This window comes from Blennius ocellaris, assembly GCF_963422515.1.
Source record: "Blennius ocellaris genome assembly, chromosome: 10".
Taxonomy (NCBI): Eukaryota; Metazoa; Chordata; class Actinopteri; order Blenniiformes; family Blenniidae; genus Blennius; species Blennius ocellaris.
This window is the reverse complement of record NC_137659.1, coordinates 27,111,590-27,226,863: the sequence shown is the minus strand read 5'-3', so window position 1 is coordinate 27,226,863 and position 115,274 is coordinate 27,111,590. Positions and strand designations below refer to the sequence as shown.

Sequence of the window (115,274 nt, the reverse complement as noted above, 5' to 3'; positions counted from 1 at the left end):
GGTGAAGGAATCAGGCGGAACGTGGAGGGGTTTCTGGTGGGGTAGGGGTGAGGGGCTGCCCCTTTGCCTCGCTCCTTCTGGGTGGGCATCAGGGGTGGAGGCCACTATGCCTCTGAGTCTCTGGGCTGGCGGCCATTCTCTGCAGTCCTTCAGGTGTCTGGACGTCGCATCCTGTGGCCTGTGGCCTGGGGTGGTGATGGTCTTGGGAACTCCGCCACGTCTGGACCGGACCTCAGGACTCTTTTGGTTGCCCCACCTGCTGGGTGAAAATCACTCCAACTCTTGACAAGACCCATGGATGTGAAGAATTCCCCCAGGGCTCACTGAGCAGAGCTGGACAACACTGGTTAGTTATATCTGTCATCTTGGTGGAGATCTCGACAACTAGTGCCATTGTACACCTAACACTTGGTAACCCCCCCCTCAACACACACACACACACACACGCACACACACACGCACACACACACGCACACACACACACACGCACACACACACACACACACACTGAGGTGTGCCACCACCGTCCCTGTTCCAGAGTAATGATGCACCATTCACCTTCAGGGAGGCCATGGTCACTAAAATGCAAAAAAAACAACACCTATGATGATCACTGATGAGCCGACAACTTGGCGAGATGGAAATGTGAAACTGAGGTGTTAGAAAAAAAGAGTTTGAGGAGCCGTCTGCTGATTGGTCAGTGATTTACTACACACCCTCAATATTTTAATATGTCGGCTGGATGAATCCTCTGCTGTCAGCGTGGTCATCTTCACACTGGTGGATTTAGTTTTTTCTTTTCTTTGCTGCTCAACTTTCGTGTTGGTCGTGAAAGAGAGGATGTGAGGCAGGGGGAGACGGGATCGGGACTTTGCATCACATTGGAGCTTTCTGTTTGTAGCATCGCGTCCGCGCCGGTGCACCGCACCGGGTCTGTCTTTGCATGGCATCAGAGGTGTCTGTTCAAACGCGATGCAGCGGCAGTCAGTGTTCTGTTCAAACGTGGTCAGCGCTGCTGCATTGCGTTTGAGCAGAAAGCTCTGCGTCCACGCTGCCATTCGCGATGCATCACGTCCGCACTGCTGGTGGTCGGGCAGAAGGCGCGGTGCGGGGATGGACCCCGGACGCAATGTAAAGAGACGCTCGGAGCAGCCTCCGTGTTTGAGCAGAAAGCTAAGGGCAACCCGTGTCCCGATACAGAGCACCGGAGCGGCTCTGTGCCACAGATTTGGCTCCGGTTACGCTTTGCCATACCGCTCCGTAAGGCTCCGTTCCGTCCCTGCATGTTTTGTGTGGTGGAAACATGGCTGACCTACTCATTGTTCAGTCTCAGCATCCGTTCACTCCTTCAGCACAGCTTGTTTAGTGCAGCAATTGCTTCTTTCCAACTCGCCGATCTTCAAAATGTGGAATTTCCGGGCAGGTGCATAGACTTTTGCATGCCACTGTGTTTAATGTGTTGCTTGAGCTGCCGGCAGTGAGACGTCGGGCTGGCATCAGGGAATCTCCATGAAGGAAAGAGGTTTTCACCGTGTTGGTCGAAGACGCTCTACACAGCATCCGGTCAGCCTCACCACCCACCGCCTCTGCAGCTTGTAACCTGGCCTTCATGTTGGTGAGTGGGCATGTTTGTTCAAATGGTGCAGAGAGTCAGAGTCAGGCTTTTCATTCATTCACTCACCTGTAACCACAGTGTAAACTCTGGGCCCTGGATCCGAGGGTTTCTCTCCATGGTGTTGAGTGTCGATGAACTCCCCGGAGGCTGTTCATGTTGCTCAAGCTCTGTGCCTGGAAAGCATGAATATTCATGCACTCCACGCACAAAGAGCAACAAAAGCCTAGTTTTTCTTTTTCATGCTTCTAAAAATGTTCGACAACTTCAAACACCCAGGGAGGCGTGTTGTTGCCTCGCTCCTTCGATCAAATCCTTTTTGGTTTCGTAACCACAGGGCAGAAACTGTTCCCATAGTGACGATTAAAACAAGGTTGTGAAACGGCATCAGACAGGCAACGGCTCCATCTCCACCTCATTCTCATGCCTGACTGCGCTGCGTTAAGTTGTGGGAGCCTGTTAGCGGTTCTGAGCAGCGTGGGTTGTGGTCTTCAGAGCTACAGGTGAACAATAATGCTGAAGCTGTGCACCTGAGCGTTCAGAGTGCGGTGGGAAACAATGCCAGCAGGGCAGTCATGACACTTAAAGGATGCAAACTGCGATTAAACACAAAAGGAGAAGAAGAGCTTGGGCCTGTTACATGAGAACGTCATTTCACTTGAACGCATCGGTGCAGTCTTTTAGGAGCCAGAAAACAACATGGGTCCCAGAGTGGGGAACTTCTACAACGGCGCCTAGGCTTTGGGGTGTGGTCAGGCAGAGGCACAAATCTGCTGAAATCAAGTCGTCATCACCCCCCTCCTCTCCCACCCTCAGTGCGTGACACCACTTAAAAACCACAACAACAGTTGCTTACATGCTCTAGACCAGGGGTTGGCAACCCGCGGCTCCGGAGCCGCATGCGGCTCTTTGGTCCCTCCACTGCGGCTCCTGGAGCCTCCGTCCCACTGCACTTCATCCTGGAGGGACGTAAGGAGGCAAGGCCACCCAGAGAGGGACGTAAGGAGGCAAAGCCACCCAGAGAGGGACGTAAGGAGGCAAAGCCACCCAGAGAGGGACGTAAGGAGGCAAAGCCACCCAGAGAGGGACGTAAGGAGGCAAGGCCACCCAGAGAGGGACGTAAGGAGGCAAAGCCACCCAGAGAGGGACGTAAGGAGGCAAGGCCACCCAGAGCGCAGTCCCGCTACAAAGAGTGGAGTAAAATGTAGGGTCGTGAACGACGCCGCGATGTAAAGTCATTACGCAACAATAATAGATGAAGAACGTAGAGTTGTGGCTGCAGGTCATGACAGCCGGAGCCGCAGCTCCACGGCTCAACTGGTATCTGAAGCTGGGAGCTTCCTGTACCTTTCAGAGTAAAAGCCGACAGTTCCAGGAGGTTCATTCCAGACTTGTTGAGAGTGACGGAACATTCTAGTGAATTCCACAACAACTACAGGACATTAAAGACACACCATCACACTCATGGTTCTAACAATCCAGATCTCCCACATTTATCTTCCATTTTAATAATGTGTAGCAATAAAGGAGCTGATAGCTGCAATGCATTATGGGAGTTTCTGTTTGTCATGTTTTAAATGTAATTATTGGGGGTTATGTTAGGTTTGTAGTGTCGGTAATGATTGTGTTGTGTTTTTGTTGCTTAGTTCATGTAGTTTAGTTTATTAGTTGGAAGTTGTCAACCAGCAGTGAAGAAAGTTTTGTGTGTCGTGTCGTCCTGGCGTGGTCTGCCAGTAGGACTTTCAAAATAAAATGCTTATGGCTCTCTGGGTGTTGTGTTCAGTGGAAAACGGGACCAAAAGGCTATTTGAGCATTAAAGGTTGCCGGCCCCTGCTCTCGGTGCAGCTGCAGGAGCTTTTGGTACTAGCAGATTTGAAAAGCCATATGTTGGATTTTTCAAGTAAGAGGAGAAGCAGGCAAGAGATGTTGGTGGGGAATCAAAAATGGCGGTGTTGCGGGCGCCGCCATACCATTTTGAAATAGTGCGTACCGGAAGTGACGTTCACAGACGCGACATACAGGAAGTGACGTTTCAGACCGCGAATGTCAGGAAATTAGGTTTTCGGAGGCCGCCCCACCGGAAGTGACGTAGGAGGACCCACTCGCCGGAAAAAAACTGTGCGCCGCCTGTTCAAACGCACATTTGTTAGCATTGCATTGTTTTCTTCACACGTGTACTCTGAGCTCAACAGAGTAAAGGATTGTCTTCTGCTAAGGTAAATAATTGCATTTTTTTCTATGTGTAAAGTATCAGCCTGCACTAATAAGAATGAAATGGTAGGTGGAGTTCTACCAGTATTTACAGACTATGGTTATACTGGCACTGGAAGACCGGAGCCAGATCAGCTTCACAACCTTCCATGTTCATCTCTCCCCAACTGTGTCAGTCTGTCCACATGTCTCTGCTGCTTTATTTCTCCGTCCAGACAACTCACAGTTTACTGTGTGCCTTCACTTCTCACTCCTGCTAACTGCAGTTTCATCACAACATTTAGTTGTGTTTACGTCCTAAATGGCTGAATTTTGTCACGTGGGTGAAAAGCCTCAAAACGGTGTGCATCAGCCTGCACTAATAAGTAGGACATGGTTGATAGGTGTCATTATATCAGTATTAGTGAGAGGAAGAGTTGTTGTATAGTTATGTTGGGAGCAATTCAAGTAAGATCAGCTCAAAGTTTATGTTGCTCTTTTTTTATCTTTGTTCCATGTGTTGGTTTATTTAGACCCGTACTGGTATTTTTTATCATACTGCATTACTGGATTTTTACAACCTGACTGGGATTTCTGTGTTATTATCAGAGCATCCAAATTAGAGAAAGTTTTATGGTTATGAGGGAGATGGAATATCTTATATATAACATACTGCAATGAATCACTTGGATGCTTGTCAGTTTGCATTCATCAATGAGATCAGTACATTTGAACAAATACTAATGATTCTGATTTCAATATTTTTTCAGATGCAGTGTTCAATCAGAATGTCACGTCATCGTAGCAGCGAATGCGTGGGCATGGAGCATTCATATGCACACCCAACAATGCACACAGCATCTGTGCTGACCACGGATCCAGAGACCGTAAAGGAATTGAGTGTCGCATGTCTGCATGCAGAACACTCCTATGACTCATCAATCAAGTTTGAGATTTTTTATGTAACATAAGCTCAGTTTGTTTATTTTTATTCATCTGTATTGCAACAGATCTTCGAGATGCTGAAAGAGATGGAGGAGGTCATGGAAATCAAGAAGGGGGACCTGAGACTCATCGATTACATTTTTGATGTTATGCTTCCAGAATTAAGACGATCAATCGAATGGAGGACATCATAGAAGTAGTGGTCAATATTTTGTGTCTTTTGAAACCTGTCTGCATGCACCTTGTCCATCTTTTTCAGATCATCATCAACATCCTGATGGCTGAAGGTCACACAAGGCTTCAAGCAGAGGTCATCATAGCCAGTGGGAGAAAGTTCTAACAAGCTCCTGTGGTCTGTGCTCTCATCCTCCCTGCCGGATGTCTAACAATATAGTGCTTTGAAGTCTCTTTTATCTATCTGTCTGTCCTCTCCTCTATCCTCTCACCCCAACCGGCCAGCAGAATGCCTCCACCTCTGACTCTGGTTTCTGCAAAGGTTTCTTCCTGTTAGAGGGACCTTGGCTCTGGACCTTATAAATACTCTGAGCTTTATTCACATTATATCCACCTGGATGTTCCTCCAGTGTTCTTGTGCTTCTTCAAACTGAACATGATCCATGAAACCGTGACGTAACTGAAGCAGTGACGTCACTTGTCCTTTTAAATATGGCGGCGACAACAAACACGCATGGCGGCGGCCAAAAACAAGTATGTCGACAACCACAAACTAGTATGTCGGTGCCCATAAGCCACCATTGTGACACCGCACTGGCGAGGTTTGCGTTTTGAGAGTAGTATGGCGCTGACCGTGAGCAATAATGGCGGCGTCCATAAACAAGTATGTCGGCGTCCACAAACAAGCATGTCAGCGGCCGTACACCGCCATTTTTATACACCGCCATTTTTATACCGCACTGGCGAGGTTTCAAGTCTGGAGGAGCGCGGTTGCATTGCGGATCATGTTCTCTTGCCTCCCACCGACAGTGACGTTGTAATTGTGCGTCGGAACAAAACATATTGCATGTAGTACTGCCTCCCACCAACAGTGGCGCTGGGGTGGTGATTCGGATCAAAATGGCCGAACAAGATGGCGGCGGTGGAATCCCCACGACGGCTTCTCGAAGCAGGAGTCTACTTCTCAGTCTTCTTCTGTATTTTTGGTGTATTTGGTGAGTCCCAGCGCCCCTACAGGCCTGGCATATGCATCAGGTACATTGTGTTGAGTTGTGTTCATAGTGACGTGTGAACAGGACTTTGTTTGAGAGCGCCAGGGAGAAAAAAGATAATTTTGGCTCGAGTGGGCAGAGCCTCGGATGCTGGCAGGTTGAGACTCACTGACTCATTTCAACAGATGAAATCTGTTTGTTCTTGTAGGAAGAAACTACTCGAGAACAATCGGGGTGGAATCATGTTTTCACAGGCTATCTGGACCTGTCCAATGCCACTTCGGTGCATGAGGTGGCGCTGCTGAGTCACTGGCTTGTTCACAGTCCAGAGTTCTGAGGAATTTATCAAGTGTTTGAACCATCGTCATTTATTATTGTTCCATCTCCCAGTATTTTCTCTCTCTTTTGAAAGAGGATGAGTTAAATTGTATTATGATTAAATACACCCTCGTGTGGTGCAATGTGGAACCACAACCTCGTGCTGGGCGCCAGCAGAGATTGACCATCCATAAACGTCAGACAAATGGCAGCCTTCATATTATTTGACAGCTGCAACATTTCACCATCTTATAAAAGAGTGAAATGACAGACATCAATGATGTCTCAATAATTTAAAGAATTAAAGAAGAATTACTCTCATATGCTCCCTGTGTTCCTCTCTACTTAAATCCTCCTCTACTTCAGTCTCACTGCCACATCATCTAGTTTACCTTGCGCAGTGGCATCCTGCCATTCCTCATATTCATGTGCCATGTGATTCTGGTGTTTTGACTTCTGGTTGTTTTTTGGATTCTCTCTCGCATAGCTCTGTTCATAACTTTGCCTCTGGACTTTTCAAAATAAACCTTTTGAACTTTTTTGTCTGCTTTTGGTTCTGCTACTTTCTTGACCGTGCATGCCGACACCTCTGTAAGTGTAAAAACACACATCTCAACTGCAAATCAAAATATTCAGAAATATTCTAATGTTAGGGAGTCACACTGTCGAAACAACACTGCGACTCAGAACTGAACAAGCAATACTCAGCGAATGACCGAGCTACCTATAATGATTAGCTTCACAATGAAAAAATAAAGCCTGGAGATAAACGGTCAGTCAGGTTTCCTAAAGAACACATTTACAATGGTTTGAAGTAACACTGCTTCATTGTATTTTGCTGGTCAGTTTGTGGAACTTTCCAAAAACGCTCCATGTGCACAATGACTGTAGTGAATGGTTGTTCTGCGTACACTTCGTAGATGTACAATGCTTCCTCCACAGTGTCACGAATCCCAGTCCATAATCTGCTGGGCTTTATAGTTTCACCATAGTAACAGTCACCGTAACAACAATCCAACTTGGTGATCTGTCCACGAGAATGTCCGTGTTCTCCCATTGTTCATATTTAGAGCGTATTGTTGTGTGGTTTCCAGTAGCATGCGGTGGAGTTTCGGTCAGGGCCAGCAGTTACAAAATACACAATCCTAATCCAATGTAAGGCCACTACTATGCATAAGTACTTAATCCACACCAACATGACAGCTGATAAACAACCACAACACAAGACACCATCGCCAGCATCGCCATCAGATCATTTTCTAGTGTTTCCAACAGTTGGTGGGGTGAGGGGGGGGGGTGGGGGTTGTCCAAGTCCAAGAGTCTCGTGCACTACTGTCATGGATGCGTGCTTGTCGCATGAATGACAGCATTCACGATTGTATGGGAAACACCACTTTACAATCAAAAACCAGCACCAAATGCCAACAGCAGCACCAATCTAATCCAGAGAAAGTTTAAAAAAAAGAAACTAGCACTCATCATCACTTGTAGCCGTGACGTGAAACGTAATGTAAACGGAATGTCGATCACAAAACATTGTTATGATGTTTGACGGGCCAAAAATGATTCAAAGTCTGTGATGCATAGGCAAACATTTGTCTTGTTAAAAAACAAGTCCATAAAAAGAATTCATTAAGATCCATAAAAACATTCAAAACCAGGTTGTATTATTAAAATATTTAAGATAATTTCTGGCTGACTTGGCCACAGCTTGCAGGCCAGTTATCTGACTGAAATAAGGTCAGAAGAGGAATAAATTATGTGTGAGTGATTCCTGCACTTAAAGCTGCCTGGGCATCTTTGTGAGCCTCACTGCTGCTGTCCACTGTTCACACAATGCCAGAGAACATTTTGAGAAGCTCGAGCAAAAGTAAAGTGACCAGTGAGGCACACAGTACTCTGCCTCACCTCAAGGGGGTGTAGGTGAACGGAATTTTGGTCATAATCTCCATTGAGGCAGTTTTTTTTTTGTTGTTTTGTTGTTTTTAAATAAGATGGAGTAAATAGAAAAAAATTCAAGTATGTGATAGCTAAACTTTTGGCCTAAAATAATTTCTTTCTTATCATTTTGACAGACAACCTTTATTAAAATCTATTAAAGCACCAGAATTGAAAGTTTGAAAAATAACAGAAATTTTTACTGAAGGTCAAAATTAAGTTTGTGCTGCACACATCTCTATACTTTAATTTGTTCATGTAACAGATTGTCATGAACAACTATTAGGGATGAGCTGGATAATGCATTTTTGACGAGTACGAGCATGATACGAGTAAAACTTCTCAATATCCATGATTGTAACTGACTGTCTTCACACTCTGTGATTGGCCAGTCACACACAGAGCCCGCCCCTCCCTACAGTTGCTTTCTTTAGTACCCCTTGGGTTTTCTTCAGCTCGCCTCAATTTCGGTGTGTATGATATTTAAAGTTACTCGGTGAATTTGTTTTGTAACGTACATTTGACAAGGCAGAGCGGAAAACTGTCGCGTTGGACACCGCGTTGAACACCGCCTCCACTCCAGTGCGTTTTTTTTTTTTTTTTTATCGCCTACTTGCTCTTAGTTTGGCTGGTAATGTAAAGTCAGTTGGAAAACTTTGCTGGTACTGCACACAGTGCTTTTGAGAAGGATACAGTGAACAAGGCTGACATATTATTTCCTGTTTGTCTCCACTGGATGTTTACATCAATCACCAGGTTCACACACATCATTAAAAAAATAAACAGTGTTACAGACCACTTACACACATACACACGTATTGCTGAACACACAAATTAGCCTATATTAATATATTTATTGCATATGGCTGTTCATAAAAATATAATACAAATATTACAAACTAAGCTTCATATACTGTATATAGTATATAGTTTTCTATTCATAAAACATTAAATCTCAATTCTGAGGCTGTTCTGTAAATAGTTTTCAAATAAACAATAAATAAAGCAACTTCTGATCAATCCATATCACATTCAGAATTAAAATAATGTACTGATTTAAGCCCCACCCAGTTTCATGCAAACCATGCACACTACCGGTTTAGACCCTGCCCACTCCGAATACAGATACAGGGGTGAATTTGCGTGCTGAATTTGTGGGGGAAGTGCCCCTTCGATAGATCAGCAAATCCTAGAGCTTTAGGGAAATCGCTGAGAGCCATGCTGAGAAAAGATAGCGAGTCGATGAATCTCAGCTGATAGTCCTGTTCTGTCATATTAAGGATTTTACCGCCTTGTAGAACGAGGGTCGGGTTGATTCCTAATTTTATCATGGCATTTATGACCAGGTAGCTGTCGAAGCCTTTTCCGTTATGTCAGGAGTCACACACCTCGCTCCAGCACCGGATCCTCTCTGGCACTCCTGCAGGCAATCAGCTGATTGATTGTCAAGCAGTCTTAAGCCCTGCAGGGAGGAGGGTCCGGGGCCAGAGGATTGCTAGTCTTCACTCCGTGTGGAGGTGCGTCGGTGTTGTCCTCCCCGGGGGGTGAGTGTCCTCCCCGGGGTGGTTCCGGTTCCCGTTCCCATTCCTGTTCCTGTTCCGACGCCGGCTCCAAGAAGTTCCCCGTCCGGGTCCCGTCCCGGTTCCAAGAAGTTCCCCGTCCGGGTCCCGTCCCGGTTCCTAGAAGTTCCCCGTCCGGGTCCCGTCCCGGTTCCTAGAAGTTCCCCGTCCGGGTCCCGTCCCGGTTCCTAGAAATCCCCCAGAGATTCCCCCGGGTCCCGTCCCGGTTCCAAGAGGCCCCCCAGAGTTCCCCGTCCGGGTCCCGTCCCGGCTCCAAGAAGCTCCCCGTCCGGGTCCCGTCCCGGTTCCTAGAAATCCCCCAGAGATTCCCCTGGGTCCCGTCCCGGTTCCAAGAGGCCCCCCAGAGATTCCCCCGGGTCCCGTCCCGGTTCCAAGAGGCCCCCCAGAGATTCCCCCGGGTCCCGTCCCGGTTCCAAGAGGCCCCCCTGAGATTCCCCCGGGTCCCGTCCCGGTTCCAAGAGGCCCCCCTGAGATTCCCCCGGGTCCCGTCCCGGTTCCAAGAGGCCCCCCAGAGTTCCCCCCGGGTCCCGTCCCGGTTCCAAGAGGCCCCCCAGAGTTCCCCCCGGGTCCCGTCCCGGTTCCAAGAGGCCCCCCAGAGTTCCCCCCGGGTCCCGTCCCGGTTCCAAGAGGCCCCCCAGAGTTCCCCGTCCGGGTCCCGTCCCGGCTCCAAGAAGTTCCCCGTCCGGGTCCCGTCCCGGTTCCTAGAAATCCCCCAGAGACTCCCCCGGGTCCCGCCCCGGTTCCAAGAGGCCCCCCTGAGATTCCCCCGGGTCCCGTCCCGGTTCCAAGAGGCCCCCCAGAGTTCCCCCCGGGTCCCGTCCCGGTTCCAAGAGGCCCCCCAGAGTTCCCCCCGGGTCCCGTCCCGGTTCCAAGAGGCCCCCCAGAGACTCCCCCGGGTCCCGTCCCGGTTCCAAGAGGCACCCCTGAGATTCCCCCGGGTTCCGTCCCGGTTCCAAGAGGCACCCCTGAGATTCCCCCGGGTCCCGTCCCGGTTCCAAGAGGCCCCCCAGAGACTCCCCCGGGTCCCGTCCCGGTTCCAAGAGGCCCCCCTGAGATTCCCCCGGGTCCCGTCCCGGTTCCAAGAGGCCCCCCAGAGTTCCCCCCGGGTCCCGTCCCGGTTCCAAGAGGCCCCCCAGAGTTCCCCGTCCGGGTCCCGTCCCGGCTCCAAGAAGTTCCCCGTCCGGGTCCCGTCCCGGTTCCTAGAAATCCCCCAGAGACTCCCCCGGGTCCCGCCCCGGTTCCAAGAGGCCCCCCTGAGATTCCCCCGGGTCCCGTCCCGGTTCCAAGAGGCCCCCCAGAGTTCCCCCCGGGTCCCGTCCCGGTTCCAAGAGGCCCCCCAGAGTTCCCCCCGGGTCCCGTCCCGGTTCCAAGAGGCCCCCCAGAGACTCCCCCGGGTCCCGTCCCGGTTCCAAGAGGCCCCCCAGAGTTCCCCCCGGGTCCCGTCCCGGTTCCAAGAGGCACCCCTGAGATTCCCCCGGGTTCCGTCCCGGTTCCAAGAGGCACCCCTGAGATTCCCCCGGGTCCCGTCCCGGTTCCAAGAGGCCCCCCAGAGACTCCCCCGGGTCCCGTCCCGGTTCCAAGAGGCACCCCTGAGATTCCCCCGGGTCCCGTCCCGGTTCCAAGAGGCCCCCCAGAGACTCCCCCGGGTCCCGTCCCGGTTCCAAGAGGCACCCCTGAGATTCCCCCGGGTCCCGTCCCGGTTCCAAGAGGCCCCCCAGAGTTCCCCCCGGGTCCCGTCACCGTTCCAGCTCCCCGTTCCCTGTTCCCTCAATAAAACATTGACGTTTGCAAACAACTTTCTGCTTGAGGTCTGCTTTTGGGTTCAGGACACTCCACACGCCGGCCCCCAGCCGTGACACGTTATGCGCTATGAAAACACTGTTTTTGAACACGGGTTTCTGAAGTTTGTAAGAAATTTCCCCACACAGTCTAAACCACAAGTGCTCCATTCATCACCTCTGAGGGTTTTTGTACACACCAGATAAGCTCTGTGTTTTCCTGACACATCTACGAGCATTTCAAAGTCGTAAAAAATCAACTTTTCAGAATGCTCTGACTCCCGAGCAAGAGGCTTCATGAAACACTGGTGGGCGTCACCCGTCAAATTTTCCCCGCAGACACAACAGCGTGGTCGTGCACAGGTGTGTGGTTTGCTCTCTCGTCATAGCTCTGTGTAACCACATTTGAGACATTTTTTATAGAGACTACAATCACTTGCATAAGTCTGGCAGGGGATTCTTTCTTTGGGTTCTTTATGCTTCTACGTAGCAGATCTGTGACAGACACAATCTGTTACACTGCCTGCAGAACATGCTGTTTTCACTCTGTGGGTTACAGCCAGGATCGTTACAGACTGAGCAGTGACCGGCGCACTGGTGTAGGTATCGGTTGTTGTAGCCTTTGTAACAATAGCCACACAAATAATCAGTCCCAAGAAAACCTTTGAGAATTATCATGCCATAGTAATGACTATCGGAAAGATATAGAAAGATCGGTTGGGATCGGTCGGGGAAGGACGTTTCGAATTTTACAATTGTCCGGTCACTCGCGCCTCTGCTGAATATAATGATTTTGTGATGTAGCAGTACTTTAAATGTATGTATGTCACCAAAACTCACCTCGGTTTGATCGCTCAGACCAGCCCTGCGCTGCAGCTCCCTACCGAGTGTCACATCTTGACTATCGTTGAACGACTGTTTAGTTAAATACGCTACGTTAATCGAGAAGCACAGCCGGTGGTCTCCGTTGTTAACAATGTACAAATGCCTCCTTTATGGCGCAGAACCTCACACTCTAGTGTGCGTTCCAGTTTTCTTTTGACACCTCCTCTGGGGTCTTGCACCACCTGAACAATTGACTCGAGCCCCTTGTCAGCAGCAACGGCTCTTTTGGACTGAACCAATCTCTCAACCAATCTTTCAATCTCTGGGAGAATGTTACCACCTGTATCATCGACAGCAACAATAGCGTAGTTGCGTGTCATTTCACTCACCAGCTCAATTTGTACAAAGTCATTACAGTTAGCTACAGAACTGACCCTGTCAGCTACATCCACAAGAACACCCTGGACTGTCACCAAAAACTGCGGCAAATCAAGAAGGTTCTGAGATTCTGGGATTACGAGGTTTTGCCAAAATTCTATGTTGTTTAAACTGGTCTCGTGTCATGCAGGGACCAGGGCTACCATTCTGTGTAGCTGGTTGATCTGCGCTAACCAGATCTCCCTCTTGCCTCCTCCCCCACCACTACCGCCGGTCCCCCCTCCTCCTCCTCCTCCTCCTCCTCCCCCACCACTACCGCCGGTCCCCCCTCCTCCTCCTCCTCCCCCACCACTACCGCCGGTCCCCCCTCCTCCTCCTCCTCCTCCTCCTACCCCACCACTACCGCCAGTCCCCCCTCCTCCTCCTCCTCCTCCTCCTCCTCCTCCTCCCCCACCACTACCGCCGGTCCCCCCTCCTCCTCCTCCTCCTCCTCCTCCTCCTCCTCCTCCTCCTCCCCCACCACTACCGCCAGTCCCCCCTCCTCCTCCTCCTCCTCCTCCTCCTCCTCCTCCCCCACCACTACCGCCAGTCCCCCCTCCTCCTCCTCCTCCTCCTCCTCCTCCTCCTCCCCCACCACTACCGCCGGTCCCCCCTCCTCCTCCTCCTCCTCCTCCTCCTCCTCCTCCTCCTCCTCCCCCACCACTACCGCCAGTCCCCCCTCCTCCTCCTCCTCCTCCTCCTCCTCCTCCTCCCCCACCACTACCGCCGGTCCCCCCTCCTCCTCCTCCTCCTCCTCCTCCTCCTTCTTCTCCTCCCCCACCACTACCGCCAGTCCCCCCCCCCTCCTCCTCCTCCACTCCGACTCGTCAGCCCCATCCAGCAGAAAAGCTTTAGGGTCTGCTGCCAGCTGTTCTAAAATAGTATCCAATTCAGACAAGCCCCGATCCGTGATAAAAAAAAAAAAGAAAGTCTCACCCCTACTTTTTAAATGTTTTTCTACACGGAGTACCTGATGAGCTCAGCGTGCAGTTCATGGTTCATGAAGAACACTATAATAGGCAGCAGTGCTTGGGTCCGTTGCCTATCGAGGACTCCTATGGATTCTGCATAATGTATACCGGTGGGTAGGGTGAGGGTTATGTCCAGGATATCTACAGATAGAGGATGAAATACTTAAAATAACCAGAGGTGCTGCATTATAAAAATAAACGAATAAATAAATAAACATTTATCGAGATCCTCCTGCGTGAATACGAGATCATCAAAAACGTCCTGCTGTGCTTTTTGAACAAAAAGTCTTTCTCGCAGTGTAAATTATTTAAAAATGGGAGGAAAACTCACCGGCCATTATTTCTGATCTTCTGTTCGTCAGCGCGGTCCACTTTGTGTCAAGACTGCTCTCCTTGTTAGAAGACGCGGCCTTTTTGTGCAGCGGCTCAGAAGTGGGATTACTAAGTGTATTTGACACAAAAACATTTTCTATATACGTGTGTGTGTGTGTGTGTGTGTGTGTGTGTGTGTGTGTGTGAAGGGCGTGGTGAGGGCGTGAAGCAGGAATAAACTTTTTTTTTCTCAGACATGTTTTATCGAAGAAGAAAAAACATTCATCACTTATTAAAGAAGGGAGAGTTACATAGGTAAATACCCTACATAAACTAACTATCTAGCTAACTAGCTTAAAACCCTGAATAATAGATACGAACTACACAAAGGCCTGATGTAAATTTCCGTCTGGATACAGACTATTCCTAACACCCCTGCTGCTGTGAAGGCACCATCTTCTGATGTCCCAGATGTAAAAAGAATGTAAACTAGATTAATGTCACGATCCGCTGATACACCCAACACTCTGTGTAGAAAATGTCCAGAGAGAACACCTCCCCAGACTCCTTCTCCTCACCCCCATGTAGGATGGCATGTAAAAACCAGCGACCTGAGCCCGCAGACTGCCAAACAGCACAAAACCTTGTCTTTCTGGCTCCTCCGGCCTCCTCCTTCTCCTCCACCTGGATATGCCTCTGATGACCTGGAAGGATCGTTCCGAGCACAGTCCAGTCAACGGACGCCAGTGTGACTGTGGGGGTAAACGGGTAATTAACTCTTCGCCAGAGTTCAGCTGGTACATACAGAGCTCTCCGGTGTCATATTAAACACATATCCAAACCGGCCATCCATCCCGAAGGACGTCAGAGGCCACTCGTCTTGCAGAGAACCCCGCGGTGGCGGCATCTGCACCCTCCGCAGGTAAACGGTCTCGCTTTTCGGAGCAGTTGGAGGATTCGAAAACCAGTAAAAAAAATTGGTACGTAAGTCTCACCTATGAGGAAGGTCTGCGTCAATCCTGTCTTCTGAGTCATGGTGAGTTGTCTGTTATCTGTCTCAACGCATCTTCTATGGTAAAAAACCCCCAACAAAACAGCCCCACCGCCCACTGTTCCCCCTCCTCACTCCAGCCGCCCCCCTCTTCCCCTCCTCCTCCTCTAAAAAACAAAAACACAGCAGTTCAGGGAGCTAACATTACACTGTTTAAACTCCTGTATTTAGAGAATCAAACAATTACAAGCCCTCTACTACCTCTGAATTTAACATTTAAATAAAACCTTATGTTAAAACCCTGTGTTGGGGCCACTCAACCTCATGGAAGGGGGAGGGGGGACCACGTTTTGAGAACAAAGAGATCACATGGTCAGAACTGGAAAGTTCGCCATTGATCACGTGATCACCCCCCGGATCCCCCCCCTCCAAGGTGCAATACTGGAGGCCAACGGCAGGGGGAGCCTGAGAGCTCCCTCACCAGCTGGAATGTCCAGGATGGGCCCTCCGTCAGGATTGGTCCACATGACCCAGAGCCGACCGGTAACACGAAACCACAACAACCGATATAAAAAACCCCCGCGGGGGTGATTTCTTTCTCTCCAATGTTGAAACCTGCGTAAAGACGGACGCATCCGTTTCGCACGGAGACGAAGTGCCACGTGGACCCGCTGACCGGGCCCGGAGTTCCACACCGGGCCGGACGAGCCGACAACCACCGTGGAACTGCTTTCGTTTTTCGTTTTTTCCTTCTTCACCGGAGTCCGAGTGTGCAGCTGGCAGCGCACCCTCCTCCCGCATGCAGACCTGAAGCCGCTTCTTCTTCCCTCCTCAAAAGAAGCGCTTGATCCTCCTCGGATCATCCTGTGGACTTTTCCCTGTCCACAGACCAGTTGAGCTTGTTTTACCTGGGACGCCAGAGAAACTAGCTCGCAGCCGGGAAATCAACGGACTTTCCCTGCCGCCGGCAGCACGTTCACCCTCGTCAAACTGAGTAAGGCTTAGAGTCTGGGCAGGCAATGAGAATAACGTGACTGTAATATTGCTGTGTGTTTTATTATTGTGTTGAAGTCAGGGACGCCGATCCCTGTTTCCAACCAATCTGTGTCTGCGCGTCGGGTTTACATCCTCGCGAACCTCCGCACTGTGCAGCTCTCCCCCTCAGTCTGCCCCTCTGTGCCTGGAGTCCAATATTGCCACATTCTCAAATTTGGACTCCGAGTGCACAACGCTAGACAGTGTGCAGAGCTGGACACACCGTAAACTCTGTCCTCCGTTCTCCCCTCCTTCTTCTCCTTTCTCTCTTCTCCTCCTCACTAAACAAGCGCATAAAGCAGCAACAGCTGTCCTCCATGCGCTTCTGTGACCGTGTGTAGTTCACTGTCCCTGGGATTTCTCAGCCACGAGACCCCAGGCGCGCTCCAAGCAGGCTCACGAGCCGTGCACGAGCACAGTGACGTCACGCCGTCCAGAAAGAGTGCGCCGAGCGCCTCTGGTGGCCGCGTTGGTGATTGCAATCTCTTGAAAGACCGCCACTCGGTGGACAAGTCGAGTCATTGCATTCTCCCTCCGTGCGCCGCCGCGCCCCTAGTGGTCGTTCCGGTTACTGCCTCGAACCAGACGCCTGCCGCCATCTCGTGTCCGTTCGAGGTCATTACACCCACACACACTGACCCTCCAACGCCTGCTGCCACCTGCTGGACGTTCGAGGTCATTACACCCACACACACTGACCCTCCAACGCCTGCTGCCACCTGCTGGACGTTCGAGGTCATTACATCCACTCACACTGACCCTCCAACGCCTGCTGCCACCTGCTGGACGTTCGAGGTCATTACACCCACACACACTGACCCTCCAACGCCTGCTGCCACCTGGTGGACGTTCGAGGTCATTACATCCCACTCAGGCTTCCACACACTCACTCACACACACACACTCTCACACACATACACACACACACACACACACACTCACTCTTTCTTTGTACATAGTGTTTGCTGTTTAATAGATTAGATCTTCGTGTTTGATTGTTTATTACTTAATTGTGTTGTTTTAATAAATGATTTATGAATTATTTTTGAATAATACATTTTTGTTAATAAACGCATTTTAACTGAATTGATCGATTCTTGGTAATCATTGTGTATTTATTGTTGACAATTCACTGGTTTGTAACAGTCTGTGCTGGAATCTCACACCTTCCTTGTTATTTAATATTGTTATATTGACACAGAAATATTAACTTACTTAAATTACCTTTTGACAAACGAGACTGAAATTTGGTATTAGCTATTTCCAGCTTAGCTGGTGGTGCCCCGATTCAATTATTATTTGATAAATAATCAATTTATTCAAATTAATAATTTTTCATTAATAAATTATTTTTGATCATTTATTAACTTTTGAGTAATTACTCAATTACTCTAGGAGTTGCTGATTAACTAACCGTTTACTTCATTAGTAATTCCAATTTTTCCTAAATTACTTTCAGTAATCTATTACTTTCAGTAATCCATTACTTACAGTAATTATTTATGCTAATTACCAACCATAAATCCCAACACCTGTGTATGTTCACTCAGGAAGTAGTATTTAAGAGTTCAATTTAAATTCTTCAAAATAACCTTAATTCAATAAAAACTCTTTGAAATTCTCATCAGAACCGTAATAAACTAATTTAGGAAGTTGTAACACACCTGCTAAGTTCTTCAAAATAACCATTCAAAAGTCGACTCTAACATCAAATTGATTAAGACCATGTGTACTGAGAATTAAACATTAAACTGTTTAAAAACATCACCTAATACAGGTAGTAAACATTTACAACATCCCTAATACAGGAATTAAACTATTTAAACCCTTCAGGATTAAACAAAACAACCTTAATTCAGTAAAAACTCTCCGTAATTTGATTTAGGAAGTTACTGGCGCACCTGCTCATTTCTTCAAAGTGACCATACAATAATAAAATCCTCATAAAATCGTCATAAAACAACCATAAAAAACCATAAACATGTTTTTATGACCCCCCCCCCCCCCCGCCCCGCCCCTTTTTGAGCCAGACGTCAAACGTTTAGGGGTCATCAAGCTGTACTTTTGACATGTAGCATCTGGCTTTAGTCTCTCTAGCAGTAGGCTTCCTCTATCAGTTTGAATGGCTGTGTTGTGTATGCTAGAGGAAGAGGAGAGTTGCTGATGAAGGCACACCAGCTCATTTTAGATGGTTTTTCATTCAAACAGGTACGATAATAGCTGGTTGTTATGTTATTTGTTTTCTTCTATAATGTGTTAGGTACAACATATACGTTTTCTGGATGCTTTTATTTGTTTTGCCATTAAAATATTAAATTTATTTGGAATTCATTTTAAAGTATTATATTTGCATTGCTCTTTATTTGTCTATAATATAATATGTCTGTAATTTAATTTGATTGTTACGTTTCATAATTGTGCACTGGTTCTGAGATCTCTTTATTACACGAATCAAAACGCAGAGAGGGAAAACCAACCCGGTTACATTTACAGTAGATATGAATTGCCTGGACACAAGAAGGTGCTGTATTCATCTCTGTAAAACAAACTTTCTTTGTAGGACAAACATGTTCCTGTCTTTATGTTTGTGTTGGTGTCAGTGTGACTGAAAGAGGAATGCTGATGGATGTGAAGCTTTACCAGTTGCTGCTGTTGGATAAAGAGTGAAATAAGATGCTCTTTTCATATCTTACAATGTAAATCTGAGTCCAGAGGAGTCGGTGCCTCACCAGCCAGGAACCTCGCTGCACGTCACTGTTCCTCAGGGATCTAGACACCATGAGATTCCAGAAATCAGTGATACTCGTCAGGGGTCGATCTTAATGCCAGTGTGAGACCAGTACATATTTCTACGGACTGGTACCCATTTCCATTGGCCAGTCTGTGGGAAAAATTGGAAATTTCCGTTCCAACCTGCGGAGATTTCAGATCCATCAAAGCCCTGTTTCTACTGCACAAAAAGTGCAGTATAGTCCAATACGGTTCACATTTCCATCGCAAGAATTTGTCGCTTTTCCACCACCCCTCCGTCGTACCTGGGACTATGGAACGGGTCTGAGTTTGAGGAGCCGTCTGCTGATTGGTCAGTGATTTACTACACGCCCTCAATATTTTAATGTGTCGGCTGGATGAATCCTCGGTTGTTAGCGTAGTCATCTTCACACTGGTTGTTTTTTTTTCTTTGCTGCTCAACTTTCATGTTGGTCGTGAACGAGTGGATGTGGGGCAGGGGGAGACCGGGGCTCAAGACTTTGCATCGCGCCTGAGCTTTCTGTTTGCAGCATAGCGTCAGCGCGCCGTCCCGGTGCGCCGTGCTGGTGCACCGGGACGGGTCTGTCTTTGCATCGCATCTGAGGTTTCTGTTCAAACACGATGCAGCGGCGGTCAGCATTCTGTTCAATAGCGGTCAGCGCCACTGCGTCGCGTTTGAACAGAAAGCTATGCAGTGATGCATCGCATCCGCTCTGCTGGTGGTCGGGCAGAAGGTGCGGTGCGGGGACAGACCACGGACACAATGCAAAGAGACGCTCGGAGCAGCATCCGTGTTCCCGCGCAGATCTGCCGGAACGGGTGCTCTGGCGTTTGAGCAGAAAGCTGAGGGCAACCCGTGTCCCGGTGCACTCGGGTGTGGGGCAAGTCGCTGGAGTGTTTGCTCTCTCAGAACAAACATGGGAGTTGCAGCTGCAGCTCTGTGGCTGAAAAAAATAAAAGTTAACAAAACAACCAGTGCAAAGTGGAGGATGTAAACAACAGAGGATTCATAAGATCCAGATCTGCCACCCAGCTGACGTCACATCTGTGGAACTCTAAGCCCCGCCTACTTTTTAACCTACTTTCTGCAGTGGAAACGGGTACCGGATTTGGCTCTGGTTACACTTTGCCGTACCTCCGTAAGGCTCCGTTCCGTCCCTGCACTTTTTGTGCGGTGGAAACACGGCTTCACCCTCGTCTGCTTTACTGTTACCTGTCGGCTGCTCTGCTCGGGAATTGCATTGCAGCTAACCAACTTTTCATGACATGTCTGCCGTTTTAACTTAATTTACGCTCAAAACACCGCAAAGCAAACATCAATGTAGATGTTTGTAAAACCGTTGTTCAGCTCGCCCAGCAGAACGGCACTGATTGCAGCATCAAAACAGCAGCTGCTCCGCTGTCGCAGGCGATTCACACCTCCGTGAAGCTGCATCATACTCTGCACTTAACTCACTGGAAATAGTCCCAATCATTTGTGTTGCGTTCGAGCTGGAAACACTGCAGTGTGTGCTGCGTTGCTTAGGAATTTCTCCAGGAATTAATAAAATGATTGTGAGGTTTTAAAGATAGAACTAGTTTATCATGAGATGACGACATCACGCAGACCCCCACATTGTTCACATGGAACTAAAATACTTTGTACTGCTTCCTTTTCTTTCCTTATACTAAGCTCAAGTGGTCTTTTGAGAGAATACATGCAAACATTCCTACATTTCTTACTTTACTGTAGAGACGAGTTTATTACTGCCCGCCCGTGGTGCTTGTGTTGGGCCTGGGTGGGCCATTTTAGGTCCGGGCCCACCGGTTTCACCATGTTTTTGACCCAGGCCTATAGTGAGGAGTGACTGATTTTCATTCTAGCAGTTCATCCGATAAGCAACCTGAGGAAAGCTTTGAGTGAAAGCTTCTCAGCCAATCAGCAGCTTCTACCTCACGTGTAGATCCCCACACGTAGTACACAGTGACGTCAAAATCGCCATCCGCCCCTTTATGCAGGGTCCACTCTGCAGTGTGTGAGCGCTGGAGGTCCTGTCTCCCTGTCTGAACAACCACAAATTAGAAGCAAAGAAAGATAGAAACACGGCTCAGTACTTCTGAAATGAAACCTAAACTATCTTAGGAAAGGTGGAGAACGCCAAGCAGCAGAAGTGGACATCCTTTCGGGATGGCTACATTATGTTACAGAACATGACAGAGTGAGCCCAGAAAAGAGCATGAATACACTCATGTACCAGCTGTGACCTGCACCGGGTCTGCAGAGGAGCCTTGTGGAGAGCATGTGAAGCCACACAGGTACGCTGTCGTGACAACTCTACTGGCTTGCTGTCCTCCGTGCTGCAGAAAAGCGCTGAAACGAATATGAAGGGGAACCCGGTGTTTTTTAGGCTTATTTTAACTGGCCCATCCGGTTTTCTTGAGGCACACCCACAATCACAATCCTGGCACTGCGACTGTTACTGCCTCATATAAAATCGACTATAATGATCATAATAATATTAAAGCAAACAGAGCTCTGGTATCAGACTAGTATCAGTATCAGCAGATATCCACGTTTGGCTATCGGGATCTAATCAGAAGTGAAAAAACGTGGATCAGTGCTCCCTACTGCGATGTAGGTGAGCAAGTTCTTGAAGCCGTCCCTCGGTCACACATCTGAAGTAAGAACACTTGAAGGTTCATGAATTGTGCTTCAATACTTGTTTTCAAGATATTTTAGTCACAAAAAACTGGATACGCATTTTGTCAGTTGTCCATCCATCCATCCATTGGCTACCGCTTTATCCGGGGCCGGGTCGCGGAGGCAGCAGTCTGAGCAGAGTTGCCCAGACTTCCCTCACCCCAGACACTTCCTCCAGCTCCTCCGGTGGCACCCCAAGGTGTTCCCAGGCCATAGAGAGACATAGTCCCTCCAGCGTGTCCTGGGTCTGCCCCGAGGCCTCCTACCGGAGGGACATGCCCGGAACACCTCCCTCGGGAGGCGTCCGGGGGGCATCCGAAATAGATGCCCGAGCCACCTCAGCTGGCTCCTCTCGATGTGGAGGAGCAGCGGCTCTACTCCGAGCTCCTCCCTGGTGACTGAGCTCCTCACCCTATCTCTAAGGGTACGCCCAGCCACCCTACGGAGGAAGCTCATTTCAGCCGCTTGTATCCGGGATCTGGTTCTTTCGGTCATGACCCATAGTTCATGACCATAGGTGAGGGTAGGAACAAAGATCGACCGGTAAATCGAGAGCTTTGCTTTTTGGCTCAGCTCCTTCTTCACCACGACGGACCGATACAACGTCCGCATAACTGCAGACGCTGCACCGATCCGCCTGTCGATCTCACGCTCCATCTTTCCCCCACTCGTGAACAAGACCCCAAGATACTTAAACTCCTCCACTTGGGACAAGGGCACTCCACCGACCTGGAGGGGGCAAGCCACCTTTTTCCGGTCGAGAACCATGGCCTCGGATTTAGAGGTGCTGATCCTCATCCCAGCTGCTTCACACTCGGCTGCGAACCGTGTCAGTGCACGCTGGAGATCCAGGCTTGATGGGGCCAACAGAACCACATCATCCGCAAATAGCAGAGATGAGATTCTGTGGTCCCCAAACTGGACCCCCTTTTGTCAGTTGTTTTCTACATTATTGAACTCTCTCATGCATCACTTTTGTGTCCTTTTTTTGGTGAACCCTGGTCACTGAATAATATCATTTAATGTTTGATACTACAATAAATGTTTGGTCTAAAACTACTCATTAATTCTCTAGTATTCTCTATTACATATAAAAATTATAACAACTGGAGAACTTCAAGCTGTTGTTGCACGATGTGCAGAAGCCATTGCCTAAGCAAAAGTGCAAAAGCCAATGTAACCCCCCCCCCCCCCCCCCCAGCAGCAGGCAGGTGATGAGGGAGACAGGGGGGACTACATCCTGAGCTGTTTTTCACGTTTTCTGCCATCCATCACAAGGGAAGAAAATTCTAAGATGATGCACCTGCAACACAAAATGTCGCATTTAAAAAAAATCTATTGTTATTTCTCTGATCATAATTTTAATACAACATGAAACTGTTTTTGTTTAACAATATATATTTCACGGGGTGCAGGACTAGTGCAACCCATGGCTCACTAGTCTGCTCAACAAGTGCGGACATTTTTTTAAATCTATCCCTGCTAGTTAAACTGTTACTGCTTGACTGCAGCACCTCAGAAGAGAACGTTAGCTTTAGCTCTCCCTTTTTTATTTTTGCATTCAGTCATTGGAAAACCACTGACGTTAGAAGACATTATTGAAACAGTCATCTCTACAGTCACAGGCTCAGAAAATCAACATGCATTGTGTGATATGTAGGCCACAGTGCAGACTCTTTCCTTTTCACCACTATTATATGTACTTAAATGAGAAGGCCTTGAGTTCTCTATGTGCTGCACAATATCGCAGATGTAAAGGAGTGACTCAGGAGAGATTTCAGTTCCAGAACAAATGAGAGGAAGAGCACACGCAGCAGCCTACGACTGAGGTAATGCCACACGTGTACTGTGGGTGGCGCTGTTGAGTGACTTTTACTTCCCTCCACAGCCATCAGTTTTAACTTATCTTCAGTAAGCACAGAAAATATGTTAATTCTTCTCTCAGGAGGTAATGAAAAGATTTAAATATTAGGACTCAATGCTTCACCTGGTGGTACAAACTGGTATCACTACACCGGGTGGGGTGCTTGTCATCACTCGCCTCAATAAATCCTCTGTAGAATCATTATTCATCATTATTCTTTTTCCAACCACCTGTTGAATATTTTGTACTTTTCTTCACAGGAGTATCTGAAACCTCCACAATTTCACCAAAGGCTAACGTGAGAATATTGAGAAATACCAAACCGAGGCAGTAATCGACCAGAGAGAAGGGTGTGTGTGTGTGTGTGTGTGTGTGTGTGTGTGTGTGTGTGTGTGTGTGTGTGTGTGTGTGTGTGTGTGTGTGTGTGTGTGTACACACACACACACACACACAAACGTTTATTTGAAGCTCGACTGGAGCTTTTCTATTTCCCTCTTTGTTTCCACGTCCTTCGGTTGCGCTCCAGTAGGAGCTGTCATATCGTCTCACATTTGGCCATGACAATAAGAGTCTCAGGTGTTGCCTGGGAACATCTTGTTGAAATGATGTCTATAGTTACAGAAAGGTTGTCGAGTCCTGCATGTTCTTTAATTATTTCTCCAGCGAAACTTGGAAAGTAATCCCACATGAGGGGATATTTTAGGATGAGTGTGCCTGAGCCAGCAAGCAGATGTCTGAGTATGATGACAGTAGTTATGTTTTTCACTTGCTGATGTCACTGAGCAAGCACTGCGGCTTCCAGTGCGCACCGGCAGGACGCACCTTGGCACCGAGTCACCGGCGGCGCGTCTTCCCTCTCCAGTTGTTCGGAAGCTCAGTTGAGGCGTTGAGGCACAATCTTGCACGAGAAAGAAGAGGAAAGTGACGGAAGGACCTACTCGACATTTGTAAAGGAACTTTGTGAACGCAGAGGTCTGCTGAATTGTGCGCTCTTGTCCTCGAGCGTGGAGCCCCTGCGCTCTCATCCATCCGCACGGACAGAACCGTCTTGTCACCCCGAACAGAAAGCGGCGTGGAGACCTCCAGCTGAGTCCCAGCACCGACCTGCCATGGACAGCAGCGTGGTGCGCATCTTCCGAGAGGAGCAATGCGCCACTGACCAGGCGGGAGACTGCGTCCCCAACTTCACCTGGCCGCCCGCCGCCGCCCTCTACAATGACACCCCCAACGGAACCTGGGACTCCGATCCCGAGCCCCTGTCCCCCATCATCCCCGTCATAGTGGCCGTGTACTCCGTGGTGTTCGTGGTGGGCTTGGTGGGAAACTGTTTGGTAATGTATGTCATCATCAGGTGAGCTCAGCTGCAACTCGAAGTGGCGTTACACAACAGGTTGTACAATAAACCACACACTTAAACATTATACTTTACCGCTCACGAGGAGAAACCTGAAATCAAGTTGTATTACTTTTGTCTTGATGTACTTCTTCAAATCTGCATTTACCCGATAGATGTATTTTTGTGTACCACCGCAGATTTCTTTCGAATAAATGTGTAAATGAACCTACTGGAAGGAAGGACATTTAAAACAATATAATTCTAACAAGGTTCCAGTTTTTTATTACTGTCGTTGTATCTAATTTCTTTCCTTTCATTTGCTAACATCAGATTGTTGTTCATCAACCATCAGTTATCACTGTTGTTAATTGATCCTTATGATAAGATCTGTTGTTTCTTTACATATTTCAAGGAAAAAATAAATTGAAAATACCTGAACATAATCAAGAAAGTTTAATGAAAATAAAGTTGCAATTCCTGTGTGTGTGTGTGTGTGCGTGTGTGTGTGCGTGTGTGTGTGTGTGTGTGCGCGCGCGCGTTAAAGAGCTCTCATTAGAAACAGCCCTGACTCTGAACATTATAACATCATAATCTGGTGGAATAATTTCATAAGCCCCTTGCACGCCTGAAGTAGCTTCAGGAAGGAGGTGTGGCTTTGTGGCAGAGGTGTGAATTTTTACCAAAACTCTCATCTTATTTGTAGAATATTTCAATTATTCAGTTATTCAGTTCAACTTTATTTATATAGCACCACAAACTAGTGAGGATGCTTAATTTATTGTCTTAATTAAACACAAGACATTTAGGTTACATCCTTATTCATTATTTCTATTAATTATAGATTATTTATAAGTAAATACATACAATGAAATTATTCACATTTTCCTTTGGTGTGCGTTTGCTGCTGTGTCAGTGACGGCACAGCAACAGTAAGAACCATGTTGTTTCCTTCCACAATTTCAGTATGTCCGAATTCTCCCTCCTATCTCCTTATCCATTGACTTTACCTTAACCCCTTGGATGACGTCACGGGGTTAAGAAAAGGTGTTAGGAGGCTTCCTAAAGTAGTTAGTGAAAGGCAATCACCTTGGTGTGGCAGTTGGACTGCGTTTTCACTTAGTGAAGTCATAATAATGCCACGGCAGTGCAAGTTAGTGGCGGGGAAAGAAAACTACAAGTTTCCCAACATGGACTACAAAAAGCGCATTTGGGTTTTAGAGGATTTAAAGTTGTTCAAGGCAGATCATTGCTGTGGTCACTTCCGTGATCAGCTCCTTTTTCTGACATCACGAGTTTTCCTGAAAGCTCTGACAAATGGGTCCCTTTAAATGTTGTCACCGCAAGGAATTTTAGGTCAGCATGACTCGCCTCATTTGCTAAAGGATGCATCAGTGTTTCCTCGGCGAAAGGAGGTTCTAAAGGAAGCAACAAGCCTCCTTTTCTTTGCTTATTGAGAATTCAAACAGTCCTTATAATGGCCGCTACACAAAACACTTCCGGGGTTCAGTGAAAGTCGATTGATAAGGAGTGAGGAGGGACTTTTTGGACTATCCCTTGTCCGCCTGTCTCACATAAAACCATGCGTCTTGTGCCACCACAGTGCAATACACCCTCGAGTGGTCAAAATAAAAAGTCTAAGTTAGACTAAAGGTGTGAGTATGCAGGAGATGGCGCCTACACACACAAACACTTTTCAACTGAAATTTAATAAATTGTTAACCACAGTTGTGTGTACTTTTTATTATTTCATTGATTCCTCACTTGTTGGTGAATGGTTGATTCATTGATTTACTCCTGAAAGAGAACCAAATTGTTGTATTAGTATGTTCTTTTAAAAGATAATGTTAATTTTTCAGGTTTATCTTAATAAATAAAATTACATTAATCACATATTGTATTAACACTATCATGTAAATTATAATACAGATATTGTTATATTCTATAGTGGCTAAAATACTTTGATTTGTTTCATTGAGTTAAAAAAATAATTTGTTTTGTTGAGAAATTCATACAGTGTCTTCTCATGGTCCCACATGGTAAGTTCTCTATGTTGGTTCAACAATGCCTCCTCAGACCGTCAGGCCTGCTGCGGGGGCGTCTCTATTGCGCCCTGCAGCAGGCAGCAAGCAGCTGGAAGCTGAGGAGAGAGACACCACTACACCCAGGCTCTACCATCGACAGACACTGAAGCCATCATCTCCTTCGTGCTCTCCTCACTGCAGATACACCAAGATGAAGACTGCCACCAACATCTACATCTTCAACCTGGCCGTGGCCGATGCCCTGGTTACCACCACCATGCCCTTCCAAAGCACCGACTACCTCCTCAGCTCCTGGCCCTTCGGAGATGTGGCCTGCAAAGTCTTCATCTCCATTGACTACTACAACATGTTCACCAGCATCTTCACGCTGACCATGATGAGCGTGGACCGATATGTGGCCGTGTGCCACCCGGTCAAGGCTCTGGATTTCCGCACACCCGTGAAAGCAAAGATCATCAACGTGATCATCTGGATGCTGTCGTCGGCCGTGGGGCTCCCCGCCATGGTGCTGGGCAGCACCAACACCAGTAACGGTACGTGAACGTTCTCTCCATCCTCTGGCACCAACTCCGTCGCCCTGAATGACCACAAGTTTCTCCTCCAAAGTCTGTGATTAGGATGCTACTCCAGATGGTAAAGCCATGACGCACATAGTAGGTCCTCATTTTCTAAGAATAGAGCACATCTTTCTCTTGTCTGCTCTCTGATAGGTGTGTTCACACTGGGACCGGGTCCAAAGCTCCACCAGAGAACCAGGATGAAGAACCTTCACTGCATCACACCACATCACTGCCACTTTCAACCAGCCTCCACTGTTAGCGCAAAGCTCTGCTCTCAATCATTCATATGGATTCATTTCAGCATTAATGGGTCTACTTTACTCTTCCTCTCAGAGGAGGAGCTTCATAAAACTGATGAAATCATGAAACAATCTGTTGTGGGGGGATTTGGTGTTTGTCATGTTTTCTGAGGCAAAAGGCACATTTATTAATAGAGCAGTAGTTAATCATGGGGAAAGTCACAGTGCTTTTCATAGAAGTAAAAGAAATACATTAAAACAAGGAATGAAGTATCTTGATCTCCAGATCCTTGTTTCCCACAGCCACTGACCATCAGTCACTTTGGGACCAGAGATACTTCATTTCATTTCATGGTACTCTTGTCATCAAGAGCATCTCTCCTTTTGGGAAACTCTCCTCATGCACTTGTGTCTCAATGGAGGTTCAATGAAAATTAAACTTTAACACTAATGTTAACCTTAACCCTGCTGTCACTAACCTTAACACTAATGTTAACCTTAACCCTGCTGTCATTAACCTTAACACTAATGTTAACCTTAACCCTGCTGTCATTAACTTTAACACTAATGTTAACCTTAACCCTGCTGTCATTAACCTTAACACTAATGTTAACCTTAACCCTGCTGTCATTAACCTTAACACTAATGTTAACCTTAACCCTGCTGTCATTAACCTTAACACTAATGTTAACCTTAACCCTGCTGTCATTAACCTTAACACTAATGTTAACCTTAACCCTGCCGTCATTAACCTTAACATTAATGTTAACCTTAACCCTGCTGTCATTAACCTTAACACTAATGTTAACCTTAACCCTGCTGTCATTAACCTTAACACTAATGTTAACCTTAACCCTGCTGTCATTAACCTTAACACTAATGTTAACCTTAACCCTGCCGTCATTAACCTTAACATTAATGTTAACCTTAACCCTGCTGTCATTAACCTTAACACTAATGTTAACCTTGACCCTGCTGTCATTAACCTTAACACTAATGTTAACCTTAACACTAATGTTAACCTTAACATTAATGTTAACCTTAACCCTGCTGTCATTAACCTTAACATTAATGTTAACCTTAACCCTGCTGTCATTAACCTTAACACTAATGTTAACCTTGACCCTGCTGTCATTAACCTTAACACTAATGTTAACCTTAACCCTGCCGTCATAAACCTTAACATTAATGTTAACCTTAACCCTGCTGTCATTAACCTTAACACTAATGTTAACCTTGACCCTGCTGTCATTAACCTTAACACTAATGTTAACCTTGACCCTGCTGTCATTAACCTTAACACTAATGTTAACCTTAACCCTGCTGTCATTAACCTTAACATGAATGTTAACCTTAACCCTGCTGTCATTAACCTTAACACTAATGTTAACCTTGACCCTGCTGTCATTAACCTTAACACTAATGTTAACCTTGACCCTGCTGTCATTAACCTTAACACTAATGTTAACCTTAACCCTGCTGTCATTAACCTTAACACTAATGTTAACCTTAACCCTGCTGTCATTAACCTTAACATTAATGTTAACCTTGACCCTGCTGTCATTAACCTTAACACTAATGTTAACCTTAACCCTGCTGTCATTAACCTTAACACTAATGTTAACCTTAACCCTGCTGTCATTAACCTTAACATTAATGTTAACCTTAACCCTGCTGTCATTAACCTTAACACTAATGTTAACCTTAACCCTGCTGTCATTAACCTTAACATTAATGTTCACCTTAACCCTGCTGTCATTAACCTTAACATTAATGTTAACCTTAACCCTGCTGTCATTAACCTTAACACTAATGTTAACCTTGACCCTGCTGTCATTAACCTTAACACTAATGTTAACCTTAACCCTGCTGTCATTAACCTTAACACTAATGTTAACCTTGACCCTGCTGTCATTAACCTTAACATTAATGTTAACCTTAACCCTGCTGTCATTAACCTTAACACTAATGTTAACCTTAACACTAATGTTAACCTTAACCCTGCCGTCATTAACCTTAACATTAATGTTAACCTTAACCCTGCTGTCATTAACCTTAACACTAATGTTAACCTTGACCCTGCTGTCATTAACCTTAACACTAATGTTAACCTTAACACTAATGTTAACCTTAACATTAATGTTAACCTTAACCCTGCTGTCATTAACCTTAACATTAATGTTAACCTTAACCCTGCTGTCATTAACCTTAACACTAATGTTAACCTTGACCCTGCTGTCATTAACCTTAACACTAATGTTAACCTTAACCCTGCCGTCATAAACCTTAACATTAATGTTAACCTTAACCCTGCTGTCATTAACCTTAACACTAATGTTAACCTTGACCCTGCTGTCATTAACCTTAACACTAATGTTAACCTTGACCCTGCTGTCATTAACCTTAACACTAATGTTAACCTTAACCCTGCTGTCATTAACCTTAACATGAATGTTAACCTTAACCCTGCTGTCATTAACCTTAACACTAATGTTAACCTTGACCCTGCTGTCATTAACCTTAACACTAATGTTAACCTTGACCCTGCTGTCATTAACCTTAACACTAATGTTAACCTTAACCCTGCTGTCATTAACCTTAACACTAATGTTAACCTTAACCCTGCTGTCATTAACCTTAACATTAATGTTAACCTTGACCCTGCTGTCATTAACCTTAACACTAATGTTAACCTTAACCCTGCTGTCATTAACCTTAACACTAATGTTAACCTTAACCCTGCTGTCATTAACCTTAACATTAATGTTAACCTTAACCCTGCTGTCATTAACCTTAACACTAATGTTAACCTTAACCCTGCTGTCATTAACCTTAACATTAATGTTCACCTTAACCCTGCTGTCATTAACCTTAACATTAATGTTAACCTTAACCCTGCTGTCATTAACCTTAACACTAATGTTAACCTTGACCCTGCTGTCATTAACCTTAACACTAATGTTAACCTTAACCCTGCTGTCATTAACCTTAACACTAATGTTAACCTTGACCCTGCTGTCATTAACCTTAACATTAATGTTAACCTTAACCCTGCTGTCATTAACCTTAACACTAATGTTAACCTTAACACTAATGTTAACCTTGACCCTGCTGTCATTAACCTTAACACTAATGTTAACCTTAACCCTGCCGTCATAAACCTTAACATTAATGTTAACCTTGACCCTGCTGTCATTAACCTTAACCCTGCTGTCATTAACCTTAACATTAATGTTAACCTTAACACTAATGTTAACCTTGACCCTGCTGTCATTAACCTTAACACTAATGTTAACCTTAACCCTGCTGTCATTAACCTTAACACTAATGTTAACCTTAACCCTGCTGTCATTAACCTTAACACTAATGTTAACCTTGACCCTGCTGTCATTAACCTTAACACTAATGTTAACCTTAACCCTGCTGTCATTAACCTTAACACTAATGTTAACCTTAACCCTGCTGTCATTAACCTTAACACTAATGTTAACCTTAACCCTGCTGTCATTAACCTTAACATTAATGTTAACCTTAACACTAATGTTAACCTTGACCCTGCTGTCATTAACCTTAACATTAATGTTAACCTTAACACTAATGTTAACCTTAACCCTGCTGTCATTAACCTTAACACTAATGTTAACCTTAACCCTGCTGTCATTAACCTTAACACTAATGTTAACCTTAACCCTGCTGTCATTAACCTTAACATTAATGTTAACCTTAACACTAATGTTAACCTTAACCCTGCTGTCATTAACCTTAACATTAATGTTAACCTTAACACTAATGTTAACCTTAACCCTGCTGTCATTAACCTTAACATTAATGTTAACCTTAACCCTGCTGTCATTAACCTTAACACTAATGTTAACCTTAACCCTGCCGTCATTAACCTTAACACTAATGTTAACCTTAACACTAATGTTAACCTTGACCCTGCTGTCATTAACCTTAACACTAATGTTAACCTTAACCCTGCTGTCATTAACCTTAACATTAATGTTAACCTTAACCCTGCTGTCATTAACCTTAACACTAATGTTAACCTTAACCCTGCCGTCATTAACCTTAACACTAATGTTAACCTTAACACTAATGTTAACCTTGACCCTGCTGTCATTAACCTTAACACTAATGTTAACCTTAACCCTGCTGTCATTAACCTTAACATTAATGTTAACCTTAACCCTGCTGTCATTAACCTTAACACTAATGTTAACCTTAACCCTGCTGTCATTAACCTTAACATTAATGTTCACCTTAACCCTGCTGTCATTAACCTTAACATTAATGTTAACCTTAACCCTGCTGTCATTAACCTTAACACTAATGTTAACCTTAACACTAATGTTAACCTTGACCCTGCTGTCATTAACCTTAACACTAATGTTAACCTTAACCCTGCCGTCATAAACCTTAACATTAATGTTAACCTTGACCCTGCTGTCATTAACCTTAACACTAATGTTAACCTTAACCCTGCCGTCATAAACCTTAACATTAATGTTAACCTTGACCCTGCTGTCATTAACCTTAACCCTGCTGTCATTAACCTTAACACTAATGTTAACCTTAACCCTGCCGTCATAAACCTTAACATTAATGTTAACCTTGACCCTGCTGTCATTAACCTTAACCCTGCTGTCATTAACCTTAACATTAATGTTAACCTTAACACTAATGTTAACCTTGACCCTGCTGTCATTAACCTTAACACTAATGTTAACCTTAACCCTGCTGTCATTAACCTTAACACTAATGTTAACCTTAACCCTGCTGTCATTAACCTTAACATTAATGTTAACCTTGACCCTGCTGTCATTAACCTTAACACTAATGTTAACCTTAACCCTGCTGTCATTAACCTTAACACTAATGTTAACCTTAACCCTGCTGTCATTAACCTTAACATTAATGTTAACCTTAACCCTGCTGTCATTAACCTTAACATTAATGTTAACCTTAACCCTGCTGTCATTAACCTTAACACTAATGTTCACCTTAACCCTGCTGTCATTAACCTTAACATTAATGTTAACCTTAACCCTGCTGTCATTAACCTTAACCCTGCTGTCATTAACCTTAACACTAATGTTAACCTTAACCCTGCTGTCATTAACCTTAACATTAATGTTCACCTTAACCCTGCTGTCATTAACCTTAACCCTGCTGTCATTAACCTTAACATTAATGTTCACCTTAACCCTGCTGTCATTAACCTTAACATTAATGTTCACCTTAACCCTGCTGTCATTAACCTTAACATTAATGTTCACCTTAACCCTGCTGTCATTAACCTTAACACTAATGTTAACCTTAACCCTGCTGTCATTAACCTTAACATTAATGTTAACCTTAACCCTGCTGTCATTAACCTTAACATTAATGTTCACCTTAACCCTGCTGCCATTAACCTTAACATTAATGTTAACCTTAACCCTGCTGTCATTAACCTTAACATTAATGTTAACCTTAACCCTGCTGTCATTAACCTTAACACTAATGTTTACCTTAACCCTGCTGTCATTAACCTTAACACTAATGTTAACCTTAACCCTGCTGTCATTAACCTTAACATTAATGTTAACCTTAACCCTGCCGTCATTAACCTTAACCCTGCTGTCAATAACCTTAACACTAATGTTAACCTTAACCCTGCTGTCATTAACCTTAACACTGATCAACCGATATACATATGATCACATGACCTGAAAGACAGATTGATTATGTCCTGTGAGTGTCTTGTCCACTCTCGAGTCTCTGTGTCTGTCTTGTCCTGTTGTGTCCCTGCCATTGACCTGACTGGGACTGTCTTCCTCTGACAGGTACTACAGAGTGTGCGCTACAGTTCCCTGAGCCCTACACCTACTGGGACACCCTGATGAAGATCTGCGTCTTCCTCTTCGCCTTTGTCGCCCCCGTCATCATCATCACAGTCTGCTACACGCTGATGGTGCTGCGTTTGAAGAGCGTGCGTCTGCTATCAGGCTCTCGAGAGAAGGACCGGAACCTGCGGCGGATCACACGCCTGGTGCTGGTGGTGGTCGCCGTCTTCGTGGTGTGTTGGACGCCAATCCACATCTTCATCCTGGTCAAAGCCCTGACCGCCAGCGTGCCCGAGACCACCACCGTCATGGCCGCATACTTCCTGTGCGTGGCGCTGGGCTACACTAACAGCAGCCTGAACCCCATTCTCTACGCCTTCCTGGACGAGAACTTCAAGAGGTGCTTCCGGGACTTCTGCTGCCCCGGGGCCAGGCCGCTCAGTGACGGTCAGGGGGTGAGTCGGGTGAGGAGCACCCTGCGAGACCACTCCTGCCCAGCTGACCCCCAGGGAGAGCCGAGGCGCGCCTGGCCAGTATGACTCGCCATGGACACGTCGTCCCTGCTCTATCAGAGCTGTGAGGACGAGCTGGGCGTGACTCAGATCACCACGGCTGTCTGAAACATGCCAGGAAGATAATCGTTTCATGTTGGTCAGTAGATTTGTGAGTCTGAGTTGGGCCTCTTCAGTCTGCTGGACAGCTGGACAGAGAGGGCCAGGCCTCATCAGTCTGCTGGACAGCTGGACAGAGAGGGCAAGGCCTCTTCAGGGCCACGCTTCACTACTTTACATAGGAATAAGCAGATTTCTCTTGTTTCTGTTTTGTTGCACAGCAAACAATCTGCTGAAACTTCTCTTATCTCACAGTTTGGAGACACATGAAATAGATCAAAACTATATCAAAACAAATCTGACTTTAAAATGATACAGTACAATATCCCAGAATAAAACAAACAACAGAAACTCCAGTTTTATTCAACATGGAGATAATTATTTTCTTTTTTCTTTTTTGTTGCTTTACTGTTGGTTTACCTTTATCTTTATCTTTTTTTTGTTTAAATTATATTTCTTTCTTTTCTTTAATTTAATTTTGCTTGGCAACATACAGGACGAAAGACCAAAACAAACAATCCCGACGGGATACATCCAGAATGATATTTACAAATCCGTACAGTGTATTTTATTAAAGTAGTAAAGGTTTATTCTGGTGGCTAAAAACACTTCAATAGCAAAAATGAAAGATATTTAAAGACATTTAAAAAGCTTCTGTAAACTGGCTGCTTAAAGAGTAAAATTTACTAGAAATGGCTGAAAAGGGTAAATCTGCTTCAGTCCTGTAATAAATTGTATCAAAATAAGTTTAATAAACTTAGCATAAGAAACAGTGTTGGTATATTTAGAAGAAATCTATTGAGTGGAACAGCTTTATTTTGAAAGTGAGATGTTGTTTTGTTTGACTCCGTTCAATGTGTAGATGTCATCAACTGATTGTAAAAAACTTAAAGATGAGGTGTATTTCTGTTGATGGAAGAGTCTTCAATGTGGTTTTATTAATGTAATATAATATAATTATATATGACCTTTGTGAAAAGATCCAACAACCTTCTGGCATGAACACAGAATGTGAAAGTGAGCGTTATTTTCTATGAAGCTTAAAAACTGTCGGCTGTGACTTTAATAGGATTTATTGATGAAGCTCCATTGTACTGCTTCATTTAAACAGGTTTTAAATAGTGCAGCTGCATCATCGAGACCTAGAGATGTTAATGTGCTGATTGTTGCTCTGCTTGCAGGTCTGGACACTTGAAAGTTTGTGTGAATCAAAAGTGTTTGTGTTGCTTCTTGGTGTGTTTCCTGAGCTGTGCGTCGTCTCATGGTTCTTTGGCTCTTGTTGTTTTTAAAGTGGCATGTGAAATGAGTGGACTGTGGACTGTGGGGGTGCCGTCCAGTGCTGTTGATCTATGAGCAGATTTCTCTCTGAACCTGAACCTCATGTGAAAGTTCTCAGGGACTTTGATGTCTCGTCCTGGAGCCAGATGATCCACTGCTCTTCTGGTTGGAGCTCCAGCTGCAGTTCTGCTTGTCCTCGCTGTGGGGGGGATTAAAGGTTATTGTACTCACTACTCAATGTGGGGGGGTTAAAGGTCAATGTCGTCATTACTCACTGTGGGAGGAGGTTAAAGGTTAATGTCCTCACTACCCACTGTGGGGGGGTGAAAGGTTAATGTTGTCATTACTCACTGTGGGGGTTAAAGGTTAATGTCCTCATTACTCCCAATGGGATGGTTAAATATTAATGTACTCACTACTCACTGTGGGGGGGGGGGGGGGGGGGTTAAAGGTTAATGTCCTCACTACTTACTCTGGGGGGGGTTAAAGGTTAATCTCCTCACTGTGGGGGGGGAGGTAAGGTTAATGTTCTTACTACTCACTGTGGGGGTGTTAAAGGTTAATATCCTCACTGTGGGGAGGGGGGGTGGTTAAAGATTAATGTCCTCACTACCCACTGTGGGGGGAGTTAAAGGTTAATGTCCTCACTGTGGGGAAGGGGGGGTGGTTAAAGATTAATGTCCTCACTACCCACTGTGGGGGGAGTTAAAGGTTAATGTCCTCACTACTTACTCTGGGGGGGGGGTTAAAGGTTAATCTCCTCACTGTGGGGAGGGGGGGGTTTAAAGATTAATGTCCTCACTACCCACTGTGGGGGGAGTTAAAGGTTAATGTCCTCACCACTTGGTCTGGGGGAGTTAATCTCCTCACTGTGGGGGTTTAAAGGTTATTGTCCCCACTGTGGGGTGGGGGGAGGGGTTAAAGGTAAATGTCCTCACTACCCACTGTGGGGGGAGTTAAAGGTTAATGTCCTCACCACTTGGTCTGGGGGGGAATAAAGGTTAATGTCCTCACTACCCACTGTGGGGGGAGTTAAAGGTCAATGTTCTCACCACTTGGTCTGGGGGAGTTAATCTCCTCACTGTGGGGGTTTAAAGGTTATTGTCCCCACTGTGGGGTGGGGGGAGGGGTTAAAGGTTAATGTCCTCACTACCCACTGTGGGGGGAGTTAAAGGTTAATGTCCTCACTGTGGGGTGGGGGGAGGGGTTAAAGGTTAATGTCCTCACTACCCACTGTGGGGGGAGTTAAAGGTTAATGTCCTCACCACTTGGTCTGGGGGGGAATAAAGGTTAATGTCCTCACTACCCACTGTGGGGGGAGTTAAAGGTTAATGTCCTCACCACTTGGTCTGGGGGGATTAAAGGTTAATGTCCTCACTACCCACTGTGGGGTGAGTTAAAGGTTTATGTCCTCACTGTGGGGTGGGGGGAGGGGTTAAAGGTTAATGTCCTCACTACCCACTGTGGGGGGAGTTAAAGGTTAATGTCCTCACCACTTGGTCTGGGGGGGATTAAAGGTTAATGTCCTCACTACCCACTATGGGGGGAGTTAAAGGTTAATGTCCTCACTACCCACTGTGGGGGGAGTTAAAGGTTAATGTCCTCACCACTTGGTCTGGGGGAGTTAAAGGTTAATGTTCTCACTGTGGGGCGGAGGGAGGGGTTAAAGGTTAATGTCCTCACTACTCACTGTGGGGGCGGTTCAAAAGTAAATCCTACTACAGGACGTCTGCTGCTTTTCATGACCATTTCTGCTCCATATTTTCTCGAATAGGATTTCTGTGCTTTTGTGAGCTGAACTTGATAATTGTTGCAGCAACATGGGAGAAGCTACATTTACTGTTTCCTCCATGGAGGACTGGAGCCACACAGCAAAGCCATTGTCCCAAATAAAAGTGTGAATGTAAAATAAAGGGGTGTTTTGATGTGTCTGCGATGGAAACTTTGTATTTGTTTTATCCTGGAAGATTAAAAAATCAGTCATTTCACAAATTTCTCATTTCCTGGATGGTTGTTGTGACGACCATAAGTCAGTACTGTGAGTTTAATCCTCCCTGATAACTGAACCCTGTGTCCTGCTCAAGCTTTCAGCCTGGGCTGTTAGGGATCTGTTTTTTGTTGTTGTCTGTTCCCCCTCCCTTTTTCTGTTTCTGTGCAGGGTGTGTGTGACAGGGGGCGTGGCCAGCTCCTCCAGGAGAGTGAGGCACACCTGAATCTACTCCACACTAATTACAGTCTTCAAAACCCTGGTTCTCACTCCACACCTCTGCCAGATTATTCCGTCTACTTGGTAGTGCCCTGTTGGAAATCTAGTTTAGTTCTCTGCCATTTTTGGGATGTTAATACTTGTTCCTGTGCTCAGGTTTTTGTGCCTCTCCTGGAGTGTCGTTGCCAGCCTGCCAGCCAGCCCCCCCCTGTCTCCACTGCCTGTCCTGCCTGCCGTGTGGAAAATAAATTTTTGAACTCTGTTTGATCAGTCTCTGGGCTCTGCTTTGGGGTTCCAACTTCAAACCTTAACAGAATAATCTGGCCAAGCATGGACCCCGCAGAAGCTGAGAGATTGAAACAGGCACTAGCCTTACAAGGAACCTGAGTTGGACAACATGAAACAGCTTTAAAAGAAGCTATGGGCTCCCTAGCCCAGCTATCTGCCGATGTGATTCAGCTTGGTTCTCGTTTGGAGCAAATGGCTTCCCACCTGACTTCAATTACCTCACCGGATCCTCCTGCCGTTGCTGCCTCTCAAGATCAAGCTCCATCTCCAGCTCAACCAGGCAACCAACCAGCCCAACCCCGAGAACCATTCATTCCTACACCGTCCAGGTATTCAGGGGAAGCAGGGACATGTAGTCAGTTTCTCCATCAATGTAAACTAGTTTTTGATCAGCAACCATTAACATATTCTAATGATAAAACTAAGGTGGCTTTTATTATGAGTTTACTTGCCGGCAAGGCCTCAGCTTGGGCGGTTGCTTTAGCCAACAGTAATTCACCTTATTGTAATACCTTAGCGGCTTTTACAGCTGAAATGCGCAAGGTTTTTGACCACCCATTACAAGGAAAGGAAGCAAGTAACAGACTACTCTCTTTGTGTCAGGGTGGTGGTACAGTGTCGTCCTACTCCATTGATTTTCGTGTCCTAGCTGCAGAATGTGGTTGGGATCAGAAGGCCCTACAGGGGGTGTTCTTTCGGGGTTTAAGTGAGGAAATTAAAGGCGAACTGGCTGCACGTGATGAGGCAAGCTCTCTTGATGAATTGATTTCTTTGGCAATTCGTTTGGATGACCGTTTGAACGAGAGACGTAGGGAGAGATCAGTTAGACGTAGCTCCTATTCATCTTCCAGACCATCCCTCCTACCAGCCTCGTCTGCACTCCATCCTGCCGAACAGTCATGGACCGCTCCTCCTCCTGCCCCAGCTTCAGCCGTCTCACCACTCTTTACCGAGGAGCCCATGCAGTTGGGAAGAATGAAACTCTCTCTGGAGGAGAGACAAAGGCGCATAAACCAAAGGCTCTGTATGTATTGTGGTCAGGCTGGCCACATCGTGCCCAACTGTCCGTCGTGCCCAAAAGAGCGAGCTCATCAGCCACGGGAGGGGCCCTGGTGAGCCATTCTCCTTCTGATCCCTCCACCCGACGTATTCAACTTCCAGGAACTAAAACATATAATCAAGATTAATTTGCCGTTTCTGCCTTGGTAGACTCAGGGGCCGACGACAACTTCATTGACTGTGACTTTGTTTCCCAGTGTAACATCCCCATTGAATCCCTTCCTAAACCCAAGACAGTCTTTGCTCTAGATCAGAGGTCTCAAACTCCGGTCCTCGAGGGCCGCAGCCCTGCACGATTTGCATGTCTCCCTGCTTCCACACAGCTGATTGCAATGAGCAGCTCGTTATCTGGCTTTGTGCTGAATGTGGTGATGAACCATCAGGACATTCAGGGGAGGGAGACCTGGAAAACATCCAGGGCTGCGGCCCTCGAGGACCGGAGTTTGAGTCCCCTGCTCTAGTTGGTAAGTCACTGGCCACCGTGACCCATCGTACTGCCCCAGTTTCTTTACTGCTCTCGGGGAATCATCACGAAAGAATTTCACTCTATGTAATCCCTGCACCTTCGTCACCCTTAGTGTTAGGCCTTCCCTGGTTAAGGTCACACAACCCACACATGGACTGGTCTTCATTAGCCATAATTAATTGGAGCCTTTTTTGCCATACACACTGCCTTCATTCTGCCATTCCTCATACTATGGTCCCCACACAGGAACCCCCCAAGCCCATAGATCTCTCTGGAGTACCTTGTGAGTACAATGACCTCAAGGAGGTTTTTTCTAAAGACCGAGTGTTATCCTTGCCTCCTCATCGACCCTATGACTTTTCCGTTGCCCACTACTAAACTGTATAACCTCGCTAAACCAGAGAAGGAGGCCATGGAGGCTTACATACCTGACTCTTTGGCAGCGGACCTCATACGGCCATCTTCATCTCCGGTAGGCGCTGGTTTCTTTTTTGTGGAAAAGAAGGACAAGTCTCTCCGTCCCTGTATAGACTACAGAGGTCTCAATGACATTACAGTGAAGAACAAGTTCCCACTCATAGACTCTGCGTTCAGTTCCCTCAATGAGGCTTCTATCTTCACCAAGTTAGACCTCCGTAACACCTACCACTTCGTTCGAATCAAAGAGGCAGATGAATGGAAAACCGCTTTCAACACCCCGCTGGGACATTTCGAATATTCAGTGATGCCTTTTGGGTTAACCAATGCTCTTGCGGTTGTTCAAGCCCTTGTTAATGACGTTTTGAGAGACATGTTAAACCAATTTGTTTTTGTCTACATTGACGATATTTAGATTTTTTCTCGTTCTGTGGAAGAACATGTTCAGCATGTGAGACTGGTCCTCCAGCGCCTCCTTGAAAACAGACTGTATGTTAAGGCTGAAAAGTGTGATTTTCATGCGGCTACTGTACACTTCCTTGGTTTTGTAGTGGAGAAGAGGATAAGATCAAACCCTGTCAAGGTAAAGGCAGTTGTAGAATGGCCAACTCCCACCACCAGGAAGCAGCTACAGCGATTTTTGGGCTTTGCTAATTTTTATCGTCGATTCATTCGTGACTACAGCAAGGTAGCTGCACCTCTGACAAGGCTGACCTCTGTTAAGTCACCTTTTATTTGGTCAGCTGTTTCAGAGGCTTCTTTTGTTAAATTAAAGACACTCTTTTGTTCAGCTCCTGTCCTGTTCCATCCAGATCCCACCGCTCAGTTTATGGTTGAAGTGGACGCCTCGGACTCTGGAATCGGAGCGGTTCTTTCTCAGCGCACCTTTTCGGATCAGAAGCTCCATCCCTGTGCTTTCTATTCTCGCCAGCTTAGTCCTGCCGAGAAGAACCATGATGTGGGTAATAGTGAACTTCTGGCTGTGGTCCTGGCTCTGAAGGAATGGAGGCACTGGCTGGAGGGAGCGGCAGAACCTTTTGTGGTATGGACTGACCATAAGAATCTTTCTTACCTTCGTTCTGCCCGCAGGCTGAATGCTCATCAGGCTCGATGGGCACTTTTTTTGGGAAGGTTTAACTTCACTCTCACCTATCGTCCTGGATCCAGAAATGCTAAGCCCGATGCCCTATCTCGCCAGTTTGCTACCCCCTTGGAGAAGGATTCAGTGGAGACCATACTACCCTCTTCCTGCATCATCGGAGCAGCCTGCTGGGATGTGGAAAGAGTGGTTCAGGAGGCCCAGCCCGGTCATCCCACACCTGAGCAATGCCCACCTGGTCTTCTGTTCGTTCCTCCTTCAGCCCGATCTTCAGTGCTTCAGTGGGGCCATGATTCCAAGTTGGCATGCCATCCTGGTTACCACTGCACTGCATTTCTAGTACGACAGCGCTTCTGGTGGCCCTCCATGCTCTCTGACATTAAGGAATTTGTCTCTGCCTGCTCAGTCTGTGCTCGTAGTAAGGCCTCTCATCGTGCCCCTGCTGGTCTTTTGCGTCCACTCCCTATTCCTCACCGTCCATGGTCTCACATATCTGTGGACTTCGTGACAGGCCTCCCTCCATCAGAAGGTAACACCGTCATAATGACTATTGTGGATCGTTTCTCTAAGACTGCACATTATGTTCCGGTACCTAAACTGCCTTCTTCGCTGGAGACTGCAAACCTGCTGGTTCAGCACGTTTTCAGATTACACGGTATACGGCAAGACATAGTGTCAGATAGAGGACCCCAGTTTACCTCACGCGTTTGGAAAGCTTTTTGTCAGGCTATCAGGGCCTCTGCCAGCTTGTCTTCTGGATACCACCCGCAAACCAATGGCCAGACGGAGCGCGCCAACCAAGACCTGGAAGCCGCTCTACGCTGCGTTACTGCCCGCTATCCGGTTTCCTGGTCCACCCATCTTGCGTTGATTGAATACTCCCACAACTCACTAGTCTCCACAGCCACGGGTATGTCACCTTTCCAGGCCGCTAATGGTTTCCAGCCTCCCCTTTTTCCCTCCCAGGAGACATTGGTGGCGGTTCCTTCTATTCAGGAACACCTTCGCAGAGCCCGGCGTGTCTGGCATGAGGTTCAGGCAGCTCTGGCTAGGACTGCGACTCGGAACCGGAGACTGGCTGACCGCCGTCGATCACCTGCCCCCAACTACAAGGCTGGTGAGAGAGTTTGGCTTTCAACCCGCGATCTGCCACTGCAAACGGACTCCCGTAAACTGTCTCCCAGGTACATTGGGCCCTATGAAATAGACCGTGTCCTCAATCCATCAATTGTTAGACTGAAGTTGCCCCCGTGTTTGAATGTCCATCCAGCATTTCATGTTTCTCTGCTGAAGCCAGTCACAACAAGCCCTTTGAGCCCTCCGGCCGAGCCCCCTCCGCCCCCCCGGCTTGTTGACGGTCACCAGGCCTTTACGGTGCGCCGTATTTTGGATGTGCGTCGGCGGGGCCGTGGCTTCCAATATTTAGTGGATTGGGAAGGCTATGGTCCTGAGGATCGCTCCTGGATTTCTCGCTCTCTGATTCTGGACCCCACTCTCCTCAGTGACTTTTATTCCTTGCACCCTGACAAGCCCGGTCGGTCGCCGGCTGGCGCACCTCGAGGGGGGGGGGGTACTGTTAGGGATCTGTTTTTTGTTGTTGTCTGTTCCCCCTCCCTTTTATTGTTTCTGTGCAGGGCGTGTGTGACGGGGGGCGTGGCTGGCTCCTCCAGGAGAATGAGGCACACCTGAATCTACTCATGGACATTATTGTTCCAGGAGCTCCTCTTCCTCGGTCCAGGCTGACAAACACTTTTCCAGAACTAGGAAGTTGAACTATTCATACTAATGATCAAGTTAGTTTATTTGCTTATGTCATAACAAAACAAAACAATGTCATTACGAACAACAAGATAAAAACTGCAAACAAAAGGTGCAGAGGTCAGCGCTGAGTTTCTGAAACAGGGGCAGCCATCATAATTCCACATTGCTGCTATCAAGTTAACGTGACGCTCTGATTTCAAATACAGTGGACTCCAATGTATAATTTTTTTAGTATAGATTTTGGCGGCTATCCAGCAGACGGCGCCAGAGGCCTGTGTGCAACACTGACCACAAATCTGTCTGTCATTTAACTTGCTGTTGTAGCAACAAGGCAAAAATCAGAGATGGCAAGTAACAAAGTACAAATACTCCGCTACTGTACTTAAGTAGATTTTTCAGGTACTTGTACTTTTAGAAGTATTTATTTCTCTGACGACTTTTTACTTTTACAGAGACAAAAGCTTTGTATTCGCCATGAGTTTTCCTTCAATTTTCTACCATGTGGTTTCTACCATGGGATTTCTACCATGCAGTGCTGCCTGTGATGTGCCTACAGCGCCGCTATCTTGGGACGGTCTCCTGCTCGTGCTAAACAGATTCCAGGTTAGAAAATTCACAAAAACATTCATAGCACAAGTAATAACTCAGTTTTAAAATTAGGTCTTATTTATGTTGCTACATGGACTAGCAAGTGAGCTACGGATGTTTTTGTGGATTTTCTAGCCTGGAATCTATCATTTAGCATGAGCGGGAGACCGTCCCGAGATGGCGGTGCTGTAAGCACGTCACAGACGGCGCCGGAAACCACATGGTAGAAAATGGAGGGGAAAACTCATGGCAGAATGCAAAGCAAGATTTTGTATTGAGTCTTATTTGATGAGAAAAAATATCTCACCCATGACTCAGACAAAATGAGCGCCACCAAGAAACAACTTCTGGTGCTCCTTGAGAACCAGATCAAAATTGAGGTCTGCACCCCTTGTAATGACATAAGGCTAACATTGTAGAGTGAAGGCAATGCTGCTCCGACTCACATTTGTAGCACTTGACTTATAATGGCTCTCCTACATTTGTCCATCTTGAGAAAGCACAAGAAATACCTGGAGAGGTACACCAAGCTGGCTAAATGGAAGCATGACGAAGATCCGAATGGCCAAGCAGCTGAAACAGTGGGCTACGCCTTGCGTGACACAGAAAAGTGTGGATGAGCATTTTGTTGATTTTGTGGTGAATGGCTTGGACCCTCATTAAATACATCCAACCCAATGCATCTGTCATGGCTACAGAGACTACAGAGATAAAAAAAGAATCTCAAGGCGGCAGGTTTCAGGCGGTCCATTAAAACCCGGGCCGGTTTACCCCCCATGTCCACCACAAAGTTCTTTGTCCCCACCTCCAGGACGTGAAAGGGACCGTCATACGGCGGATGAAGTGGGGAACAGTGAGCGTCATGTCGAATGAAGACATATTTGGCTGCCATGAGGTTCTTTGGAACGTATGACCGGGGAAGGCAGTGATGAATTGGAACTGGGTCCAATGTGTGGACTGCCTCGTTGAAAACTGGCCATCCAGCTGCGACCACCCAGGGTTCCAATGGCTCTGGTAGGAACTCTCCGGGGACCTGTAGTGGCTACCCAACACCAGCTCCGCAGACGATGACTGGAGATCTTCCTTCGGAGCCGAACGCAGGCCCAACATGACCCACAGCAGTCGTTCGACCCAGTTGCTGTCTGTGAGTGTGGCCGTCATTGTGCGATGGAAACGCTCACACAGTCCATTGGCCTGTGGGTTGAACTCCGTGGTCCAGTGCAGCTGCACTCCCAGGCCTTTAGCCACCTCTGTCCACAGCTCAGAGGTGAACTGGGAGCCTTTGTCCCAAGTGACGTCTAATGGCGTGCCGAACCGTGCCACCCAGGTGGATATGAAAGCGCGAGCCACCTCAGCCAATGTCGTTGAAGACAGCGGGACCACCTCTGGCCACCTCGTGGTCCTGTCCACCATGGTGAGGAGGTGAGTGAAGCCTTGGGAGGGAGGCAGCGGACCCACCAAGTCCAGACGCACATGATAGAACCTCCTTTCAGGAACCAGGAACGGCTCCACGGAACTGGGGGAACTAGAAAGCGTTGGCTAGGATCTCCATTTCTGACTGATTAAAGCGAAGGAATCACACACTTATGATGATCAAGCATTTAGGATAATAGAATTTATTTATTAGTCCTCAAAGGGGAAATTCCAGTGTCTATAGAGTTGGGCCTGATGTGAAAGACCCTCTGAAATGTTGCCCTGCCTCAGGAGAGTCACACCAAGGTCTCCTCAATCCAGGAAAACTGGAGGGGACAATGGAAAATGTCCTCTGAAGCAAAGGGACACTGCTGAAGAGCTCCCACAGTTGAAGTTACATTTCCCTGGAAAAAGCTTATGGAGGTCGTCTGAGTCCTCAGCTTTGTTCCTTTTCCCTGGAGAGTCATCGCTTTCAGGTGGCCAAACTAAGCTACGACACCGTCATGTTCCTGACATCCAAGTGAAACAAGTTGAGACATTGCTGAGTGCAGGTCAAAGGGAATGGCCAAGGCCGTGTCTAGCTTTGTCGGGGCCCGAGGCCAGATGGTGTTTGGCGGCCCTTAGTTTGTCAAACTATAATGGGGAGATTCCTAAACTTCTAGATTTTCCTCTGATGACTTCACATTGTTTGACTGGAACTTTCTATTAACAGCCAATGTAAATACAAACAATAAAAATAGTCCTGAGATCGGGCTCTAATAATATATATATATATATATATATAGATAGATAGATAGATAGATAGATAGATAGATAGATAGATAGATAGATATAGATCCCAGGGATCTGAACGCTCGGTCTTCAAAGTCTCGACCAATTATAGTCTTGAAACATCTGGCAGACAGTTACTTACGGAAGTCTTCAGTGAGCAAAGTTGAATCATAGATCTAAAAAAAAATAGTATGCTATGTGTTGCGCCATCATGGATGAGGACACACATTCGTAGACGAAAAGAGATAAACACAATTCAAATAATTAGAAGTCAATTACTTTACAGCGCATTTCTGGTTTGTTACAGACAGCAGACATGTAATTATGTCAAATGGAGATTTTCTTATCTTAGAAATTTTGTGGCCAGTAACTTTTAAAGGTTTATTGGCGCTACTTATTTTGTGGAGTGTGTGTCTGTGTGTGTGTGTGTGTGTGTGTGTGTGTGTGTGTGTGTGTGTGCTTAAGTGAATGATTTCAGTTAACAACTATGTTTGTATGTATACAACCACATCCCTTTTAAAGTGTCCCTCATTCTTCGTACTCACATATGAATATGAACGTATGAGTTTATTGACATAACACCGTGGTTCTGGTCGTATGTGCCTGATTCTACTGCTGTATGTCTATGTCACGTCCGCTACGTCGGGACCGTTACTTCCGGGAGGCTCCAGTGAACAATCTCTTTAACTGGGCAGTGTTTTGTTGTTTTCATGAGCTTCGGCCGGTGTGGGGCTGTGCAGGTATAGAAAATGAACCGAATATTCGGCCGCGGGAAGCCTAAAGCTCCTCCTCCGAACCTCTCGGACTGTATCGGGAACGTGAGTCCAGTTTGTTGTTGTTGTTTAGCTATTAGCTGCTCGGCTACATGCTCACAAAGGCCAGAACACAACCCTAACCCTCATTAAAGTCTCATCTCATCACTAAAAGCACGTTTCACTGCAATATTCTAATTAACATTCTCTCAAAGCCCAAACTGATCCTTCATTGACAACACGTTTTAAAATCATGTTTTTCAGTGTTTTGGTAAAGCAGAGCTGAGCTGCTCTCTGTTTCATCTGAGGCTGTTTTAATGTTACACTGTTACTGTGAATCACAAAGTTTGTTCTAAACTTATTCCATCGGGATTTTATATATGAATGAATAAATGTCATTACTACACAGTGACATAAAGATCTATAGGTACTGGAGTATGAGGAAATACAAACCTATGGCTTCATCAAATGCTTTTAAATGAATGTACCTTGGTAACTACTGTATACGATATAATGTTTCATCTACTACTGAAGGTAAAACGTGTTTGTGCAGTTGATATCGTTATATGCCCTCTATGTGCAACACATTTATACCACTACTGTTTGTGCATCAACACTTAATGATGAGTGTTTGTTTGTTTTTCATAGGGTTTTTTTTGCTTCAAAACAGTTCAAATACACTTGAAATGACCAAGAGAAGAAATGCGCTGAAGCCAGTGGATTATTTATGTGGATCTTAGATTTGCTATTGAGTAGTTGCATTTTATTTTCTCTACATTTTTAGCATTATTTTTGAATCACTGATTGTAGAAGAGACTTTAATTTAGACATAAGTCTTTTCATTCAGAAATATATCTCCACATGGTGACCCTGTATAATCTGTATTTCTGTTGGTCAGAACAACCTGGACTATTTTGAACATGTTTGTCCTTGTGATTTTCATGTTTTTGTGGAGCACAGCCGCTCTCAGGTCATTGCGGGGCTCGTTGCGTCCTGTTTGGCTTCGACGGCCACTGAACAGTGACGTGTTGCAGACGGCTAACCCTCTGTGATGACCTTCTGTCTCAGGTGGACGCTCGAGCCGAGTCCATCGAGAAGAAGATCGGCAGGTTGGACGCGGAGTTGGTGAAGTATAAGGACCAGATGAAGAAGATGAGAGACGGACCTTCGAAGGTACCAGACCTTCCCCTGTTTGCTTTCACTATTCTAAAGCTTTCAGAATAATGACAGGCGGTGTCATTTCTTTCTTTTGAAATGCAGAACATGGTGAAACAGAAGGCCATGAGAGTTCTGAAGCAGAAGAAAATGTGAGTCCTGCAAACACACAAACATAAAACATTAATTTAAATGATTTCCAACAATATTTTAACCTGCAGAAGCAGACTTCAAAACGTTTGTAATTGCAGTCAAAGGCAGATATGAGTTTGTCCTCTGAATTAACAGTCAGTTCTCCAGTGCATCCACAAATACTAAATTCAACAGTGTTTATCTTCAAGGTAAGACTATTATGTGACAGAGTTTTATGAATGAGAAGAAATAACACATGGATTTCTTCTTAGGCAAACTAGTGGTTTTGTTATATATTCTCAACCTTTCAGAGCCAGGAGACTAAACACTTCTACCTGTATCATCCATGACAAAGATTAAGTCTCTGTTAAGTCCTGATCCACAGATACTCATGTTATCGGCTGTACTGATGGCCACAGGGAGAGTAAACACTACTATACTTTTACTATACTCATGTACAAACAAAAGTACTGTTGTTAAAAAAGTATAAGGGGCTTTTCTAAAAAAAAAAAAAACCTCTCCAAGTGTTAGTTAGTTTGAATCTGGTCTAGTTAAAATGTCAGCAGCAGTATTTTCAATTTCTCAATCAATAAATGTTGAGTAAAACATTCCCTGTGAACTCTAAAGTAAATATAAGATATTTCTTGAAATACTGACACATTTGAATATGTAACCTTTCTATTGTAAAATATTCCAAAACCTTATTTTCATTTTAATGGTTTTCTTGAGCTGTGAAAAAACTGACAAGCCATTTGAGTCTGATTAAAAAAACAAATACAATTTACATGAATATTTATTTTCATTGTAAAAAAAAATCCCTCAAGTTGGAGAATATATCTGCTGCATTTTAAGCACTACTGAGAATTTCCTGAGTGTCATTTTCAAAAAGACCTTCAAATTGCTGTTTGGTTGCATCATGCACATATTTGAACATGGAAACACTTTGAGCTGTTTTTCATATGACGTCGCAGTGTGAAGCAAACTAATGAAACCCTGCACAGATGTCACCTTCCAGCAGTAGTTTGACAAAGTCATCGGGAGAAATATGGACGTTATTAAATATACTAACTTTGACATAAAAGACTAACTGAATCAGAATTAATTTCCAACTAACCTGCAGATCAAAAGGTTTTAATATGAATTCAAACCGTGGATCTACTCTGTAGTGACTTAGAACTATAGAGTAGCCGAAAACACCTCCCAAAACTGATATCTTCTATTTTGATCAATTCTGATAACTGGAACTGAAACTTGGTTGCTGTTTTATTTATTTATTTATTTTTTTCAAGTGTTTACTTGAGTCCCTGAGGGTGACGTCAGCTGTGGATTGAGAGTAAAGAGTTTCTCTGTAGGTATGAAGGCCAGCGGGAGCAGTTGGCTCAGCAGTCCTTCAACATGGAGCAGGCCAACTACACCATCCAGACCCTGAAGGACACCAAGACCACAGTAAGTCCCTGAGCCTACGGGACCCCAAGACCCTTTTCAAGAAACAACTCATTCTTATTCACACACGTGTGATTTTATACTTGCTGCATGTCATGTTCTTACCAAGAACACACTTGCTGTCAGTGACCGGACCAACCCTCTGCTGCTCTGTGTTCCCAGGTGGAGGCCATGAAGATTGGAGCCAAGGAGATGAAGAAAGCTTACAAGGACGTCAAACTGGATCAGATTGATGTACGTTTCTTTCCTGCTCCTATCATTTTGCAGGACGTGGAGCTGATGGAGGTCAAGGGTCTTGCTCAGGAACTCCCGATTCCAAATCAACTCCTCTAAAGGCGCAGTTCCAGTGCACTTCCTGTCACGGAGCATCGTGAGGCGGGACGGGTTTTCGCGCGGTCCAACATAAAAAGTTGTGGATGTTATGGAAAGAACCCGCCACCGCTGGGTATGATTTTCCGCTACCCCTCCACTGAGGCACCAAGCACCGAAGAATGAGTCTGTGGAGGAGCGATGACACCGCCATCGACCGGTTGGTCGTGATGATCGTCACTCGCGACCTGCCCGCAATATTTACTTATTTCATCAATATATGAACTCAACTTATTTCATAACCTGAGTCACAAGAGAGCCGCTCGACGGCCACCGACATGTTCTTCACTGGAGTGTCTCCGAGTCGTTATCAACCCCGCCTATATTTTGGCCGTACTTCCTGTTGTGGGACCAGAGACAGAGTGGGTCCTGGGTGCGCTTTGTCATACTGTAACCTCCCGCTCTGCCCCGCTCCGCCATGCACTGTGGTGCAACAGCAGCTTAAGCTCTCAGGCCCCAATGGGCCTATTTAAGCAACACAATGAAGGCCGACCATGAGTTCACAGCATGAGAACGTTCTTCTGAGTGGAGAGTCACAGTTTGACGTACTTGTAAGAAGAAAGTAGTTTGAGGAAACATTGTTCATTCAGAGTGAAGGAGGAACCTCAGAGAAAGAACTCTGGGGGACAACAAGCAGAAAGTGATTGATGATGGTTGAAGGACAACCTGGCTGCAGCCCTGCAGCATTTTCCTGCTCTGCTCTGCTCAGCGTCTCTCTGTGGTCCAGAGAAGGAGGGGCAGCGTGGCGCAAGGCTGAGAATGCCTGTCTTGCAATACCACTTTGCACCACAAGGTGTCCCAATGGGTCCGTGGAGAGCAGAGGAAGCAGCAGTTTGTTACCGCTGAAGCCTACAAGCAGGCAGGCTTTGAGAGGAGGCAATGTCGCCTAAAACAAAAAAGAAAAACTCAGCTCATAGCTGTGACACTAGAATCAATGTTTAATCAAATGGTTGATTGAGAACAAGTAGATCGTCATTCGTAGTCATGAGTATGTAGTTTACTTGAGTTCAGACTTTAAAGTGAGCCTGTGTTTGATGTTCCCAACCCTCAGGATTTACAGGACCAGCTGGAGGACATGATGGAAGACGCCAACGAGGTGCAGGAGGCTCTGAGCCGCAGCTACGGCACTCCAGAGATTGATGAAGATGATCTTGAAGCAGGTACGTCGCACTTTCCCTCACACTCTTCACAGGCAGGAAGCTCCTCCAGCTGGAAGCCTGTAGCGTCACAGAGGGTCGGGTTCCTGGTTGTCATGGTAACTATGATCACAGCAGGGGGTTTGGTCCATGAGGCGTCTTCATCACACATTTTTCTTTTGTTCGCTTGTTTGGGGCTCAATTCTTGTTTTGTTTTTTTTAATAATCCTGTATTTATAAAGTTTTCAACATAGTAACAAAAACAAAGCAAACAACAACAAAGACTCAGACATGTCTGGTTAAACATCTGGAAGTTAGATATATAGATGCAATGGTACAAGTAATCTGTATTACTGCATTTCATAGGGTCACAATGTCAAATGAATTTTCAATGATCCTGCTCTTCATGACCGTCGTGAGACAGGTTAGTTTCACTGAGGATGTGTTCTTGCAATAGTAATCCTGCTCAGTACGTGAGAAGAGTTATTCTAGAACTAGTCCTTTCAAATCCAAGTCTTTCTATCCCATTAGTTGAAAGAATGTCGGCTATCCATCTTTGAAAGGGTGGGGCTCAGGGAGATTTCAATCCCCTCAAAATGAGTCTCTTCGTTATTATCACGTCTAATACCAGAGATCTTTGTGCAGGTTTGGAGAGACCATCAGATGAAAGGGAGCAACTAAATATTGCAAGCTCTGCATCTGGTTGGAAAGCTTTCATAGGCCTTGGAATAAAAGTCAAAGATGTTGGTCTAAAGCCCAGCTAGATAGGGACAAGACTAGAAAGAGTGTGAGAGGGTGTCTTCTGACACTTTGCATCCGTCACAAGTGAAATTGAAACTAAGTTGGGAGTAATGCAAACACTGAACAGCTTTAAAGTGAATGAGCAGATGTCTGCAGCCTGAATCGTTGACACAATTCTGTCCCATTTGGAGTCACATATCTGAACACCCACTTCCTCCGTCCAAGCATTCCTGATCTCTTCAGTCCTGGGTGCAGTGTAGGACCTGAACTGTCTGGAGGTGGGGGGGTTCAAAAACATTCTCAATTGCTGAATTGAAGGATTGTTTAGATGATTACTGCAAAACAAGCCCTTCCTCCTCCAGACCTCATGTGTATTTGTCCTGTTGTGATGGTGGAAATGAATGGTGTTTGTTCACATCTCAGGTCTCTGGGAGCTTCAGGAAGCTTCTCATTTGAATTAAGACTCTGATAGACTTTCAAATTGATGTTCAGTCCCATTTACCCTAGAAAACAGCATTGCTGGCAGAGATGGATTTACGACAGAGTTGGTCTCGTCCATTTTAAACCACAGAGGAATTCCAGGGCCAAGAGGCCAGGCGTTCCAATCCAATAGTAGTGTCTAGTAGTAGGCTCAACCCCCCTTCTGATGCAGAAGGGGGGTGATGGAGAGGAGCACACAAGTAACAGGTCTACATCTTACACCTGCTCACTACCGCCCCCTAATACTGGTTTTGTAAATAATGAGTAGATACCAGTGTAAAACTCTGTAATGGATGCCTGCAATCATTAAAATATCCATTGTGATAGATGATCACCTCTTTACATGTGTGCTGGAGAACATTTTTAGTTTGTGTAAGCACGGTGATGAAACTTGATCCTTCCTCCTTCATGCTTCTCACCACTTTGGTCCACATCTGCTTGTTTCGCTTGTTCAAGACACACATTCAGTGTGTTGTGTTTGTGAGTGAAGCACTGAGAGGACCGCTGTGCTTTCAGAGCTGGATGCTCTGGGTGATGAACTGCTGCTGGATGATGACAGCTCCTACCTGGATGAGGCCTCAGATGCTCCGGCCATCCCTGAAGGAATCCCCAGCGACTCCAAAACAAACAAGGTCAGCCAGCTCTTCCACAGCTCCAGTGCAAAGATCCATCAAAAGTCAGAACAACCTCCACAAAGTCAGCTTTTTAAATGTGCTTTCAATGTCATCACAGTCAAGAGCCAAAAGGTGCAAGAAAACATTGTTTAAATAAAGTGTAGAAGTAAAACCACATTAATCAGTAGAATGTGGTTTAATGGGAGTGAAGACTTCCTCCTAAACACGTTGAAGCCAACAAGCTCCAGCAGGTCGTCCTTTAGCCAGACACTGAACCCCAAACTGCTCCCAATGCAAGGACCCAGCGTCGCTTCCATTGGTGTGTGATTGTGATTAACACTGTGAAGCATTGGACTACTCAAGGAAGAGAAGTGCCATTCACATGAAGTACAATTGACATTTCATAAATAAACTTTGAAGCCAGAACATGTTTTATCAGATTATCGATGTTGAACCAGACTGCAATGTTACTATAATATACATATGTACCATTTAGGAATCTGATTTATTTCTATAATCAGCATTCAGGAGTTGTAAAATATGTACTTCAAATATTGACTCTTATCTACATTCATCTACTTTACACATTAATATAATTTTGAAAATGCACATTAAACCACTATTAAATATATAATTTAATTTGTGCATGACATTGCAATTAATCAGGATTAATTACAGAAAGCATGTGACTAAGGGACTGTGGCTGAAGCTGAATTTAAGCATTTTATGTACAATGACATTGTGATCAAATTGAATGAGCAAATAATGAGTTTAAAAAAAAACATTTGAAAAAGCATCAAAACTATTTAAAGTTTTGTCTCACTGTGCTTGGACTTGTTTTGAGGCCATTGCGTTTTATCTTTCCTTTGCTTCCAGGATGGCGTGTTGGTGGACGAGTTCGGCCTGCCACAGATTCCCGCCACATAAAGGAGGAGCAGAAAACCTTTTCTATGTGGAGAAACATTTGTACTTGTTTGAGCTGCGGAGGATTTGCAAGCCGTTTGTGGATTATTGCTCCCGCCGTGCTGACATGTGGCCTTCAAACATACTAAATCTCTTTCCATTATTTACTCTCTGTGTCACTTTGTGTTAATTTATTCCTCTTTTCTATTAGTTCTGTGGAATCTCTGCACGTTTCCACTCATGCTGTGCAAATTCCTCCAAGGTTGTTTCACACATGCACAATAAACTGTTTTAATTTAAAACTTCAACTATTGAAATTGCCTCCATTCCTTTTGTATTCCCTTTTTTAATGGACACTGATTCTATGAAAAGTATTAAAATGAATTAAAGAATTCAAATGTCACAAAACCATTGAATTAATGCGCTCACTGGTTCACACATGTGGTATTTCAATATACTGAAATACATCCAACCTGTTTGACTCTCATTGTCCCCAACCTTCACGGTGCTGGAGCAGGGGAGGCTCACACTCCACACGCTTATGAAATGTGACAGGCAGTCAGCTCCAGGTGCATATGTATCTAACATAAATATAAAAAAGGCATCATGGTGTTAATAATTCCCCTTTTTTTTCAACCAATCAAACTGAATAAATAACGGCGGAAATATAATCAGGTTTTATTGAAGGAGTGGGAATCAGTGCAATTGATTAAATCTCACCCCTTCTTCACTATAATATAGCACTATTATAATAAGACTATCTGTAGAAAAGGTAAACATTAATTATATATATATATATATATATGGTTGCAATAAAAATCTTGGAAAAAAACAAGACATCAAGAAAAAATGAATGAAAAAAGGCACAAGTAACCAATCTAACAAGGCTTAAAACTGGCCAGCGTTGTGTCTTCAGCTGCAGTCGGCTGTCAACCGTTCCATTGAGGAGATCTGTCTGATGGTTTGCCTCCAGTGTGAGACTGTCACTGGTTCAGGTTTCAAACAATAAGTTAGCATTTGTCTTGCAGCCATTCACAGAAGATGCAGCAGAAACTTCTGATCATGAGACAGATCATCCGGGAATATGTCCAGTACAAACGTTCAAGGGTCCCGGGGAAGGTTCTTTTTTTTTTTTTTTTCACAAATATGTTTATTGAAATGTTTCAGTTTTAGAACAAAACATGTGAAACACACACACACAAATACAACAAAATGAAATAAAATCCCTCCCCCCACCCTAAAACCCACCCTTCACTCAATTACAACAAAATTATTTTCTACAGATCAAAGTCTTTTACAAGGTGTAGAAAGTACAACCAAATGTCTTTAAAGTCCTCCAGTCTGCCTTCGGCAATATCAGTCAGTTTCTCCAAGGCCAAGTTACTGGACATCATGTTAATCCAGTTTCACTCCAGGTCTCTCTGTGTCCTTCCATTTCAAAGCAATAACATATTTTGTCTGCACCAAACACAAATTGACAAGTTTCTTGTTTTTTGTATTACATTTAAAGCTCTTTGGAAAAATGTGCAATATACAGAGTTTACCATCAAAGGGCATTTTATCAGAAATGAGCACACAGATTTGCTTCCAAAAGATGTGAAGTTCCTCACACTGCCACATACAATGATCAAGTTTCCCCTTTTCTTTACCACATTTGACACAATCATCAGGTATATTAGGGTTGAAATGATGTGATGTAGGTTCTAAACAACCACTTGTACTGCGCTAGCCGGAATCTTGTGTTGATAGTTTGTTTCTGTGTGAGTAGACAAGAGTTATTCCATTCCTCAACTGAAATGTCTGTTTCCATATCGGATCTCCAGGCTTGTAAATATTGAAAGACTACTTTCTTTTGAGGCTGTACTTAAAATATTATACAATTTGGAAAGTAAGCCCCGACTGTGATGATGGTAAACAGCCATATTCTCTATAGTGGACAGTCGACTTCAATAAATTAGTAACAAAACTTCTGACCTGAAGATACTTAAAAAAATGTTTCTTAGGCAAGTCATATTTGTTTGTCAACTGTTCAAAAGACATTAAAACTCCATCATTGTACAAATCCCCTATTTTACACACACCTTTATTCATCCACATAAAGCCCATATCCACACGTGCAGGTTTAAATGCAACATTGCCCCAAATGGGTGACAGAGTTGAAAGCCTAGACTCCTCCTTCAAAGCAACATGTGCCTGGTGCCATGTCCAAACAGTGTTTCTGACAATTGGGTTTTTTCTATTTTTTAGCAGTTTAGTTTCAGCTGAGTAAATATAGGATTTTAATGGCAATTCTATTGTGTTGTTTTCAATTTGTATCCAAGAAGGAATATCCTCACGTGAAAAATACAAAGTAGCGGCACATAATTGAGCTGCCCAGTAGTACAGCTTCATGTTGGGCACTCCCCCCCCTCTGTCGAAACGTCAATGAGAAAGACGTAACCTGGGCCGTTTATTATTCCATATGAATTTGGTAACATTTTTATTTAATGATGAAAACAAAGAGGCCGGAACATGTCGGGGAATAGATTGAAAAAGATATAGAAACTTTGGAAGAATCGACATTTTTAGAATATTAATGCGACCTATCATGGAGATTGGCATCGTGTCCCATCTTTCTAGTGATTCTAAAACCTTTTGAACAAGAGGGTCATAATTGATAGAGACTATTTTCTTTATGTCCGGGTTAACCTGGATTCCCAAATAGGTAAAACCTTCGTAGGTGCAATTAAATTGTGTTTGGATAGGGGGGTTGTTTTTGTTCAGAAATAAAAGGGAGCTTTTCTTCTGGTTGACTTTGTATCCAGAAAAACAACCAAAAGTCTGCAAAATATTTCCCACTGCATGAACTGACTTCTCCAAGTTAGTTAGAAATAAAACAATATCATCTGCAAAAAGGGATAATCGATGTTCAGTTTGTCCTATTTTTATCCCAGACAGCTCGGGGGAGTTGCGTATAGCCATAGCAAGCGGTTCAATAGCAAAAAGAAACAACAGCCCTGCTGAGTGGATCTACAAAGTTGTTTAGGTGTAGACAACTGACTATTTGTTACAATTTTAGCAATCGGTTCTGTGTATAATAATCGGACCCCTTTCAAATATTGTTCTCCCAGACCAAATATTTTAAGGATCTCAAAAAGGTATCTCCAAAAAAAAAAAAAAAAAAAAAAAAGGTATCTCCATTCTATTCTGTCAAACGCCTTTTCAGCGTCTAATGACAGAAAGGCGTAGTCAGTGGCAGATTGTTTTTCACACAATATATTCAAAAGTCGACGAACATTATGAAAGGCTTGGCGGCCCAAAAAAAAGCCATTTTGATCATTAGAAATTAATTTTGGAGTGTGTGATTCAACCCTACGAGCCAAGGCCTTGCACAATATCTGAGTGTCACAGGACAGTAGTGATATGGGGCGATATCAACCCATTTCTGTTGGAGTTTTACCTGGTTTCAGAATGACAGAAATGGAGGCCATTCTCAAAGATGGTGGTAGGAGACCTCTTTCATAGGACTCATTAAACATTTCAAGCAGGTGAGGCAATAAGTTGTCAGAGAATCTCTTGTAAATGTCAATCGGGAGTCCGTCAGGGCCTGGGGCCTTGCCACGGTTCATATGACGAAGTGCCTCTTTAACTTCTTCTACACTCAGCTTTGCAACAAGGTTGTTTTTTGTCTCTTCAGGTAGGATTGCAAATTGTAGCTGGTCTAGAAACTGATTCTGTGCATTTTAATTTTCAGGATATTCAGATTTATACAAATGTTCATAATATTTGGCAAAAGCATTGTTTACATGTGTTGGATCTACAACATTTTCTCCATCGTGGAGTGTAATTGAGTTACAGGCTCTATCTGATTGTATTTTTTTGAGCCTCCAGGCCAGGAGCTTCCCTACCTTCTCACCCTGATCGTAATAGGACTGTTTCAGCCATAATACGTTTGTAGCTATTGTGTTAGCGCTGAGTTCATTATATTCAGACTTTAATAATAGAAGTTTCTTATATTTTTCAGTGTCATCCTGATGGTACAAGTGGTCCTGCAATTCTTTTATTTGTTTTTCAAGGTCCTTTAGTTTACTCAAATGTATTTTAGATTTACTTCTCGTATAGCTTATTATTTCCCCCCTTATATAGGCCTTAAATGTCTCCCATTTTATCGAAGCACTGGTTTGGTTAGTGTTGAAAGAGAAATAAATCTGTTATTTTTCCTTCTAGAAATTCTTCAAACTCAGCAGATTTCAACCATTTCGCTTGGAATCGAAAGGGGAGTGGATGGGAGCAAACATTGGGCATTAGTAGGGATAAGATAACTGGGGCATGATCAGAGAGTAAAATAGTTTCATACCAACATTTCTGAACCAGAGACACAAGACTGGAGGAGACCAAAAAAAAATCTATACGCGAGTACGTTTTGTAGGTGCTGGAGAAACATGAGAACTCTGCTTTATCAGGGTGAAGATGTCTCCAAACCTCCACCAAATTAAGGTCTCGCATGAATTTCCCAATAGTTCTTCTTGCTTGTTGGTGGGAGGTGTCAGAGGTATTTGATCTGTCCATTGTAGGATTAATCGCACAGGTAAAATCACCTCCAATGATGTACTGGCCACTATAAGATGACATAGTTAGAAATAAATGTTGGTAGAAAGCAGGATCATCCCCATTAGAGGCATATAAACAAACCAGATTGACTAAAGTTGAAATTATAGTACCACTAAGTATAATAAACCTCCCAGAAGGATCCAAGTATGTATCTCGTAATTGAAACGGAATTGATTTATGGATCAGTATAATGACACGTCTAGAATGAGAGGAAAAACTAGAGAAGAATACCTGTCCAGGCCATCTGGACCTCACCCAGTTAATATCCTTCTCCAGCCAATGCGTTTCTTGTAAAAAGCATATTGTGGTCTTCATCTGCTTTATTCTGCCCAATACTTGCTTAAGCTTAACAATTTTATTTAGGCCGCGTACATTCCAAGTGGACACATTTATAGTAGAGCTACCTGACATAATAAAATTGACTTTTTATTGGATTATGCCAAAAGAAAGTGGCTGTACCCTTTTCAATTTCACATCTGAGTTTTGTAGAAACCTTAAATACAAACAACCTTGAGTGAATCTCCCAAAATAAAACCCCGCACATTTCCCCAAACGAAATGTGACTGTGAACCCCTCTAGACTAAGGACTTGGGTTAAACTAGACATTTCAACCACGATGTGGAAAACGTACAACTACGTACACATAAGGCCACAAATGTGTTCGCAATAACAGTAGTCTCCGTTGAGAACACCAGCACAGACCAGCAAGAAAACCAGTGGCCTATACCGGCCCCCAACAGGAGAACTTTGACCAAACAAAAAAAATTAAAATAATAATAAATAATAATAATAATAATAATAAAGATAAATAAATGTTCAAATTAAATAAATAAAATAAAAATAAAAAAATAGAATAAATTACAAAAAAAAAAAAAAAAAAAATTTTTTTTTTTTAAATAGAATATTATAATAACCTATATGCCCCTGAATGTAGTGAAATAAAATATATATCGTAAAATATGCATAGTCAAGCCCGTCACTTACTTATAGGAACATCGCATTGCAGACTGTCACAGTGACAGTCGGCGTCTCACAGAGAGAAAACTAACGCCGTTTCTGAACTCAGTCGTCATCGTTGTCAGCAGCTGGTTGTGGTCTCAGTTTCTTAATGTAATCTTCAGCCTCTCCGTCCCACTTGAAGATGATACGCCTTTCGTTGTGTGTGATCATCAGCTGGGCCGGGTATAGCATCCCGTAGCGGATATTCAGAGCGTGCAGCTTGGATTTTACTCCATCGAAGCGCCGCTGCTGACGGCGGGTCTCCGGCGACAGGTCAGGGAACAGGCTGATCCGATGGTCCTCGTAGAAAATCTCCTTCATTTTTCTGGCAGCGGTCATGGCGTTCTCTCGATCCCGGTAGTTCAGGAACTTCATGATCACTACCCTTGGCGTTGTAGCTTTAGGGTTGTGCGCTCCAATCCTGTGCGCTCTCTCGATGATGGGGGGGCGAAGTAAAACAACCACCGAGCGCGTCTGTGAGCCATTTCTCCAGAAATCCACACACGTCTTTACCTTCAGATTTTTCGGGTAATCCCACCAAACGGAGGTTTGAGCGTCTGTTTCCATCTTCATAACTTGTAATCTTGCTGGATAAATCTGTAACAGTTTGCTCAAGTTGTTGAATTTGACCTTGGAGAGAGGTTACATCATCTTCAGCTTGTGATATTCGCTCTTCCGCCTCATCGAGTCTCCGTGAATGTGCCTACACATCCCCTTTCACACTTCTGATAGCTTCCAGTGTATCAGCTGAGTGTTTCTCCATGTCGGCTTGTAATGAGCGAATAGCGTTGAGGATTTCGCTGTTAGTAGTTGTCTCTGGAGCAGCGTCCTCATGGTGCGGCGGCAGCGTAGCCTTGTTAGCATTAGCTGTAGCAACACTAGCGCCGTTGTTCGATCTAGTTGTTTTTGTGTTTTGCTGGCCTGGTGTGGCATTTTTAGGTGGTGGCATGATGAACAAGAAAATATCAAAGACGAGAAGGCGTCAAAAAAATAGTTGGTCAAAAGTTGAGGATCGATTTGAAGGATTTAGTTGCGAGCCACTCACACTGCGACCTCGACCAAGCAGCCATAACCCGGAAGTCCCGGGAAAGGTTCATTTTAAGTAGATTTTCTACTCGTACTTTAACTTGTCCAAAAGTGTTGGACAAGTGTTTTACTATTAGTGTTTTATTAGTTTTTAAGTGTCTTAACGGTTTTGCACCCTCCTATTTATTTGACCTGCTTTTACCATATCGACCCTCACAACCCTGAGGTCCTCCGGCGCCGGCCTTTTAATTACTAGAACCAAGACACACGGGGAGGCTGCATTCAGGCCCCGTTTGTGGAAAAGCCTGCCAGGGAACCTCAGGCCTGCAGAGTCCGTTGAGGTTTTTAAAAAAGGGTTAAAAACTCACCTTTTTAATCAAGCTTTTAACTGATTTTTATATATGTGTATGTTTTTACATATTTATGTACGTATGCAGATATGTATTGTATCGATTTATTTATCTACTTTAGCCATTATCTAATTTTGTTCTTTTATTAGGTTCTTAACTGAATTTTTTAACTCTAATGGTTCCTCTAGGGGTCACTACACTGGTGGGGGCCAGGTTCCCCGCTGGTGGTGCCGTCCCGTGGGTTTCCTGCCCCGGGACCTGGCTGGTCCCCCACGTATGTGGTGGGATAAACTGGTCTGCCCGGCTCACTGGGGGAACTGTGGGGCGGCGCCCTCTGTGGTTAGAAGTTGGTCTGCCCCCAGTGTGGACGGCCCAACCTTCGTCCTCGGTGCCCTGCCATGTCTTCATGTCACCAGGCATGTCATCATTTATGTGTGTGTGTCTGCATGTGTGAGTCTGTGTTCATTTGCTTTTTAATTATCTATTTTATCTCTGCACTGTTTTTAAATCATGTTAAACACTTTGTATTACTGTGTTGTATAAAGAGTGCTATATAAAGTTAATTGATTGATTGATTGACAATGGAGCAGAGCCAAAATATGTGTTTGTTCAGCCACAAGTCCACACTTTCTTCAGCACTTATTGTTACCCCCACTCCCACAATGTAGAGATTTTAGTGGAGTCCTGAAACATGGGATTTTGATGACTTCACATTTAAAAATTAAATGCCTCATTTTGAGCTCATTTAAGTTAAACTGATTAAAAAACAATAATACAAGAAAAACAGCAATCATCAACTGAGGTATGCCTCAATAAATAAAGCAGATACTCAGTGTTTTTAAGAAATGTTTACTTTAAATCATAAAATAAAACCAACATCAAATTTAAAGTGCAACAATGAAAAGCAACCAACACTAAAATCAGTCAGACACACTTAATGTGTTTAGTCTCATCATTAACCACTCTTTTGATTTAAGGTCACAGTATATGGTCTTCAAAATGTTTTTACTTGCAAAGTCATCAACTATGTCCTCATATGACAGCAGCTTGCTCATCTCATGTTTGTTTTTATACAATTACAGACATTTTTAGAGACAAATTGTGCTATTGACAAGTTCCAGTCTGGTTTTAGATCCAGACATAGCACTGAGTCAGCACTACTAAGGTGCATAACGACATTGCCTTGTCCTTGGATGCTGGGAACCCCGCTGTGTTGGTGCTGCTGGGCCTCACAGCAGCCTTTGATACAGTCGACCATGCAGTCCTTCTCTCTCGCCCAGAGCAGTATGCTGGTATCCGTGGCACCGCCCTCCAATGCTTTAGGTCATACTTAGCAAACAGGAGCTTCTCTGTCCTGATTGGTGACCTCTGCTCTTCACGTGCATCTCTCCCTTGTGGGGTGCCACAGGGATCTGTTCTCGGCCCTGCCATGTTTTCCTTGTATCTGCTACCTCTGGGATCAATTATAAGAAAACACAATCTGTCCTTCCACCTCTATGCTGATGACCTGCAGATATATTTACCCATAAGACCCAACGAAAGCACTGCTCTTACAAGGCTAATGGATTGTTTTACTGATGTAAAGCAGTGGTTGGCACACAACTTTCTGCATTTAAATGACACAAAAACAGAATGCATCTTGTTTGGCACATCACCGATGGCGAATGTTTTTAAAACACACTCTGGTGCTCTGGCCCCCTATTTTAAACCACTTGTTACAAATCTTGGGGTAACGTTTGACAACGGGCTTAAATTTGATAAACAGATTAGTTCTGTGGTCAAAGCCAGTTTTTATCAGCTCGTCTCCTGGACAAAGTGAAGCCGTTCCTGAATCAACAGGATCTTGAAAAGGCGATACCTCTTTTACTAGCTCCAGACTGGACTACTGTAATGCCCTCTATGTGGGCCTCAGTCAGTCTTTATGTGGGCCTCAGTCAGTCTTTATGTGGGCCTCAGTCAGTCTTTATGTGGGCCTCAGTCAGTCTTTATGTGGGCCTCAGCCAGTCTTTATGTGGGCCTCAGTCAGTCTTTATGTGGGCCTCAGCCAGTCTTTATGTGGGCCTCAGCCAGTCTTTATGTGGGCCTCAGCCAGTCTTTATGTGGGCCTCAGCAAGTCTTTATGTGGGCCTCAGCCAGTCTCTATGTCGGCCTCAGCCAGTCTTTATGTGGGCCTCAGTCAGTCTTTATGTGGGCCTCAGTCAGTCTTTATGTGGGCCTCAGTCAGTCTTTATGTGGGCCTCAGTCAGTCTTTATGTGGGCCTCAGCCAGTCTTTATGTGGGCCTCAGCCAGTCTTTATGTGGGCCTCAGTAAGTCTTTATGTGGGCCTCAGCCAGTCTTTATGTGGGCCTCAGCCAGTCTTTATGTGGGCCTCAGCCAGTCTTTATGTGGGCCTCAGTCAGTCTTTATGTGGGCCTCAGCCAGTCGTTATGTGGGCCTCAGTCAGTCTTTATGTGGGCCTCAGTCAGTCTTTATGTGGGCCTCAGTCAGTCTTTATGTGGGCCTCAGCCAGTCTTTATGTCGGCCTGAGCCAGTCTTCCCTCTATGTGGGCCTCAGCCAGTCTTTATGTGGGCCTCAGCCAGTCTTTATGTGGGCCTCAGCCAGTCTTTATGTGGGCCTTAGCCAGTCTTTATGTGGGCCTCAGTCAGTCTTTATGTGGGCCTCAGTCAGTCTTTATGTGGGCCTCAGTCAGTCTTTATGTGGGCCTCAGCCAGTCTTTATGTCGGCCTGAGCCAGTCTTTATGTGGGCCTCAGCCAGTCTTTATGTGGGCCTCAGCCAGTCTTTATGTGGGCCTTAGCCAGTCTTTATGTGGGCCTCAGTCAGTCTTTATGTGGGCCTCAGTCAGTCTTTATGTGGGCCTCAGTCAGTCTTTATGTGGGCCTCAGCCAGTCTTTATGTCGGCCTGAGCCAGTCTTTATGTGGGCCTCAGCCAGTCTTTATGTGGGCCTCAGCCAGTCTTTATGTGGGCCTCAGCCAGTCTTTATGTGGGCCTTAGCCAGTCTTTATGTGGGCCTCAGTCAGTCTTTATGTGGGCCTCAGTCAGTCTTTATGTGGGCCTCAGTCAGTCTTTATGTGGGCCTCAGCCAGTCTTTATGTCGGCCTGAGCCAGTCTTCCCTCTATGTGGGCCTCAGCCAGTCTTTATGTGGGCCTCAGCCAGTCTTTATGTGGGCCTCAGCCAGTCTTTATGTGGGCCTCAGCCAGTCTTCTATTACACGTCTTCAACTAGTGCAGAATGCCGCTGCCAGGTTTTTAACAAACTCCTCCAGACTGAACACATTCCCCCTGTGCCGTCGTCTCTCCACTGGCTTCCAGTTCATTTCAGAATAGATTTTAAACTTCTGTTTGTTTTTAATGCCATCAATGTCCTGGTCCCTCTTACCTGTCTGACATTTTAACCCTCCGTGACCCTGGAGGGCCCTGGTTCTTCTTACCTGTCTGACATTTTAACCCTCCGTGACCCTGGAGGGCCCTGGTCCCTCTTACCTGTCTGACATTTTAACCCTACGTGACCCTGGCAGGGCCCTGGTTCTTCAGGTCAGCGTCTTTTAGACATCCCAAGGTGGAGATACAAACAGTGGGGTGTCGCTCTTTTGCAGTCGCTGCTCCCAGACTGTGGAACAAACTGCCCCCCGACATTCACGCCATCACTGATCTCGGCCTTTTTAAATCAAAACTGAAGACTCACCTTTTTAAGTTGGCTTTTAACTCTGCCTAGGGCAGTGTATTTTACTCTGTATGCTCTGTTTTATGATTTTCTGGATGGCTTCAACAAACTGCAGCACCGCCGCACCTCCTACAGACAGCACCTGTGTTCTATTTTATTTTTTGTTTTTATGTATTTATTCGCGTATTTACTTCCTAATGTATTGTTTTAGCTTGTAAAGCACTTTGGATGTCACCGGGTGATTATAAAAGGGCTATAGAAATAAAGTTGATTTGATTTGATTTGATGGTTGATGTTGATTATTTCAGGACCAGTAAATCGATACTGTCCCTGGATGACCTCTGACCTCTGGTAGGTCTTGGTGAACTTCAGCTTTGAGAAGTTCCTCTGCTGAGGCCACAATCACAGACAGAGTGAAGCACATTCTCATGGCCATCCACAGACTGGGTTGCACTTGTGGATGAAAGTGAGAAGCTCTAGAGCAGTTATGTCATCAGAAGGTAAGGTTGGCTGGTTTACCAACTACAGGCAGCTGACCTGGAGAGCCAGAGCCGTGACATTATAAGTAGATCTACTTCTACTTATAATGATAAGCTACTCACATGGATCACACTCCTCAGCCTCCCCGGGAAAGTCTATTCCAGGGTACTGGAGAGGAGGGTCCGGCCGTTAGTCCAACCTTGGATTCAAGAGGAACAATGCGGTTTTCATCCTGGTCGTGGAACACTGGACCAGCTCTATACCCTCCACCAGGTTCTCCTGATGGTGGAACACTGGACCAGCTCTATACCCTCCACCAGGTTCTCCTGATGGTGGAACACTGGACCAGCTCTATACTCTCCACCAGGTTCTCCTGATGGTGGAACACTGGACCAGCTCTATACCCTCCACCAGGTTCTCCTGATGGTGGAACACTGGACCAGCTCTATACTCTCCACCAGGTTCTCCTGATGGTGGAACACTGGACCAGCTCTATACTCTCCACCAGGTTCTCCTGATGGTGGAACACTGGACCAGCTCTATACCCTCCACCAGGTTCTCCTGATGGTGGAACACTGGACCAGCTCTATACCCTCCACCAGGTTCTCCTGATGGTGGAACACTGGACCAGCTCTATACTCTCCACCAGGTTCTCCTGATGGTGGAACACTGGACCAGCTCTATACCCTCCACCAGGTTCTCCTGATGGTGGAACACTGGACCAGCTCTATACCCTCCACCAGGTTCTCCTGATGGTGGAACACTGGACCAGCTCTATACCCTCCACCAGGTTCTCCTGATGGTGGAACACTGGACCAGCTCTATACCCTCCACCAGGTTCTCCTGATGGTGGAACACTGGACCAGCTCTTTACCCTCCACCAGGTTCTCCTGATGGTGGAACACTGGACCAGCTCTATACCCTCCACCAGGTTCTCCTGATGGTGGAACACTGGACCAGCTCTATACTCTCCACCAGGTTCTCCTGATGGTGGAACACTGGACCAGCTCTATACCCTCCACCAGGTTCTCCTGATGGTGGAACACTGGACCAGCTCTATACCCTCCACCAGGTGCTCCTGATGGTGGAACACTGGACCAGCTCTATACCCTCCACCAGGTGCTCCTGATGGTGGAACACTGGACCAGCTCTATACCCTCCACCAGGTGCTCCTGATGGTGGAACACTGGACCAGCTCTATACCCTCCACCAGGTGCTCCTGATGGTGGAACACCGGACCAGCTCTATACCCTCCACCAGGTTCTCCTGATGGTGGAACACTGGACCAGCTCTATACCCTCCACCAGGTGCTCCTGATGGTGGAACACTGGACCAGCTCTATACCCTCCACCAGGTTCTCCTGATGGTGGAACACTGGACCAGCTCTAGACCCTCCACCAGGTGCTTGAGGGTTCATGGGAGTTCGCCCAACCAGTCCACATGTGTTTTGTGGATCTGGAGAAGGCGTTCGACCGCGTCCCCCGAGATGTCCTGTGGGGGGTGCTCCGGGAGTATGGAGTCCGGGGTCCCTTGTTGAGGGCTGTTCGGTCTCTGTATCTCCAGAGCAGGAGTCTGGTTCACATTGCCGGCAGTAAGTCAGATCTGTTCCCAGTGCACGTTGGCCTCCAGCAGAGCTGTCCTTTGTTACCGGTTCTGTTCCTTATATATATGGACAGAATTTCTAGGCACAGCCGGGGGCCGGAGGGGGTCCAGTTTGGAAACCACAGGATCTCATCTCTGCTATTTGCGGATGATGTGGTTCTGTTGGCTCCATCAAGCCTGGATCTCCAGCGCGCACTGACACGGTTCGCAGCTGGGATGAGGATCAGCACCTCTAAATCCGAGGCCATGGTTCTCGACCGGAAAAAGGTGTCTTGCCCCCTCCAGGTCGGTGGAGTGCCCTTGTCACAGGTGGAGGAGTTCAAGTATCTTGGGGTCTTGTTCACAAATGGGGGGAAGATGGAGCGTGAGGCCGACAGGCGGATCGGTGCAGCGTCTGCAGTTATGCAGACGTTGTATCGGTCCGTCGTGGTGAAGAAGGAGCTGAGCCAAAAGGAGAAGCTCTAGATTTACCGGTCGATCTTTGTTCCTACCCTCACCTATGGTCATGAACTATGGGTCATGACCGAAAGAACCAGATCCCGGATACAAGCGGCTGAAATGAGCTTCCTCCGTAGGGTGGCTGGGTGTACCCTTAGAGATAGGGTGAGGAGCTCAGTCACCCTTAGAGATAGGGGGAGGAGCTCAGTCACCCTTAGAGATAGGGGGAGGAGCTCAGTCACCCTTAGAGATAGGGTGAGGAGCTCAGTCACCCTTAGAGATAGGGGGAGGAGCTCAGTCACCATAGAGATAGGGTGAGGAGCTCAGTCACCCTTAGAGATAGGGTGAGGAGCTCAGTCACCAGGGAGGAGCTCGGAGTAGAGCCGCTGCTCCTCCACATTGAGAGGAGCCAGCTGAGGTGGCTCGGGCATCTATTTCGGATGCCCCCCGGACGCCTCCCCAGGGAGGTGTTCCGGGCATGTCCCTCCGGTAGGAGGCCTCGGGGCAGACCCAGGACACGCTGGAGGGACTATGTCTCTCTATGGCCTGGGAACGCCTTGGGGTGCCACCGGAAAAGCTGGAGGAAGTGTCTGGGGTGAGGGAAGTCTGGGCAACTCTGCTCGGACTGCTGCCTCCGCGACCCGGCCCCGGATAAGCGGTAGTCAATGGATGGATGGATGGATGGATGGATGGATGGATGGATGGATGGATGGATGGATGGATGGATGGATGGATGGATGGATACTCCACATCAACTCAGAACTGAGTTTTACTCTGCAAATATTCACATATGACTGTGCAACTTGTTTATGATAACCTTATTAAAACAGTGTTTCTGAATGATTTAACATGCACCAATAAGAAAGAATATACAATACAATAAGAAAGGGTTCGGGACACTCTAGAACCACATGTGGCTCTTCAGCGTCCCCTGTAGCAGTTCCCTGACATTTTCAAAAAATTATTTGTAAATCAACATTTTTACTTCATTTGAATTTCATGCTGATTTTCAAAAATATTAAACTGGGATATGAATAAAATATAAAACATAAACAAATACCCATAATACTTAAACTGTGGAGGCTGAGAAAGATGAGACGGACGAAGGAGTCCAGTAGGCTTTTCTTTATTGCCTCCAGCAGCATGACAGTTCACCTGCCAAACATTTTTCTTGGGCGTCACACTTCCTTTTTTAACCTCTCCCCGTCACCAACACACCCCCACACCTCAATGACACACCCACTCCATTCTGGTTGCAAGAACCTCCCTCCACCTGGGTACACCACAAAATACTAATTATATGTACTGTATATAATACAGCAAAAATGGTTGAACTATAATTATTTAAATTGCCAGTACAGAGGGATTTTTTTTAGGAAATATAAAGAAAAAAGAAGAAAAGGAATTAAGGAAAAAATAGAAATTAGGAAACAAAAAATCTAGTATAGCTAAAATGCACGGCGACTATGAAGAGTTAAACAGCTCAAGCAGGTAAAATAGCCCAGATGCATAAAATAGCTAAAGGGGAAATATCCATGAAAAAAAGGAAAAACGTAAAAAAATACATGCTAACGTACCTGCACCAGCTAACGTACCTGCATCAGCTAACGTACCTGCATGAGCTAACGTACCTGCACCAGCTAACGTACCTGCACCAGCTAACATACCTGCAGGAGCTAATGTACCTGCACCAGCTAACTTACCTGCATGAGATAACGTACCTGCACCAGCTAACGTACCTGCACCAGCTAACATACCTGCAGGAGCTAATGTACCTGCACCAGCTAACTTACCTGCATGAGATAACGTACCTGCACTAGCTAACGTTCCTGCACCAGCTAACGTACCTGCATGAGATAACGTACCTGCATGAGATAACGTACCTGCACCAGCTAACATACCTGCAGGAGCTAATGTACCTGCACCAGCTAACTTACCTGCATGAGATAACGTACCTGCACCAGCTAACATACCTGCAGGAGCTAATGTACCTGCACCAGCTAACTTACCTGCATGAGATAACGTACCTGCACCAGCTAACGTTCCTGCACCAGCTAACGTACCTGCATGAGATAACGTACCTGCATGAGATAACGTACCTGCACCAGCTAACATACCTGCAGGAGCTAATGTACCTGCACCAGCTAACTTACCTGCATGAGATAACGTACCTGCACCAGCTAACGTACCTGCATGAGATAACGTACCTGCATGAGATAACGTACCTGCATGAGATAACGTACCTGCACCAGCTAACGTACCTGCACCAGCTAACGTACCTGCACCAGCTAACTTACCTGCATGAGATAACGTACCTGCACCAGCTAACGTTCCTGCACCAGCTAACGTACCTGCATGAGATAACGTACCTGCACCAGCTAAAGTCCCTGCACCAGCTAACGTACCTGCACCAGCTAACGTACCTGCATGAGCTAACGTACCTGCACCAGCTAACGTCCCTGCTCCAGCTAACGTACCTGCATGAGATAATGTACCTGCACCAGCTAACGTACCTGCATGAGATAACATACCTGCACCAGCTAACGTACCTGCATGAGCTAACATACCTGCACCAGCTAACGTACCTGCACCAGCTAACATACCTGCAGGAGCTAATGTACCTGCACCAGCTAACTTACCTGCATGAGATAACGTACCTGCACCAGCTAACGTTCCTGCACCAGCTAACATTCCTGCACCAGCTAACGTACCTGCATGAGATAACGTACCTGCATGAGATAACGTACCTGCATGAGAAAACGTACCTGCATGAGCTAACGTACTTGCACCAGCTAACGTCCCTGCGCCAGCTAGCGTATCAGCACCAGCTAGCGTATCAGCACCAGCTAACGTCCCTGCTCCAGCTAACGTACCTGCATGAGATAATGTACCTGCACCAGCTAACGTACCTGCATGAGATAACATACCTGCACCAGCTAACGTACCTGCATGAGCTAACATACCTGCACCAGCTAACGTACCTGCACCAGCTAACATACCTGCAGGAGCTAATGTACCTGCACCAGCTAACTTACCTGCATGAGATAACGTACCTGCACCAGCTAACGTTCCTGCACCAGCTAACGTTCCTGCACCAGCTAACGTACCTGCATGAGATAACGTACCTGCATGAGAAAACGTACCTGCATGAGCTAACGTACTTGCGCCAGCTAACGTCCCTGCGCCAGCTAGCGTATCAGCACCAGCTAACGTCCCTGCACCAGCTAACGTCCCTACACCAGCTAACTTACCTGCATGAGAACCAGCTAACGTAACTGCATGAGCTAACGTACCTGCACCAGCTCATGTACTGAAGGAAACTTCAGTTCAGGATGGGAGCTGGAGATAAAACAGGCTTCAACGATGCTTCTTCGTTCAGTTAAAAAATGTTTAATATTCATCAAAAAATCAAAAGCTACTGACATGACAGGGTGAGAGAAGCGACTTCCAATAGGCAACTCCGACACACACAGGAAGCTTTGTCGCATCACATGCTTCACGTTCGTCAGCAAACACATGCAGCTAATTAGCACAATACAATGTGGCACTACCCTACACCTGACCCAAGGTGAAGGGGAAAGAACAGGTTAGACTTGAGGTGTTTTCTTCACTGTTTCCCTTCTTCATGTTTGGCAAACTAGTCACCATGGCAATAAGAGAAAATGATCAAGTGCAGAAGACGCTACTGCAGATGACTGACGCTAATCATGACAAAGATGATGTAGTGTTGGATGGTGAATTGGTGGAGATATAGCCATTTTAGGTGATGATTCTTATTATCACTTGGATGGTTTGTTATATATCACTTTGTTATGTAGAAGCCCCTCACTATAGTGTGTTGTATCAAAGGACAGTAGATAGATAATATTATATTTTTTTGCTTATATTCATATAATGGTGATTTGTTGATGTTTTGATTTTGTATCTACACACCTTGTTTTGCAAGGATACTGGTTGTTGTTTTCTTTTTCTGTTTGCCTCAGGACAAGAATGGGGATCAACTACTTTTGAGGTTAGTTGTGAGATCCTGACGCTCTGACATGGACAATGGAGCTGATCGGAGGATGCTGAACAAAGAACACTGTTCAGGCCCAAGTCGTCTTCATACTGGGGTCAACGCCAGTGAAGAGGCTCCAGTGGGGCTTCTCTGATGTTCTTTCACACAATACATTCTGTTTCTTAGTTTGTTTCTTGCAAATCTTTAATTTTGATGGATAATATCGATGCAGTAGTAGTTTTATTTACTTTGGTTCATGTTTATGTTCATGTGGTTGTATGTTTACCCAATATGTCGCCTTTATGGGGAAATACACCAACTGTTGAGTAAATGTATGGGAACCTCAGTTGTTTTGTTTTGTTTCGATATTCAGGGATGTCGGGGGCTCGGCAGGGACAGGGACTAGCCGAAGTGTTTTTGATTTTGCTTTCTGGGGTTTCCATAGATGATGTATGTTCTATGCTTCTGTCTTTGTGATGTTCTTCATTTACTTAGGTAGGGGTGCGATCGGCAGCTACCGGCAGAGGAGTCATGGGAGTGGTTTTCCTGTAAACTGATGAATATACAATTTGGATACGATTTCTGCCAACAGGCTCCCATACCCCTACCTTTACAGTGGTTGTGAGGTGCAGCATGACGGCGAATTTTGTTGTGGTTATTTTATACATTATTCTGTTCTTATGCATGATATCTGTTCCTTTGTTAAGCAAGGCTCATTAGCCTTGAAGGGGGATAATATGAAGTATATTTTCTTATATCTTCTCATATATGTTTTATTCCTTGTTTTACTATCATGATGTTCTGCTTTGTAGTATTCAGGCCAGCTCCAAAGAGTCTGGACAGAGTCAAATGTTAGGCCATATCATATTCTGTTTGGGTTTCTGGAGGCTAGGAGATGTCTTAAGTGAGACCTGGTGCTATGGCATCTGTGATGCTTAAGCCGCGTCTCCACCGCACACAAGTGCCGGGCCGGAGCGGAGCGGTTCGGAGCAGTTCGGAAGCACAAACCCCGACCGAACTTTTGGATCGCGTCTCCACTGCAGAGAGGAGCGTAAAAAGTGGGCGGGATGTTGAGCGCCGCGTAATGACGCAGGGGGTGACGTCATCACGCAAGAACGAAGCGCGGCAAAGGATTGTGGGAAAAGCTCGGAGCAACATGGAGGATAAGTGGTGGTCGTTGCTGTGCTTGCATGGTTCTTGTTTTACGTGCAAGAACACGTTTTGCTGGAGGAAGCAGTGCTGCGCGCACACAGGAGAAGAATGACATTGTTGCGGTCGATAGCGTTCCCGACACACGCGGTGGACAGGAGAAGAAGGAGACGCAACGGTAAGCAGCCTCACGACAAACAAACATTCTCTGTGACTTTCCAACAATGTAACTGCTGCTATAATACATGTTTAACCTTTAATGTGAGCCAGACACAGCTTATGAAGTGTAATATGACCTCGTGATAAACGTAGTGAGTTCATAGAGTTGCCGCTACAATTCACAAAAGTGAAATGTTCATGACATGTGACTAGTTTCATTACCTGATTATAGCACGTTGGCTCCTGTTTTTACAGTCATTACCTGATTATCTAAAGAATGAGGTTGTTATGACCATTGTGGCTCGTCCACAAGTTGTGCATGTTTGTGTTGTTCCATGTTTCTTTGTAGTCATGTCCGTGCATCAGCGTCATTTTCACGTGTTTTGTCCATTGCGCGTGTTGTCCTCCACATCATTCGACCAAGTGTTTGTTGTATTGTAATTGTACAAAGCAAATTGGAGTAGTTGTGTATTCAAACATGTAGCATGTGTGTACAGCTTATATGTTGTTATGATATGAAAATATGTGCTCTGTATGTGTTTCAGCTCATGTTGTTGCTCCGGAGTCGCCGCAGAGGACCTGCAGTGTGGAGTGTGAACCGAAGCCAGGAGTGGTGGGACATGATGGTCCCTGGGTTCACCTGCACACAGTGGGTCCACAACTTCCGGATGTCTGCAGAGACTTTCAAGTACCTGTGTGACCTGGTTCGTCCAGCGATGGAGAGCCAGGACACAAACTACCGCCTGTGTGTCCCCCTGCAGAAGCGAGTTGGCGTTGCTTTGTGGAAGCTCGCCACTAATGCTGAATACCGGAGTATTGGCCATCTCTTTGATGTCAGTAGAACCACAGTGTGGCGGTGTGTGAAGGACTTCTGTGACGCAGCGTCTCACTTGTTGGTTCCTGCTCACATCAACTTTCCCAACCAGGAGCGGCTGCAACACCTGGCAGCCTATTTCCAGAACCGGTGGGGGGTTCCGCAGTGTGTTGGTGCCCTTGATGGAACACACATTCCGATCCTGGCACCACAAGACTTCCACTGCGATTATTTTAATCGTAAAGGCTGGCATTCGATCATCCTCCAAGGAGTCGTGGATGGCAAGGGGCTCTTCTGGAATGCGTATGCAGGCATGCCGGGGAGCATGCATGATGCCAGGGTCCTGAGACTGTCCACACTGTGGGAGCTGGCTGACCGGGGCTGCCTTTTCCCAGCATGCACCAGAGACATAGGCGGGGTGAATGTTGGCTATTACATCCTGGGGGACTCTGCCTATCCTCTGCAGAAGTGGCTGCTGAAGCCCTTCCCTGACACTGGCCATCTGACTGCAGAACAGCAGGTGTACAACCGCAAGACTTCACGGGCTCGTGTGGTGGTGGAGAACGCCTTTGGCAGGCTGAAGGGTCGTTGGCGCTGCCTTCTGAAGAGGAACGACAGTGACATTAGCCTGGTGAAGTCCATGGTGGTGGTGTGTTGCGCTCTGCACCACCTGTGTGAGTCCCATGGAGACTACAGCGACCAGTGGGACACACCAGCAGCTGCAGCAGACCAGCCTGCAGAGGCACTGGCTCCGGGTGCAGATGAGGATGGCAGGACGTCAGAGAGGCTGTAATGCAGTATTTAAATGCATAAAGACCTCCTGCAATGTACATAGTTCCTGTAAATATATGTTCCAACCACAGTTGCCTCCTTGTTGTCCCTCCTTATTTAAAGTGTTTATCCTTTCTGAAGACAGCTTGTAATATTTCAGCTTATAGTTACTACACAGAATATTCCAATATTTACATTGACACTGGCTAACACCATGCTCAGGAGCCATTATAAGGGCATTCGTTTCATTCTGCACATATGGACTTGGTATGTATAGTCAATATAATTATAGTAAATGTGTTTCACATAATGGGGGGGGGGGGGCAATATCCTATGGAGCAAAGTGTAAGATTTGATTAAATTAATACACTTACCTTTACTTAACATATTCAGCATCACAAATAAATGACATGTCAGTTTCACTGTTGGCACAGTGCCATATCTGTATTGATGGCATGATATGGAAAGTTGCTACTTCTGTGCTGATATTGATTCAATGAACACAAACACGTATGGAAAATCAAAATTGTATTAACAACACAATAACAACTATTTACATTCACAACTATGTACACTATTTGGAGCAGACGGGGAGGGGGATGGAGCAGACGGGGAGGGGTTGGAACGGCCGGCGAGGGGGATGGAACGGCCGGCGAGGGGGATGGAACGGCCGGCGAGGGGGATGGAGCTGACGGCGTCGGGGACAGATGGCGGGCGGCGTCACTGATGCCGGAGGAGGTGGACGCTGGCTCTCCCATACTCCCACTTCCTGAAATGTAGCATAGCCCACATGCTAAATACACGACAGGCTAGCATTAAGACCGCGCTAGCGGCTGAAGCTAACCAAAACAAACAGCATTTGGCATTGTTTTCAATGCAATTGTTAAAAGAAAAGCTCTGAGGAAAGCCGCGGATGAATGCATAGTCACACGGGTTTATTAACTACAGTGAGCAGAGGTTGTCAGCACATTTTGGAGCATTCAACTCACCGTTCTCCTCCATCAGCGACTCCAGCAGCGCCGTTGCCGTGTCCACGCCGCCTTCACGTCCCTGACTCGCCGGTCGGTGGCCATAAATGGCATCCATGGCCTCATACCAGCGCCAATGCTTCCGCTGAGATCCGGTCCTCCCGTTGTGGTCCTTCACCCGCCCGGCGGTAGTCCTTCACCTAGTCGCTGCGAAGCTGCTTTAGCTTGCAGCGACATTGCGCTGGCGTGCGGACGAAGCCATGTGCCGCCATCCGTTCCACCACCACTCGAAATATATTTTCATTCCGCACCGCCCCGTCAAGCTCCTGCTGGACTCCCTCCTCTCCTATAATGGAGAGGAAGAACTGGACCTCCGCACCACCGGTCCACGTATTTTCTTTCGCCATCTTGTGAAATGAAACCCGTGTGTTGCCGTGTGTAGAGACGGGACTTCCGAGAATGACGTAAATCACTGACCAATCAGCAGACAGCAGCTCAAGCTCAGACCCGTTCCATGGTCCCCGGCACCCCAACGGATGGGTAGCGAAAAAGCGGTCGCCTTTGGAGCGGTCTAGAGCGGTTTAGACTGCATTCCATGTCGTGAGACGCGAGCCGGAGCGGTTTAAACCCGTCTAGGCTGGTACTTTTTGTGCGGTGGAGACGGGGCTTTAGACAGGAGATGGAGCCCAACATAAGGGTTGGGCCTGAGCTCTAAGCTCCTCCTATGCGACTCCTACCCTGATTTAAAATACATCGCACCTGTATGGTAGTGATGAGAAACCCGACTCCTCGAACGGACTCACGGGTTTTTGACTCGTTCATCCAAGTGAATCGGTCATTTGAGTCATTTGAGTCATTTGATTCAGTTGCGCATGCGCACTATTTCCACCCGCTCCTGGACCTGGAGGCTGAACATGCGACATGAACCAGGGGGAGAATCATGTATTCATAGTAAAATGATGAAACACTTCTGAGGAAAATAAACAATAAGTACACATTAGTTTTTAGTGATCCTGGTCTCCTTATTCTAGATTATGTGTGTTGTTTTTGAGGTTTAGTTGAATCAGAAAATAAATTAGATAAATGATTAAACTGAATAAATACCTGGCATCCAGAATGGCAGATATACAGTATATATTAATGTATACATATGTTTTTATAGTTTTTTTTCTTCCAACATTCTGATTTTCTTTTTTTACTAGTATCTAATAAATAATCTAATAATAAATAATGTGACGTTCATAGGGCAGAACTAATTATAGGGGACAATATTAAATGTAACACAATACACGCTACAGTGGTATTTTAACATTGTTTATTGTGTATTTAGCCATGTATTATTCATGTATTCATCTCTACAAGCTTTGTGAAACAAACAATGTATTGTTTTTTTCTCCGCCGTCACTCGGAGATTTTCAGGTGAGGGAGGGGGGGAGGGCTCACCGCTCACCACTCATGAGGTGAACGACACAGCGGAAGTGCTACTGACCGATTCAGTGAACGACTCTTTCGAGTTTCGAGGTGAGTCGGTCATGTGCGCTGAACGACTGAAGCGAGGGGAGTCGGTCATGTGAGCTGAACGATTGAAGGGAGGTGAGTCGGTCATGTGAGCTGAACGATTGAAGGGAGGTGAGTCGGTCATGTGAGCTGAACGACTGAAGGGAGGTGAGTCGGTCATGTGAGCTGAACGACTGAAGGGAGGTGAGTCGGTCATGTGAGCTGAACGATTGGAGCGAGCTGACTCGGTCATGTGAGCTGAACGACTGAAGCGAGGGGAGTCGGTCATGTGAGCTGAACGATTGAAGGGAGGGGAGTCGGTCATTCGTGCTGAACGACACCTCCAAGCTGACTGGAGTGTGCTGAAAGCCTCATGTGAATGTCAGGAGCCGGAAGCTGCTGTGCTTAGCAGCTGGCGTTACAGCTACAACTGCTTTTAGCAGAAAAAAGACAGAAAGATAAAAAATTCTTAAAATGCAAATGTTGATTTTTTTTTCTGTCACAACCTCAAAGGTAAATGTGAAACATCACAATTGAAACGTCAAAAACGAAAATTTGGAATAGAAAGTAAACAGAAACTGGAACTTACACTTAAATGAATAAATACGAATAAAATAACTATGTGCAAAATGTAAATGAAGGCGTTTCACAAATTATGAATTAGTGCAAATCTCGTAAACAATCTTCCAAAGTAAATGGAAAAGATCCGTTCTGAAGGCACTGATGTTGCCACGATGCACAGTTTGGTTTTCATAACCTCCACTGTGTTTTTGAACACTGGGGCACCAGATCTCCACCACACAAGAAGGTCGGCCGTTCGGGAAGGAGTTGCTCAGATAGGAAACCTTTCACTTCCAGCATTTTGATTTTCTTCTCACAACTCTCAAAAATAGTTTTACTTCTATTAATAAATAACGTGATTTTCAAAGGGTGAAACTAATTATAGGGGACAGCATTGAAGGCAACAAAGTCGTATTTTTAACATAATTTATTGTGTATTTATTTCTTCAAGCTTTGTGAAACAAACAATGTATTTTTTTTTCTTCTCCGCTGTCACTCAGAAACTTTCTGAGCGGAGCGCCGCTGCAGATTTTCAGGTGAGGGAGGGGGGGAGGGCTCACCGCTCACCGCTCATGAGGTGAACGATACAGCGGAAGTGCTACTGACCGATTCAGTGAACGACTCTTTCGAGTTTCGAGGGGAGTCGGTCATGTGCGCTGAACGATTGAAGGGAGGTGAGTCGGTCATGTGAGCTGAACGATTGGAGTGAGCTGACTCGGTCATGTGAGCTGAACGATTGGAGCGAGCTGACTCGGGCATGTGAGCTGAACGATTGAGGGAAGGTGAGTCGGTCATTCGCGCTGAACGATTGAAGGGAGGTGAGTCGGTCATGTGAGCTGAACGATTGGAGCGAGCTGAGTCGGTCATGTGAGCTGAACGATTGGAGCGAGCTGACTCGGGCATGTGAGCTGAACGATTGAGGGAAGGTGAGTCGGTCATTCGTGCTGAACGATTGAAGGGAGGTGAGTCGGTCATGTGAGCTGAACGATTGGAGCGAGCTGAGTCGGTCATGTGAGCTGAACGATTGGAGCGAGCTGAGTCGGGCATGTGAGCTGAACGATTGAAGGGAGGTGAGTCGGTCATGTGAGCTGAACGATTGAAGGGAGGTGAGTCGGTCATGTGAGCTGAACGATTGGAGCGAGGGGAGTCGGTCATGTGAGCTGAACGATTGAAGGGAGGTGAGTCGGTCATGTGAGCTGAACGATTGGAGCGAGCTGACTCGGGCATGTGAGCTGAACGATTGAGGGAAGGTGAGTCGGTCATTCGTGCTGAACTACACCGACAAGCTGACTCGAGTGTGCTGAAACTGCCGCACGTGAATGTCAGGAGCCGGAAGCTGCTGTGCTTAGCGGCCCAGCTACAAGGAGGCTGTAGCAAAAATGACTCAGTGAATGAGTTAATGAACGTGAAAACTCGTGAGTCACCGTTCAGTAAAGTGACTCGCGGGTTTTGAACGATTCGTTCAAATTTGATCATCACTACTGTATGGTTAGACACTCAGAGAATGCAGTGGAGGAGCTCAGAGACATTGTTGGTGAGTGGCTTCACATTTGTTGAACTATTTTGACTTCCATGTCATTTGACCCTAATTTAAGGCTAAACTCTAGTACCATAGTGGTTGGCCTGACCAATTTGTTTGCAGAGGCATGATTTAGTCAAAATTCATTGTTACTGGGTGCTGTCTGGTCCACTTGAGATACATGCGTTAAGCGTAAGGATTTTTGGTTGAGTTAGATAAATACGTTTACATAGAGACTAAAATGAATAAATAAGTTATGGGTCAAATACATTGTAAAAAGTTAGACTTTGATTAAAATGGTTACAATGCATACATCAAGGTACATGATTTAATTTTACAAATGGAAAACATTTTAGGTTGAAACAATGTATTAAATAGCAGAGAATTCAGTTAATAAATTAATTATTTAAAATGAAAAAAGCTCAGGGTGTTAATTGATTGGAAACATTTGAACAGCTTATTTCTTCCTTTGTCGCTTTTTTACCCTTTTCTTTAAGGTTTTCAACCTGTTATAAAAAGCTGGAAATAAACTTTTTAAAAACTGAGTTGGCATCGCGTCGTTGTCCTTGAGCTCCATCCATGTCCCGTCAAGCTGGGCAAGCATCGAAGAGGAAATAAGCTTGACAGTGACCTCAATCTCATCACGTATTTGTAAAGGAAATTGACCCGTCACTACTTTTGTCATTCAACCAATTAACAGGTTCTCCAGTTTGAACACACAGACACAACAATATCAACACAATAAGGAAAAAGGCTCCCAATACCATGCCTATTATCTGAAAGATTCTTGTCCATGACATTTTACCAAGCCAATCTTGTAAGGACGTTATTCTAGTGTTCCAGTTTCAGTCTGCTACAGGTTTGTCGTGTATCTTCTATAATTTCTGTAACACTTTTGTCAGATTACCCTCATCCCCTGTGTGAATAGGAATCGCTAAGCAACACTCTTCACCAACGTAGTCACACACTCCTTGATCACCTGCCAAAACTGTGTCAATCATAAACCTATTCTGCAATGCCATAAGAGATGTAGCATGCAATTGTTCTCGCACCACCTCTACCGCACTCATTGTCCAATTTATGAATCTTTGTTGGTTATACCATAGATTATTTATCCATCTACTATTCCTTGCTGTGTATTGTGCATTTATCACCATTCCCCAGATTGGTATAAGACCAGCTCGTTGACCGCTAATTATCCAATCATCCCCTATTGCTTTGTGTTCACAAGGGATCCTATACGGTTCTTGATTAGCAGCTACATATACTCATTCATCTTCTTCCCAGGCTGCGTCTGTATGTCTTTTTCCTCTATCTGGCTCAGACAATGGTACACCCAGCACTGTCACTTGACCAGTTAGCATAGCTGGGGTGCATAAGTCTGTCCATTCCAACGCCAAGCTGGTTCTCAATTGCATATGACTCTCACATAACCATAATATCAGCTAATGGGTGCATGCCACGCCACAGGGAGGGAATCAAATGCTGCGCTATCAGTTGTGATCCATTCATTACATTTATATAAGTTCTTTCCCGTACTACCTGCTCACATTGTAATTTTGACGTATTGTTTGTGTTACACACTCTAACAGCACTACTCGTCTCATTGAGTCAAGGACTTGACATCTGTACCTCAATCAGCTTGTCTTCACATCTAATTCTATTATCCGTTCTGCTGGACGAGCCGAGAACCACCGTGGAATTACTTTTCCTTTTTCCTTTTTTTTCTTCTTCACTGGATCCCAAGTGTGCAGTGGCAGCGCACACTCCTCACGCATGCAGACCTGAACCCCACTTCTTCCCCCCCTCCTCACAAGAAGCGCTCCTGGGATCATCCTATGGACTTTCCCTGTCCACAGACCAGTTGAGCTTGTTTCCCTGGGACGCCAGAGAAACCAGCCCGCAGCCGGGAAATCAACGGACTTTCCCCCGCCAGCACGTTCACCCTCGTCCCACTGAGTAAGACTTAGAGTCTGGGCAGGCAATTAGAATAACGTGACTTTAATATTGCTGTGTGTTTATTATTGTGTTGAAGTCAGGGACGCCGATCCCGTCTGTTCAACCAACCTGTGTCTGCGCGTTGGATTTACATCCACGCGAACCTCCGCACTGTGCATCTCTCTCTCTCTCTCTCTCTCTCTCTCTCAGCTGCTCCGGGTGTCTAGATCCTGCACATTCTCATATCTGGACTTGTGGACAAACTGCACAGTTACACACACGGCGGGATTGTGCAGTTAGACAAACCCTGTCCACTGCTTCTTCTTCCGCTCCTCTTTCTCTTCTCCTCTCCCCCACTAACAATCGCAGCTCAGCAACAGCTGTTCCCCGCTTGTGCGACCATGTGTAGTTCACTGTCCCTGGGAAAACTCGGTCACGAGCCCCCAGGCGCGCTCCAAGCAGGCTCACGAGCCGTGCACGAGCACAGTGACGTCACGCCGTCCAGAAAGAGTGCGTCGAGCGCCTCTGGTGGCCGCGTGGGTGATTGCAATCTCTTGAGAGGCCGCCACCTGGTGGACACGTCGGGTCATTGCATTCTCCCTCCGTGCGCCGCCGCGCCCCTAGTGGTCGTTACGGTTACTACCTCGAACCAGACGCCTGCCGCCACCTGGTGTCCGTTCGAGGTCATTGCACCCCACTCACACTGACCCTCCAAGGTCCGCCGCCACCTGGTGGACACTCGTGGTCATTACATCCCCACTCAGGCTTACACACACTCACACACTCTCACACACACACACACACACACACACACACACACACACACACACACACACACACACACACACACACACACACACCCTCTTTCTTTGTACATAGTGTTTGCTGTTTAATAGATTAGATCTCCGTGTTTGATGTTTATTACTTGATTGTGTTGTTTTAATGAATAATTCCTGAATTATTTTTTAATAAATACATTTTGTTAATAAACACATTTTAACTGAATTGATCGATTCTTGGTAATCATTGTGTATTTATTGTTGACAATTCACTGGTTTGTAACAGTCTGTGCTCGAATCTCACACCTTCCTTGTTATTTAATATTGTTATATTTACACAGAAATATTAACTAACTTAAATAACCTTTTGACAAACGAGACTGAAATTTGGTATTAGCTATTTCCAGCTTAGCTGGTGGTGCCCCGATTCAATTATTATTTGATAAATAACCAATTATTCAAATTAATAATTCTTCATTAATAAATTATTTTTGGTAATTTATTAACTTTTGAGTAATTACTCAATTACTCTAGGAGTTGCTGATGAGTAACTAACCATTTACTTCATTAGTAATTCCAATTTTTCCTAAATTACTTACAGTAATCTATTACTTTCAGTAATCCATTACTTACAGTAATTATTAATGCTAATTACCAACCATAAATCCCAACACAAGCTTTTAGTTAACATGGCTGTGATTGGTTTTATCTTTATTCCGTCCGTACTATTTTATTGTGTCCATACTATTTTACTGTGTCCCTACTATTTTATTGTTGTCCATACTATTTTATTATTTTTATGCCTCTGTGAAGCACCTTGTGATTTTATCTGTGAAAGGTGCTATATAAATAAAGTTTCTTCTTCTTCTTCTTCTTCTTCTAAAGCCATGTTTTCACCGCACAAAAAGTGCAGGGACGGAACGGAGCGGTACGGCAAACACATTGTGGATGAAGCACAAGAAAAACAATAAAAATCAAAGAAATCAGTTTGTGATCTTCAACCCAATCCTCAATAGAATCTTCTTTGAGCCGCAAGATGAAGATGGCCCTACTGTTTCCTGGTCAGGAGAAGGTTTTGAAGAATGGGATGGTTGGAAGAATTTGGACCTGTGGATGACTCTGGCTTCCACAGGTCCTAAATTTTTTTTAGGATTGCTCCTGTAAAGACAAAGCTCTTTAGGTTCCAGCAAAAATGGTCATAAGCACATTTTCCTTTTCATGACTGCAGCGATGTTATGGGTTTGTTCACGGAGACCCCAAAGCAGAGACTGACACAGATTCAGAAATAAGGCTTTAATATTCTCAAAAAAGGTATACAGGGAGCTGGCAGGCCAAAACAGGAGTCCACCGGCATAAACTCTGCAATGCAGCGAGGAACCACAACGACCACTACACCGTGGAATTATCTGGCAAAGTAGCGGAGTGAAGACCAGTGCCTGTATTCACGAAGCGTCTCAGGGAATACTTATCTTAGCCTAAAAGTTGCTTAGCTTAAAAGTGACTCAGGAAGTATCTAAGAGTAACTCTTAGCAAGGAGTTGACAGCAACTTTTATCTTAATGAGGGGGTGTGGTTGACCCTGTTGCTATGTATGATATCTTCGACCCAGCCTGAGCAGCACCATCTAAAGTCAGTAACGCCATTTTTTTAGATCAAACCAGCTCTATCAAATGATAGCAACACAAATTTTCAGATTGAGACATGCTACCTAAAGACAGTAACGCAATTTTTCTAGCTCAAACAGCTTGAGCAGCTCTATCTAAAGGCAATAACATGGTTTTTCTGGAGCACACCAGCCTGAGATGCTCCATCGCAAAACAGTAACGAGATTTCTCTAGATTAAACTAGCCTGGGCAGCTCTATCTGAAGATAGGAACACCATTTTTCTCGTTGAGACAGATGATGTGGTAAAGAAACCTTAAGTCACTGCTGTTTGTGTGTGTGTGTGTGTGTGTGTGTGTGTGTGTGTGTGTGTGTGTGTGTGTGTGTGTGTGTGTGTGTGTGTCAGTCAAGGATAAACATGGCGTAATATAAGTCTGGTCCTGAAAGTTTTGAATTCATTACAACTATTTGATCAAATGCTTTTTTTCGCATGTGTTCCGCGGTCAGCTGCTCTGTGTTCCGCTGTCAGCTGCTCTGTGTTCCTCTGTCAGCTGCTCTGTGTTCCGCTGTCAGCTGCTCTGTGTTCCGCGGTCAGCTGCTCTGTGTTCCGCTGTCAGCTGCTCTGTGTTCCGCTGTCAGCTGCTCTGTGTTCCGCGGTCAGCTGCTCTGTGTTCCGCTGTCAGCTGCTCTGTGTTCCGCGGTCAGCTGCTCTGTGTTCCGCGGTCAGCTGCTCTGTGTTCCGCTGTCAGCTGCTCTGTGTTCCGCGGTCAGCTGCTCTGTGTTCCGCGGTCAGCTGCTCTGTGTTCCGCTGTCAGCTGCTCTGTGTTCCGCTGTCAGCTGCTCTGTGTTCCGCTGTCAGCTGCTCTGTGTTCCGCGGTCAGCTGCTCTGTGTTCCGCGGTCAGCTGCTCTGTGTTCCGCTGTCAGCTGCTCTGTGTTCCGCTGTCAGCTGCTCTGTGTTCCGCGGTCAGCTGCTCTGTGTTCCGCGGTCAGCTGCTCTGTGTTCCGCGGTCAGCTGCTCTGTGTTCCACCAGTAAAAGTCCTCGGAGTAAAGCAAAATGCCAAAAAAGCCTCAGGTGGAGCCGACGACTGAGGAGGACTACGTAAGCCTCAGTCCACTCAAGGAATTAATGGATCAACAAAGGGACATGTTTAAGGAACTACTTCAACAACAACAGGAGAACTTCAAAGAGAGAGAGAGGAAACTGAAACATTCATTTTAACTGCAAAAACTAAACTATGTTCACACTAAACTCACCACTGTAAAGTGTCTGTTTCAGTCAGACACACTGAAGCAGGAACCTCCGATGTTCCTGGCAGTCTGGTTGAAGTTGGATTTATTTGAGACGGTTTGGCTCCAGAACTTCAGCTCAGGCTCTCTGTTTGTCTCCATGGAGCTCCGATCAGGACTCATCACATTTCCAGGACTCATTATCCATCTTCGGGTCCTCATACACACTGAGCAATATTATAAATGCGTTTTTTTTGTTTGTGCTTGTATTTTTCATTACCTAAAGTAAAGATATAAGACCTTTACTCTGTACAAAAAAGGCCCATTTCACTCAAATACTGTTCACACATTTGGCTAAACTTGTGTCAGTGAGAACTTCTCCTTTGACAAGATGATCCAACTCACAGGAGGCAAATGAAGATGCTGATTCGGCGACGGGATTATTGCACAGGTGAGTCTGAGGTTGGACAATTCCACTCGTGAAAAAATGGGAGCAAAAACACATGTTGCATTTATGTTTTTGTAGTAATTAATGATTAAATCATGACATTTGGTGGATAACTGTGATTCTTTCACTCTGCTCTGGACCTGGCTGGTAGGTCGTGGTGAATTGTAGTTTTCTAAGACTTTTGCACAGTACTGTCAGTATATATAAATACATACAGTATCTTTGTAACAGGAAGACAGAACATCTAGATATATCTGACATTTATAGACTGTTACTTTTCATAGGATTTTTTTTTTTCAAATGACAAGAACGTGACATGATCACAAGTCTGATTTTCACAAACCTAACGTGTTTCCAAAACGAGTTTTCCAATATTTAATTAATTTTTTTGTCTATTTGCCTCAACTTTGTTTATTGTTATTTGGCTGAAATGATTGTTGTCATTTGTGGTTACTCTGTTGTGCTGTGAAAATGTACGATACAAACTTGTTGATGTTCCCACTGTGGTCCAGACACTGTTTGATATATATAAAAGCAGTGATGTGTTGTGTGCCTCCAGCTCCATGTCATTGTACATTTTGAACAATTTGAGATGATTCAGTACAAAAGCTACAAAGATAACACTTTTTCCTTTTTTCAACATTGTTTTTATTTTTATTTTGGTTAGTCATTTACACTATGTTATGCGACTTCCTGATGCTGAATAAGTGAGATTATGAATGATGAAATGGGAAGGGAACTAATATGATTTTGTTCAGCAATAAAATAAAAGTAACTTTACAGATTAACTTTAATTTCTTTCAACTACTACATTCTTCAAAGTTTTTTTTATTTTATTTACATCAGCAAATTAAAAAGTGCATTTAGTATTTGTTACATTCAGTAATCATGGACGCTACACAAACACAACGATGGTCTGTCCAATAAGAAGGTGCTGAAGACGAAGAACACACCGGCAAATTTACTCATCCTCCAACCTGAAAACACACAAAAGCTCTTTTCACAAATATACACCATGAAGATGTGTGTGTGTGTGCGTGTGTGTGTGCGTGCGTGTGTGTGTGTGAGAGAGAGAGAGAGAGAGAGAGAGAGGGAGACCTGGTCATCTCCTTGTACTGGTCCAGAGCCTCCTGGACAAGGTGCTGGATGAAGGTAGGGTGGTGCAGCTCCAGCTGGCCGGGCACCGTGAGGACAAGCGGAGGAGAGTTCAAGATGTTCACCTTCACCTTGGTCTCAGGACCAGATTCCTGTTCATCCTGACCTGCATCCACCTGCAGGATAAAGGAGTCACCTTTTACATCCTCACTGTTCTTTACATGACTGACTTGGCATTTTTCACCTGTTTGGAACGTTTATTTACTCATACGCGCTCTTTTAATTTTCACCCAGCAGAAACAACTGTCAGTCAACAAGCATTAGCTTGATTCTGGACTTTAGTTCTTAAATGGGGTTCTCCACCAGAAAGAACTAGGGGCTAGTTCGGAGCCAGGGCCAGACTTAGCACCGGTTCTTTGTCTTTCCACTGCCAAAACCGGTGCTAAACAGGAGCTAAACCAGTGCTACACTGGCGCCACAGAGGGACAGACGCATCATCAGGTGGGGGCGGAGTTATCTACAGAGACATCGTTACTGACAACGTGGAAGAGACGCAAGCCAGCTTTCAGAAATCTATAACGAACACAGAGCTCCAGAGTGGTTATAAAGAAAAAAATATAAATAACACGTGGGAACGATATCATTTGATCTCTGAAGTTAATAACTGGAAGGAACAAGAAAATGTAATCCACGATTGCAGATCTGGGAGCTCTCGAGAGCGCTACGGCTCTGTGCTATTGACTACGTGAGATATATAATTTGGAAGCAGTTTTCCATTGTGGTTTTTTTCATGCTTTTCCTTGTAACAGCATTGTAAATAACTTTACTTTCATGTCTTGAATTGCGTTACGACCAAAGGCTGCAGTCTGTGTGCGGCTGCATTGCGCTCCGCTACGAGATGCTCCAATATTATTTTCCAGCCCACAGAACTATAATAATGAACCTGTACTTGGTTATCAGCAACTAAAACACAAACTTACATACTACTGTCAATGAAAGTTTGGATTTTTTTAGCCATAAGATGAGCCTTTTAATGGCTTTATATGAAAGACAACTTTAATCAGCGTGTTTACGGAGGTTTCCAATCAATGAAAGAAAACAAGACGAAATCGGCAAAATAAAGAGACAAAATGAAGATCTGACAACAGAAAACCACTCACTACTAGAAAAAAGTTTGGGAAATGCCCGATACAAGAGAAGATGTGACCTCAGGCCTTTGGGGAAAAACACCAGAAACTGTCACTGGCATCCTGACGAGACTGATTTCTCTGGCTGTGGACGAGCTCTGGGACAGACTCGTCCATCCTCTGGGAGGAAAGATGCTTCAAGGCTCATCATTATCCAGTTCACCATGACAACCAGAAGACATGAAGTTTGAAGCTGTCCAAAGAAGCAAGGAGATGATGAACTTCAAGAAGTTCAAAGAATGACCGAGATGAGTCATGGGATAAGCCATTAAATGGGAAGTAATACATTTTCAGTATTTCAGAGTGGAAAGTTGCTCTATATATTGAGCATCTGCTAGATATATTTTATGCTGCTGATTTTATGATGATGAAAAGTGTCTTTGAGTGTTTAAAAAAATGCTATACAAAGAAAATGTATTATTATTTTTTTTATTATTATTATTATTATTATTATTATTAATAATAATAATAATAATAATAATAATAATAATAATAATAATAATAATAATAATAATAATAATAATTAGTCATGTGGTGGCCAATGTGGTGTAAGGTGGCCAATAGAGGGCGCTGCCCCACCACATTGCCAATTCAATAAGACGTTATGAACATATCAATAAATAGATAAATAAATAAATATTCATCCATCTATTGTCCACCGCTTATCCAGGGCTGGGTCACAGAGGCAGCCGTGTCCTGGGTCTGCCCCGAGGCCTCCTACCGGAGGGACATGCCCGGAACACCTCCCTGGGGAGGCGTCCGGGGGGCATTCGAAATAGGTGCCCGAGCCTCCTCAGCTGCTCCTCTGGATGAGGAGGAGCAGCGGCTCTACTCCGAGCTCCTCCTGGTGACTGAGCTCCTCCCCCTATCTCTAAGGGTGACTGAGCTCCTCCCCCTATCTCTAAGGGTGACTGAGCTCCTCACCCTATCTCTAAGGGTGACTGAGCTCCTCCCCCTATCTCTAAGGGTGGCTGAGCTCCTCCCCCTATCTCTAAGGGTGACTGAGCTCCTCCCCCTATCTCTAAGGGTGACTGAGCTCCTCACCCTATCTCTATGGTGACTGAGCTCCTCCCCCTATCTCTAAGGGTGACTGAGCTCCTCACCCTATCTCTAAGGGTGACTGAGCTCCTCACCCTATCTCTATGGTGACTGAGCTCCTCCCCCTATCTCTAAGGGTGACTGAGCTCCTCACCCTATCTCTAAGGGTGACTGAGCTCCTCACCCTATCTCTAAGGGTGACTGAGCTCCTCCCCCTATCTCTAAGGGTGACTGAGCTCCTCACCCTATCTTTAAGGGTGACTGAGCTCCTCATCCTATCTCTAAGGGTGACTGAGCTCCTCCCCCTATCTCTAAGGGTGACTGAGCTCCTCACCCTATCTCTAAGGGTACGCCCAGCCACCCTACGGAGGAAGCTCATTTCAGCCGCTTGTATCCGGGATCTGGTTCTTTCAGTCATGACCCATAGTTCATGACCATAGGTGAGGGGAGGAACGAAGATCGACCGGTAAATCGAGAGCTTTGCTTTTTGGCTCAGCTCCTTCTTCACCACGACGGACCGATACAACGTCCACATAACTGCAGACGCTGCACCGATCCGCCTGACGATCTCACGCTCCATCTTTCCCCCACTCGTGAACAAGACCCCAAGATACTTGAACTCCTCCTTTTAAAAAAAATAAATTACATTGTTTATTTCAAACATGCACAAAATAAAATAAACAGTTCATAATAATCAAACGATATCTCACCAAACAAAGAAAGAAGTATAACTTTTTTTTTTTACAGGCTGCAGAGACTTTTTTTTCTTTTCTTTTCTTTTTTTTTTTTAACAGAGAAAATAGAACTGAGCCCTCTGTCCGCACATTTTTCAACTCCCACCTCCGGGAGAGCTTCTCATGGATCCCGAGGGAGGTTGGAGACATTGAGTCCGAGTGGACCATGTTCTCCCCTTCCATTGTCGAAGCTGCTGCTCGGAGCTGTGGCCGCAGGGTCTCTGGCGCCTGTCGTGGCGGCAATCCCCGAACCCGGTGGTGGAAACCGGAAGTAAGGGATGCCTTCAAGCTGAAGAAGGAGTCCTACCGGGCATTGTTAGCTCATAGGACTCCCGAGGCAATCGACAGGTACTGGCAGGCCAAGCGAGCTGCAGCCTGGGCTGTGGTGGAGGCAAAAACTCGGGTCTGGGAGGAGTTCGGAGAGGCCATGGAGGAGGACTTTCGGTCGGCCTCGAGGAAATTCTGGCAAACCGTCCGGCGCCTCAGGCGGGGGAAGCAGTTCTCCACCAACACTGTTTACAGTGGAAGTGGGGAGCTGTTGACCTCAACTGGGGACATTGTTGGGCGGTGGAAGGAATACTTCAAGGACCTCCTCAATCCCACCACCACGTCTTCCATTGAGGAAGCAGAGGCTGGGTTCTCAGAGGTGGACTCGTCCATTTCCCAAGCTGAAGCCACCGAGGTTGTTGTGAAGCTCCTCGGTGGCAAGGCACCGGGAGTGGATGAGATTCGCCCAGAGTTCCTTAAGTCTCTGGATGTGCAGGGACTGTTGTGGCTGACTCGTCTCTGCAACATCGCGTGGCGGGCGGGGACAGTACCTCTGGACTGGCAGACCGGGGTGGTGGTGCCTCTCTTTAAGAAGGGGGATCGGAGGGTGTGTTCCAACTACAGAGGGATCACACTCCTCAGCCTCCCCGGGAAAGTCTATTCCAGGGTACTGGAGAGGAGGGTCCGGCCGTTAGTCGAACCTCGGATCCAAGAGGAACAATGCGGTTTTCATCCTGGTTGTGGAACACTGGACCAGCTCTATACCCTCCACCAGGTGCTCCTGATGGAGGAACACTGGACCAGCTCTATACCCTCCACCAGGTTCTCCTGGTCGTGGAACACTGGACCAGCTCTATACCCTCCACCAGGTTCTCTTGATGGTGGAACACTGGACCAGCTCTATACCCTCCACCTGGTTCTCCTGATGGTGGAACACTGGACCAGCTCTATACCCTCCACCAGGTTCTCCTGATGGTGGAACACTGGACCAGCTCTATACCCTCCACCAGGTTCTCCTGGTCGTGGAACACTGGACCAGCTCTATACCCTCCACCAGGTTCTCTTGATGGTGGAACACTGGACCAGCTCTATACCCTCCACCAGGTTCTCCTGGTCGTGGAACACTGGACCAGCTCTATACCCTCCACCAGGTGCTCCTGATGGAGGAACACTGGACCAGCTCTATACCCTCCACCAGGTGCTCCTGATGGAGGAACACTGGACCAGCTCTATACCCTCCACCAGGTGCTCCTGATGGAGGAACACTGGACCAGTTCTATACCCTCCACCAGGTTCTCCTGGTCGTGGAACACTGGACCAGCTCTAGACCCTCCACCAGGTGCTTGGGGGTTCATGGGAGTTCGCCCAACCAGTCCACATGTGTTTTGTGGATCTGGAGAAGGTGTTTGCCCGCGTCCCTCGGGACGTCCTGTGGGGGGTGGTCCGGGAGTATGGAGTCCGGGGCCCTTTATTAAGGGCTGTTCGGTCTTTGTATTCCTGGACCAGGAGTCTGGTTCACATTGCCGGCAGTAAGTCGGACCTGTTCCCAGTACACGTTGGCCTCTGGCAGGGGTGTCCTTTATCACCGGTTCTGTTCATTACCTATATGGACAGAATCTCTAGGCACAGCCGGGGGCCGGAGGGGGTCCAGTTTGGGGACCACAGAATCTCATCTCTGCTATTTGCGGATGATGTGGTTCTGTTGGCCCCATCAAGCCTGGATCTCCAGCGTGCACTGACACGGTTCGCAGCCGAGTGTGAAGCAGCTGGGATGAAGATCAGCACCTCTAAATCCGAGGCCATGGTTCTCGACTGGAAAAAGGTGTCTTGCCCCCTCCAGGTCGGTGGAGTGCCCTTGTCCCAAGTCTCTCTCTCTCTCTCTCTCGCTCTCTTATCTTGTTTGGTTTTAATGTTGTTGTTTGTTTTCCGCACTAACTATAAATGTTTGATAGGTTTGAGAGACTGTATCTGGCAGCATAAATCACTGATTGATAATAAATGAACAACTCCTACTCAGTCAACAAGAAGACTTAAAAAAATAAAACGTCATGGCACGTGTATACATGCCCAATCAATACCTAAAACATGAGATCCTTTAAATGTATTGAGAATGGCTTACTACCATCAGCACCAGTATTGGTATTGGCAGGTTATGAGCTAATAAAACTAGTTGACAGAATCCATTTTTGTTTCAGTGAAAGTGAGCAGGTTTTATCCAACCTCAATGTTCCTTCAGGTGAGACGTCGAGTTCCTGGACGTTCACAACACTCTTAGGGCTGGGAGGCATAATTTGCATTGTACAGAGAGGTTAAGAGACTCATCTGACTTTAAAACAAAGTGATGTTAGACTTTCCAGCCAGACAATGTGTTTATTTCTCCAGGGAGCAGCCAAGATGAGAGCAGCTGGCTGCAGTATCCATGGCAACGCGTCAGTCGGCCACCTGAAAGCTTCAGGAAGTGTCGCAAAGCCAGTGGACAGCACATGTGACAGCTGCACTTCTAGTTTATTCCATCGGATTTTCTATTGTAATTCCGCTCAGTAATCCCAGTTTTTATCAAATATACCTATAATGAGATTACACTTTTTTATGTACTGTAACGGATTACAGTTACATTTTTTTCCTATCCTAATTAAGTAACGCCATTAACAGTAATCCGTTACTACCCAACCCCGCCCATCCTTTTCTTTTTCCATGACCACAAGTTAATGAGGACATTCATTCCCGTACTGCTCACAACACTTCCTGATTCAACCTTATTCCTGATTTCCCTCCGCCTTTATCATCCAGGCCCTCCCCTCCAGAGTGGATTTTTTGAAGCACCGAAGACTGACTTGACTGACTCAAATTGATCCCGGCCACTCAAACATTTCTGTTCTGGGAACAATTTTCTTTGGGTTGCTGATGAACTTTGAGTTGCTCCCCGAATTATTTCTTTTTCTGAAGAATTTTCTTTTTCTTGATTAATGAACCAAACTGCCTTATTTCTGCATTTTTTTTTATTGGGACAATTTATGTTTAAAAGAAACAGAAAAAGAAATTTAATTTTGAAATCAGTGTTTGCTTTGTTTGAGACATTTCACATTAGAAGGGTGTACATTTAATTTGTGTATTACCTTGTGTATGTTTGATGTGGGGTGGAAAAACAAATTGATGGGTTGTGTAAATTATCATAAACAAACGACCTAACTGACTAAACATCTTACATGTCAAGAGAGACACCTGGCTGGCACGCCAAACCAAACCTTCCCACACGTGCCCCACCAAACCATCACGCCATGCAGTGTCTGCATGCTCTGCCTGGGTCTGTCTCGGTTTGGAGGAGAATGGAAGAGCGGCTGGTTTGGTTTAATAATAAAGCAGCTTTACAGAGAAGAAACTCTCGCTGTGACACGCTACCATAGTAACGCACAGTGACTTGGACAAGTAACTTTAATGCGAATACTGGTTTGGAAATAGTAACACGTTAGATTACTCGTCACTGAAAGAAAGGGGTCATATGAGAGATAAAGCGTTACCGGTATCACTGGTTGTGAAGGTTGTAGAGCTCTGCTGTGGCTGCTGTTGGATGTAGTGAGCTGTGTTTGAGTGTCTGAGGAGGAAAACTTGTTCTCCTCACCTTGGAGACTGTGAAGATGTTCTGCGGAGCACTGCTGTTGCCCACAGCCTGACCCACCCAGCTCAGCTCAGACAACATATCGCTCAGCCAGCTGACCGTGTCCTCGGTGTGCCGCTGAACGATGGACAGAACATCCTGGTACTGATCCTTGGAAACCTCCAGCAGCTGTGAAACCTCCTCCAGCTCCACGTGCAGCTCCCGGACGCTGGGGCACTCTGCGGAGGAGAAACAGAAGCTGCATTGGTGGGAGGAAGCCCACAACAGGTCCATGAGGATGGAGGAGCTTCACCTGTGAGCAGAGCTCCCTGACAGGCCTCGCACTGCGTCTGCAGCCGCCAGCACTCTGCAGTCTGCTTACGAAGGCTCCTGCACAGCTTCCTGTTCTGCAGGAACCGAGGAACACTCTCCTTCTCTGCAACAAACACAGGAACCCCTTCCATTGGTTAACATGAATTATCATTATCTATCTATCTATCTATCTATCTATCTATCTATCTATCTATCTATCTATCTATCTATCTATCTATCTATCTATCTATCTATCGATCTATCGATCTATCTGTCGATCTATCTATCGATCGATCTACAGTATCTATCTAGAATTCAAAAACAGTCTGATAAAACGAGATCAAACTGCACATGACATTGAACCATTACAGTCCACAGTGGACTTTATCTCATACACTGAACATTGCAACAAAAGCGTAGCCCAAATACAAGAAATAAAAACAGAATTTGAGAAGAAAATTACTGAAAACGTATCTGTCTATGCATCAAGTAAATTTGACTGGTATTACAGGTATTACATTAAATATATTTTTTAAAAAGGGCAAAATCATTTACTGCAAACCTCACCTCAGAAAGGTTTCTCTACGATCAGATGATTCATTATTCAGGTTATATTGGGCATTATTAATAAAAAAAATGTCATGGGACATTTGGGCAGGTGGTTTTATATTTGCTTGAATTTGAATTAAATAATTACTCTCTAAGAAACTAGTAAATATTCTCAGACAAGGTAGCGAATATGACAGAATTTCATAGAGTTCTGGTTTGAACATGATGCAGAAATCAGCAAATGCAGTGTGAGAAAATTATTAATTCAAGATTTACTTCATTCTTCTCTGGGACTGGAGATCCATTTCATGAAATACATGATTTAATATGAAAACAAGATATTTGAGGTTTGATTTTCCTTTGTGTATCCTTCATAAGAACAAAGCAGCCTCTTTTCTAACCTTTCTTCTTCTGCTGCTCCACCGTCTGCTGCAGGCCATCAAACGCCTGGGTCACCACAGCTCCGAACTCCTCTACCACACTCTTCCCAAAGTCAAAGAAGGACTCCAGCACCTCCTCCAGGCCCACGCCCTGCATAAAGCCTGAGTCCCGGGTGGGGTAGAAGGGGTCTGAGGTGGGCTCTGCTGCCAGGGCTTCAGTCTGGTTCAGGAAGGCTCTCTGCAGGGCCTCGTCCAATTTGCTGCTCATCCTGGACACCAGGCCAACACTGCCGTTCACCAGCGTACCCACTTTCCTCACCAGGCGGTTGAATAAGTCCTTGATGTGCTCCACATCTTCGTCTGTGTTGTCAGGCCCCTGATTCACCAGGACGTCTCTGGACTCCACAGCGAGCTGACGGGGACTGAAACGCTGAGAGATCCTCTGGAAGAAAGCTCCCACCTACAAACCCAGAGCAGATGTTTATCTGGAGCCTGCTGGTGTCCTGCTCAGGTTTCAAAGGAACAAAATCAATCTGAGTCGAATAACCAAAGAGGAGTAATTTCCCCAGGGTGTCAAACATGCAGCCCACGAGCCACCAGCAGGTCCAATCACCAGAGGGTCCACTACAGGATCAGTTTTCAAACAGATTTTAAAAAACAAACAAAAAATGTATATGAAAGAAGCTGCTGATGAAGGAGGAAGTAGACGTATTAGAGTAGACGTGTTTTTTGGAGCTGCAACTCAACTTCATCGCAACCTCACCCTAAATGATTATTTAAACCCCACTCAACGTATGTTAAGTGAACACCAAAGCTGCAAGCAACATGATGAAGCCTTAAAGGTGGACAAAAGGAAGGAGGCATGGCCAGAGATGAAGGTCTTAGCAACTCCACAAAGCTAGTGGACAGCACTGCGAGAGCAAACGCTAATGCTAGTGCTACACACATGTTGGGACCTGCCACCAGGCTAACCAGCACGGTTGACATGAGGCTCACTGAGCTGAATGGCACAATTTCCAGCTTCAAAGTGTCATTATCCGAGGTTAGTGACCGTGTATCTTCAACTGAAGCCACAGCCGAATGGCATGAAAAGCAAATTGAGGAAATGGAGAAGCTTAGTAGACAAATGCACTCAGCAACAAGTTGGACGACCTGGAAGGGTGTTCAGGCCGGCAGAATATCCACATCGTCAGGATACAGGAGAAAGTACAGAACGGCAGGCCGATAGAGTTCGTTACTAGGTTGCTGCCCAAACTGCTGGGAGAAGAAAACTTTGACAAGCCTATCGAGGTAGACTGATCCCACCGGAACCTCGACCTGGCTCAAGACGGGCTCCCAAGAGCCATCATCATCAGACTACACTATTTCCAGGAGGAGGAGTAGGTTCTGTGGCTTGCGTGGGAGAAAGGTCCTCTGCAATACGAGGGATGCCTGGTGTTCATCTTCCCTGATCTCAAGCCATAATGAAGAAACACCAGGCTTTCCAGGTTATTAAAGAGAGGTGCAGAGCCAAGGGGGTTTGACATGAATTCTGGCATCCTGTGAGTTTCATGGTCACTGTGAAGAAACAACACTGCTACCTTCAACACTCCTGTGGAGGCTGAGAACTTCCTGACACAATAGGTATCAGATTGGCACATGGGAACTGAATAAGACCATGGACAGTTATGGACACAATATATGTATATGTGTGTATGTATTTATAATATTTGTGAATGTGGGGTAATAATGGTTCAGTTAATATTCCAAGAAGTAGGTGTGGGAGTAAACAAATATTGTGTTACAAACTATTTTGTGTTGGTTGAGTGACTCCCTTGTTAGCTCGATGGACAGTTATGCTGCTAGTCTGTTCTCCAGAGGACTGCAGGGACTAGATTGAGCTTTAACCTGGGGGTATGGAGACGACACTCCTGTTTTTGTTCTTTTCAGGTTAGAAATGGGGAGGGTTTTCCTCATTTTGGGGGGGGTTGTTAATGCATATTTGTTTGTTTGGTATAATATTTTAAAGGTATTATCACAGTGATGCAGCAGCAGAATATTTTCAGGTGTACAGGTGTATGTCATCTGATCCACACAGGGGGTGAGGTTAACCTTGTCAGCTGGAATGTAAGAGGGATAAATGGCCCCCTTAAAAGAGGAAAAATATTGCGCATCTCATTAACTAAAGGCTGATATTTCTTTTTTCAGGAAACCCACATTCTCAAATATATCACTCACATTTGATCACAAAATCAAAAAGTATAGTATATCATAATAAGAAAGAACTTACCATTTATACACACCAAAACAGTCTCAGATGAAAGAGGAAGATATATAATAGTCAGTGAGATGCTAGATTCTATACCAGTGATACTGGCCAATTTTGATGATCTCATCTTTTTTCAGAATCTTTTTTAGAAATTAATGCAATCCCACAATTTAGTTGATCTAAAGGCTTCTTTATCCAACCAAAAGATATTATTCCTGTTTTTCTGCAGTACAAGTCCTACTCCAGGATAGATTATTGTCTGTTGGATTCTCGGTTGTTGGCATCAGTGTCAAGCTGTGCCTATAACAATATACTTTTATGAGATCATGACCCTGTGTTTTGAATCTCAATTTAAATTATACAAGACGGGAATACAAGTGGCACCTAAGCAACGATATGCTGAAAAATAAATTTTTTTTCTCAAATCTCTCAGGAGAAATTGAAGCATACCTGAGCACCAATGACATGGGAGATGTAGATGATTCTGTTCTCTGGGAGGCAATGAAGGCAGTGTGAAGGGGACATATAATGTTGTTGGGATCTCACAAGACCACAGAAAGGTTATTCATTTCTAGAGAAAGACAGTTTTCATTTGTTATGATACAACTATCATCACATGACCTCTGACTCAGGAATGTGATTGAGCATCATTCACATCGGGGGGGACTTTTGCCACTGCAGACCCATGCAAATCCTGCCCCGCTTTCTGTTCAAAAGACACTTCCTCCATGCACTCAGCCATTCACTGATTGATTGAGGTTCTCAGGATTTCACACCTTCGAATCCCCAAACTTCACCAAAAGATTTGGAGAGATTCTCTCAAAAAGGTTTTTGCTCCTGATCTTCGACTGAGAAGGTGGATTGCTGGAGACAACTCACCCAGCGTTAGCATACAATACAAGAGTTCTGCAACCAGGGCCTTCACTCCTCAACTCCTCTGCTGACCCGACCACGAGGGTCAGACCTTCCCCTGATCCAGAGACCAGCACCCAGAGTCTGATCTCCCATCAACCAGGGAAAACCAACTAGTTTCTCCATGACGTGACTGGGGAATTGACACCTCACAGAACTTCTTTGTGTTTTCCTCAACAAGCAGGAAAACCATCACAGACCTGAGCGACCAGCTCCTCAGTCTGGACAAAAGGAACAACCAGGAGCTGTAAAGAAACTGAACTCTTTCTTCAAAGACACCAAGGAAGTGGTAACAACTGGGCTTTACCTGAGATTAGTTAAACCTGATGCTATGATAGAACTGTTTAACTTTATGAAGATGTGTTGATTCTGTTACAGTGATTGAGTTCTATAGATAATTATATTAGGAGCAGATATCAACCTGTAAACCAACGTTAGCTCTGCCACAGACACAGGGTCTGCATGCTAATCTTTGCTTTACTAACTAGTTAACTCACAATCCTACACATATCACATCAAAGACAACATCACACAGTAACTGAACACCATCTGACGACTCCTGACATTTTACAAGACAAATCGCATTCACATCAAGTCATTCTAGAAATGGTCCTTTAGCAGAGACACACAGGCAGCAGACGCTAAAGACTAGCTTCCATGTTCCATTGTTCTCCAGCACATGGTGGAGACCCAGGACAGACTTCCTGCTCTCTGATAACCTCCATCTGAATGTAGTTTCTTGTGATCCGCCATCTTGTTTTGTAGTTCATCACACATCACACACACTCCTGCCACCTCTCTCTCTTTCTCTCCACACACACACACACACACACAGACACACACACACACACACACACCAAGCTGTATATAGGTCGTTAGAATCTGTGTTTTACTTGTTTTCATTGTAAATATATATAATGTTTGGGATCATACTTGCTGTTTTATTAATGAGCACAAAGGTGAATGAAATGTCGACTCTTCTGTGTCAAGAACTCCAAAATCCTTCAAGCTTTACTGTTAATTCTGGTAATTGTAATCAATTTAACTCTTAATTCAAATTCCTGATTAAATGTTTAGTATATCTTATGAGACTGATAGAACTGAATTGGCTATCATTTCCTGTTTAGACAGGTGGAGCTCCGAGGTTCTGATACAGGTCAGATTAAATTTCAATAACATTATTAATAAATATCTTTGATCATTATTAATCATTATCGATAGTCAACCACAACATAAATGGTACCGAGTGATCCTTGTGAGGTAAGAAATCCCTACAATGTCATACAATGTAGCAGAAAAGAGAAAACCTAAAATGAGGCTGAATGAAATAGACGACCAGCTGACCAAAATGGATGCCTCTTAGAGAACAAGCCACGATCCAGAACTACTCAAAACTATTACAGCTTTGCGATTTTCAATATTATGTCAAAACATGTTTTAAAACTCTGTTACAAGTCAAAGAAAGGGTCCTGGTCCATAATTAAAACAATTTCCTATTCATTAATTAACAATACAATGGGGCAGTCAGGACCTCATGACCAGACATCAGTCTAAGTGTAACAGGGATGGTGTTAGGACCCTGGGGACTCTCCACAGGTAGAGAGGAAACAAACCGGAATGACCGACAGAGGCAACAGGTACACAAGTTTGACAAGTGAATCTCTCCAGCCATTTGCCCAGGGTGCACTGCAGTGCAGACTGTAAGTCATTTAACAGTGCAGTTACATTGATCAAAAAGACTGTTTATTTAACTGTGACGTTTAAATGCAGCCTTGTGTACTTCTAATTATGATTATTAGTTGAGGATAATTATCTGATCTTAGTGTGGCATGTACATAGTTGTACATAGTCACTCAGGCTGGTCTGAATAGTAATTTATTTACTGTTAAAACAGCACATTTATTAGTAAAGAAAATATTCAGTGCCACTGATGAACATATTCAGACACACAATATGTTTTACTATCCATTCTGAAACATCCTGCTGCAGCAGCAGTCTGAACCTCTTCAGGAGCTTCTGGGTCACATTCTGGTTCATATTGGTTTGTTTGATTGGTGTTTCTTCATAACTTAGTGACAGATAGAATGTAAACAATAGCACATGGCATAAGGAGAGGAAGCACTTCCTCCTTGTCCCAAAATGGGCATGTGGGGCAGAGCCAGTCCAGCACCACGAAACCCAGCAGATTTTGAATGCGGCTCGAATTATCGATTATTCAACTGGCATCAAGGAAACGCTACATTCGGGGGAAAAAACTTTGAATACAATGCTTTTGGACCAATAGGAACTATGTGAAAGTGTTGAAAAGTTGTGTCAAATGACTCCTTTAACACCTGTTTGTTTTATAGGACTGTCTGCATGTGCAATGACTGTCACTGTTTTTTGCCACCCCATGAATTAATTTTATTGGGCCTTTTTATGTTTACCTATATTCTTGTTTTGATTTCCTTCAGGGCTTGATTATAACAAGCTCGGCGCAATGCATAATGGGCATTGTGCAGTCTGAGACATAGCTGCCTGGGAGTTGTGGACTTTTTATTTAGTGATCCTTTGTGTTATTTTATCATTGGTGATTTTTAACATATGCAATGGTCTGGTGTGTTGGGTCCCATTGTTGTTTTGTTCCACAGTCTCCCTATTACAGTCTATTTTAACAGAATGTGCATTTGCACTTTTGCACATTTTGTACCCGTTGGCCGGCTGCTGTGTAGCCCTAGCCCATCTATTGTTCCCCTTTTACTGTTTGGATTTTTAACTTCTTTTATTGTAATAAACCTTTATATTTTTGTGAGCTGTCTGCCTCCTGTCCTGGTCATCCTGGAACGCTCTGTTCTCCTCCTCTTCCTCCTCTCTTCTCCACCTCCTGTTCTCTTCTCTAATTAAAGCTGCAAGCAGTGTTGGCTGGGATCTCACCCCCCGGCCCGTCGGGGTCGGCCCAATCACGGCTTCTGGCCCAATCACGGCCTCCGGCTCCTTTAAACGTTATCTACCTGAAAATCACTCAGGTTACTTCCCAGGTGTCCCTTACCTGGAATCTGGTCTTATCTCACATGCTAATCTGCGAAGCTAACTAGCCTATCATGAGCATTAAAAAGCATGCTACCGAGCAATGCTAACATGTCTGTTTGTGTGTTCATGCGGTGTCTGTGCAATGTGTGTGTGAGTGAGGGTAGAGCGCTTCATGCTAAAGAATGACATCACACCTCCTCCTCCTCCTCCTGCTGCTGATGCTCCTCCCCCTCCTCATCTGCCCCTCCTGCTCATCCTCCTCCCTGTCCTGCTCCCCCTCCTCCTCCTCCCCCTCCTGCTGCTCTCTTCTCTTCCCCCTCCTCCTCCTCCTGCTTGGCTGCTCCTCCGCTCCTCCTGCTGCTCCTCCTGCTGCTCCTCCTACTGCTCCTCCTACTCGTCTGTCCTTGTTCTCCTCCTGTTAGGCTGCTCCTCTGCTCCCCTTTCTGCTCCTCCTCTGTCCTGCTCCTCCTCATGTTTGACTGCACATCTGCTCCCCCTTCTGCTCCTCCTCCTGCTCTGTTTTCCTCCTCCTCTTCCTCCCCTTCCTGCTCTATCCGTCTCCTTCCTCCTCTTCCCACTCTGTTCTCCTCCTCTTCCTCCTCCTGCTCTCTTCTCCTCCCCCTGCTCCTCTTCATCCTCCTCATCCCCCTCCTCTGTCCTGCTCCTCCTACTGCTAGGTTGCTCCTCTGCTCCCCATTCTGCTCTTCCTCCTCCTCTTCATTTAAAATCGTAAAACCTCCTTGCTTGGGACCAGATTGGAGCCTCTTGCAGCCGGTTTTACTTCACCTTCCTCTTTGTCCCAACTGAACAAAAATGGTCTCAATCATTAGTGCTTACCAATAACTCTTTCAGCACAAACCAGCACAAACGTTTGGGACTATTTTCACAAGTTTTTGCGAGGGGTGAGGGGCCAGGTTCACCAGCTCCACGACTACATGGTACTACTGCATACTGCATTTTTAATGATGTCAGGTTAGGCAGTGCCTCACCTGCCATCATTAAAAAAGAAAAATAGAAAAATGTACTTAAAATAAATATTAATATTTTCCAATGTAAAAGATGCATTTTCAGTATGGCTCTAAACATTTTTGGCATTTTATTAAGTCAAAATCGCAGAGTTTGAGGATTTTGCTATCAAATCCAGGGCAGAAACCCTGGGAGAGGCAGTGGAGAGCTGTGCCTCATGTCTCACTGTGATCCAACACTAACTGGGTCACATGACGCTGCCCGTTTCTGTTCCTCAGCATATTGCCATGATAGCCTTTGTAGAAATATTTGTTCTATTCGTTCGATCCTACAATAAAGCACAGTGAGGCACGCAGGTACCTAGCTTCACCTCCAGGGTGTGGAGGTGAACTGAATTTTGGTCATAATCTCCACTGAGATGGAGGTTTTTTGTTTTTTGTTTTAAATAAGATAGGAGTAAGTAGAAACAAATTCAAGCCTGTGATAACTACACTTTTGGCCTAAAACAATTTTTTTCTTATCATATTGATAGACGACTTTTATTAAAATTGATTAAAGCACCAGAATTTAAAGTTTGAAAAATAACCGAAATTTTTACTGAAGGTCAAAATTTAATTTGTGCTGCACACGAATCTGTATATTTTAACTTGTTTACAGTAAATATGATTTGCTTAGACACAAATATGACTTAGACCCTCTAAGACAAATATGTTCCAAGGAAGGAAAAACAAATGGCTGAGGTTAATGACCTCAACTATGGACTGTGCAGTGTGCAATACATACACAGACATGGACCACCACAACTATGAAACTATGGGTTCTCTGTATATGGGATCTGTGTGTGTGTGTGTGTGTGTGTGTGTGTGTGTGTGTGTGTGTGTGTGTGTGTGTGTGTGTGTGTGTGTGTGTGTGTGTGTGTGTGTGTGTGTGTGTGTGTGTGTGTGTGTGTGTGTATGTGTGTGTGTGTGTGTGTGTGTAGCAGCATGCAAAGGGACAGAGCAATGATTCAGAGTGTCCACCGGGCGTGGTGGAGTGCAAGGGACAGTGCAATGCCCTGAGGAAACCACCAGAGGCGTGGCAGCGTGCTCTTTCAGGAATGGTGTGACGTCACTGGGTTATTTCTAAGATAACTTTCATGCTATCTTAAGTTTCTGCCCAGACACTAAGCCTCTTACATTCTTACATCCTGCTGCGAAAAACCTCTCGGATGCTCCTGCCGGTGAGGGAGCAGTGGTGCAGTCCATGTGGTCGCTACATTTTCCTTGTCTGAGAAACCGTGACCGTGACCATGACCACCACAACCACCACAACCACCAAGACCACCACGACCACCACAACCACCATGACCACCACGACCAACACAACCACCATGACCACCACGATCACCACAACCACCACGACCACCACAACCACCATGACCACCACAACCACCACGACCACCATGACCACCACAACCACCACAACCACCACGACCACCACAACCACCATGACCACCACGACCACCATGACCACCACAACCACCACAACCACCATGACCACCACGACCACCACAACCACCATGACCACCACGACCACCACAACCACTATGACCACCACAACCACCATGACCACCATGACCACCACAACCACCACAACCACCATGACCACCATGACCACCACAACCACCATGACCACCACAACCACCACGACCACCATGACCACCACAACCACCATGACCACCATGACCACCATGTCCACCATGACCACCAAGACCACCACAACCACCATGTCCACCATGACCAACACAACCACCACGACCACCACAACCACCACGACCACCATGACTACCATGACCACCACAACCACCACGACCACCATGACCACCACAACCACCATGACCACCATGACCACCATGTCCACCATGACCACCACGACCACCACGACCACCAAGACCACCATGACCACCACAACCACCACAACCACCATGACCACCACGACCACCAAGACCACCACAACCACCATAACCACCACAACCACCACAACCACCATGACCACCACAACCACCATGTCCACCATGACCACCACAACCACCATGACCACCATGACCACCATGACCACCACAACCACCACGACCACCATGACTACCATGACCACCACAACCACCACAACCACCATGACCACCACAACCACCACGACCACCATGACTACCATGACCACCACAACCACCACAACCACCACGACCACCATGACTACCATGACCACCACAACCACCACAACCACCACGACCACCATGACTACCATGACCGCCACAACCACCACAACCACCATGACTACCACAACCACCATGACCACCCCGACCACCATGACCAAGACCACCACCTCTGGCTGAATGAGGATCTCCGGTCGCAGTGAGACCCCGCTGCAGGCTTTCTTACCTTTGTGTGGAAAGCAGCAAAGCCCCTGCGGCAGGTGGAGGTGTAGAAGTTTTTACATGCATCCTCCAGACAGGGTCTGCACTGGTCCCACTCAGACTGCAGGGAGTGTTTGCAGGCTTCCTCTGCCTCTTCGAGCTTCTCCGCCACGTCCTTGGCCAGCTGTGCTGCCCCCTACTGAAACAGAGGACACTCCTGTCACGACCTACCGCTCTCTCAAAGCATTTTGGTGTTTCCTTTGTGATGGTGGACCTTCTTCTTGTCACTGCTGTGTCTCAGAGACTTCATGAGGTGTTCATGCTTCTGCTCGTTCTTCCACATCACTTCCTTCATCTGCTTCACCCCGTACAACGCTCTTGTCACCTCCTCATCCACCAGCTTCTCCCCATCCACCGACAACTCTGAGAAGAACAACAAATATTTAAAGTTCGTCATCAAGGTAGATTAAATAGATTTATAGTTCAAAATGACCTGAAGTAATCTATAAAATGTGAGGAATGGTGTCTTGGTTGTTAGCATAAGATTGTGAGTTTAAATTCTCGTTTGGCCTTTCTCTGTGGACTTTGCACATTTTTCATGTGCCTGTGTGTAATTCTTGTTTTCCTGGAGGTGAAACTGTCTTCTCTCTCTGTGTTGGTTATATAATGGATAGGTAGAAGAACCAGACTCACTTTTTAAAGTGTCCTTTGATACACTTCCTGGTGGATCTGCAGGAACTGAGTGGAGAACATCCAGAGTCACCAGCAGAAGAGTCAAACCCAGCAAAAGCTTCATGATGGCTCCCGGTTGATGTGCGACAGACAGACTGAGTGAAAGAAGGACACAAGGATGACTGATATAAAGTAGAACACAAACACTGATCACCAGATCAATAACGGCATTTCATTTCACTGTCTCTAATACAAACTTTAAAAGCACATTTCTGAAACAGTAAAGTTTATTGTGATTACACAAAAGAAGAATCAATTTACTAACTTCAACAATGCAGACCAGAACAGCATTTAAAATGTGTAATTATGATTAATCACATGGGTTTGTGAGATTTATTGCATTGTTGTTGTTATAAGTTTCAATGTAACACCCCCCAAAAAAACTCTTCCAGTGCCATATGTTGAAAATGTGGGGTTATTTGGGGTCTAATGTCTGGTCTGCTCTGTCAGGTGCTGCTTGAGGTCTTTATGTAATATCTGTAAGAAATAGCATCTGTTGGATTAAACACATTTCAATTATCTTTATTTGAAAAAAACAAAACAAAATCAATATTGGATGTGAAAAACTTGTCTCGTAAAATAGGTTTTTTTCTCACATGGAGATCAGTGTGGACCTTTTGGTTCAGGTGACCTCTTCTTAGCAGCGCCCCAAAATGCTCTGATTGTTGAGATCTGAAATTGCTTTCTAAAATGTTTGTTGACTGATGCTGATGATCTCCGTGAGCTGGCAAGTTCTCTCTTTCATCTCCTTGTATCATGACATCTAAAACCTGTGTTTATGTGCAGATCCTCTGCCCAATCTGGAAATCACAAAACCATCATGTTGGCAGAATTTTGTGAGTTTTCTTCAGTTTTCGTCCCCATCCATCCATTAATTCAGAGCTGTTTGACTTCTACACAGTGGAGTTACATACGTCAGGATTTACTCTAAATAAAGAGGGATTCATTGAAACTGTACCATAACATGTTTAAGCTGCAAACAACATCTTCTCCTCCTAGTTTGTTATTTTCCAAACAGTGAACAACATCTTGAGATAAGCATGCATTAAAAAGGCTAACACTGCTCAATATATATATCTATGTATATATAGTCAGAAAGGGTAGTCAAAAAGGGCAGAAACTCACCAGCAGACTGAAGCAGCGTCTTCACACAGACTGATCTTTCTGCTTTTCTATTTGTGCTCTTTCCTAGTTAGTTTGATCCTATTACTGACTTTACTCCACGTTGATGCCATTAATCCTGCACACTAATAGGGAGCTCTGCACCATCATGAACTGCTCACACTCTTGGTAAAGAACAACAACAACAAGACCTTGATAAAAACCAGGACTTTGTTTAAGAGGAAGTTTTAGTTTAAACTTTAGCTTTAGAATAATTGTTTTCATAAGATTACTCTCCATTTCCAGAAGAGTTTCAATTCCTGGATTTGAGGAACAGCAAGATTTTAGTATTTTTTTCTGAGGGACATGTTTTACATCCACATGCTTCTTTACAGGTTGATCCCAGTGATATTTTTAACTTTTGTTTAAGCTCCTAACATATAAACTCAAAAGTTTGCGACCTTTGTCAAATTGTATTTGTAATAACTATGGCAGAAATCATGTATGAGCTCAAATATAATAAAGAGTAAAGTCTTGAAATATTATTTTTCTTATGTGTTGTATAGGAAACCTGAAATGTCTGCAAGCTCTGTTTGAAAATATGTCAGGAAAGACAAACCTTTCCATTTTATTCATATTTTGATGCAGTTTTAGAATTTACTTTTCGATGCAGTTTTAGAATTTGAGTGCTCATTATTAATAAAAATCTGATCAACATAAAACATTTGCAACCGAAGAGTAACACAATCATTTTTATATTTACTAAAAAAAAACCAATGTCAAAGGTAATTCATCAATTTCGGTCATATGAATGTTTTTTAATTTATTACTTGGATTTTTAAAGACGTTTCTTTTAATATATTAGGTGCTGAAGGAGGCTTATATTTAGTTCAACCCATTAAGTTTGTTTCATTGTTAATGATCACAAAGAGCTTCTTTTTTATTAAAACGTTTGGTGTCTTGTTTAGATCTGAAAAGGATTTTTTTTTGTATTTATATTTCAGGCCTTCAATACATGAAAGATGTCTCCAAAAGGCACACTGCTGTTTGTTGCTCTCATACAGGATGTTTGATCGTTCAGTGGACTTTTGTCGACTTGAAGAGAAGAAGTGATCACTTTAGTAACAAGCTGGTTTTGCTGAACCTGAGCCAGACTGATCTGCTCAGCTCCTTTAACGCGTAAGCTGCTGTAATCATGCAGGTAACCTGCCTCCACATGGGGTCACTGCATGTCATTGACACATTTCATTAAATAACTAATTTGCATGACTTTGAAGGAGAACTGCTTCTATATGCAATGGCATTCACACCATTGTTTTTCAAACCTTTATTATTAGTGTGAATGCAATGGCATTCACACTACATAGGAACCCATGAAATCAGCAATGGGGTTCCCCAGGGGTCGATTTTAGGCCCAATCCTTTTTAATCTATACATGCTGCCACTAGGGGGCGCCTTCAGGAGACATGGCGTCAACTTCTATAGGTATGCTGATTACACACATATGACATACAGCTGTATGTGACGGTGTCTCCTGATGACACACAGCTGTGTGTCATCAGGAGACACATACAGCTGTGTGTCATCAGGAGACACACAGCTGTATGTGTCTCCTGATGACATACAGCTGTATGTGAAAGTGTCTCCTGATGACATACAGCTGTATGTGACGGTGTCTCCTGATGACACACAGCTGTATGTGTCTCCTGATGACACACAGCTGTATGTGTCTCCTGATGACACACAGCTGTATGTGACAGTGTCTCCTGATGACACATAGCTGTATGTGTCTCCTGATGACACACAGCTGTATGTGACAGTGTCTCCTGATGACACACAGCTGTATGTGTCTCCTGATGACACACAGCTGTATGTGACAGTGTCTCCTGATGACACATAGCTGTATGTGTCTCCTGATGACACACAGCTGTATGTGACAGTGTCTCCTGATGACACACAGCTGTATGTGACAGTGTCTCCTGATGACACACAGCTGTATGTGTCTCCTGATGACACACAGCTGTATGTGACAGTGTCTCCTGATGACACATAGCTGTATGTGTCTCCTGATGACACACAGCTGTATGTGACAGTGTCTCCTGATGACACACAGCTGTATGTGACAGTGTCTCCTGATGACACACAGCTGTATGTGACAGTGTCTCCTGATGACACATAGCTGTATGTGTCTCCTGATGATACACAGCTGTATGTGACAGTGTCTCCTGATGACACACAGCTGTATGTGTCTCCTGATGACACACAGCTGTATGTGACAGTGTCTCCTGATGACACACAGCTGTATGTGACAGTGTCTCCTGATGACACATAGCTGTATGTGTCTCCTGATGATACACAGCTGTATGTGACAGTGTCTCCTGATGACACACAGCTGTATGTGTCTCCTGATGACACACAGCTGGATGTGACAGTGTCTCCTGATGACACATAGCTGTATGTGTCTCCTGATGACACACAGCTGTATGTGACAGTGTCTCCTGATGACACACAGCTGTATGTGTCTCCTGATGACACACAACTATATGTGTCTCCTGATGACACACAGCTGTATGTGGCAGTGTCTCCTGATGACACACAGCTGTATGTGTCTCCTGATGACACACAGCTATATGTGTCTCCTGATGACACACAGCTGTATGTGGCAGTGTCTCCTGATGACACACAGCTGTATGTGACAGTGTCTCCTGATGACACACAACTATATGTGTCTCCTGATGACATACAGCTGTATGTGACGGTGTCTCCTGATGACACACAGCTGTATGTGTCTCCTGATGACATACAGCTGTATGTGACGGTGTCTCCTGATGACACACAGCTGTGTGTCATCAGGAGACACATACAGCTGTGTGTCATCAGGAGACACACAGCTGTATGTGTCTCCTGATGACATACAGCTGTATGTGACAGTGTCTCCTGATGACATACAGCTGTATGTGACGGTGTCTCCTGATGACACACAGCTGTATGTGTCTCCTGATGACAAACAGCTGTATGTGTCTCCTGATGACACACAGCTGTATGTGACAGTGTCTCCTGATGACACATAGCTGTATGTGTCTCCTGATGACACACAGCTGTATGTGACAGTGTCTCCTGATGACACACAGCTGTATGTGTCTCCTGATGACACACAGCTGTATGTGACAGTGTCTCCTGATGACACATAGCTGTATGTGTCTCCTGATGACACACAGCTGTATGTGACAGTGTCTCCTGATGACACACAGCTGTATGTGACAGTGTCTCCTGATGACACACAGCTGTATGTGTCTCCTGATGACACACAGCTGTATGTGACAGTGTCTCCTGATGACACATAGCTGTATGTGTCTCCTGATGACACACAGCTGTATGTGACAGTGTCTCCTGATGACACACAGCTGTATGTGACAGTGTCTCCTGATGACACACAGCTGTATGTGACAGTGTCTCCTGATGACACATAGCTGTATGTGTCTCCTGATGATACACAGCTGTATGTGACAGTGTCTCCTGATGACACACAGCTGTATGTGTCTCCTGATGACACACAGCTGTATGTGACAGTGTCTCCTGATGACACACAGCTGTATGTGACAGTGTCTCCTGATGACACATAGCTGTATGTGTCTCCTGATGATACACAGCTGTATGTGACAGTGTCTCCTGATGACACACAGCTGTATGTGTCTCCTGATGACACACAGCTGGATGTGACAGTGTCTCCTGATGACACATAGCTGTATGTGTCTCCTGATGACACACAGCTGTATGTGACAGTGTCTCCTGATGACACACAGCTGTATGTGTCTCCTGATGACACACAACTATATGTGTCTCCTGATGACACACAGCTGTATGTGGCAGTGTCTCCTGATGACACACAGCTGTATGTGTCTCCTGATGACACACAGCTATATGTGTCTCCTGATGACACACAGCTGTATGTGGCAGTGTCTCCTGATGACACACGGCTGTATGTGACAGTGTCTCCTGATGACACACAACTATATGTGTCTCCTGATGACATACAGCTGTATGTGACGGTGTCTCCTGATGACACACAGCTGTATGTGTCTCCTGATGACATACAGCTGTATGTGACGGTGTCTTCTGATGACACACAGCTGTATGTGGCAGTGTCTCCTGATGACACACATCTGTATGTGTCTCCTGATGACACATAGCTGTATGTGTCTCCTGATGACACACAGCTGTATGTGACAGTGTCTCCTGATGACACACAGCTGTATGTGTCTCCTGATGACACACAGCTGTATGTGACAGTGTCTCCTGATGACACACAGCTGTATGTGTCTCCTGATGACACACAGCTGTATGTGTCTCCTGATGACACACAGCTGTATGTGACAGTGTCTCCTGATGACACACAGCTGTATGTGTCTCCTGATGACATACAGCTGTATGTGACAGTGTCTCCTGATGACACATAGCTGTATGTGTCTCCTGATGACACACAGCTGTATGTGACAGTGTCTCCTGATGACACATAGCTGTATGTGTCTCCTGATGACACACAGCTGTATGTGACAGTGTCTCCTGATGACACACAGCTGTATGTGTCTCCTGATGACACACAGCTGTATGTGTCTCCTGATGACACACAACTATATGTGTCTCCTGATGACACACAGCTGTATGTGGCAGTGTCTCCTGATGACACACAGCTGTATGTGACAGTGTCTCCTGATGACACACAACTATATGTGTCTCCTGATGACACACAGCTGTATGTGACAGTGTCTCCTGATGACACATAGCTGTTTTTGTCTCCTGATGACACACAGCTGTATGTGGCAGTGTCTCCTGATGACACACAGCTGTATGTATCTCCTGATGACACACAGCCGTATGTGGCAGTGTCTCCTGATGACACACAGCTGTATGTGTCTCCTGATGACACACAGCTGTATGTGACAGTGTGTCCTGATGACACACAGCTGTATGTGTCTCCTGATGACACACAGCTGTATGTGACAGTGTCTCCTGATGACACACAGCTGTATGTGTCTCCTGATGACACACAGCTGTATGTGACAGTGTCTCCTGATGACACACAGCTGTATGTGTCTCCTGATGACACACAGCTGTATGTGACAGTGTCTCCTGATGACACATAGCTGTATGTGTCTCCTGATGACACACAGCTGTATGTGACAGTGTCTCCTGATGACACAGCTGTATGTGTCTCCTGATGACACACAGTTGTATGTGACAGTGTGTCCTGATGACACACAGGTGTATGTGTCTCCTGATGACACACAGCTGTATGTGGCAGTGTCTCCTGATGACACACAGCTGTATGTGTCTCCTGATGACACACAACTATATGTGTCTCCTGATGACACACAGCTGTATGTGACAGTGTCTCCTGATGACACACAACTATATGTGTCTCCTGATGACATACAGCTGTATGTGATGGTGTCTCCTGATGACACACAGCTGTATGTGTCTCCTGATGACATACAGCTGTATGTGACGGTGTCTCCTGATGACACACAGCTGTATGTAGCAGTGTCTCCTGATGACACACAGCTGTATGTGTCTCCTGATGACACACAACTATATGTGTCTCCTGATGACATAAAGCTGTATATGACGGTGTCTCCTGATGACACACAGCTGTATGTGGCAGTGTCTCCTGATGACATACAGCTGTATGTGACGGTGTCTCCTGATGACACACAGCTGTATGTGTCTCCTGATGACACACAGCTGTATGTGTCTCCTGATGACACACAGCTGTATGTGACAGTGTCTCCTGATGACACATAGCTGTATGTGTCTCCTGATGACACACAGCTGTATGTGACAGTGTCTCCTGATGACACACAGCTGTATGTGTCTCCTGATGACACACAGCTGTATGTGACAGTGTCTCCTGATGACACATAGCTGTATGTGTCTCCTGATGACACACAGCTGTATGTGACAGTGTCTCCTGATGACACACAGCTGTATGTGACAGTGTCTCCTGATGACACACAGCTGTATGTGTCTCCTGATGACACACAGCTGTATGTGACAGTGTCTCCTGATGACACATAGCTGTATGTGTCTCCTGATGACACACAGCTGTATGTGACAGTGTCTCCTGATGACACACAGCTGTATGTGACAGTGTCTCCTGATGACACACAGCTGTATGTGACAGTGTCTCCTGATGACACATAGCTGTATGTGTCTCCTGATGATACACAGCTGTATGTGACAGTGTCTCCTGATGACACACAGCTGTATGTGTCTCCTGATGACACACAGCTGTATGTGACAGTGTCTCCTGATGACACACAGCTGTATGTGACAGTGTCTCCTGATGACACATAGCTGTATGTGTCTCCTGATGATACACAGCTGTATGTGACAGTGTCTCCTGATGACACACAGCTGTATGTGTCTCCTGATGACACACAGCTGGATGTGACAGTGTCTCCTGATGACACATAGCTGTATGTGTCTCCTGATGACACACAGCTGTATGTGACAGTGTCTCCTGATGACACACAGCTGTATGTGTCTCCTGATGACACACAACTATATGTGTCTCCTGATGACACACAGCTGTATGTGGCAGTGTCTCCTGATGACACACAGCTGTATGTGTCTCCTGATGACACACAGCTATATGTGTCTCCTGATGACACACAGCTGTATGTGGCAGTGTCTCCTGATGACACACAGCTGTATGTGACAGTGTCTCCTGATGACACACAACTATATGTGTCTCCTGATGACATACAGCTGTATGTGACGGTGTCTCCTGATGACACACAGCTGTATGTGTCTCCTGATGACATACAGCTGTATGTGACGGTGTCTCCTGATGACACACAGCTGTATGTGGCAGTGTCTCCTGATGACACACATCTGTATGTGTCTCCTGATGACACATAGCTGTATGTGTCTCCTGATGACACACAGCTGTATGTGACAGTGTCTCCTGATGACACACAGCTGTATGTGTCTCCTGATGACACACAGCTGTATGTGACAGTGTCTCCTGATGACACACAGCTGTATGTGTCTCCTGATGACACACAGCTGTATGTGACAGTGTCTCCTGATGACACACAGCTGTATGTGTCTCCTGATGACACACAGCTGTATGTGACAGTGTCTCCTGATGACACATAGCTGTATGTGTCTCCTGATGACACACAGCTGTATGTGACAGTGTCTCCTGATGACACACAGCTGTATGTGTCTCCTGATGACACACAGCTGTATGTGTCTCCTGATGACACACAACTATATGTGTCTCCTGATGACACACAGCTGTATGTGGCAGTGTCTCCTGATGACACACAGCTGTATGTGACAGTGTCTCCTGATGACACACAACTATATGTGTCTCCTGATGACACACAGCTGTATGTGACAGTGTCTCCTGATGACACATAGCTGTTTTTGTCTCCTGATGACACACAGCTGTATGTGGCAGTGTCTCCTGATGACACACAGCTGTATGTATCTCCTGATGACACACAGCCGTATGTGGCAGTGTCTCCTGATGACACACAGCTGTATGTGTCTCCTGATGACACACAGCTGTATGTGACAGTGTGTCCTGATGACACACAGCTGTATGTGTCTCCTGATGACACACAGCTGTATGTGACAGTGTCTCCTGATGACACACAGCTGTATGTGTCTCCTGATGACACACAGCTGTATGTGACAGTGTCTCCTGATGACACACAGCTGTATGTGTCTCCTGATGACACACAGCTGTATGTGACAGTGTCTCCTGATGACACATAGCTGTATGTGTCTCCTGATGACACACAGCTGTATGTGACAGTGTCTCCTGATGACACAGCTGTATGTGTCTCCTGATGACACACAGTTGTATGTGACAGTGTGTCCTGATGACACACAGGTGTATGTGTCTCCTGATGACACACAACTATATGTGTCTCCTGATGACACACAGCTGTATGTGGCAGTGTCTCCTGATGACACACAGCTGTATGTGTCTCCTGATGACACACAACTATATGTGTCTCCTGATGACACACAGCTGTATGTGACAGTGTCTCCTGATGACACACAACTATATGTGTCTCCTGATGACATACAGCTGTATGTGATGGTGTCTCCTGATGACACACAGCTGTATGTGTCTCCTGATGACATACAGCTGTATGTGACGGTGTCTCCTGATGACACACAGCTGTATGTAGCAGTGTCTCCTGATGACACACAGCTGTATGTGTCTCCTGATGACACACAACTATATGTGTCTCCTGATGACATAAAGCTGTATATGACGGTGTCTCCTGATGACACACAGCTGTATGTGGCAGTGTCTCCTGATGACACACAGCTGTATGTGTCTCCTGATGACACACAACTATATGTGTCTCCTGATGACATACAGTTGTATGTGACGGTGTCTCCTGATGACACACAGCTGTATGTGACAGTGTCTCCTGATGACACACAGCGGTATGTGTCTCCTGATGACACACAACTATATGTGTCTCCTGATGACACACAGCTGTATGTGGCAGTGTCTCCTGATGACACACAGCTGTATGTGACAGTGTCTCCTGATGACACATAGCTGTTTTTGTCTCCTGATGACACACAGCTGTATGTGTCTCCTGATGACACACAGCTGTATGTGACAGTGTGTCCTGATGACACACAGCTGTATGTGTCTCCTGATGACACACAGCTGTATGTGACAGTGTCTCCTGATGACACACAGCTGTATGTGTCTCCTGATGACACACAGCTGTATGTGACAGTGTCTCCTGATGACACACAGCTGTATGTATCTCCTGATGACACACAGCTGTATGTGACAGTGTCTCCTGATGACACATAGCTGTATGTGTCTCCTGATGACACACAGCTGTATGTGACAGTGTCTCCTGATGACACACAGCTGTATGTGTCTCCTGATGACACACAGATGTATGTGGCAGTGTCTCCTGATGACACACAGCTGTATGTGTCTCCTGATGACACACAACTATATGTGTCTCCTGATGACACACAGCTGTATGTGGCAGTGTCTCCTGATGACACACAGCTGTATGTGACAGTGTCTCCTGATGACACACAACTATATGTGTCTCCTGATGACACACAGCTGTATGTGACAGTGTCTCCTGATGACACATAGCTGTTTTTGTCTCCTGATGACACACAGCTGTATGTGGCAGTGTCTCCTGATGACACACAGCTGTATGTATCTCCTGATGACACACAGCCGTATGTGACAGTGTCTCCTGATGACACACAGCTGTATGTGTCTCCTGATGACACACAGCTGTATGTGACAGTGTGTCCTGATGACACACAGCTGTATGTGTCTCCTGATGACACACAGCTGTATGTGACAGTGTCTCCTGATGACACACAGCTGTATGTGTCTCCTGATGACACACAGCTGTATGTGACAGTGTCTCCTGATGACACACAGCTGTATGTGTCTCCTGATGACACACAGCTGTATGTGACAGTGTCTCCTGATGACACATAGCTGTATGTGTCTCCTGATGACACACAGCTGTATGTGACAGTGTCTCCTGATGACACACAGCTGTATGTGTCTCCTGATGACACACAGCTGTATGTGGCAGTGTCTCCTGATGACACACAGCTGTATCTGTCTCCTGATGACACACAACTATATGTGTCTCCTGATGACACACAGCTGTATGTGGCAGTGTCTCCTGATGACACACAGCTGTATGTGACAGTGTCTCCTGATGACACACAACTATATGTATCTCCTGATGACATACAGCTGTATGTGACGGTGTCTCCTGATGACACACAGCTGTTTGTGTCTCCTGATGACATACAACTGTATGTGACGGTGTCTCCTAATGACACACAGCTGTATGTGGCAGTGTCTCCTGATGACACACAGCTGTATGTGTCTCCTGATGACACACAGCTGTATGTGACAGTGTCTCCTGATGACACACAACTATATGTGTCTCCTGATGACATACAGCTGTATGTGACGGTGTCTCCTGATGACACACAGCTGTATGTGACGGTATCTCCTGATGACATACAGCTGTATGTGGCAGTGTCTCCTGATGACACACAGCTGTATGTGTCTCCTGATGACACACAACTATAAGTGTCTCCTGATGACATACAGCTGTATGTGACGGTGTCTCCTGATGACACACAGCTGTATGTGGCAGTGTCTCCTGATAACACACAGCTGTATGTGTCTCCTGATGACACACAACTATATGTGTCTCCTGATGACACACAGCTGTATGTGGCAGTGTCTCCTGATGACACACAGCTGTATGTGACAGTGTCTCCTGATGACACACAACTATATGTGTCTCCTGATGACATACAGCTGTATGTGACGGTGTCTCCTGATGACACACAGCTGTATGTGTCTCCTGATGACATACAGCTGTATGTGACGGTGTCTCCTGATGACACACAGCTGTATGTGGCAGTGTCTCCTGATGACACACAACTATATGTGTCTCCTGATGACACACTACTATATGTGTCTCCTGATGACATACAGCTGTATGTGACGGTGTCTCCTGATGACACACAGCTGTATGTGGCAGTGTCTCCTGATGACACACAACTATATGTGTCTCCTGATGACACACAGCCGTATGTGACAGTGTCTCCTGATGACACACAGCTGTATGTGTCTCCTGATGGCACACAACTATATGTGTCTCCTGATGACACACAGCTGTATGTGGCAGTGTCTCCTGATGACACACAACTATATGTGTCTCCTGATGACACACAGCTGTATGTGACAGTGTCTCCTGATGACACACAGCTATATGTGTCTCCTGATGACACACAGCTGTTTTTGTCTCCTGATGACACACAGCTGTATGTGGCAGTGTCTCCTGATGACACACAGCTGTATGTGTCTCCTGATGACATACAGCTGTATGTGACGGTGTCTCCTGATGACACACAGCTGTATGTAGCAGTGTCTCCTGATGACACACAGCTGTATGTGTCTCCTGATGACACACAACTATATGTGTCTCCTGATGACATAAAGCTGTATATGACGGTGTCTCCTGATGACACACAGCTGTATGTGGCAGTGTCTCCTGATGACACACAG

General features: G+C 45.4%; 4 protein-coding genes across 4 annotated transcripts; 3 read left to right on the top strand and 1 right to left on the bottom strand.

Moving 5' to 3' along the window:
• Positions 1-24,600: 24,600 nt before the first annotated feature.
• On the top strand, positions 24,601-33,918 carry LOC308135580 (delta-type opioid receptor-like; the record flags this gene model as incomplete). Its single annotated transcript, XM_080503631.1, has 3 exons — positions 24,601-24,725; positions 26,933-27,285; positions 33,380-33,918. Exons 1-3 carry the CDS (start codon positions 24,709-24,711, stop codon positions 33,916-33,918), a joined length of 909 nt encoding a protein of 302 aa, XP_080359757.1. The 5' UTR covers positions 24,601-24,708.
• Positions 33,919-45,999: 12,081 nt separating this feature from the next.
• LOC308135252 (charged multivesicular body protein 5) lies at positions 46,000-53,369 on the top strand. The gene is made up of 8 exons (XM_080503150.1): positions 46,000-46,154; positions 47,157-47,261; positions 47,349-47,395; positions 48,728-48,821; positions 48,981-49,052; positions 50,239-50,347; positions 52,061-52,176; positions 53,035-53,369. Exons 1-8 carry the CDS (start codon positions 46,086-46,088, stop codon positions 53,083-53,085), a joined length of 663 nt encoding a protein of 220 aa, XP_080359276.1. The 5' UTR covers positions 46,000-46,085; the 3' UTR covers positions 53,086-53,369.
• Positions 53,370-72,139: 18,770 nt separating this feature from the next.
• LOC308135579 (uncharacterized protein) lies at positions 72,140-73,123 on the top strand (the record flags this gene model as incomplete). The annotated part of the gene is made up of 1 exon (XM_080503630.1): positions 72,140-73,123. One exon carries the CDS (start codon positions 72,140-72,142, stop codon positions 73,121-73,123), a length of 984 nt encoding a protein of 327 aa, XP_080359756.1.
• An 11,479-nt stretch (positions 73,124-84,602) lies between these two features.
• Positions 84,603-103,118, bottom strand: clul1 (clusterin-like 1 (retinal); the record flags this gene model as incomplete). The annotated part of the gene is made up of 8 exons (XM_080503629.1): positions 84,603-84,618; positions 84,740-84,912; positions 91,582-91,796; positions 91,871-91,993; positions 92,820-93,258; positions 102,348-102,518; positions 102,597-102,745; positions 103,016-103,118. 8 exons carry the CDS (start codon positions 103,116-103,118, stop codon positions 84,603-84,605), a joined length of 1,389 nt encoding a protein of 462 aa, XP_080359755.1.
• Between the last annotated feature and the right edge of the window lie 12,156 nt (positions 103,119-115,274).

Coding starts and splice junctions, on each gene's coding strand:
- LOC308135252 (XM_080503150.1), top strand. CDS start 46,086: ATGAACCGAATATTCGGCCGCGGGAAGCCTAAAGCTCCTCCTCCGAAC. Junction 46,155..47,156: donor TCTCGGACTGTATCGGGAAC/GTGAGTCCAGTT, acceptor CTTCTGTCTCAG/GTGGACGCTCGAGCCGAGTC. Junction 47,396..48,727: donor GTTCTGAAGCAGAAGAAAAT/GTGAGTCCTGCA, acceptor GTTTCTCTGTAG/GTATGAAGGCCAGCGGGAGC.